General features: G+C 37.9%; 5 protein-coding genes across 11 annotated transcripts; 3 read left to right on the top strand and 2 right to left on the bottom strand.

Moving 5' to 3' along the window:
- The first annotated feature begins 31,918 nt into the window (after nt 1-31,918).
- On the top strand, nt 31,919-57,344 carry LOC143850722 (agamous-like MADS-box protein AP1). Of its 2 annotated transcripts, none has more exons than XM_077359953.1 (8): nt 31,919-32,204; nt 52,959-53,037; nt 53,160-53,239; nt 53,335-53,434; nt 53,952-53,993; nt 56,211-56,252; nt 56,352-56,467; nt 57,043-57,344. In XM_077359953.1, the coding sequence occupies exons 1-8, from the start codon at nt 32,020-32,022 to the stop codon at nt 57,149-57,151; spliced, it is 753 nt and encodes a 250-aa protein (XP_077216068.1). In that variant the 5' UTR covers nt 31,919-32,019; the 3' UTR covers nt 57,152-57,344. The 2 variants fall into 2 exon arrangements, with proteins under 2 accessions (XP_077216068.1, XP_077216070.1); XM_077359955.1 differs by having other exon boundaries at nt 31,920-32,204; nt 53,175-53,239.
- A 1,758-nt stretch (nt 57,345-59,102) lies between these two features.
- LOC143851297 (Regulator of chromosome condensation (RCC1) family protein) lies at nt 59,103-67,920 on the bottom strand. Its single transcript, XM_077360674.1, has 9 exons — nt 67,772-67,920; nt 66,807-67,075; nt 64,200-64,393; nt 64,066-64,113; nt 63,115-63,187; nt 62,629-62,800; nt 61,137-61,568; nt 60,644-60,835; nt 59,103-59,367 (listed from the first exon to the last, which is right to left on the bottom strand). The coding sequence occupies exons 2-9, from the start codon at nt 67,057-67,059 to the stop codon at nt 59,307-59,309; spliced, it is 1,425 nt and encodes a 474-aa protein (XP_077216789.1). The 5' UTR covers nt 67,060-67,075; nt 67,772-67,920; the 3' UTR covers nt 59,103-59,306.
- A 5,511-nt stretch (nt 67,921-73,431) lies between these two features.
- On the top strand, nt 73,432-77,842 carry LOC143849967 (uncharacterized). 3 transcript variants are annotated; one of them, XM_077359291.1, is made up of 8 exons: nt 73,432-73,589; nt 76,161-76,317; nt 76,427-76,549; nt 76,639-76,682; nt 76,771-76,896; nt 77,252-77,336; nt 77,426-77,482; nt 77,589-77,842. In XM_077359291.1, exons 2-8 carry the CDS (start codon nt 76,174-76,176, stop codon nt 77,673-77,675), a joined length of 666 nt encoding a protein of 221 aa, XP_077215406.1. In that variant the 5' UTR covers nt 73,432-73,589; nt 76,161-76,173; the 3' UTR covers nt 77,676-77,842. The 3 variants fall into 3 exon arrangements, with proteins under 3 accessions (XP_077215406.1, XP_077215405.1, XP_077215404.1); XM_077359290.1 differs by lacking the exon at nt 73,432-73,589 and adding an exon at nt 73,619-73,758; XM_077359289.1 differs by lacking the exon at nt 73,432-73,589 and adding an exon at nt 75,835-75,965.
- Nucleotides 77,843-80,174: 2,332 nt separating this feature from the next.
- On the top strand, nt 80,175-88,266 carry LOC143849966 (E3 ubiquitin-protein ligase At3g02290-like). Of its 3 annotated transcripts, none has more exons than XM_077359287.1 (5): nt 80,175-80,377; nt 81,205-81,635; nt 83,056-83,479; nt 84,730-84,839; nt 87,905-88,266. In XM_077359287.1, the coding sequence occupies exons 2-5, from the start codon at nt 81,516-81,518 to the stop codon at nt 87,929-87,931; spliced, it is 681 nt and encodes a 226-aa protein (XP_077215402.1). In that variant the 5' UTR covers nt 80,175-80,377; nt 81,205-81,515; the 3' UTR covers nt 87,932-88,266. The 3 variants fall into 3 exon arrangements, with proteins under 3 accessions (XP_077215402.1, XP_077215400.1, XP_077215401.1); XM_077359285.1 differs by lacking the exon at nt 87,905-88,266 and adding an exon at nt 85,109-85,382; XM_077359286.1 differs by lacking the exons at nt 80,175-80,377; nt 87,905-88,266 and adding exons at nt 80,442-80,554; nt 85,109-85,382.
- A 15,458-nt stretch (nt 88,267-103,724) lies between these two features.
- On the bottom strand, nt 103,725-105,635 carry LOC143851380 (uncharacterized). 2 transcript variants are annotated; one of them, XM_077360786.1, is made up of 2 exons: nt 105,203-105,635; nt 103,725-104,410 (listed from the first exon to the last, which is right to left on the bottom strand). In XM_077360786.1, exons 1-2 carry the CDS (start codon nt 105,447-105,449, stop codon nt 103,887-103,889), a joined length of 771 nt encoding a protein of 256 aa, XP_077216901.1. In that variant the 5' UTR covers nt 105,450-105,635; the 3' UTR covers nt 103,725-103,886. The 2 variants fall into 2 exon arrangements, with proteins under 2 accessions (XP_077216901.1, XP_077216900.1); XM_077360785.1 differs by having other exon boundaries at nt 103,725-104,413; nt 105,203-105,631.
- Between the last annotated feature and the right edge of the window lie 38,544 nt (nt 105,636-144,179).

Below are 144,179 nucleotides of genomic sequence, written 5' to 3' on the forward strand. Positions count from 1 at the left end.
ATAAGAGGAAGTCTAAACTGAAGGGAGCCCTTACAAAAAAGAGGTGAAAGGGCTCCCCCATTGGCTGCACATCACCATCATTTTTGACTTTTAAGCCGATATTAATGCATGATGGTGATGTGTAGCCAACAGGAGAGCCCTTTCACCTCTTTTTTTTGCAAGGGCTCCCATCAGTCTAGAATTCCTCTAATAAAAAACATAAGCATCCAAAGTATTTAAACTCTCATAAGAATTGGGGTCTGCTTTCTAACCCTAATTGACAATGATAATGACTCTCTTTTTCTTTGTTTCTATAAAACGTTACATATGAATGACTTTGAAAAGGAAGGTGATGACAAGAACAGCTATATGAATAGGAAGTCCTTGTCAATTGCATATGGAAATTTTTGAGCTACACTAATGTCGTGATAAAGGAAAAACAATAGCTTCCATATTTAGATAGCCTTCCTTTTCTTTGTCATGCCAAGATTAGGCAATAAAGGCCACAATGGAAAAAGGTTTTGGAATTCATTACAACTTTTTGATAAAGGAAAAACACCAGTAATCTTGGAACCATGGACTTTAAAAAAGTAGAAGTCCAGATAATGATATATTAGCTCCTTTTTCTTCCTTGGGAAATAAAAAGATTGTCATAAATACACTAGAGGGGACTGACCCAAAAAAGAAAAGAGGGAGAATTTATTATTTTTCTTTTTTTTTGTGGGGTAAAACTAAAAGTAGAGTGAGAACATAAAAATATAATGTATTTATTTGCTGCAAGAAATTTATATCTATTAAGTATTTAATAGCAATAGAGAAATATACATATATAAGATATGGGAATTGCTGGCGTCCCGTCCATCGCCAAAGGCATTTTGCGGCTGGCCTGTCGCACGTCAGACCATCCACCTCGTGAATGGAGACAAAAGATGTTGTTTCCATTCATGAGGTGGCTGGTCTGACATGCGATAGACCAGCCGCGAAATGCCTTTTGCGATGGACCCTATCAAATCCCATAAGATATTTACTAGCTATACAAGAATATAAATATATACTGTATTTTTTACATTTATAAGGTTTTAACTAATAGATATAAATTTCTTTTAGCAATGGCGGGAGCCTCATGCACTCGGCCACCCTTTTTTTTTATAAGGTTTTAACTAACCTTGGGGGTACCCGATTTTTCCCATTATATGTTTGGTAAGTAATACACCCATGGCCATTTCTTCCCGGCCCACCCCCTCAAGTGTATTTATGACTAATCTTTTTACTCGAAAGTGGGTAGCACAAGGGAAGATAGGTGTGAGTATATCGTTTCCGTATATGTTTATATATGAGGAAATGATATTTCCACCCATGATTATATAATTGCACTCCTTACTTGATTAAACATTTTTAATTGATTATAGCTTTTTGGGAAGTTGATATGATTTCATTAAGAAGCGATGCAGCAGGCATGTGACACTTGTCCATGAGGAAGTGACAAATAAGGTCACCGAAAGTCGTTCGTATAAAATTATTAAAATGCACCTAATTCAACCATAGATTTTCAAGGGAATGACAAATATCTTTTTTATATATGGAATTTATTAGGCAATTTCGCGGAAAGCCATTTCACGGCTCCCCTTTGCAAGAGCAAAAAGCCACCTCAGATGAATTAAATGAATAAGACAAAATCTGCCTCTAGGTGGCCTCCCCTCAGTAGAAATGGAAGTGAAAAAATGCACATTGTGGTTTCAACAATAATTAAAACAAAATTCCATATAAACGAAATCCGATGAAATTTTTATAAAAAAAAATTAGATAAAAATGAAAAAAGAGGTGGAATTGTGAAAAAAAGAAGAAGAAGATGCAAAATCTCTCTTTTTCCAAATTTCTTTCCATCTAGGCCTATTTCGATTGCAAGAATCTCCTGAAAAAGTTTGGAAAAGAAAAGCTTTTTCAAAATTTCTTGCTTTTCCATTGTTTGATTACATATGAAAAATAAGTAACTTGAACCATTGCAGTTCAAGTTCGATCTAGAGCAATTTATAATGATATTTTTTCTAAATAAGTCATAATCATATCACTTTCCTCTAAATTATGAAAATAAAAAGTTTTTCAAAGAAAAATTTCTGCGAGAAAAAGTTTCAATGATTCGCTTGAAGTACGTAGGAGGAGTGAGTTGTATTTATTAAGTACATGCAGATATAGCCATTTAGCTATTTGTATATCCCATTATCCCAATTCCACTTGGGGCAACACGGGTCGTGCTATAGCATAATTTCTATGAACCATTGCAGTTCAAGTTCGATCTATAATGATATCTCTCTAAATAAGTTATAATCATATCACTTCATTCTAAATTATGGAAATAAAAAAAATTTCAAAGAAAAAATTCTGCGAGAAAATTTTCAATGAAATTTGTTTTTGTTTCCACCATTCAGAGGGAACTGATAAATTAATGGGTTATCATTATAATAAGTATCTGAGAATAAAACTTGAACTGTGGTGGTTCAACTCTACTTTTTCATGTGTAATCAAACAATGGCACAGCATTGAAATTTCAGAAAAGTTTTTCTTTTCCAAAAAACTCCTGCAATCCAAACAAGGCCAAACTAAAACTAAAAGAGAAATGATGGAATTGCCCCAAAGCTATCAACAGCCGATCAAAAAATTACCATTAAACTTAGGAGTGGCATTATCAAAACAAGAAATTTTTATATAATTTTTTAGAGGAAGGCCCAGCCTAATACAAATCTACTTCAATTTAATATTTAAAAAGAAATATATAAAAGATGTTGTTATCTAAAACCCTCCCTCCTCAGTTATGTATAACTATTATCCCTAAAAATAATCCAAACTTGCAAAACAACTCATTTCTAAAAGACACACTTTCCTAAACCTCGGTAATAAACTAACTCTTCAATCTTATAAAACAAAATTTAAGAAAAAATAATATTTCTTTAAGCCTAGAGTAGTATAACATCTAAACAAGATAACTTTTCATAATCACCCTAAAGTTTCAAGATACTTACATTTCCTAAAACAAATACTAAAAACAAATTATTATTTAAAAAAAAAAAAACCTTAACATCAGGCATTTTTCGGGTGTCATGTCCATTGTGGTTTCAAATTTCGGTTTTGGAATGCGTTTGACCGAAACCTAAATTTCGGCCGAAATTTCCAAATTTCTATCGAAATCTCACCAAACCAATAAAATATTATTTTACTCCATACGAAATTTCAGAAAATTCCATACCGTAATTTCGGTCCAAATTTTAGTTAAATATTAAATAATTAATAAAAAATCAAGATATTTGGTGAATTTCCTAAAATTTCGGAAAAGCAAATTTCGGTTGAAATGTCGAAATTTCGGTCGAAATAATGTAACGTTTCTGGTATCACTAATTTCGGTTTCAGGGTTGACCGAAACCCAAAATTTTAGTCCGAAATATGAAACTATTGTCCATCAAGTTCTCGTGGACCCGCCACCATCATCACATAAGAACGTTAACGGATTCGACATTGCCGAAGCTAGAATTTTTTATAACCATCTATATTGTAGAGATTTTATATGGTGTGTGCGTGCGAAGCCCAATATTTTTCAAAAAGTAATGTGGGGCCCATTTTATAAGATGATCCAAACCGTTCATTTGTTGGGCCAAAATGTAACTAGGATGTGCACCGAAAATCATTTTCATAGGATGATTTTAACCCTTCAATCTATAGAGGGACTGCACACTATAGAAACCTCTATAGATCCGAGGGATCGGATCATCCTATGGAAATGATTTATGGGGTACTGCCTATTTACTTTTGTGGGAATGGTTTGGATCATCCTATGAAGTGGGTCCATTAAATTATTTTGAAAAATATAGGACTCCATGCACATACATTATAAAATATCATATAAAGCGAAGCCCCTTCATCCTTTTTTAAGGGGATTATCAAAATATATTTCATTATCTGAGGGTGGACCGACCCAACTTTTCACCCTAATAGCATTTTACATTTATCGTCATGCACCTTTGTTGCTTGTTTCCTTTAAGTACTTAAGTTTAAGCCCTGTTTGGATTGCTGGAAAAATATTTCTCCAGGAAAAAATTTCCTATCATTTTTTTTAGGGAAAATTCTCAAAAAAATATGATTTCTATATGAAATTCTCAAAAAGGGGTGAAACGCATTCCAAGGAGTGTTTTTGGACAAAAATGCCCTTGTGTTGGTTTTCCCTCTAAGAAAGTAAGCAACAAATCCCAATGCATTTCACTTAACATTTTGACATTTTTACCTTCTTCTTCCCCATGCCAAAATCAAACTCCACTGTCTTTGTAAAAAACCCAAACGAAATTCCATTGCAAAGGGGTGAAACTCCCATCTCCTAAAATGTATATTTTATTGGATCTTTTATTTTACTTTAGCTATCAACCCTAAGCTTCTCAAGTAGGTCCATTGTGATACATTGCATAGGTTTAACATGTTCCTTACATTGCTATGGTGTATTTTCATCATCTTGTTTATTTGTTATGGATTTGTTATGGTTTTGTTAGGCATTTGTTATTGTCATCATCCTTTTTACAATGCTATGGTGTATTGTTTAGATGGCCTAATACTTGGATGTATTGTGTATTGTTACTCAGATGTTATGGTGGTTCATAGCTTATATGGTATAATACTTGTGAGAATGACTGTATTCATAGGGTTTTAAACACTCAGAAGCACTCATTATACCAAGGAACCACTAATTATACATAGGAACCACTAATTATACCTAGGAACCACTATTTACCATTATGTAGTGATTCCAAGCTATAAATAGTGGTTCCATAGTAGAAATATTGCTTCACACAATCTAATAGTACTTGATTGGGTTTCAATGTTGCAATGAATTTATGAACAATGGGTCAAACAGTTTTCTAAACACTCGGATGTTATTGTGGTTCATAGTTTAGATGGCCTAATACTTGTGAGAATGACTGTATTTATAGGGTTTTAAACACTCAAAATCACTCATTATACCTAGGAACCACTAATTATACTTAGGAACCACTAATTATACCTAGGAACCACTATTTACCATTATGTAGTAGTTCGAAGCTATAAATAGTGGTTCCAAGGTATAAATAGTGGTTCCAGAGTAGAAATATTGCTCCATACAATTTAATAGTACTTCATTTGGGTGTCAATGTTGCAATGAATTTATGAACACCTGTATGACGGAATGGTGGAAAGGTCGACCTTTTCACATGTTTTACACCTGTCTGATGGAATGGTAGAAAAGGTCAACCTGTAATTGGTCTTCTTACCTGTTTGGTCAAATGGTGAAAAGGTCGACCTGTAGGTCGACCTATCAAGGCAAATTCCCACATGTTTGTACATATGCTATAAAGGTTGACCTGCAGGTCGACCTATTATGGTAAATTCGCACCTGTTTGCAAAGAATGTAAAAAGGTCGGCCTTCAGGTGTGACCCGTACAATACTATTTGCATTGTATTTCATTAGATCACCCCGTGGAAATGATTTTTTAGGCACAACCTATTTGCATTGTGGCTCATCTAATGGAATGTTTGGATCATGCTATGGTGTGACCCGTATAATACTTTTTTGAAAAATGCTGGAGTATATGGGTTTACACCATATAAAAACTCTTTCTCATGAAGAAACAATATAGGTCTTCCCTACCACTAAGTCAAAAGCCAAAAGTACTTATGTAATTGAACACAATTTGTAGAAGGGCAGTGAAAAATTCACCTCGTATTTTTCAAAATGGACTATACAGCCCACACCATAGGATGATCCAAACCGCCCAATTGATGGGCCACAACATAAATAGGTTCTGCCCCAAAATTATTTCCATAGATGATCCTAACCGTCCAATCTATAGAAGTTTCCATAATCTAAGTCCCTCTTTAGATCGGATGGTTAGAATCATCCTATGGAAATGAATTTTTCGGCACAACCTATTTACGTTGTGGCCCATCAATTGGGCGGTTTGGGTCATCCTATGATATGGGCTGTATAGTCTATTTTGAAAAATATGGGCTGAATTCATCCTAGAAGGGAGTTGTACAATGGAGTTTTACTAAAGGCAAGACTTTCAACACTTGGCATGGGGAAGAAGAATCTAAAAAAGGTGAATAGGGTTTGTGAAATGCATTGGGATCCGTTTTTAAAAAAGGTGGAGGGAAAAGCAACTCAAGGGCATTCTTGTCTTTAAACATGCATGGGATGCGTTTCACCCATTTTTGAAATTTTAACCAACTCAACCCTTTTTTGAGATTTTCAGTTAAAAATCACATTTTTTTTAGAATTTTCCCTTTTTTTATTTACACAATTTCGAGTTAAATGATAAAATTTAGAGATTTTATTACATTATTATTATTAGGGAAAAATACACTTAGACCCCCTGTTGTTTTTGACACAGTCAACTTAACCCCTAGTGTTTAAAAAGTTACAAGTAGACCCCCTATGGTTTCAATTTGTATAAGGTATGCCCCCTCTTTTGAAACCCTATCAACGCTAACGAAGACCCCATACACCCTCGAAACCTCATACCCGACTCCAAACACTACCAAAAACACAGTAGGCCCGCATTGTTTGGATGATCCAATGCGTTCATTTGATGGACCTTGACATAGATAGGGTGTGCCCAAAAAATCAACTGCATAGGATCATCTAACCCTTCAATCTGTGGACGAACCATCAACTGAGAGGGTCTACCTTACACAAATTGAAACCACAAGAGGTCTACTTGTAAATTTTAAAACATTAGGGCTTAAGTTGAATGTGTCAAAAACCACAAGGCGGTCTAAGTGTATTTTTCCTTTATTATTATTATTATTATTATTATTACAAAGTAAAGGGCGTCTGATTGAAGCTTGAATTGGGGTGATTGATGTTACGTTTTTTCATGTGTAATAATTGGGAACAAGGAATTTTGGGGCAAACAAAGCCTGGGGGTGTGATCCGTGGAGATACTAATCATGGGGGTTCTTTTGCAAAATTAAAGAAACTTGTTGTCCTCTTTCACAAATTCTTGCAAATACCCCAAACTAGAAGACTTATTTTATAAAAAGCTAAATAGGGATTATCTAGGCAAGTTTGCAAAAGCAAATTTGCAGCACCTCTTTTGAAAGGTAAAAGTGACACCTCGTACGGATCAAATGAATAAGACAAATTCAGGTACGAGGCGGCTCTTTGCTCTTAAAAAAAGGCAGAGAAATGGTTTCATGGAAAATTAACTAGACCTAAAGCTATAACATCCAATAAAAAAATGTGAGGAGGTGTGCCATTATCAAAATAAAGGAGTAGGGAAATCATCTTACAGCTTCTAAATTACAACGTTCCTTTTCACCTTAAAAAAAATTTGAAAAAAAAGTATGAAATGCATACAAATGAAGTAGGAAAAAATAGGAAAATTTCCTCGAAAATTATGTTATCTCAGAGACTTCGGAGTTGCACCATTTTGACATTTCACGTCATTTTAAAATTTCGTGGCGTAGTAAAATAAAAAGGACTAAAATGCCCTTTCTTCTTTAGTTTTTGTTGTCCACCGCGACAATTACTTCGCTGCAACTCAAAAGAGGAGGAAGGAAAAAAAGAGGAAGAGGAAGAAAAAAAGTAAGAAAAAGGGGAAAAAAGAATAGACCCAAGAAAAAATAGAAAAGAAGAGTAAGCAGGAAAAAATAGATGTTGGAAAAAAGAGATTTGGGTTTGATTGGGTGCGATTTGGGTTTGACTCGATAAGATTTAGATTCCACTAGGTCAATTTTAAAATTAACCTAGTCGAATCCAAATTCATCCAATAGTCGAACCCAAATTCACCCAATGGAACTTCAAGTTCGTAGAACCCAACTTGGCCAAGTTGAACCAATCTAACTCAAATCTCACCGAGTCGAGCCCAAATCTCCCTTCTTCCTTTTTTTCAACGTCTTCATTTTTTTCCGGCATCTATTCTTCTCTTCTTTCTTCTTCCTCTTCTTTTCTATTTTCCGGCGTCTTCCATTTTTTCTGGCCTAGATGTTTTTTATTCCGTTCTTCCTCTTTTTTTCCTTCCTCCTCTTCCTCCATTTCTTCCTCCTCTTTCGAGTTGTAGCAACGAGGTTGTTAGTGGTGGTGGAGATGAAAACACAATAAAAATTAGAGAAAAATACAGATATACCCCTCAACTATGGCTAAATTCTACTTCCAACCCCGTGGTTTCGAAGTTACCAAAGACACCCGCTAAACTATCCGTGGATTTTTTAACGTGACGCAGTGGACGGAGAGGAGGAAATGACTATAATGCCCTCGTCTTCCCCAACTAAAAATTAGGGTTTTCATTCATGAAAACTGAAAATTACGGTTTGATTCAAACCCTTGTTTATTTATCAACACAAACTCTCGATGTAGGGGTTTTATTTGTCTTCATTCACATCATTATCATGCTTTGCAAAGAAACCCTAATATTTTATATCTTTTTTTTTATTCTTATCAATGTTTTTTTCTTGAAATGTGGGGTTTGATACTTAGATGTAGCCATGGAGTGGAGTTTCATTGTCTGTGGTGGAGGTGACGGCGGTGACCGGAGATGGCAACGGCGGCAGTGGGGAAGGGTGTAATCCTAATCCCTCTACAAATAGCTTAAAACCAGTGACGAGGGTATTCCTGTCCTCAAAACATTAACCATGGTTAGCTTTAGTCATTCTGTCAGGTTAAACTAACGGACCGTCAACGGAGGGGTCTACTAAAAATATCAGAAAGTTGAGGGGGTATCGTTGGTACCTTCGATACCACGGGGTTAGAAGTGGAATTTGGCCATAGTTGAAGGGGTGTATCTGTTTTTTCCCCTAAAATTTAAGAAGGAAAGGGTATTTTGGTACTTTTCACCGTATGGCGCCATTTTGACTAGAAATATGAAAATGATGCCATTCCAAAGTCGTAATTCCAAGAAGATTGGTAGAATGAAAACAAAGAAGACAAAGAAAAAGAAAAAATTGGCAGAGATATTGAAAAAATCTAAAAGGAAGGCTTTACACAGCAATTTACCGGGAGACGTTGTTCGAAAGTAAAACAATCTCACGAGTCACGAGGGGATACGCTTTTGACACTAGATATATAAATGTAACATTGGGGTTAATAGGCGTGAAAATATTGAAAAGAAATGATATCAATTGAGTCCCCAATTTTGGAAATAAATGGGACACTGTCGATAGGGAGATCAGGACCTTGGAATCTGTGGGCCCCATTCGTAGGCACACAATTGATTGGAAGGCTAGGATATCCCAATCATGGCAAGTTTCAACAATACCTATCTGATGCGTGCGTTACAACGTAAATAGGTTGTGCCCCCAAAAAATCATGTCCATAAGATGATCCTAGCCCTCCGATCTATAGAGGTTTCCATAATATGCAGTTCCCTTAGAGATTAGAAGGCTAGGATCATCCTATTGACATGATTTTGTTTAGCACAACCTATTTATGTTTGTGGCCCAACAAATGGACGGTTTGGATCATCGTATGGTGTGAGTCAAGTAGCTCTATGAGATTTTATATTCACTGTGCACGTGAATTCCAGTGTTTTACAAATAGTATAGTGGGCCCACTTCTTAGGATGATGGGTGTACGTTGGAACATTTACTTGGACCTATTTACAATGGTGCCCACATTATTTGGTTGATCCAAACCATTCATTTGTTGGGCCTTGACGTAGATAGGGTGTGCCCAGAAAATCTTTTCCACGGGGCCCTGATGATTGGAGAAGATATTCTGGGCACACCCTATCTATGTCAGGCCCCACAAACGAATGGCTTGGATCACCCAAATAATGTGGACCCCACTCCACCATTTACTCTCTCTAAAATCTGGTACCTCTTGTTTCACCCTCTTGTTTCACAAATAGAACAATCTTTCACATGTAATCTTTGGAATCAGGTAAGATATTTCTGTATTGAGAAAATGAAAACACATTGATGTGGAAAGCTCTCGTCTTGTTAAAGAAAAAGGTTTGCAAAAATTTCTGTCTATTAATGGCCGAAAGGGACCTACATTCGTAGCCAACTATGGAACCCAGGCAAGAATTGACTCATCTAAGTTAGGACCCGACAAATGAACGGTTTGGATCATTTAATAATATGGGCCCCACTAGTTTTTCCTGCAATTACACGCACATGCCGACACCGTGTAAAACAAATTCAAGGAAAACACTTTGAAACCGAGACTCTGTTCAGAAATAAAGATGTTGGATAATAACCAGGAGATTTTATTCGGTGTTAACCCTTATAGTCCCGTATTTTTCAAAAAGCACTGTACGGACCACACAATCAGATGATCCAAACCGTCCATATGATGGGCCATAACGAAAATTGGATGTGCCCAAAAATCATTTCCAAAAGATGATCCCAACCCTCAAGTCTATAGATGAACTGCACATTATGGAAACCTCTATAGATCGATGGGCTAGGATCATCCTTATTGGACGGATCAGATTCAGAGTGTTATTCGAATCCCACTACCCATGTTTAGGTCACGATTCATTTCAAATCAGGCCGTCATTGGAGTTGACAAATTCTCACGTGGAGTTGGCACAAAAACCAACTTCACGTCTCGATATTCTCTTTCTCAACAATAGCGTACGCGAACGGAACTATCCCATTGTTTCCATCCATCCCGCATGCAATCAACAATACACCGGGATACTTCCCCCGTAGGTGAGTACCAGCCACGGTGATAACGGGTCTGAATGATTTATTCCAAGCACGAATACAAGAACCGAGTGCCCAAACTAGTCGGCCGAATGAATCATCCCCGCCAGATAACTTGGATAACCTGTAAGCTTCCATGAAACTGCCATGGTTTGCACGACGAAACTCTGTTGCATATGCCGGTAGTAGGCGGTAAAACTCCTCATGACTTCCAAGGAAATGTTAAGCAATCAATTCCTTTGCAACATGTGCATTTCGGTAACTCAGCGTGATACCTCATTCGCTCTTCAAGTAGTCAATAATAATATTGGCTTCTATCGGTCGAACAAATTTACCTATACAAGTCTTAGCTGCCCAATCTGATGTGGCTTTAGGATGATCATGCCCGGGTAGTTGAGGAGTACAAGTATGTTCTAAATATTTTTACCTTCGCATTACCGTTGCACATGATTGCTCTTATTCTCCAAGGGCACTCTTTTGTTTTGCACACAACTGCATACTTCTTCGTGTTGCTATCAACAGCATGGAATGAGAAGCGTGGCGTAGTGCATATAAGGCGACTGCTTTTTTGAATGTCGCGAGACTTTCAAAGATGGTTCCAACCTTCAGTTCATGTTCCTCACTTCCAAATGCATCACCAAGCTCGTAGTTGACCATCTCATTGTCATCATATGCGTTCAGATTGGAACCATCATCATTGGGAAGAGGTGAGTAACATAACTGAGCATTTTTCCCGGCCGCGTTCCCAGTCCCATTGTCGTTTCCATCAGTGGCCTCACCATGGCCACCTCAAAACCCATATCATACAAGTAGTTCACGTCGTCATTACCGAGGTCAATTGCATCCCCCGTTAGATTATAATTAATATCGGAAACCATAGGAGGAACCTCCTCCTCCACATCTTCATTCAAATCAAACCTATAGTAAGAGCATATAAAACATCATGATGAGAGAGATTCCATTTCTAAGATGATACCTGCAAAAATAGAAATTACGATGAATCATAATATTTCTCCTTGCATCATCATCACATGCATACGAAATTAGGAGATCCAGATTGCTTGAATTGGGGAGGGATGCATCAGGCAGCGCATTAGTATCCTCCGGAAGATTAGGGCTTCGTTTCAAATAGCTGTAGCGTACATTACAGACTGGAGGAGAAGTATCCTCTTGGACATTGGGGCAGTTGCAACACACATGATAGACATTGGTACAGTGTACAGTATAAGTATCTTCTTCCACAGGATAATCTGGCCGGTAAGTCTTCTCTTGCACATTATTGCAGCGTACAATATAAGTATCCTCTTCTACAGGATAACCTAGCCAATAAGTCTCCTCTTGCACATTATTGCTGCGTACATGGTACACTGGCTTATAAGTCTTCTCTGTCACATTATTGCTGCGTACATGATACGCTGGCTGATGAGTCTCATCCTTCACATTGTTGCTCCGTATATGGGACATTGCATCGCTTGCAGCCACTCCAGTTTTCGATATATATATATATATATAATGACAACGTTCAACCCTTGCATGTCAAACATTCTCATAACCGCAGAGAGGTATAGATCGTCACGGATATCGTAAAGAATGTACTTAACCGGGTCCACAATGTATCGAGAACGGATATGCATTGAAACATCATTTTTCCTCATTCGAATGATATTACAGATTGCAGATAAAAATCCAGAGTATCGAATTCTGCAGTCTAAGACTACCGCCTTCACAGTACCTCCAATGTAATCAAACGTTCCATCCTCCCTCAAACATCCATCATAGTATATAATAAAAGTAACTGTACCCCCCTCCATCTTCTTAACCCAGATTGTCAAGATTCAGTAGAACAGAAGCAAGAGAAAACACAGCAATAACTCACAACAACAAATATGCCAGTGATGTGTAAAGAACTATGTGACTTAAACCCTTAATGTTAATGTTGAAAAATAAAAGAGAGCCTCAAAGAGAGCTTCAACAAAGCTTCAAAGAGAACTTCAAATACCTTCTAACTCTCTGGGATGGAGATCATCTTTGATAGCTGTGGACCCCGATCCCGAGGACGGTGAGCGAGGGATACGAGATCCCACGTCAATCCTCTAAGATCTCCACAATGTGAAGGAGAGCTCTACCAAGGAACTCTCGAAATGATGCAACTCATAGCATGGGTGGCGATATAAATGAGATACTTCTTGATTCAGGGAGTAGCCCGGAACCAAGACGTACCTATAACGAAGAAGAGTCGCCATCCAAGGAAATGGGCCCTGGATCCCATACAATACTCTGTCGCAACGGATAACCAGAGATACAAAAGTCCGTGCCTGGTGACAAATGAGGAAGATCCGAAGAGCACCCCCAATTCGCCCAAGTGCGAGCACCTGGTCTCTTATGCCATTTATTATTAAGTTTGAAGAGTTTTGGGCGAAAATCAGATGAAATGGGAACGAGTATCCCCGAGAAAATGTCTATCTAAGCATGCACAACCCGAGGATGGGCAAAAGAAAATAAACATCCAAATCCTAACTCACCGCATCTACTCCTAACCCATCACATCTAGGAAAGCAGTAACATCCGCATGCACAGCTACAGCTAAGCAAGTAATATAGCAGATATGATAAGCAGGAAAATAGTAAATATCTACAGCTAAGCATATGATCATGATAAGTAAGCAGATAAATGTTACAGGTAAGAATGCAAATAAGCATGTGAAACTAAACACACATGGAATAAGCAAGCTGAAAGTAAACACACAATGAATCAAAGACAAACGCACGATAAGCTAAAAGATGCGAGGAAAGAAAGGAATCAGAAAATCGACGGTATGCGTCAACCCAAAATGCCAGGGAAAAGAAAGGGAACATACGATAGACTCAAGGAGCGATTCTAAAGGAATCGAGCTCAGTGATCCTGATCCGCTAAAGATCGGACAAGTCTCGCGGTTGTCATAGCTTATCGTTGGGCTCAGCGAGGGCAATCCCTGTGAAGAGGCCACGCTACGCCGTCGCCCGTCCCAAAATCCGAGAAAACGTCGGAAAACCGATAAAACCGAAAAACTGTGATCCAAATCGGAAATAGAATGAAAAGAGACCTGGCAATCACCCCCATTTTTTGTTTTCGTTTTGAAAGGTTTGAAAGATTTTTTTTTATGTTTAAATGATTTTTTTGAAGGGTTTAAATGATTTTATTGAAAAGCTTGACTGAACTTGGGATACCGGTCCCAAGCTGCCTACGTACCCTGTGGAAAGGGATCAAGCCAACGTAGTTCGAAACAGCTTTTCGAAATACGCTTTGAGTGTTTTTTTTAATGTTTTTTGTTGTTTTTGAATTTTTGTTATTTTGGATTTTTATCCCTATAGATTGAAAATGGGGTTTTGGCTCAGGAGGTCGCCGTCCGTCGTCGCCTTAACCCAACGAAATGTTTCCATGATCAATAGAATCCCAAAGTTCAAAGAGGACCCCGAGGAACGTGAAGAGTGAACCCGAAAGAGAAGAAAAGGAATCCTAGCTCTTGTGGAAAATGATCATCTCGGAGAGGATGGAACTCCCAAACCCTATAAGAAAAAAAGAAAACCCCTATGTCCCATGAGAGGTGAATATAGAAAAGAGACATGAAAGGGAAAGGGGTGGCTTAAGAAACATTCAGTCATCGCCAGAACTCGAGAGGGAAGTTCCCTAGAATGAACGAACGAATTGAACACAGGTGCTAATCCTAAATCTCAATGAAGGTTTTCAACTAGGAAGTAAGCCCGAAGATTAGAGAGCGGGGCTTAATCATTAGCCTGGAATCATGAAAGCAACGAAGGAGAAGAAACAATATGGGGCTCCGAGTAGCCTCATCATAGCCCTTCTTCTCCACTTAGGCGCCACAATCGAAGCCACCTTCCCAAGGAATCAAATTTGGAGGCCAAATCTTAGGTCATATTGGTTCAAATACACATATCCAAAGTCAAAGAGTACCGAGAGAAATTTGAAGAGCAATTATCCATCTTCAAGCACATACTCACACTAGCAATTAAAGCTGTTTGAATGAAAGCTGTGAGCAAGGAATAAATTCTGCCCTCAAATCATAAGAATGTGTGTAGGGAATTTCAGAATCTAAATAAAATGAAACCAGAAATGAGGTCTCGAGCTTTGCAATTCTTATGATCATAGTAGTCCAGCATTGAACAAACCCAAGTGTTTGAACCACCATTTTACACACGAATACAGGGAGAAGTAGGCCTACATATAAATTTCAGTCTTAGAAATCGCTAGCTGACATGAGAAATCGAATCTCTGATCAAGTGAAAAGTAATATGGGTACCATGGATCGAGGTTATCACTTCTAAGACATTTTTTTTACAGCAAATATTGAACTATCAAGTGATCAAGAACCAACCTCGAACTATGATTGTCAAAAGGCAGATTATCATTGAGGCAGTAACTCAATCAAAGGGCCAAATTCCTTTTTTGCTAAATTATCAATGTATACTTATAGGAGAAAAGAACCTACTGAAAATATTATTATCAATATTGATTTAACGCACATCAGAGAGCAATCAGGGACATGTGTAAGGGTTGAAATACAAAGCAATGATAGACTCCAAGATTGAGAACTCAAGATATTCAAATTGAAATAAAAGTATCAAGACATGTCCTCTTCTAAACCCCATAAATTGTGATGACAGGTCTACAACTCATGCTATCAGAGCAAGCATAACATCTCAAGAACAAGTAAATACACACAGCAGCACCATAAACACTAGGAATTAAAAGGGAATAAAATGCAGAAGCTTGAGGGAATGGATCATACCTACAAAATGCAGGGAATTACGCTTGCAATGAAACAGAGTGTCGGTGTTTGCGAGATTGCCGAAAATGACGAAAATGCAGGTAGCAAAAATGAAAAAAATGGGTTTTACATTGAAGAAGGTGAGATGAGTTTGAGTAGGTAGCAAAGGTAGGAGGGAAGAAGGAAAAAGATTGAAGGTGGGCGGCAATGGCGGAGGTGGGGATCCGGCACCGGCGAGATTGCCGGAGAAGAGAACCTGCAAAACCCCTCCCTCTCTTAGCTATCTTCCTCTTAGCTCTCTCTCTCTCTCTCTCTCTCTCTCTCTCTGTCTCTCTCTCTCTGTCTCTCTCTTTTCTCTCTATTGCTCTGTTTTTCATAAAAAAAAATCAAGGAGAAGAAGTTGGAGGTGAGGTGGAGGAGATAGTGGCTTGGTCGGGTTTTGGAGGTGGGTTTTGAGGAGATTGGAGTTGGGAAGAAAAATTATGTGGCGAGAATGAGGTTTTGAGGGAGGCCGATGGTGGTGGTGGCAAGCGAAAGAGGCAGGAATCAATGGCCAGATATAAGGTCAAGTCAAAGCGAAAGGGGTTTTAGGGAAGAGATGAGGTGGGTTTGGTGGTAGTGGAGGAGGCATGGCCGGATGGTGGGTCGTCGGATTCGGATGGGGTTGGGTGTGGAAATGGGTTAGAGGTGGTAGTGAAGAAGGCCGGCTGTGATGGTGGGTGGGGGTATGTTTGGTGGTGGAGTTAGGGTTGCTATTGGGAAGTGGTGGCTGAGATGGAGGTGGGCTTGTAGAAGGGGATAACGAAGAGGGTTTTGATGGTGGGAAGCGGTGGAGGAGATGGCAATGGCCGGAGAAGACGAGAAACAAATATGGTGTAGAGGTGGTGGTGGTGGATGATGGTGGCCGGAAGGTGCAATCACCGGAAGAGGAGCTCTACTCTCCCTCTGCAATTTTCTCCTCTCTCAAACCCTCTCTCTGTAAATTCTCTCCTCCCCTCTATTTCTATTGCAGCTGCAAAGATGGGGCTCCCCTCTTTCTTTTATGCCCTAATTTGGTTGCTTGAAGAACGGGCAAAATGATAAAATTAGCCTCCCTCCTTGTTCCCTGGACAACCCCCATATGGCATATTTATGACTACTATATTTTTTCTACAGGGTTGGCTGGAGATGGAAAAGGGCCCTATCAAAAAGACTAAATATAGCTTCCATTTCTTCCCTTGGACAGCCCTTTTCCTAGTGCAATTCATCTCATTTTCCATCGCCAAAGGGATGGTCTTGATTAGCAAAAGACTCCTAAAACTGAGTGTATATATGCTCACTCCCTCTTCCTTTTTAGATTGATACGGGTACACCTTGTCCCGATATTTCACACCCTTTTTTATTGGTTTTGAGATAATAAAGGGGTGGGGTGCAACTCGGGTTAAATTTATTAGGATTCGGGTTTCAGGATTGCATTCGGTCTCGGGACATTTATTCGATTCTGGGGTTTTAGGGTCCGGTCAAAATGGGGTGTCTACAATAGCAGACAAACTTCAAGGAGTGCTTCTTCAAGTACCCCTCTTATATAGTTTTCTCCATCACCACATTGCAAATATCTTGTTGTGGAAGACTTGTAAGTCTAAGGAGATCTGCTTTTGTGTGACATGCTTCACGTCAGTGTAAAATAATTCAAATTGTGCGCTCTGTACCCTTTCTGGACATGTTTTTCGTCATAATACCGTCGGCGTACCTACAAAGACGCCGGCGTATTCAAAGAAACGCCGGCGTCTACGTTGGAAACGCCACTGTTTTAAATAATAACGCCAGCTCTTAGATATAGACGACGGCGTTTACTTAAGTACACCGGCGTCTACCTTAGTACGCCAACGTTTTCCCTACTATTTTCTACAACGTGGATTGTGCACCACGTCTGGGCGTAATGCATTAATGAGGACAAGATGTGCATCAAATGCAGCGCCATTTTTTCCCCAAGAAGTGTATTTTTTTACTGAAAAGGCTACTTTCGAAGTGAATGATTGAGGTGTACCACCGGGCGCTAAATACGAGGACTTCTCTTGGTGTCAGAAGGGTATTGGGGTCTTTTTCCACCCGATTTTGAAGATTAGCCCGTGTTTCATTCTTGTTTTAAAAGGTGCCCATAATCCGTAATTTGTCCAAGCATCAGCCCACATTCCGTACTTTTCTCTTTTACAAGTCGGAGTCAATTATGGGTGTGTGATAGGTGGAGATACTAATCATGGGGCTTCTTCTCCTTTGCAAAATTCAAGAAACTTGTTGTCTCTTTTACAAATTCTTGAACTATTAGGCTTTTTTGCAAATATCCCAAACTAGAAGATTTATTTTATAAAAAGCCAAATAGGTATTGTCTAGGCAAGTTTGTAAAAGCAATTTTGGAGCACTTCTTTACAGGGTAAAAGTGACACCTCGTACGGATCAAATGAATACGTCAAATTCAGGTACGAAGTGGCTATTCGCTCTTAAAAAAGGCAGAGAAATGGTTTCATGGAAAATTAACTAGACCTAAAGCTATAACATCCAATAAAAAATGTGTGAGGAGGTGTGCCATTATCAAAATAAAGGAGTAAGGAAATCATCTTACAGCGTCTAAATTACAACGTTCCTTTTCACCTTAAAAAAATTGGAAAAAAAAGTATGAAATGCATACAAATGTAGGAGGAAAAAATAGGAAACTTTCCTCGAAAATTATGTTATCTTGGCTCTGTTCACTTGCGTTCCTTGGAAAGCAAATCCCTGGAAAACAGCCTCTTTTTTCCTTAACAAGACAGAATTCTGGTGTTCACTTGCTTTCGATTGAAAATCGAATTACACATGTGGAATTTCTGCAATAAGTCAAAAAATGACATGGAAAAGCCCATTCCCCCCCCATAGGGATTCCATTTCCGACCAAAAACACACGGATTTCGTTTCCCTGGGAAACTAGTGCAAAAAGAAGGGCAAGCAGTTTTCCTGGAAACCTTTTCCTGCGCAAGTGAACAGACCAGAAACAGTCCAGGGAAACCTTTTCCTACACAGATTCCCTGGATTTCTTTTCCTAATGCCACGTCAGATTCCCGGTAAACATTTTCTTTTCCTTTCCCTGGAAAACAAGTGAACAGAGCCTGTGGACCCCGATCCGAGATTGGTGCGAGGGAACGGGTCCCTAACACCATCCTCTGGATCATCCACGTGAATGGAGAGCTCTACCAAGGAACTCTCAAAACGGATGCCACCCTCATAGCATAGCACGAGTGGCGATACAAAACGAATGAGATACATCCTGATCAGGAGCCAAGGCTCGAAACCGAGATGTACCTAAAAATAAACTCAGAGTCGCCATCCATGGATATGCCATGGAACCCTAAAATCAAATCCTCTGTGCAATGGATAACCAGAAATATATATGGGTTCGTGCCTGGTTACGAATGGGGAAGGTCTGAGAGCACTCCCGATTCGTCTGAGTGCAAGCACTTGGTCTCTTATGCCATTTATTATTAACTCCAAAGAAGTTTGGGTAAAAATCATGTGAAATGGGAACAATTCTCAGGAGTCGTCTATCTAAGCATGCATTTCCTGAGGATAAAATAATAAGCACACATAAAATAAAATGAAAGATGTATCACCTAAGCATAGCTAGGTTATGAGTGACAAGCCTAATGGGTGTCTAAGTTCTGATGTGCAAACACATGCAAGCTATAGCTAAAGGTATAGGATCAATACAAGAAAGTAAGAAAACACATCAAAACATAAAACACAAATCAATCATATATATGACAGGACAAAACAAGTCCTAACTCTAATGCGACTTGACTCGGACCAAGATGGCTGTCCATCCCAGCTGCTCTACGTATCCCGGCCTCGGGAAGAATCGGAGTCAACGTAGTTCGATGACCTATTCTAACTACGATGCCTAACCATCTAGAACCACTAACCTAGACTCAATCCACTAGACTCGACTGATTTTTAAAGCTTTTTGTATAACTGCTTAAATTCATGTGAATTGTAATTTTTAGGACTCTCTATATGTCCTAACTAATGCAAGTTGATTAGCCTTAAGCTAATGCAGGTGAGTCCTATAACCTATGTGTATCTAGGCTGTGCAACCTAATGAAAACCATGGGCTGACTATATGCTTCCTAGTCTAGCCATCGGTTCGACTAAATGTTTAACCGATCGACTCGAGGCCTCCTAACTCTAGGGACACTCATACGACAGGACACATCATATCAAACAAATCAGGACAGACTCCTAACTCTAAAACAAACCAAACGGCTAGGACAGACTCCTAACTCTAGGGGAAGATCTCTTTGAAAAAAAGGTTTTGAAGAAGTTTTTGCATTTTTGGAAGGTTTGACAAATTTATTTTTAAAGGTTTGGCTGGACTTGGGATAAAGATCCCAAGCTGCACTACGTACCTCGTGAAAGAGGATCAAGCCAACGTAGTTCGAAACGAACTCTCCTAATTGCTAATTCTAAAGCATTCAACATTTTAGGCTTTTGATATTTTTTTAATGCTTTTGATGTTTTAAATTTCTAATGTTTTTGAGTTTTAAAATATTCAATGTTTTTGGATTTTAAAACTTTTTCCAATGTTTTTGGAAGTTTAAAGAGTTTTCACCCTTTTGGTCAAAGACCTAAGGGAAAAAACAAAGCAAAACCCTAGGGCCGAACCCTAGGGCTAACAGGGGAAATCCCTAAACCAAGCAAACTAACGCCAAAGACGAGGGAATGATCTAAGATCACAAACGAGCAAAGCTCTAATAAGACTGAGTTAGTCTCTAATAAAAGAGAAAAGACACCAAAACTAAAGAGAAACTCCTACTTAAAATACTAAAGATGAGTCAAAGACTCTCTAATACTGCTAGCAAAGGACGAATGAGTCGAAGACTCTCTAATAAAGACCAAATGAGTCAAAGACTCTCTAACAAGAACAAATGAATCCAAGACTCTCTAATAAAACTACTAAAAAAAATAAATGAGGCAAAGACTCTATAACACTCTATAAAGGGTGACAAATGAGACATAACATGTCTTAGCTCAAAAGAGAGACAAACCGGGGAGGTTCTATAAATGAGGCACTGTATGCTTCTAATGGGAAAAGGCAGGCTCTAAGCAACGAGGCTTGATCTCAGAGGAGAGCTGCCTAACGAGACAAAGCGTGTCTCCTAGAAAGGAACTCACTAATGAGACCACAATGGTCTTCTAAATGAGGGAAAAGATCTATCTAAAGGTGTCTAAAGGACTTGGAAAGTCCACTAAGTAAAAAGGGGGAAACTCTACTAGGACTGAGCAAGTCCCCTAAGAAGATAGCATTACCATACCAATGATAAAAACCTAAAACTCCACTTCTGCTAAATACAACAATGAAATGACATTACCCCCCAGACATAACCATATCATCATCTGGATATCAAGGCATACATGCGATCATACCCTATCCATAAGATAAACCTAAAAATAAACTTTTGTCTATCCGCCCTCAACATGACCCTAAATTTGAGAATTTACAGGAACCTATACAACTAACGCCCATACAAACAATCTATGTCTAATATGATCATCATTATCGCATATGAAATAGTAAAAAAAAAAAAAAAAACAACATGAGGTGAATCAATATCAATCACACACCTTTAAGAGAATGTAACAACTGCAAAGTGGACTAATATTTAGGTTCTCACATTCAAATATTAAAAACTAATAGGCCAGGATGAAAACATAACAAATTAGAACAATATGTCTTCATATTTTAAAATCTCATAGTACAATTGGAACAAGAATTTCAAACCGACAACCAATTTCAGTATTATTGTCTAATTAACAATAATTAACTAATTTCCCTTCTACACCTACTAGACAGTACTTGGAAAAAGATGTGGAAATATCATTGATATCACTATGAAAACGATGCAAGCAGATCCTGTTCAAAGATGAATTTCCAACTTAAGAATATGCATGACTGTCCTGCTTTAAAACCAAAGGAGCAGTGCAAATAACTGATAATGACCAGATTAATATAACACACAACTGCTTCCATTTAAAGCATGGGCTGAAATATGCTTAGAAATGTGCATAAAACAAGGGGGCATAACCAATCACAGAAATGTGCTAAAACAGAGGCAGCGATGTACTAAAACTGGGGCTGAAATGTGCTTAATCATGGGCTGAAATGTGCTTAGAAATGTGCATAAAACAGGGGGCATAACCAATCACAGAACTGTGCCAAAACAGGGGCAGCAATGTACTAAAACTGGGGCTGAAATGTGCTTAATCATGGGCTGAGATGTGCTTAGAAATGTGCATAAAACAGGGGGCATAACCAATCACAGAACTGTGCCAAAACAGGGGCAGCAATGTACTAAAACTGGGTAGATTTGAGGATTAAATCTGTACAGTACAGGGCTAAACATATGGACAGAATTTCATGATAAACAGGGGCTGGAAATATGGACCCCCTATAAAATTTTAATAGGGTTATGCAAGCATGGAAGAAACCATTTGACTTAAATCCATCACACAGTGCATTGTGCACGCATAATCTTATCAGACCCAACCAAAGTGCTGCACATGAAACTCCCACTGGACTCCACCAATGTACAGCTCATAAGTCACTTCAACCATATTAAATCCATAGGCTTTATGTGCAAAACTGGGCTGAAACAGGGGCTAAACCAGAGACTTGATTGTGCTAGTAAGGGCTGAACCAGGAACTGAAGAAGAAGAATCAAAGACTTGATCCCATATTTATATTACCAGGCTACTTACATAGCAGACGTTTAGAGACTGCATAATTTAGAAATGCAAGTCAAGAAAGAAATGAAACCTTAATGATAAAGAATGAAACACACACACACACACACACACACACACACACACACACACACACACACACACACAAGTCTATAAATAACCAACAGGGAAGATGAACCTCAATTCAATGCCTATGTAATGCGGGCTTTGCTTACCAATAAATGAGATCAAGTCAAAGTACATATATGATTCCTGCACAGACTTCTCCTTTGTTAACCATCTAGATGGGTCAAGATTTATCATAGTGACCATCTGTCCAACTTAAACAATTAAGCCCAAGACATCACAGACAGTAGACTAATAGCTTGAAGGTGAATTGCCCCCCTAAAATAACAACCTCAACAGGTTCAAATTTGCACAGACTCACCTTACATTAGAACTAGAATTCCAGATTTATCACATGTAATTCCAAATATTAACAGACCCAATGCAAAATAACACAGAGGATATGAATTATTCATAAGATGCATAGATCTATGAACCTACTCATTCTCATCACTTCATTTTATTGACAATTGTTATATAGAATTTTTTTAGGTCATTAACACAGAAACTTTCACCCAGAAAATCAAATCCAGATCCAAATCTAAAAGAAGAAGAAAAAAAAATTAGATAAAAAATAAATGAAAATCTTCTCAACTCAACAGATTATTGAAAAAATAACTTACCTTATTTAAGCTTTTAATGCTATCCCCAGAGGACTTTTCTTTTAATCAAAGCAAGAAATACATACGATCCGAAGCTTTCTTCGATTTTCCAACTTTAATCGCCACAATCGCTTTTACACAAATACAAGATCCGAAGCTTACAAGGTAAGAGAAGGCTCGAACTAAGGCTTTTAAAATCAGATCTGGAGTTTCTAAGATAAAACGAGGAAAATCTAGGTTTTCTAAAGGGTTAGCTGAAAGAAAAAGGGGTCAGATCTAAATGGATAGCAAGGAACACTAATTTGCAAGTGAAAAGATCGACCGAAATTGGCCGGAGGATGATCGGAATCTGGCAGATCCGTTTGGAGAAGAAGATATGAATGGGGAAAAAAGAAAAACGTTATTTCTAGCACAACTTACAGAGGTTCAAGATGATAGGATGATCGAGCATGGCCAGAGGATGATCGGAATCTGTTAAATCTGATCGGAGAAGACGATCGGAGGAAAAATAAAAACAAAATCTCTCGCTCTTTCTCTCTCTGTTTTTCTCTCTTCTCTGATTTCCTTTTTTTTTTATTCTCAGATCCAAAATCTCAGATCTGAGATTTCCTCTCCTTCTAGAATTCCTTGTGAGAATCCACCAGAAAACGATCGGAACTTTGGAGGGAAGATGATAGGATTTGACCGAGGGAGAAGAACAAGGTTTCTACGGTTTGAAGGAGATGAAGGAATTCTGGAATATCGCCGGAGAAGGGAAGAGTCGATCGGAGAAAAGAACAGAAAGAAAATGGGTTATGATTTAGGAAATTTGGGTTTTCTCTCAACTCTCTCTCTCTCTCTCTCTCTCTTTTTTCTCTGCAATCTGCGAGAATGAGAGATTCCCCTTTCTTTTTGATTTTTTTCGATTTTTTATATGAAAATAAGAGCCGCTGATATTAACACTACCATATTGATGAGCGCACCACATTTGATAGGCGCAGGAATCGGCTCCGTCCCAGACGGGCTAATTCACTCCCCTTTTTGTATAAAAATGATATATTTGCCTTCTTTTCTCCCATTGACAACCCCCTTTTCAGATGACTCACCCTCTTTTAGTCTGCATTGCACCCACTATCTTGACCTGTTTACTAAGCAAATAAGCTCGGATTTCAACGAAATTTTATGGGGGTCTACGGGGGACCTTAAGCTATGCTGGGGTTAAATTTGGGGCACCAGCTCACTTATTTAACCAGGCTTCGCCCAAACAACGCGAACTCGGGTCCGGTCAAAATGGGGTGTCTACAGAGCCTTAGAGACTTCGGAGTTGCACCATTTTGACATTTCCCGTCATTTTGATATTTCGTGGCGTAGTACAATGAAAAGTACTAAAATTTCTTCTCTAGTTTTTGTTGTTTTTAGTCTCCTCCACCACAATTACTTTGCCGCAACTCAAAAGAAGAGGAAGAAAAAGAGGAGGAAGAAAAATAAGAGGAAGATGAAGAAAAAAAGTAAGAAAAAGGGGAAAAAGGAATCGACTAAAGAAAAAAGGGAAAATTCTCAAAAAAATGTGTTTTCTATCTGAAATTCTCAAAAAAGGGTGGAGTTGGCTAATTTCTCAAAAAGTGGTCAAACGCATCCCAAGGAGTGTTTGAGGACAAAAATGCCCTTGTAATCACAATTTAAACTCTCCAAACAAGTATTAGGCCATCTAAACTATGAACCACCATAAGATCTGACTGTTTAGACACCTATTTAACCCATTGTTCATAAATTCATTGCAACATTGACACCCAATGAAGTACTATTAGATTGTGTGAAGTAGTATTTCTACTTTGGAAGCACTATTTACCATTATGTAGTGGTTCCTAGGTATAATTAGTGGTTCCTAGGAACCACCACATAATTCATTGCAAGATTGACACCCAATGAAGTATTATTAGATTGTGTGAAGCAATATTTCTCCTCTAGAACCACTATTTATACCTTGGAACCACTACATAATGGTAAATAGTGGTTCCTAGGTATAACTAGTGGTTCCTAGGAACCACTACATAATTCATTGCGAGATTGACACCCAATGAAGTACTATTAGATTGTGTGAAGCAATATTTCTACTCTGGAACCATTATTTATACCTTGGAACCACTATTTATACCTCAGAACCACTACATAGTAGTAAATAGTGGTTCCTATGTATAATGAGTGCTTCCGAGTGTTTAAAACCCTATAAATACAGTCATTCTCACTTTTTATAGTGTTTTGACTGCATAACTTTTCAATCTCACAATTTAAATACTCGGAACAAGTATTAGGCTATCTAAACTATGAACCACAGTAAGATCTGACTGTTTAGACAACTATTTAACCCATTGTTCATTCATTGCAACTTTGACATCCTCTGAAATACTATTATATTGTGTGAAGCAATATTTCTCCTCTGGAACCACTAATTATACCTTGGAACCCCTACTTATACCTCGGAACCACTATACAGTGGTAAATAGTGGTTCCTAGGTATAATTGGTGCTTCTGAGTGTTTAAATATTGGTTCCCAGATATCAATAGTGGTTTCGAGAACAAAATATTGCTTCTACACATTTAAATAGTGGTTGTAATTGTATAGACATGATTTTCATCCAGGTTTACTCTAAATAGAAACATAGAGGGCACTAGAGAGATAGAGAGATTATGACAATACACCATAGCATTGTAAAGAGGATGATGACAATAACAAATGCCTAACAAAACCATAACAAATCCCTAACAAATACACAAGATGATGAGAATACACCATATCATTGTAAGGACCATGTTAAAACTATGCAAATGTATCACAATAGACCTAGAAGAGAAGCTTAGGTTTCATAGCCAAAGAAAAATAAAGAGATCCTATAAAATCTTGATTTTAGGAAAGGGGACTTTCACCTCTCTGCAATGGAATTTAAATGGATTTTTACAACATTTCCTAGACAATGGAGTTTCATTTTGGCGTGGGGAAGAATATGGTAAAAAGGTCAAAATGTTAGAGGTGAAATGCATTGGGATCCGTTGCTTATTTTCTTGGGGGAAAAACCAACACAAGGGCATTTTGGTCCTAAAACAATCTTTGGGACGCGTTTCACCCCTTTTTGAGAAATTAGCCAACTTCACCCTATTTTGAGATTTTCAGATAAAAATCACATTTTTTTTAGAATTTTCCCAAGAAAAAATAGAAAAGAAGAGTAAGAAGGAAAAAAGAGATTTGGGTTTGATTAGGTGCGATTTGGGTTTGACTCGATAAGATTTAGATTCCACTAGGCCAATTTTAAAATTAACCTAGTCGAACCCAAATTCATCCAATGGAACTTCAAATTATTAGAACCCAAATTGGCCAAGTCGAACCAATCTAACTCAAATCTCCCTTCTTCCTTCTTCTTTTTTCATATTTTTCTACTTCTTCATTTTTTTTCAGCATTTATTCTTCTCTTCTTTCTTCTTCTTCTTCTTCCTCTTCTTTTCCAATTTCCTGCGTCTTCAATTTTTTCCGGCCTAGATGTTTTTTATTCCATTCTTCCTCCTTTTTTTCTTCCTCCCCCTTTTCTTCCTCCTCTTCCTCCATTTCTTCCTCCTTTTTCGAGTTGCAGCAGCGAGGTTGTTGGCGGTGGTGGAGATGAAAACACAATAAAAATTAGGGAAAAATACAGATACACACCCTCAACTATGGCCAAATTCCACTTCCAACCCCATGGTTTCGAAGTTACGAAAGACACCCCCTAAACTGTCCGTGGGTTTTTTAACAGACAAAGTGGACGGAGAGGAGGAAATGACTATATTGCCCTCATCTTCCCCAACTAAAAATTAGGGTTTTCATAGCTGAAAAACTGAAAATTAGGGTTTGATTCAAACCCTTGTTTATTTATCAGTACAAACCCTCGATGTAGGGGTTTTATTTGTCTTCATTCACGTTATTATCATGCTTTGCACAGAAACCCTAATATGTTAGATTTATTTTTAATTTTATCAATATTTTTTTCTTGAAATGTGGGGTTTGATATAGGGCTGCTTATTCGGTTATAACCGAACCAAATTGCCCTTATGTTACTAACTGAAATAATTTTGTTTAGTCAAAATCACTAATCGAAACCGAAACCGAATTTTCCCAAGACCAAACTAACTGAACTGAAATAAACTTTCGGTTAATTGGTTAGGTCGGTTATAACCGAATTAGGCACAGTTGCACACAATGTCAAGAGCTTATATGGTCTCACTAATGTACCTAAAATATACACAATATATATACACAAGCCTTCAAACAACAGCTCCTCAAATATATACAATTTGAAGAGTTTTTATATGAGGAAGGGCCGTAGGAACACTTGAACCCCATCCTCAAAAAGTGAGCTGCTGTTGGAGGCCCTCCATATTTTGATCCAACAGTAGTTCCTCAAACCCTAGACTCATTTGATTCTCGATGACTCGATTTTACATTTTTACATTTAAAATTTCACTCTTTTTTTCCTCGGCACAACCCCATACTCGAGTCAGTGAATGAGTATTTTGTGTGGGGGCTGTCCCAGGTAAAAAAAAGGGGTCATCATTTCTCTTTAAAAACTAACAAAGTTAATGACTTGAGTGATAATTAGGTTAGTTAGGTTAAACCGTATTAATTCCCTTACTAACCGTAACCGAAACCGAAAACCGAATTATATTATTTTCCAAAACCGTAACGAAACCGAAATGGGAAGAAACCGAACCAAATCGATCAAAATAATTCGGCTGAGTACAGTTATTCAGTTATAACCGAATAATGCACACCCCTAGTTCGATGCAGCAATGGAGTGGGGTTTCATTGCATGTGGTGGAGGTGACGACGGTGGGCGGAGATGGCAACGGTGGCGGTGGGAAATGGCGTAACCCTAATCCCTTTACAAATGGCTTAAAACCAGTGACGAGGGTATTCCTGGCCTCAAAATATTAACCATGGTTAGTTTTAGTCATTCCGTCAGGTTAAACTAACGGACCGTCAACTGAGGAGGTCTACTTAAAAAGGTCAAAAAGTTGAGGGGATGTCTTTGGTACCTTCGATACTACGGGATTAGAAGTGGAATTTCGTCATAGTTGAGGGGGTTTATCTGTATTTTTCCCTAGAAATTAAGAAGAAGAAAAGGGCATTTTGGTACTTTTCACTGTATGGCGCCATTTTGACTAGAAATATGAAAATGGAGCCGTTCCAAAGTCGTATCTCCAAGAAGATTGGTAGAAGGAAAACAAAAAAGAACAAGAAAAAATGGCAGAGATATTGAAAAAATCTAAAAGGTAGGTTGTACACAGCAATTTATTTTCGCAACCGGGGGACGTTGTTCGAAAGTAAAACAATCTCACGAGGGGATACGCTTTTGACACGATAGTCGATAGATATAAATGTATCATTGGGGTTAAGGGTGTCAATTTTGGCTCGGGCTCGGAAGCTCGCTCGAGCTCGGCTCGAATCCTTAATGAGCCGAGCCGAGCCGGCTCGCCAGGCTTGTTAAGCTTAACGAGCCGAGCCCGATTTAGGCCAGGCTCGGCTCGGCTCGTTAAGGCTCGTTAAGAATTTAATATATTTAAATATATATATTATATATTAATATATACACTAAAAGGGTTGTCCAGGGAGTGAAAGGGGGAGGCAAAATATGTCACTTCATTTTTGGAACCCCATTTGTTACTTGGACCACCCCTCATAGTGTAAAAAAAGTAGTCAAATTACACTAGATAGGGCTGTCCAGGGAAGATGAGGGGTGTGAACTTAATATAACCCGAGCTCGGTAAGGCTCGCGAGCCTGGCAGAGCCTGACCGAGCCGAGCCGAGCTTTTGAGCTTAGCGAGCCGAGCCGAGCCTGGCCAAGCTCGGCTCGGCTCGGCTCGGCTCGTTTACACCCCTAATTGGGGTTAATAGGGCTGAAAATAGTGAATAGAAATTATATCAATTAAGTCCCCAATTTTGGAAATAAATGGGCCATGTGGATAGGGTAATCAGGACCGTGGAATCTGTGGGCCCCATTCGCAGCTAGGCACACAATTGATTGGACGGCTAGGATATCCCAATCATGGCAAGTTTCAACAATATCCATTTGATGCGTTACGACGTAAATAGGTTGTGCCCAAAAAATCATGTACATAAGATGATGCTAGCTCTCCGATCTATAGAGGTTTCTATAATATGCAGTTCCCTATAGATTAGATGCCTAGGATCATCCTATTGACATGATTGTGTTTACCACAACCTATTAATGTTTGCGGCCCAACAAATGGGCGGTTTGGATCATCCTATGGTGTAAGCCGTGTAGCTCTATGAGTTTTTATATGCTCTGTGCACGTGAATTCCAGTATTTTACAAATAGTATAGTGGGCCCACTTCTTAGGGTGATGGTTGTACGTTGGATCATTTACTTGGACCTATTTACAATGGGGCGCACATTATTCGGGTGATCCAAACCATTCATTTGTTGGGCCATGACGTAGATAGGGTGTGCCCAGAAAATCTTCTCCACAGGCAGGGGCAATGGCACTTGAAAGGGAAGGGGGACAATTGCCCCCCTTAATTTTTTGGAAAAAAAATTTACCTTTATTTTTTAATATCTTTTTATACTTACCCCTTTTTTAAAAAAATATGCCCCCCCTTTCCAATCATCCCTAAGATAGAAAATAAGTTTAAAATTTTAATGTTACCATTTTTATATCCCTTTCTTGTGCAAAATTTACTATAATTTTTGCCCCCTTGTGCAAAATTTCATATAAAATTTTTTTCCTATCTTAATTTCAAGATAGAAAAAAAAATTACTATAATTTTTGCCCCGTTGTGCAAAATTTCTGGCATCGCCCCTGTCCACAGGGCCTATCAGCGTCTGAGCCCAACAAATGAATAGGTTGGATCACCCAAATAATGTGGACCCTACTCCAGCATTTAATATCTCTAAAATCTGGTATGTCTCGTTTCACAAATAGTACAATCTTTGGCATGTACAAACAATCTTTGGAATCAGGTAAGATATTTCTATACTGAGAAAATGAAAAAACAATGATGTGGAATGCTGTCATCTTTTTAAAGAACAAAACTTGCGAAAATTTCAGTCTAGTAATGGCCGAAACTCGAAAGGGACCTAAGTTAGGACCCGACAAATGAACGGTTGGGATCATTTAATAATATGGGCCCCATTAGTTTTTCCTGTAATTACATGCACATGACGTCACCGTGTAAAAAAATTCAAGGAAAACACTTTGAAGCCGAGACTCCGTTCACATATAAAGATGATGTTGGATAATAACCAGGAGATTTTATTTGGTGTAAACCCTTAAGAAGATCCCATATTTTTCAAAAAGCAATGTACGGACCACATCATAGGATGATCCAAACCGTCCATATGATGGGCCATAACGTAAATAGGTTGTACCCAAGAAATCATTTCCATAAGATGATCCCAACCCTCCGATCTATAGATGAACTGCACATTATGGAAACCTCTATAGATCGGTGGGCTAGGATCATCCTTAATTATTGGACGGATCGGATTCAGAGTGTTATTCAAATCCCACTACTCATGTTTAGGTCACGATCCATTTCAAATCAGACTGTCCATCGGAGTGTCCTAGTTCTCAAAAGAGGGAGAAGAGGGCGACAAAGGCTTGAGCAGGAATGACAAAATAATAAAAATAGAAATCGCTCCAAAAATGGAAATGGCTTTTTTTTTTACTAAAATACCCTTAAAATAATACTTAATGTTAAAATTTTTGAGAGTATTTTTATAAAATAATATAAAAAATTGGATTTACGACGGTCCGCACACTTATACTAGTTGTCTGGATCTTATTAGTAATTTTTTCAAATCCTATGACCGAGTTCTGAAATATGTCCATGGATCCTGGTAGTTTGTCTTGTCCATTTAACTTTGGATTCAGATAGTTTAATCAACTTCCATCGGACTGTGTGGGTCCATTGTGAGTCCTACGCAAGTTTTTAAATTTCAGTTTAGGTACCTTTCAGACCCCACCGAAATCGAACTTTCGACCGAAATTTCAAATTTTCAGCAGAAATTATCAAAATTTCTGTAATTCCGGTCGAAATTTATGTAAAATATTAATTTAATTAAAAAAAAAACAGGTTTTTGGGTGAAATTTATGAGGAAAACGAAATTTCGGACGAAATAAAATACCATTATGTATTAGTGATTTCGGTGTCGGTCAATTTCGGTCTGAAATTTTGGATTTTGGTCGAAATTTAAAACCATGCTCCTACCTACATTAAAAGTTTAAGCCTATAATAACACTCCCACTATATTACATAAACAAATTCACGGAAAATCTTTTCTTTTCAAAAAGGGAAAGGGAAAATCCAAAACACAAAACCCAGTACAGAACCCTAAATACAAAATTACACCATCCAAACCCGACCGTTGAGTTGCGTATTTTTCATAAAGATGCCATGTCAGTCTCCCGTCAATTCATATTCCTTGCAAAAAACAGAAAAACTCCACCGCCCCATACGAGAAAAAAACATTGAGTGGTAATATCGTTATTAACCCCCAACACAAGTGCAATTTCCCACCCTCTCCTTCACGCTCCCACACTAATACACTATTTATTTCTCCCGCCGTCAACAAATTAGAAGACAGAGAAAAAGCATGGACGATGATTGTTTCGCCCCTTTGTAAGATAATGCACTCCACTTATCACATTCCAATGAGGGCGCATTATCCCACAGTAGGGCGAAAGAAATTTAGAAAATCAGCTAAAAGTCAGCCCACAATTCACGTTACAACGAGGGCGCATTATCCTATAGTGGGGCGAAAAAATATCCTCCAAAAAACATTTTCAAAAAGTAACAAAAGCAGAAGAAAAAAAAAGGGTGAAAAATCTTTTGCTCGTCCGTACACAAATACCTCTCAACATCATCGTACGGAATTTCTCGCCCAAACGAGACAATAACGACTGGACAGTCCTAAACCAATCAAAAATCGACAACGCATTTACCAAAACCGCTTATCTCTCATCTAAACAACTCTCGGTTTTCAGACCGGTTTTCTCACCCCTATAAATTGAAAACTAGATCACACCATTCTTCTCAGTAATATATTTTCCCTCTCTCTCTCTCTCTCTCTCGCCTAAAATCTCACAAAACAAGAAAATTCAAACCTTCTTCTGATTTTGCTGTTTTTGATTTCAATGGGAAGAGGAAGAGTTCAGCTTAAGCGAATCGAGAACAAAATCAATAGGCAAGTAACGTTTTCAAAGAGGAGAATGGGATTATTAAAGAAAGCACATGAGCTCTCTGTTCTTTGTGATGCAGAGGTGGCTTTAATCGTGTTTTCTACTAGAGGAAAGCTCTATGAATACTCTACTGATTCTAGGTATTCTTCCTCTTTAATTTTCTTCAGATTTGGATTCTCTAGCGATTTTTTTTTTTTTTTCTGAATTGCAAACAAACAGATAGATGAATGAATCTATGAAAAAATAATAATAATAATCGATTTCTTCGTTTTGTTTTGAGATTTTTGTCGATCTATGTAGATAATTCCTGAATTGCAAACAAACAAATGGATTCTCTAGCTTTAACTGCTTTATGAATGAATCTATGAAAAAAATAATCGATTTTCTTCGTTTTGTTTTGAGATTTTTGTCGATCTATGTAGATAATTCTAGGTTGTTGTAGTTCTACACATGATTACAGATTAAATTATCTTCGTCTGTGAATGAATTTCTGAAAAATTATCGGTTTTTTCTTCCTTTTTGTTTTGAGATTGTTGCCGATCTATTTTGATTCTAGCTTGTTGTAGTTCGATCTGCACGTGATTCTTTTGCTTTAACTTCTTTATAAATGAATCTGTGAGAAATTATCTATTTTTTCTTCGTGTTGTTTTGAGATTGTTGTCGATCTATGTAGATTCTAGGTTGTTTTAGCTAGTTTTAGACGTGATTGCAGATTAAGTTATATAAATAATAGCTTTCTTCATTTTCCTTTCTAATGGAATTTTCATTTGTTCTTGTGATAGAAATAAATTTTGTTCAAATTTTTTTTTGGTATACATGTCGATCTATGTATTTTGTAACGGATCGTAGCTTGTTATAGTTATAAATGTGATTTCAGATTAGATTAAGGCCATGTTTGGATACCCACAAGATTTAGATTTGGATTTAGTTGATATTTTAAACTGGATCAGATCCTTAGATTTCCAAATTAGCTATAACAGTGCAAAAATTCTGATTTTCAAATCGGTTCTGCGAGACAAGATATCCCTCCCTCCCTCCAACCCTATCTCTCTCTCTCTCTCTCTCTCTCTTAAAACATGATCACTGAGATGATTGATGTATTTTGTATCCTAGACTCAAACCCAAATCAATATACAAATGGGCCCTTAATTTGGCCTTTAGCTCAACTTGTTGAGGTTTTGTACCTCACAGCCTGTCCCACATTCCTACCAAAAATAGGAAAAAAAAACAAAAAAAGATATCTGGAATCTAGGAGTGCTTGCATAAAATAACAATTTTTATCTTATTTCTATTAGTTAAATGATATTTTGACTGTTCTCAATAGTTGAATATTATATGATGAAATAACATAAAGTTTCTAAAGTTAGAAGAAATGAATTTTGTCTGAAAATCGTGCATTTATCAATTACTATAGTTTGTTTTTTATTAGCTGTGTTTTTCATCATTTTCTTGCTTTTCTCTTTTTCCTTCATTTGCGTTCCACTTTTCGACGGTGAGTGCGTAGGATAAGCATGTGGTTCATTGTGTGTAGTCTAGTTTTGAAGTTTCGGGGAGGGATGGTACATGTTGTTCACGTTCCGCGTTTAAGTTCTGGTACAGTGTTGTGAACAGTGATATCGCTTTATTTTATTATTTTCTTTATCTCTCTCCTTCATTTGTTTATTTTTTGAAAGAAAAGAAATATATGTGGTGTGCGTATGGTAACACCGCTGGGCAGCGTGCGTAGGATTAGAAAGTAACGCTCCTATCTATCTATCTATCTCTCTCTCTCTCTCTCTCTCTCTCTCTCTCTCTCTCTCTCTCTCTCTCTCTTATCTAGTGCTAGTATTGCATGGAGTTGTCTATTCAATACCGTATTGAACAGTTAATGAGGATTTCACCAACAGTAATCACCAACAGTTAATGAGGATTTCACCACCCATTACGGGAGAATTTATATGATGAGTGGCCGTGAAACACGTGAAGTCTTAAAAAAGTAGGTACGGCCCACTTTTTTTGATAATCCAAACCGTTCATCTGTTTGGGCACAACGTAAATAGGTTGTTCCCCAAAAATCATTTCCATAGGATAATCCTAACCCTCCGATCTGTAGAAGATTCCATAAATGATTTTTGGAAATCTCCATTTCCAGATCAGTTCAGATCGGAGGGTTAGGATCATCATATGGAAATGATTTTTGGGACACACCCTATTTACGTTGTGCCCAAACAAATGAACGGTTTGGATCATAAAAAAAAGTGGGCAGTACCTACTTTTTTAGACTTCATGTGTTTTCACGGCCACCCATCATATAAATTCTCCTCATAACATATAACAAGAGAGAACTAGAAATGTAATCACATAACATATAACACGAGGAACAGTAATTCATGCCAATATATATATATTTAATGAATGGTATGGATCACCCAAATAATGTGGCCCCCACTGGCCATCATATAAATTCTCCTCATAACATATAACAAGAGAGAAATGTAATCACATAACATATAACACGAGGAACAGTAATTCATGCCAAAATATATATATATATATATATATATAAAATGAATGGTTTAGATCACCCAAATAATGTGGCCCCACTGTATTTTAAGCTAGTGTGTAGATAACTTATTTACACATATGTGTAGGAACTGTATATATATATATATATATACTTTTATACTCACGTCTCACAAAACAGTATATGTGTGGTCTCACTGAGTCTAGGTATGTAGTCTTGGTTCCTAATGCGACTCCGACGCCCCATCCATATCATCATTGAATGCAAAAGTGAGGGGTTTAAATGTTCTTGGTATAGCCCTCAAAGCTGGCTTAGTGATGAAGGTTCTAGAGTCATCCAGTCATGGTGTGAACAACTTCAACGGGTTAGATATAGGGGTTCAACTTGGGCGGGCTCAGCGACCGGAACCCCGGGTTGGATTAGGGCTGGGAAAAGCCAATCGGATTTAATTTTGGGTTGGGTTAGAGGTGAGGCCATGGGCATCATGATCCGTCCAGAACCCGACCTATGTCCTTTAATATTAATGTGATTTTAAAAATCTTAGGGTTGAGTGGTTTTTTTTCTCGTTTTTGCATTTTTGCCCTTTTGCTCTAGGATAACCCAAACTCCACCCGACATGATTTGGAAAAAATGGGTTAGACCGGTCAAATTAGAATTGAGAGATTTAGAGACATGTTGGATTAGGGTTGACCATCCTCGACTCAAGACCCAGGTTGGGTCAGGTTAGGATTGAGGGAATGCTATCTTGGGCTGGGCTAGGGTTGTCCACAACCCAACCTAACCTGGCCAGACTTGCACCCCTAGTTAGACATATGTATAATCAACACCATTAGAAAGGGACATTACTTATGAACAAAGGGCGTAAGAATTTATCGTGTCCCATATGTATATACGATACAGACTCATATGTGTTGGGAGTCGGGTAGAACTTACCCTTAAAAGCTTGCCATTAAGGGGAGGGAGCCCAAGTCCTTATAAGCCCATCCATATCATTTTGTGGGATCTTTTTGGTTTTGCGTGGTACCCCGAACAATCTCCCCCTCCACGTTGAAGCAGTGTGGATCATCTCGCCGATACATGTGGCGGCAACGTGGGAACTGCAAGATCTTCTCCGAGGGAATTTAACAGTCCTCGGAGGTACAATGAGGCTACCGAGATCTTCTCGAAGGGAATTTCACCGTCCTCGAGGGTACACCGGATTTACCACGTCCCTACTCTGATACCACTTGTGAACCTCTTTGGTAATCTTTAGAAGAAGAATAGTATTGGATTTTATGAGTGAGAAAGAAGGATTGCATACAAGAAACTGTGAAAATTTTGCTAAACCTTGGGCACAAAAATTGTGGAAGCTCACAAAATTGAAAATCGTGAATGCACTCTTTCGGAAACCATTGAAACTCTGATCGAGGAAAAGGTTGACGATCTACTTTTGCAAACTGATATCTAGCACAAGCCGTATCTCCCTGTTCTCAAGAAGTGGTAAACCTCTAAAAATATTTTGCCTCGACATGATTTTCAGCTTGTCATACACGAGCAAGGCGCGCATATCACAATTCTAGAGTTTCGTTATGGCGAGCTTTATCAGCATAAGTCGTTCTTACTAATAGTAAGTGCATCGTCTCCATCTGCATCTCGCGCATGATTGGATTGCCGAAGACAGCCACTTTCTCTAACACTTTCACATTATCTGGTCCAAATTGCACATATTGGCCTGTAGATGTGATTTATGCTACCAAAACGTGATAGACATCTGTGAGGATGCTATTCTTCTCACCACATCATGAGGTAACCATCACATCACTCACACCTTTTACAACATGGACGGAATTATCAGCCATGACAAATGCATGATTTCCATCATATTTTCGCAACCTCATGAACTTGTTTCAATCTCCAGTCATGTGGTACGAACATCCAGAGTTAATCAACCAATCATTTTCGCAGTCAATAATCTTCTTTCCGAAAGTACTTGTTGCACACACTTGATTCTTCACAATAGGGGATTCTACAATATTAAATGCAAAAGAAACCTCCCCCTCAGAGTCATATTCTGTAGCAGTCTTTTGTCCTACCACCTTCACAAGTAAAAGAAACTTGCATGTCCCATTCACCACCATCATCATCCTCATTGTCTTTGGATTCGATCATTGGTCTTGATCTTAACCCGATAATTTCTTTTAATATGACCTGGTTTATCACAACGATAACAATAAAAATTATGTTTTTCATGTGATTTATAGTTATCCTGTGCCTGATTATCACCTTTCCTATAAGAATCATTTGTCTTCTTATTATTCTTCCACTTCCGCTTGCTAGTGACCGCAAGTGCTTCCTCACTCTTTTTCACTGACAATCTGGCCATCTGTTGTGCCAACATCTCTTGATTAATAAAGAGATTCTCCAATTCTAGGAGAGATGGCTGCATTGACCATCCATGTATAGCGGTGATAAATTTGCTAAACTCGGACCTCAAGCTGCGGATAATCAACCTCTGCATCTAGCATTCAATAATCTTAGGCTCCTCATCTAGTTGAGAGAACTCATTATAGAAGTTCTTTATTTTTATAAAATAAGCTAAGATAGATAAAGTACCTTGTGTTAATGAACCGATCTCGTTCTCTAACATCTACAACCGTGCATCATTTGCCTTTGCAAAGAGAGATGAGAGTGCCTCCCACGCTTCTTTCAGAGTTTTCGCATCTCTAATATGGTCAATCAACTCCTTATGCTTTGACGCTTTCAATACATACAACGCTTTTCCGGCACGGATCTTCCACTTCCGCAGTACATTCACTACCACTCCTGATGCCTCGACATTGCTATCGTTCACTATCTTCCATAGATCCTGACCATAAAGGTACAACTTCAAGCACGATTTCCAATAGATGTAGTTGATATTGTTGAGCTTTTCGATCACTGCCATCATACCAACGTTTTCCGCCATCTCCTTCTTGTTCCAACCTCGATATCACCTCGAAGCAAACCAAAGAACAACCTCGATATCAACTCGTAACAAACCGGTATTTCGATCGACCACCTTATTCTATACCACTTGTTGGAAACTCGGGTAGAACTCACCCTTAAAAGCTAGCTGTTGAAGGCAGGATGCCCACATCCTTATAAACCCATCCACATCCTTTCACCTTTCTGATGTGGAATCTTTTTGCTTCTGCATGGAACCCCAACAATATGTACAGTGCTACTATGAAGCATGGTCATACAATGCATCTACCCGTTCGTTAAAATAGTAATCATACCTGTTTTGGAAAAACGTACTTACCCATTTCCCAAATGAATAAAAACACTACTTTATTTATCATTCTACACTTTTGGGTACAACATGATGTATTCAGCTTTACTGAATATGTTTAATTTAGAAAGAGTGGGGGAGGGTGGGGTGGGGTTGCCGTTTAGGTAGATACACTATTTACACCTCCAACTCAAGTTTTGGTAGATACACCCTCTTCTTTACTTCCGAACTGCTTTGGCATCATCTTGGGAACATAAAATTTGACAATAAAAAATGTGAAGAGGGTGAGTGTACCAAAACAATAGATTCTATGAATTACTTCACATTTTAGTTAGGGAGATGATAAATTCAAACCCCGTGGAGGATAATTCGCTCCCGTTTAAAGGAAGGTATGGGGCAGCCATTAACGTCAATTCACGTTAAAGGAGGTGCGAATGATCCTACAGGGGTGCGAATTTATCATTGCCCTTTATTTAGGGCACTGATATCCGCATGCAACCATGTATTGATAATGGGGCGGACTCACTTTCTTTTTACATATATATATATATATATATATATATATATATATATATATATATATATATATTGTTAGAGTAATTAGGTCAAGCAAGAGGTTGCTTGAAGCATTACACCCAAGGTATCTAATTTGGAATCCAAGTTTGTTGCCTCCAGCCCCTATATATATTAGATACTCTAGGGTTTTAATAGGTTAGTGGGCTCTAGCCCAAATACGCCCACTACACCGGTCCATTATCTTATTGGGCTTATATTAGAACATACATGGGTTATATTATATACCCAACAATCTCCTCCTATATTCTACATATAGCACAATCCAATAGATAGATAGTGTAATGTTCAAAACAAAATATTGAATCACCCACATCACCATGTGGTCTATATCATAAAAGATCTGTAATCCAATTGAAAACATGAATCCTTTTATGACAAACCAAGAGTTTTAGATATACAACAAGCTAAACTCAACCAAAAGGTAGTTTCACATACAAGTGAACCCCACTGATCTAATATGAATTCATTCATGGGGTATGATTCTCATCGAGATCCAAAATAAAGTTCCACAAAAAAGTGAACTCTATGCATACTGAAAGGCAAGCATAGTCTTTATGACTTTAGAAGATTTACTCATCAAGTAAGTCATCTTCATCAAAGTCCAAATCAAGACAAGCTCCTCCTTTTTCGCCAATCCCTGTGAATTATCAAATATGGATTTCATGAAAATGAATCCAATCATTTGTGTAAAACACTAAAGTATCTAGTTCTACCTGAAGAAGAACTTAGTACAATTCCATAATTCATGAAAGTATCTAGTTCTACCTAAAGAAGAACTTAGTACAATTCAAAATGGCTGAAAAAGTATCAGTATCACTCTCACCATAAGCATCATTGTCAAGTTTCAATAAAGAACAATAACTAAACAGCTGCTTTTGCAAATAATCATTCCTAATTGTCAAGTTTCATTAAAGAACAAGACCAAATAGTTTCTTTTTGCAAAGAATCATTTCATGTTTCTTTTTGAAATGTTACAGTCATCTTATCCATATTTGAGTTAAGCTGTATCATCAAGTTTGGAATGTACAACCTTTCCCAAAAAGGACATGTCATCAAATGTGGAATGACACACAACAACTGTAAACATCATCGAAACATATCAAGTGCCTATCTTGACCAAAAGAGAGATTCGAATATTCAAAATAACATGGATGTAGGTTAAGTCCTGTCTATACAGACTTTAACCCCATCTCCCCCACAATTTTGAATATTCGATCGTTGGTCAATCCCTTTTGTGAGAGCTTCGGCCTATTATCCTTCGATTTTGTATCAATCAAAGTGATAATCTCGTGTTCTGGAGATAATTCAGCATGGCATTTTTCAGCCTAAGATATCTCCTCTTACCATTAAAGAGTGAGTTCTTCACAACCATAGTTGTTGCTTGATTATCCATAGAACACACTGAAGGAACTAATCGTCAACCGGGTCAGTGGAATATCCATAACCATAATTAGATTCTTTATCTTTTTTACTTCATTTGCAACTGAAGTTAGAGCATAAAGTTCAAATTCGACTTCCACACAACAGCAGTAGATTTGCTGTCCCATAATTCTGATCCCCATGATTCATCAGAATATCCTTCCACAATAAGTGGATGGCCACCATAGTTTTGAGCATACTCTTGAGTATACGAAAGGTATCTCATCAACCTCATAAGGGCATCTCTATGCTCATGGCCAGGATTGCTAGTAAAACAACTCAGCATGCCAACTATAAAGGCTATGTCTGGCCTAGTGCAACACAAATCATACATGAGACTACCAATCAGTTAGAATAATCTAACTAACACACACTGTCTCTTCCTTAGAGATCAGTTGCTTGGTATAATCAAAATGGTGTCTCAATCGGTTTGCACTCATTGCATCCTCAAAAAGAAAGTAGGTTTTCATATAATGAGCTAGGCCAAGGGTGATTCCTTGCCTTTCAAAAACTTCCTTTCATACCAAGAATGATGTTAACAACACCAAGGTCTTTTCGTGTCGAATTCTTTACCCAAGGTTAGTTTCACATTACTCATCACACAGAGAGATTGGAAACAAGAATCAACATCTACATACAACCAAATAATTATGACTTTATTCGACACAAAACGATAGTAAAGGCATTTATCCGAGTAATTTGTCAGAAACCCAAAGCTCTTTACTACTTTGTCAAATTTCTGATGTCGCAATTTAAGTGCTTGATTAAGACCAAAACAAACTTTGTATAATCACATACAAATATCTACTTACAGCCCATAGTCTTAGCCCCTTTTGGCAAATCGACTAGCTGTCAAGTTAGATTTTCTAACAGATAACTCATTTCATCATGAATGGCTTCTGCCCACAACATAGAGTACCTAGATCTCATCACGTCCTGATCGGATGATGGATCATTCTCCAATTGGTAGGTCACAAAGTCCTCACCAAATTCTTGGGTACTCTATCACATGGAGGAGCATATATAGATTTAGGATGTGATTTGCTGTCAAAGCTGCCTCTCCCCAAATGCAACTAGGCATGCCAGCTAACATTAACATAGAGTTTAACATTGAAGTTAACGTCATGTTCTTACACTCAGCTATGCCAATTGATTGAGGCGAGAGAGGAGCAGTAGTTTCAAGGATTACGCCCTGAGAGGCACAGAATTCCTTGAACCCTGTCAATGTGTATCTTCTCCTTCTCTATCACCCCTAACTCTCACACTTGTCAAATGTAATTGACATATATAATGGTATCTTATGAGTATTAGCAAGTTAGACCATTTTCTGATAGTGCACATGTCCCAATCGGTTGTGTAACAACTTAGGAGCAATTAGCGGTGAACAAGCCTAACTAACAGTCTCATTATCTAAACTCAAATCAAACATACCATCTATCAAATATGCACAATCAAAATAGTATGAGTTAACAATCAAAAGTTACTCTACCACACAGAAAGGAAATACATATGCCAGCATAGTCTAAAAGACTAATAGAAATTAAATTCTTTTGAAGAACAAGAACTACTTTAACATTTTTTAAAGTTAGTATTTGTCTTGAAGAAAGGACCAAGTTCTCAGTACTAGCGTGAGTCACCTCTACGTTTGCTCCACTGGCCACTGTAACGGTCTCTTTCGCGGCAACAACATCAACTAGTAGTTTCTTGGAGTTGCAAACATGACAAGTGGCTTATGTATCTAACCACCAATCTGAAGAAGTACTGGCCTTACCGTTGCCTAACATAGCAACAAAACTCTTAGGCTCAGTCTTACCCACCATCATATGAGCTTCTTTCTGTAGTATGTCAGATTTAGACTTGTTAGGTAGCCTACAATCTGCCGCAAAGTGATCACATTTCCCACAGTTGTGGCACTTGCCCTTCTTTTCTGGAAGACATGCTTTTTGGCCTCCAACTTGGGATTGTCACTTTTAGGTGACTTGGATTTTTTAAGGAAATTTCTTGGGATTTGTTACCACGTTAGTAGCAAACTGTTGCTGTCTAACCATCTCCAAGTTATACCTGGCTCGATTCTCATCTTCGATTCGAATGAATCGTTTGAGATCATCCAGTCCCGCATGCACCTTTTTCCTATACATTTTATTTTTAAAAGAATGCCATTGAGATTCATCAACTTCTTCATCCATGTCAGCAAAGGTACTCAAAACGGTGTAAAAATAATTCATATATTTTAGACCGAATTGAGGCTTTCACTTCCAAGAATTAAACTCAGATCCACTAAAGGATTGAAGTTTGACTATCTCAAAGGGAATAGTAGTCTTTTCCATTTTAGACTAACTACAAAAGTAAATATGGAAAGGGTGCACCTGATTTGTGTATCGCGAAAGCCGAAGCCAAATGGGTGAACCAAATTGCGTACCAAATCCAAATCCAACAACCAAGGTGAAACCCTTCAGCAACAGATAACCACCAAGGTAATAACCCAAACCCAACTGACAACTATTGGGATTTACAGGGGGTGAACCAAGAACAAAGGCGAAACCCGAGGCGAGGGTTGTTCAGACTATCCAACTGTCGGCAAAAGTAGTTGGCGAGAACTGGTCTAAAACCAATTGCACGGCCCAAAACATATTGGCCTTCTGTATAATCAACGATTTACAAATCTGTTTTCTCGCAAATCCTATCCAGATTTCTAGCCAGAAATAGCCCTGTAGCTAAAAACACCAACTGGCGGGCGGCGCCAAATTGAAGACACAGAACCGAATCCAAGAGCCAAGTACAATAGGAGCAACAATCCGAGCTCCAATAACCGAATTTAAAGTTGTCCTCCAAGAGAGTTTCAACTTTGGGATTTCTACAAACAGAACTTGCATATGGGTTTTGTACCCAACAAATTGAATTCGGCAATGAGTTTCATCCACCACGAGAGAGCCACAAGCTCTCGGACAACATAGTTTTGGGTTTAAAGGAGAGAGAATGGACGAGGGTTTAATTCAAGGTAGTAGTGTTTGGCCCTTCTTGAATCTTGTCTTGAGTGAGAGAAATTCAAATAATTCAGGGACAATTATATGGCAGAGCTTTGAAGCATCCAACTAATACCCTTTACCAGGTATGAAAAACGGCATGGACTTCTTCAAATTGCACCGACCAAGACATGTCCAAGACAGAAAAACTTCCACCAATGAAGAATTCGTTTCCACCAAACCCATGCCCAAACAATATGTTGTATTTGGGAGAAAAACCCACGGCCAAAAACAAAGTTCTGTGGGAGAAACAATCCACGCCCAAAACAAAATTCATGGGAGTAGAAACCCACTCCAACCGGGAGAGTTTCAAATACAGAGGTCGGGGGAATAAACGACCACCAAGAATTGTTCAGCCACTTGGCACCAAAACCATCAACAAAAATATGCAGCCGATAGAACTAAAGTGATATGTGCCAAAATCCAAGGCACAATCCTCAACTGGATAGATGAGAGGAAGGAAAAACAAGAAAGAGAGCATGTCGTTGATCAATATGCCCCAATCGATGATGTATTCAACAGAGTGTCTTCTTCTTTATTAGAGCGACACAGAGTGGGTTACAAGAAAACAAAAATTCCTTCACTGGTCCGCTTGCTTGAACCCACGCCCAAACGAATTCAATCCAACGGCCCTGTATTGCTTGTTGGGTTTCAGACGCGACCACTGCCGTTAGAAAGAGGAGAGGGATTCAATCGAATGGAAAAAAAAACGAGTAAAACTCGTTCCGAAGTAGAGAATTCCGATTGAGAAGAAGTGGAACGAATCTGAAAAACCCCAAACGTGAGATCCAATGCAGAGAAAGGATACAGACCAAGGGTTTTTTTTTTTTTTTTTTCAATAATACTAATGCTTCAAGATTGTTAGAGTAATTAGGTCAAGCAAGAGGTTGCTTGAAGCATTACACCCAAGGTATCTAATTTGGAATCCAAGTTTGTTGCCTCCAGCCCCTATATATATTAGATACTCTAGGGTTTTAATAGGTTAGTGAGCTCTAACCCAAATAGGCCCACTACACCGGTCCATTATCTTATTGGGCTTATATTAGAACATACATGGGTTATATTATATACCCAACACACACACACACACACACACATATATATATATATATATATATATATATATATATATATATATATATATAGGGCAAAGGTTTTCTGTGGTATCGCGCAGGGTGAGCAACCCTCTATAAAACACCACCTACATGTTGTTTGACTCATCCTACCCATTCATTCTATAGGATCTCACATAGATAGGGTGTCTCTAAGAAACCACCTCCATACCGTAATCCTAACCATTTGATTTATAGGAGTTTAATTTGCAGCCATTCATTTGAAAACCTCCACTAATCATAACCATAACCCATAACCCATAACCCTAATCCTACCTATAGCCTATAGAACCAATGGGTTGGATGACTCAACCAACTATGGGAAATGGGATATCTAGAGGGCTGCTCAAGGTGAGCGATACCTCATAAACCTTTTCCTGATTTTTTTTTTTTAAGTTTCTTTTTCCATATTTGACCAGCCGTCAAAGGCTATTATAATTGTCAAAAGGCTCTCACCAGCCAAATTAAACGGATAAAATAAGTTGAGTTCTCCCCATTATCGAAACATAGTGCGGAGGGTATCAATAGTCTTTATTTACGGAAGTGATTGTAGAAACTAAAGAACAAAAAACAATATAGAAGAAGGGATTTTTTTTTAAAGAACCCTCACTAGTCTTTTATTATTTCACTCACTAAACAAATAACACGAACAAAACTTCGCTCCAGCATGGTTAGGAGGAAGTTCCTTCAGTACCTTCAGATATACTCGTGTGCCTGTATTTACTAAAATACCCTTAACTCCTATTTCTTAGGATAGCAACACATTCCACAATTTTACTTGGCCATGTATTTGTGCTGAAGGAACTTCCTCCTAACTGTACTGGAGCGAAGTTTTGTTCAAATAACATAACACCCTTTAAATAGAATTGTGGTTGTATGTGCAACACCACACACCCAAAAGCTCACGTTTCACTCTTGAATCCTTATACCACATGACTCAATTAGATAAAGCAAACTTCCTACTAAATAGCTATTAAACTTTATCTCTCAACCAATCAAGACTAAACAAAACAAGGACTCTCTCAACCGACTTCTACGCAAACTCTAACTCTCACGTTTTATATGGGTGGCCTTCGGTGGGCCCACAAGGTAATTCCACTATTTGAATTTGAATTAATTCCAACACGCCCCCTTAATTCAAACTTTGTGGGGTGTAGCTCGTTGTCAACTGTCTTTTGATTCCACTTTTATTGCAGAAATTCTGAATTCTTTAAAAATAAATTCACCACCACGGTCAGTACGAAGAGTAATAATAGAATAACTACTTTGATTTTCAACAAGTGCCTTGAACTGTTTGAAGATGGAGAAAGCCTCATCTTTTTGTTTCAGAAAATAAACACGTCATCCTTGTGTAATCATTAACAAATAGAATGAAATATTTATTCCCACTCAAAGATAAAGTTTGCACGGGGCCAAAATATCGGCATGTACAAAAGCATCAAAGGCTTATATGCCCTCCAAAACTTACCTCTTGGAAATTGCTCACGGTGGTGTTTTCGCAAAACGCAAGCTTCACACACTTTTCCATCATATTTCAAAAAATGAATACCAACAATCATATTCAATTTTTTCAATAAAGACAGTCTACCAAAATTCAAATGTTCATATCTTCTATGCCATAACATAGAGTCATCATTAGCTGCACTAAAAGCATTGAATACTAGTTTTAAAAATACTAGTGGAAACATCTTGTTTTCTGTCATCTTAATAGACAAAACTAGTTTCATACTTTTCTTATCATAAAGTTTACATTCTCCTTCATCAAAGATAGAACGATACCACTTTTTTATCAATTGACCCAAACTTAGCAAATTTTGAGCCAACCCAGGAATATACATAACATCTTGAATTTTTTTCTTGCCAACCAGTGTAGAAACTACAATGGGACCAATTCCATGGGCATTAACATGATTGTTATCACCCATCCTTACTCGTGGTTTGATAGTTTCATCTATTTCAAGAAATAATCATTGTTCCCGGTCATGTGGTTACTACAACCACTATCGAAATACCATATTTCATCATTCGTTTTCAACTTTTGCATCACTTTTCTCTTCATGATAATTTGCTTGTTTCGTAGCCTTTTGGTGACAATTTTTTTTAATATGACCATACGTTTTGCAATAAAAATATTGTAGTAAATTTCTATTTTGATTTCCGGTATCCGTATACCAGCAATCATTATTAGCATGGTTTGATTTCTTGCAAAAAGAATAAAATAATGAAGTAGATTTATGTTTACCTCCACTTTGATTTCTTTGATAACTACTAAATTGACCTCTACCTCTACCTCTACCGCGGAATCCACCACGTCCACGGCCTCTTCCTCATTGGAAACCTTCATTTGAATCAGATCTTTTCTTCGAATCCACTTTTGATTGAAACGCTTGTTCTAGTGGATTTTCTGTAGTCCTATTCAATCTCTGCTCATGTGCTTGCAAAGAACCCATTAATTCATTCGTAGAATATTTAGTTAAATCTTTAGACTCTTCTATGGCAGCAACTACATGATCAAATTTATTTGGAAGACTCCTCAATACTTTTTCAACAATTTTTTAATTATCTAATTTTTCCGCATAAGTTCTTATTTGATTTACAATAAAACTAACTCTAGAGAAAAACACTTGAATTGATTCAGAATTTTTCATAATCAAATTCTCAAAATAATGATGAAGGGTTTGTAACTAGGGGTGGCAAAATTGGTTGAACTGAACCGGAACCGAGCCGAAACCGAACCAAAAATTCGAACCAAACCGATTCAAATTTCGGTTTAATTCGGTTTGGGGATCAAACCAAACCGAAACTGAATATTTCCAATGATTATGAGTCACGGGTGCCAAAATTGGCGGAACCGAACCGAAAATTCGGTTTCGGTTTGGTAAAACCAAACCAATTCAAATTTTGGTTTGGTTCGGTTTGGGGGTCAAACCGAACCCAAACCGAACCATTGCCACCCCTATTTGTAACTTAACAGAGATTACTTTCGTAGAACTTTGATATTCTTCTTGAAGCAAATACCTTGCTTCTTTTAATGTAGTTGCAGCCATGATACTTGAAAATATTGGTTCATCCATGACTTGTTGGATGAGGAAAAGAGCCCATGCATCTTTCTTTTTACTCTCCTTCAATTCGTTCTTTTGTGCCGTGGTCAATCTTTCCAGTTCTGCAAAAAATTTCCACCAATTCCCATAATTCGTAAGCAATAAATAACGTCTTCATCTTAATAGACTAAAATTAAAAATTATCACCTTTAAATAAAGCAACACTTTGCTGAAAATTTGAAGAATTAGTGTTACCTGCCATGTTGCGAACTTACCGAATCCTTGCCGGTGTTTTCTTGAATTCGCGCTGGCTTTTCTGGTTTCTAGTTGATTGAGAAATCCCAAGACCTTCTGGTCTGAAACCACTTTGTAGAAACTAAAGAACAAAAAACAATATAGAAGAAGGAATTTTTTTGATAGAAACCTCACTAATCTTTTATTATTTCCAACTCACTAAACAAATAACACAACACCCTTTAAATAGAATTGTGGCTGTAAGTGCAACACCACACCCAAAAATTCACGTTTCATTCTTGAATCCTAATACCACATGACTTAATTAGATATAGCAAACTTCCTACTAAATAGCTAATAAACTTTATCTCTCAACCAATCAAGACTAAACAAATTAAGGACTCTCTCAACAGACTTCTACCCAAACTCTAACTCTCAAGTTCTATATAGGTGGCCTTGGGTGGGCCCCACAAGATAATTCCACCTTTTGAATTTGAATTAATTCCAACAGTGATACATTCGCCTCCTTTTCTACTCAAGCCACCCCTCTAGTGTATTTATGGCTACTCTTTTTACGCTACAAGACGGTGGCCGGGGAAGGAGACAAATATATCATTTCAATTTATTTATCTTCGATTCAATATGCATTTTTATGTTATACTAATAAATTAGTATTATAAATTTATAACACAACAATAACAATGTACCCTTTGACCATATATGATCCTAATTCGATAAAATGATGAACTTATAGTCTTACCGATTCTATCACTTAAAATTGCTGTGTTATTTTTTCCGCTCTCTCATGATATATTATTGGCTACGTATCATTTTGTCGTGAAACCTCACTATAGGCGTTTCCACATTGAATGTATCATTCCTTTTATTGGGTAAGCAATGATCATTCCTTTTTTTTTTGGTGGGTAAGCTGGGATCGAACACCTGACCTCGGGGGTGAAAGAACAAAGTCTTTTCCAGCTGAGCTAGATGCCCAGCAAGGATCATTCTTATTACTATACAGAAATACTTTAATGTAAAAATTATCAACTAAACCAGGAGTGTGAATAATATCTATTGTCCATTGTCTCCCCTTGAAGCCGGGATGATCAAACGGCAACATAAGTAGAGATCTCGGATGGAGTTTTTAAACAACTCGTGGGGGTTTGAAAGGCCTACATGGATGAGTAGAGAGAACCCACATAGGACGTGAGCAAGCTCAATCACTTTCATGAAGAATCAAAGCGTTTTATACCAAAGAAGTGATCTATCACTTCACCCATTACATTATCTTTTATAAAAAATGCCACTACAAGATATAATGTGAAATATTCTAAATAAGAAATGCAAGAAGAAAAAAAAACATGCATCAAAAGACCAAACATCTAATCTAAAAAGAAATTTTGGCAATGTCATGTTGTTATTTAAACAATCACATAGGAAGCTTCCATACATTTTATCAAAAGTGTCATGAAGTTGAATAATCGTGTATTGATATTTCATCATTATTGTAGAATCTTTAGGAAAACTAAACAAGAAAGAAAAAAGAAAACTTTTTATTGATTGCAGAGAACACGCGATAGTGGACACTTTTTTTTTGTTTTTAAACCTTTCTTTCTTATTCACAAATAACCAACACAGCCCTTTTAATAGTTGGTGCCCAGCCGTTCCAAACTGTAAAATTCCATACTTTTCACACTATAACTATCCTAGTCAAGCTCTACTAGCACTTGTTTTGATAAGCTCAACCATCTATAAAATAAGTAATTGATAAGAATAAATTAACCAAGATAAGACTAACTAGGAGACCTTCACAATCTAGAATTAGACTTGTATTCGTCCAATACTAGAAAACCACCGACTTTCAAACTCCAAAACGAAGTTAGCTTGGGTGGGTCCCACAATCTACATGTAGTTTGGATTATGTTTCCAACACGCTCTTGTAATACAAACTATGTGGGGTGTTTGTACTCCCATCACATATGACGAAATTTCTTAAACTTCTTTTCCAGCAATGCTTTGGTGAAAATATTTGTCACTTGATCTTCAGTGTTGCAATGCTTTAGTTCCACTTCTTCTTTGGCTGTGACTTCTCTAATGAAATGGTGACGAATCTCATATGACGAAATTTCTTGAACTTCTTTTCCAGCAATGCTTTGGTGAAAATATTTGTCACTTGATATTCAGTGTTGCAATGCTTTAGTTCCACTTCTTCTTTGGCTGTGACTTCTCTAATGAAATGGTGACGAATCTCATATGACGAAATTTCTTGGACTTCTTTTCCAGCAATGCTTTGGTGAAAATATTTGTCACTTGATCTTCAGTGTTGCAATGCTTTAGTTCCACTTCTTCTTTGGCTGTGACTTCTCTAATGAAATTGTGACGAATCTCAATGTATTTCATCCTTCCTTGATGAACTGGATTCTTTGTCAAGGCAATTGTGGATTTGTTGTCACAAAAGGCCCGCCTTGTTCCTCCTTCAAGTCACGCAAAATCCTCCGTAGCCAAGTTGCTTGACAAGCTGTTGTTGTAGTAGCGATATACTCGGCTTCCATGCTTGAGAGCGTTGAAGTAAGTTGTTTCTTAGATGCCCATGCTACGACACCCGATCCAAGGCTAAAACAATAGCTAGTTGTACTTTTCCAATCATCAATGAAATCTGCCCAATCATTATCAGAAAAACAAATCAATTTGTAGTTAATGGATTTTGAGTACACAATACCAAAATTGATTGTGCCTTGGATGTATCGCATAATCCTCTTTGCTGTCCCAAAATGATGTTTGCTTGGACTGTGCATAAACCTGCAAATAAAGTTAACTGCAAACATAATAATTGGCCTTGTATGAGTCAGATAAATCAAACTACCAACCATACTTCTAAAATTCTTCTCATCTGCTTTTTCATCTTCATCTTGCAAAGTAAGTTTCTCATTAGTATTCATAGGTGTTATTGCAGGTGCATAATTTTTCATACCAAACTTTTTCAATAAATCCAAAGCATACTTTTTCTGACATAAGAAAATCATATTAGATCCTTGAATGTCTTCAATTCGAAGGAAATAATGCAATAGACCTAAATCTGACATTTAAAAATTTTTCAACATGCTCTCTTTAAATTTCTTAATCATATCAAGAGAACTTCCAGTATATATCATATCATCTACATATAAACAAATAACTAGGATATCGTCACCATGAATTTTAACATAAAAAGTTGGTTCACTAGTAATCTTTTGAAATGAGATTTCAAGAAAATACGTGTCAACTTTACTATACCATGCTCTTCGCACTTGTGTAAGCATCTATTCAATCAAATAGGAAGCTTCCTTACCTATCATGTAATAGACCCTTGTTAGATGAGTTATGTAGTTTGTATATCAGACTGAGGGTATATTGGTCATTTCACTGTATATTGTATAACCCTAGCAAATTGTACACCTATATATAAATCGTATTGGTGAGAGGGCCTGATTAACTCTCGAACTTTTCTCCTTCTCTATTTTCTGTATTCTCTTCTCCTCTTTTTCTTCTTCCGATCTTACATCCAACATGGTATCAAAACCCTCGGGTTCTTTCGTTCTAATCATTTTTTCTTCTTTTCTCTCACTTTTCTTTCCTTTCTTTCAAATTTAAAAGAGGTTATGGTTCATGTGAACACCACGTGAACAATGTCATGTGAATAGTACCACATAAACAGTGACGCATGAACAGTGTCGAAGTACTGTTCACACAAACAGTAATCCTATTTTCTCGTGCTCTCCGTCTTCTCCACGACCCAGTAAGTCTTTAGAGTACTGATTGGTTGGGTTGTTGGTGTTCCAATGCTGCTGAACAGTAACCCTATTTTCTCGTGCGCTCCGTCTTCTCCACGCCTAGTAAGTCTTCAGAGTGCTGATTGGTTGTGATGTTGGCGTTCCTATGCTTCTGATAAGTAGTACGTTGTTTGAATATTGATGGTTGTCCTGAGTTACCTTCGTCGGTTGGAGTGAGGTGCTCATGTCTTCATGTTCTCTCCGGTTGTCTGAATATTTATTAGTAATTTTGTTAGATCTGCCCCTCTGTGTCTTACCCCTCTATTTCGCCTACTATGGAAATTCAAAACGTTCAGATAACATCCATTAAATTGAATGGCTCCAATTATCCACCATGGAGAATGGCGGTTGAAACCTTTCTTCTTGCTCGGGGAAAAGTTGAATATATTGAAAGGGATCCCCTGATAATGAAGATAAGTCCTATAGTAAGTGGAGACAGGAAGACGTCGTGATCAAGATCCTGCTTTGGAATAGAATGAACCCAAGGTCTTAGAACGTATGATGTACCTTAAATCATCAAAAAACATCTGGAAGCGAGTCGAAACTTTGTATTCAAGAATGAATAACTTGATGCGAATATGTGATGTATATTCAGAGATGTTGCATCTGAATTGTGGAGATCGATCCGTCTCAGAGTAGCTTGACATGTATTTACCCTTTACCACGAATAAGTCTATCCTCGCCAAGAGTCAACAAGTTTTAAGGGTAGTCCAACTCCTTGATGCCTTGGGCCAGGTTCGAGTTTCTTCCTATAATAGTCAGTCATTGTTTTCAATTTATTATTATTTTTTGTTTGTTTATTTTCATTTTGGCATACTCAACATGTCACACTCTAGATCATTATGTTGTGATAGATGTCTTGTATTCTATTGGTGAGTGATAACCAGGATAGTCCTGTACATTTTACCCTAACTAGGAAGATTTAGTTAAAGGATCTCAAGAAAAGGTTGATGGAGGATGAGTATGGAAAGATCATTATATCTGTAACCCTAATAACAAGCTGATGCAAGATGGCCACAAAAGTAGGGTTTAGCGAGTATATGATGGGGAGAAGGTGATTGGGGATGGGAGATAGGGGGGGTCATGGAGAAATTGTGTGGTTCGGGGCGCTTGAAGGGAAAAGTGAGACGAAAAGGTGTTGGTGGAGAGATGGAAGGGGTTTTGGTGAGGGAAGAATTAGTAGAGGGCAGGGCTTGTGCAGTTAGGAGAGGAAAGGAAAGGTGTAGGTAGAGAGAAGGGTGTGGTGGTTGTGGGTTGAGGAAAAGGGGTTGGAGGTGGTATGGTTGTAGGGTTAGGAGGGAAGGAGAAAAGGAGAGGTGTTAGTAAAAAAGTGGATGAGAGGTTACGTTCAGGGGTTTTGGGTTGTAGAGAGTTGCAGTCAGGATAAGGAAGTGGGGGGTTTGCGGCAATCTTGTCGTGGACGTGGTTTGTGGTAAAAAGGGGAAAACACAAAAGAGAGAGAGGGAGGGCGGTCATCCAAGCTTGGGAGAAAATTGCAATTTTTTCTCAAAGTATGCTTACATAAGAATGTTTGATAGGTAATGAGAAATTTACACGTCCAAGACAGGCCCGCTTTTGATGCTCAAAAATTATTTACATATAAGTCTATGCAAATGATTTAAGTTCAGAATTATTTGCAAAATAATGACAATAATTGTCTTAGAAATGATATAGTTAATGACGTATAATTAACTTAATCAGTTTAATTTGTAAATAAGGGCCGATACTTTTATTTGTCAAGACCCATAAGTTTATTCATAAGAAACAGATTACCTGGTCCTTCATTTGTAAACAATAATATGATGTTGCAAGGAAAGTGCTTGTTATTTTCGTATTCCTTTGTAAACAATAATCTGATGTTGCAAGGAAAGTGCTTGTGTTTTCTACATAATTGTGCAGTAAAAACTTCTAATTTCTTGTCCAACAGTATGGGGAAGATTCTTGAACAATACGAGAGGTACTCCCATGCTGAGAGAGAGCTTGTTTTGAATAGTCCAGAATTGGAGGTATGTTTGATTTTATATTAGGCTTTTACAAAAGACTCCCTAACATTTTTCATATTCTTAAAGATCGATACTTATTTTTAAATCCAAAAGAGCACATATAGTTTGCTGATTTATGTCAAAAGACCATTTTGATGCAGGGAAATTGGTGCCGTGAATATGGCAAACTTAAGGCCAGGGTAGACGCTTTACAAAGAAACCACAGGTATAGATAGCTTACTTAGTGATTCTATTTACCTATCAAATAACAATGGTAACTGCATACCGATTGTAGCTTTGTTTTTTTTGTAATATGTGCAGGCATTTTATGGGAGAAGACCTTGAGTTCTTGAGCCTCAAAGAGCTCCAACATGTAGAGCAACAACTTGACTCTGCTTTGAAGCATATAAGAACACAAAAGGTAAGGATGTGTTTGATTCTAATTCTATCAGAATAATCTGGATGAAATGGGATAATCAGAATCACTCGAAGCTTTGAAAAAAATGGGCAGAAATCTGATTCTCCCGCGCTATTTTGACAGGATTTGGAGAATCAGGTTTTGTGGGTCGTATTTGCTAAATAGAATTTTTTTCGTTCTTCTAGTTCTCCACACAGAAAACAGAAAGAATTACAGCAGAAAACACAACCTATGCTGGTATTTGTCATTCCTTCTCGTTGTCAGAACTAATTAAAAATTAAGGGATAATCCCCATTTACACCTATTTTTTGGTGTATGTGAATTGTACAACCATCAAATCTTGGATGTATAGGTGGGACCATGTTCAGTTAGGTTGGCGAACCCTAAACCCAATTTGTTTCAGGCGTTAGGCCCCACTTGTAACTACTGTCCAAACAACAATTGGAAGCTTTAAATAGTTGTTTCCATACAAAAACCTGTGTTTACTTTGCTAATGCTTTTAAAATGTTTTATCATACAGAATCAAATCATGTTCAACTCAATTGCAGAGCTTCAGAGAAAGGTATGACCTTGATACTTATAATTATTAAATGAAAGTATCACAATTTTCCTAACTATTCTTCTAGTAAAGCAAGTGATATATCTATCTGTGCCAGTTTATGAAAAACATGCAAAATATGAGAAAATAAGATAGATGGACGCTATTGGAAGGAAAGGGACAATGCTTTGGTTAGGCACATATGTTCATGAAAAGCGAAGTATGGAAAGATGGTTAAGTGTGTAGAGGGCTGCTAGCAAGACGGGATTCCATTTGGAAAAAAAATTTGTCCTTTGATATGAGTCATATGACACATGTGCGAAAAGCTAAGAAAGTGAGCTCGCATCCCCACAAAATGCATAAAGTGAAAATGATCAGATCAAAGGTCATTTTCACTGTGGTCTTTATTTTCTAAACGAGATCCCGTTTTAGAAGTGTTTTCCTTAATAAATTTGCTAGATTAGGATTTGAATTCAGTTTCCACTACGATGTCTTCTTCGGTAAATTTGAATTTTTAATGTATAGACGATAAATTAGAAATTGACAAATTATTTACCAAATTCATGTTTAGTTTGGAAATATAGGTTTAATTTGAAAAAAGAAGCAAGAATATAGGTTTAATTTGAAAAAAAAAGGCAAAAATCTCTTAATTATTTGGGGTTTCTTAAATTTTAGAAGAAGGAATCAAGTATTTGACAATTTTACCCAAGTCCTCGGTTGGATTCATAAACTATGTTTAAATTCTCAAATCCATTTCCTTGCCTTATTCTTTCCCTTTCTTTCCCTACATTAATTTCTACCCTTTTAAAGCCTTCCCCTCCTCCTCCCTTTTACGTGCTTTTCTTTCTCTCCTTTGCTCTTGTCTCTTTCTTTGTAGTCTCATTTTTCTTTTCCCTTCCTTTTGAACTCCCTTTCGGTTGGGTTCATAGAATCATCCTTCCTCAGTTGAGTTCATAAATTGTCTTCCCACGGTTGATTACAAAAATTGTTCCCCCTTCAGTTGATCTCCTCCTTGTTCTTGATTACTTATTCTTCTACCTTTATCTTGGTTGAGTTAGCCCCTTACCTTTATACTCTAGCTATCCCTCTTCAGCTTCTTGCAGACCACTTGTAGCAGGACAATAACTGAGGCCTTTGTATACCATCTCAGGTACAAATTCATTATTTCTTTTCTTGTTAATATACCCATATTATCCCTGCCCTCAACCTTAACCCCAATCACTCGCCCATCTTACTTACCCCGCTTCGCACCCTGAGCCTGCTAACCGTCTCCTTTTAGTCTTATATCATGTTAGACACCTTTTGAGTCATAGTTACTCATTAGTTATTAGATCTGATTTGATTTGTTTGATAAACCTATACTATTAGTATTTGACTTCTCTTTAATTAGAACATATTATTGGAACTTTACTTGGATTATTTAATTTTTTATTGATAAATTTATTTATTTTTGAAATGGCAAATTGTATAAAAGAAACAGAAGGGACACCCGAAAGCGAATACCCAAAGATACAGAACAAAAAATAAAAATTAAAAACTAATTACAAAATGACTAGGCCATCAAATAGGAAATTGATCGGACCAATTCATCGAGATGCAAACCACCCCTCTTCAAGCCAAAGCGTCCGCCTTCTCGTTAGCAGACCTTCTAACATGAATCAACTCAATATCTGATTCCGCCAATATATCTTCCATTTCGTCAAAATGATCCAAAAACCTCCAAGGTGGAGCCACCCCACCCCTCAGCCACCGGATAGCAATAAACGAATCCCCTTCAACAATTACACTCTTCAGACGGTCCCTACTCACCTTTTTTATGCCATTGAAAGCCGCTTGGACTTCCGCCTCCGTAGCGTCAATCACACCTAAAGGGCCCCAAAAAGACCAAAGAACCTTGCCGGCATCCTCACGACATAAACCTCCCACCCCGCCTGGACCAGGATTCCCAAAGCAAGCACCATCAAAGTTTATTTTTAACACTCCTATAGCTTTGGATCCTTGTGAAAAATCTAGCTGTTTTGGGTCATTATATGTTATTTTTTATATATTTGGGAATGTAAAGTTTTCAGAATGATCTGCAAACCCTAAGTTTCCATCAATACATGAACATGTACGTATATGTATCTGTGTATAGTGGTGTCTAAATCTCCCTCATGCTTGCAAGGTAACACTAACAAATAAACAATGAACAACCCATGATTTCAATGGCTCACGTATCCCATGATACTGTTGTTTTTACAGGAGAAGACACTGCTGGAGCAAAATAGCATATTGGAGAAGAAGGTAACCTCTATAAATTTGCATTAAAATTCATTTCTCTTAAATCATTGGCCTTTCTCATTTTCTCATTGTATTAAGAGAAAGTAACATGTTTCAAAACAGATCCAGGAAGAGAAAGAGAAGGCTACAGTACATCAGCCACAGTGGGAGCAACAAAGGCAACCCCAAACCACACAACCCTTTCTTCTAACAAGCCTCCTCCCTACTCTAAATATTGGGTATGCCTCATCTCTCTTGTCTCAAAATTTTCTGAGCAGCAGTCTCATGTTGAATGTGTACTTATACCTCATTTGTGTTGGGAAAGTTGCCTTGTTTCCCATGCTTCCTTTCTTGTGGGAACCAAAACGAGCATGGTTTTTTAAGTTTTCTAAAAAACTAGTGTAAAGCTTCTTTTACTCGCACGACCAAAAGTGAGGTGGCTAGGGCTTGGGGCTAGAGAGGAGAGGGGGGGGGGGGGGGGGGGGGGGGGGGGTGTTTCTCTTGTGTGGTTTTTTCTTGGGTTTTTCCTTGGGAGATCGTGTTCTCGCCAGTGGACATAGGTATCTCGTCCGAACCACATAAAATCTCAATGTTCATCTTGTGGTTTGCTTCTTTTTTGTGTTTTATGTTTTTTTTTTTTTACTTTTCCGTTAATTTGTACACGATCGGACTGGATTTACCCTGCGGATTTTCTCAACACTATGTAACAACAATATTTGTGGAAACTAGATAGACTAGAACCAAAGAAATATGTACACCTTTATTATGATATTGGCACTATGTAGGCATATTAATTTGTAATTCTGTGCTACAGAACCTACAATCAGGGGAGAGGCGCTGAAGCAGAAGAGGAAGGAGCGCGACCCCAAGCTCGAACCAACAGCCACATGCCAGCGTGGATGCTTCGCGCCTTCGCCACATGAACGGGTAGATGGATGGTATTGGATTATATCAATGTCTAATCTGTATGGGCAAATGTACATGTAGATAGATGGATGGTATTGGATTGTATCAGTGTCTGATCTGTAGGGGCAAATGGCCATATCTACCCACGTAAATTATAGTTTTTTCTGATTACATGTAACAAGTTTGATCAAACAAATGACTAAGTCCTTACGTCTGTAGTCTATTCTAGGAGTTGGGTCTCTCTCCACAAATTTGCCATTTACGAGTTAGGGACTTAAAACCAATTCAGCCACGGAAACTTAACAGGGATCATACTGCAAGACCAAATTCCAATTTAAATGAAATCCAATGATTATACAGATCTTCATAGATTGTTATGAACCTAAATCAGTTCGTAACGGATTTGATCTTCTTAGAGGGAAGATCAGCCTCTTGACCCACTTCGAAACACAATTTCTGGGATAAATTCTACGTGCATATTTTATTGGTGAACCACTTTAAGTACAAGAGAAGAGCCACAAAACAGCCATGATTCACATCCCTATAAAATCTCAACCATCTCTTATCTGTACTTTATTAGGATTTACCACTGACTCAAACTTTTTCTAGACTAACTTACCAATCATATCATATAATCATATAATATTATATATGTAAAACGGAATCCTGGACGACGTGGGAGCGCCACGTGTCCTCTTGAAAGTGACGATTTTACGCTCCCAATCTTTTAAGCTGTTCCCAATTGTAGATTTCCCTTCCCATCACCAACACTCCCATTATTTTTAGCTATAAGCCGTTTTCCCATTGTAGATTTCCTTCCAATCACCAATATTTTTGGCAAAAAGTTAGTAAAAAAACTAAAGTAATAACTCTCCCGTTATGTTTGCCAAAAATTCTTAAACCAAATCTTTAAAAACTATTACAAAGATTTTGGTCTGTTGCCCATTTTAAAAATTTCTAAAATGTTATTTTTGGTCATTGGCCCCGTGCATCTAGGGGTGGCAAAATTGGCCAAACCGAACCGAAAATTCGGTTTCGGTTTGGTTATACCAAACCGATTCAAATTTTGGTTTGGTTCGGTTTGAGGATCAAACCGAACCGAAACCGAATATTTCCAATGATTATGAGTAACGGGTGGCAAAATTGGTGGAACCGAACCGAATCCGAAATTCGGTTTCGGTTCGGTTTCAGTTTGGTAAAACCAAACCGATTCAAATTTTAGTTCGGTTCGGTTTGGGGGTCAAACCTAACCGAAACCGAACCATTGCCACCCCTACGTGCATCACACGGGTTGTCCCACTAGTACCAAATAAAAATAAAGACTCCAAACACTCCTAAACTTATGCATGCTTGAGCCACGTCACTATGCATAATTGCATATGCACGTATCATAGATAGTTTTTATCTAGTACACTCATAGATTTCTGTGTATCATTTTCCAAAAAGTCAACAAACTAGGTGGAAATGTAAACGATCTCTCTCTCAAACTGGTGCAAAACTGCAAATTGGGTCGAGCTCAAACCAAGCCTGACGGGTTCAACCAGATTTCGGCTTGGGTTGCATTGGCATTCTCTCTTGGGTTGGGAAAAGCCAACCCAGTTTAATTTCGTGTAAGTTTAGGCCCTGTTTTGATTGCAAGAAAAACATTTCTAAAGAAAAATTATATCTTTGGAAAATTTATTCTTCCAACAATTTAGAGGGAAATAATATGATTACGGATAATTTAGAGGGATGTAATCATAAATGTGAAGTTCCTCTAAACAAAAGTTCAATAGCGCCCGTTCAAGCTATCTTTTCTTTTTTTTTTCCATTATTCGAAGTAGGGTTAGGGTTGAGAGATATAGAGGCAGGTTGGGGTAGGGTTGGCCTCAACCTGACCCAACCCAGTCTGAGTTGCACCCCTAATGTGTGTGAGCGCACGCACATGTGATGGTGTGGTCTGATCCAAGATCACATTGCAACATAACAAAACCTTAAACCTAAAAAATTAATGGTTCAATAAACGGTGGCTATGATGATAAGGGTTTTGAGGAGTATTAAAAGTTATTATAGCATGGGAGGGTAAGTAGAGAGTGGACAGAGAGAGACTGAAAAAGAACAAATTACAAGTGTATATGATCTGCAATGTGCAGATGATGAGCAGTGATAATGATAGAGCTGCTCTTGCATTCTTTAGTCCTCTCCATCATCTTCCCCTTCCAAGTCGCAATTGCGCCCGTCCAGCAAATATTCCCTGACAAAAACACAAAGAACACATATAGTTTCTTATCGAGACTACAGAAGGTAGTGAACATGTCAAATTAAATGAAACAGTTGAATCATATGGCAAGCATCCCTCTAAGGCTTTTTTGCCATTTCTAGTTACATCTTATATTTCATTTTTGGCCTAGTTAAGCTGGAATTGAACCAGAGACTCAAAGGTTTGAACTTGAAGCTCAAAATCATTTAGCTAGAGGGGCATCAGATAAGACATTACTACCAGCTAGAGTATCAGATTCGGCAAACCTCATAAAGAAAGACTCGTGGATTCTTTCACCAAAATATTTTAATCAATTCTCAGAATTTAATTATAACAATATATTGAAATTTTTTAATAGGTTAAGTAAATATAATGTTATATTTTCATATAAAAAGTATGTTTTTTTGAAATGATATAAAAAAAAACTTACTATTAGGATGGATAAAACTCAATACATGTGATAATTGTAAAAAGTTACTGTAGGAGTATTTGGAAAAAAAATAACAAAAGAGACTTAGAAGTATTGTCGTGAATCCTGAAATATTGGAATCAGAGATGTGTCTGGCAAGGGTACTTCACCCATTCTGAAGAATCTGAGTAACATAGGTGGTCGTGATATAACTTGCACTGTTTGGGTACGAATTCTGCTCAAGGAAGGGGATTTATGTTTCTTATTATAAATGGGTTAACAGACTTCTAGTGCGGCCATAGCAATAAACAGTTTTAAATGGCACAAAGGGAAACTCCATATAGATGTCAAACAAGGATTACATGATTCAATTAAAGATATGGAACTGCAAATGATATAAAACCCAAAAGCTAAAACATTTTAATTTTACTAAATTTGTAGAGTAAACTACCAAAAGAATAATTTTATGGTTTTGGAGGTAGGGGCAGACCGAAAACAACTTGGGTAGAAACAGTGAGGAAAGACTTGATAGCTAGGAACATGACAGAGAACATGACCTTGGATAGGATAGAATTGAAGAAAATGATTCACGTAGAAGAACTCAACTAGAACTAGGATTAGAGCTGGGAAGAAGGATTCGTTTTAGCTGACCCCAACTAGTTTGGGACAAAAGGCTTTGTTGAGTTGAGTAGAGTTGGAGGTAAACATCCCAAAAATAAATGAATAGTCACCCCACCACCAATCAATGATTAAATGATTAATAACCTAATAATCTTCAACTTCGGTACATAATGAAATGAAATATGACCAAACAATAACAAATCATGTTTATAATGACAAAGGTATTGAGAAGAACTCTACCTCAATCTTTCGCACAGGCGTGCTAATGCATCGGATCCTGTTCTGGACGCAACATCCTCAATCTCTGAAGCATTAGACAAAGTCACACTGTCTGCAAGCCGGAATTCACATAATTCTTTCAAGGAGTATGCATCAGTTAATACAGCTGAGTGACCGCCACCGGCAGTCAGTTTCCGTACTTCTCCAATGCACCTGAATAAATAATCTTTCACCGAATGAGGGATATGATCAATAATCAAGATACTATCCGGGAGAAAAAATATTAAACGAAAAGCATGGTTTTAATTTTGGCCGAAATCCAAAATTTTGGATTTCGGAATAGATTTCGGCCAAAATTGGGTCATTTCAGCCGAAATGACAGAAATTTTTAAAATTTCGGCCAAAATGACCAAAATTTTTTAAAAAAAACAGTTTCGGTAGGGACTGAAACCGAAATTTCAATCCTTGACAAAAAGTTCATGACCAAGAGTAAGTGTTATAATGGCAAGCCTACCAATCAACAGGGGAAGGATACCAAGCATATGTAGTTTTTTCATTAGCAGCTTGACCATAACTATTATAACCCCATCCGCGAATCCTTCCATCTATCATATAAGCAAGCGTGTGAGAATGCCCACACGAAACAAGTTGCACGCCTGCTGGTACAACCAAAACAGGAATATTTCGGAGCAACATTTCAGACTCGTTCGGAACACATGAGAATAACCCACTTTGTGGGCCCAGCCCTAGTTGCCCAGATTGTCCACCACCCCAAGCATATAGGGCTCCCTTTATAGTTATGGCACAAGTATGTACACCACCGCAAGCAACATCTTTTACAACGACCCCATCGAGGGAAACTACTCGCCTAGGCAATAACTCTTTATCTCCATACTGAAGAGAGCAATGTCCTAGTTGACCCATATTTCCCAAACCCCATGTATACCTGCACAATTCAAAGCAAATTTTGAGATTAAAAGAATGCTACCAATAGCAGGGAGTGACCTTCAACTTTAATCAGAACTGCTTCTGATCATTAAGTTGTTAAGAAGTTGATAAAGAAAACGAGATGAAGCAACTAAAAAGATTGTATCATGTAAAGAACGCTATCTAAAAGCATTAAGAAAGAGATTATAGTTACTGGAAATACTCCCGCTCATTCAACCCTCCATAAGCTGCCCTTAATCTGACACTTGTGTTAATAAAAGAACAAACCTAATGCAGAAAAATACCCATATAGAAGAATACTGTAGAACTATTCGTGTAAAAATATCACACATAAGTGCAGAAAATGACATTAATTTTCTTGCCAAAGTAACCTATATTCATGTAAGAGCAGACACGTGCAATGGATCAACTTCACAGACGTTTATTGGATTTGTCAAACGTTGATCTTAATTCTGGCATACCATGTTTTTTAAAATGTTGTGCATCTAGTATTTTAAGAGGTGGGGGCATAAGGCGAGGCATTATGCAAATATCTAAAATACTACAAAATGTATAAAAAGATATATGTTCTATTTGTCTCAATTTCTATCCCATGTAAACTCCTAAAGCTCCAAAACATCAAAACTTTCTAGAATCATCAGAGAACGCACTCAGCTTTGAAATACCCCCGGTCAGTAGAGAGCAATCTTGATTGCTGACATTGATAGCATCATAGCAATATGGTCATATAAGGAAACAATTATGGGTGATTTTCCATCCAGGTGAAACTTGTGGGCCATCATGTGGCGGCAGGAACTGTGGGATCTCATGCAGTTTAAAGCACAGGTACTGCTAGGTTATCTGGGTTAACAGTACATAGCCAACTGAGCAAAAGCACCAAGTTAACAATCACTATTTTCTTTCGTGTCCTATCATCTTCCAACAAAATCCGAGGTTTTGACTAGAAGAGCTTTCTAACCCTCCAAGGATTGTTACTTATGTCATGTGGAAAACCCACATGTTCTCATATGTAACAGTAGAATTCACTCCAGCAATCAACATCCTTACAGGTCACTTACACCTCGCCATTCTCTGATATAGCTGCCGTGTGGTACTCCCCGCATGACACTTGGATAATCTTCACAAGCTCGGGGGCTTCATCAAGGAACCTCGCATAAGCATTTAAAACACGAGCCCCTTGTAATCCTTCACAAGTAAAACCTCTGCCAAGCTGACCATATTCATTGTAGCCTGGTTTATCATAAGAATAAAAGAAATCTAATTAATAGTTTATACAAATCAACAGTATGAATATTTTCTGGGTTTTCTCTCTTAGACACTCATTTAATGGAATAAAAGACAGCTGATACATGCATACAATGTATAATCAAACCAAATAAAAAAGTTCATACATATGTTCATGTCTTTTTGCAACAATACAATCTTCCCATATAAATATTGACAGAATACAAATAAACTATTTATTCTGAAATAATGAAATAAAAGACAGATTCTGAATACCAAAATAAATTAAAGAAATAGCTATGAGTTTAACCAAACATTACCCCATGCTTGTACTAGGCCATCCTCTGACAGAGCCACCACATGAACTGACCCACAAGAAACTTGGCGAACAATCTATAATAACAAAGAATGGTCAATAGTTTTGGTCTATAAAATAATATAGGCAATAGCAAAGACATACGTGAGAGATTACAATGTGATTCACAAACCAGATCACAAAGTAAGAAGCCCATGAAGTAGGCATGTGAACCAGATTATATTGCAAAGATCAGAACAGTGAGATAACTAAACAGTAAACCGTAAATAACAGTGAAAGCCGTTCACCAAGGTATAAAGTGCATACAAAAAGCAACCTTGAACTCAACGATTGTGGAAGGAGATTCCATTGATGTTATACGGTGGCTTAGAGGATTGGCAGTCCCCTTGGAGGTTTGCATCTTTGTTTGGCGAAATCGAAGATCGGATAGGCGATTCTTCAATCATATTTCAACCATATAAGGAGATCAGCCAACTATGTGGCGAAAAGTCTAGCTCGTGGTGGTGTGGGGAGGCCGGAATTGGAAATGTTTGATTTCCTTCCCCCGTGATTGTATTGTTTTGTTTCTTTTTTTCTTGTTTTCATTCTTGTACTTTGGGGTTGACTGTCTCGGTCTCCCCCCTTTTTCTTTGAATGAAATTGCTACCATTCAAGAAAAAAAAACGTAAAAGGCAGGAAGCCAATTCCACCAACCAAGACCATGACCCGCCTAATCTCCACCATACATGCAGGCCCGTGAAAGGTGATTGGAATCGTTCAAACAATACATGTATATGAAGAGTCTCTTCACATGCATACAAAGGAAAGAATCACCATTACAACACACACTTGTCACTCATGGATGTGAAGAGTCCCCTCAGATATTGTATGCAGTCCATTTAAAATGTAGCCACCGTTCCATAACAAAATTTATTCAAATTATTAACAGAAATTAACCACAAAGAGTAATGTATACCGTGTTTGGCGTAAAGTCTCCCCAATATAGGCGTGGATAATTGGATCCCTGTGAGGACAAAAAAGAATTTTTAAGATTACAAAAGGATCACACATATAATAATGACATAGACCAAAAAGGGTAAATGGGGATACCTGATTTTGCCCCCAAACCCAAAGCCTACTAGTGGATACTGTCCCATCGTTCTCGCGAGGTTCTGCAATAGCAGCTGTACAGTGTGCTCCACAAGCAACAGACTTCACAAATTCCGTCTGTAATAGCTTTACCTTTTTTGGGTGTTTCTTACCATCTTCCGTTCCATCTCCTAACTGACCAAAGTCATTTGATCCTATGTTCAACAAAAAAAAATAAGATTAGCCGATCGCTAAAAGCTGATTCAGCATCCAGTAACATTATGATAAAAATAAAGTGTGTGTGTGTGTGTATATATATATATATATAAAGCCCACTGCCCACAGAATATGAAACATGGCTCATAAGTTCATGATATCATGTATGTGTGAGTTCAATGCGAATATCAAGAGTACACCACTGTCATAAGGGTGCGAAGTTTCCATGTTGCCATACATTTAATCCCACACTCAGACCACTATACAGCTCCCAGGCATAGATCAGTGAGATGGTTTTTTATTCGATGTCATAAATACTGCATTCGCAAGGTAAAGGAAATGAGTACCATGAAGATCTCCATGCATTATAGAAATGACAAAAATTGAAATTTTAAGGACCGTTAATTTAATTCCACGCCCAGACCACTATACAGCTCCCAGGCTTAGATCAGTGAGATGATTTTTTATTCAATGTCAGAAAGACTGCATTCGCACGGTAAAGGAAATGAGTACCATGAAGATGTCTGTGCAGTATAGAAATGACAAAATTTGAAAATTTAAGGAACATCAATTTTTGAGGTCCAAGTGGAAACTAAAATATTGATATAGATTGTGTAAGCTACTATTATACATCTGCTTAGGATGTGACGTTAATCAAGACAAGAAATATCGATGGCATCTTTCTAAAGTAGAAGGCATTGTCAAGAAACATATATTACATCATCCTATGATCTGTGGACACGGATTCATGCGTCAAGTGTTGTTACAAATACGAGGTGTCCGACAACCCCTAAAATATTTTAGGGGTTGCCGTGTCTGTAAATATATCAAGACTTGATGGAAGGGGAGATCTGTGGACACGGATTCATGTGTCATGTGTTGTTAAAGATACGAGCTGAATCAAAGAACGTAACTCCTAGAACTTGATAGAAGGGGAGACTTGTTCGGTATACTAAGAGGACGTAAAAGGGGAGATCATAGAAATACAAAAACGTATCACCCACTTCCTACAATCCAGCCTGAACCTTTGGGTAGGCTCTGCAGGATCAACAACCATAGCCTGAACCTTTGGGTAGGCTCTGCAGCACTCCCAATAAAAGACAAGGCAGAAGCCAATTGACGCATGTCAAGGACACCACCCTTTCCACCTCCACATTGTGGTAGTTAGATTGAAGGATACACATATCTAAGCCACGTCCATAACTAGTTTGGTGGTTGGCACCTTTTAAAACAAAGCAAAACATTTCAAAACCTCCAACATAGATCCCTAATTCCCATTTACAGCTTTAAATTTAACTCAAAGAAAATTGTGGCAAATCTTTACCCCCCAAATACCCCATAGGGACTGGAACTTCCTAAACAGTCAAAATCATATTTTACAAAGGAAGAAAACCAAGCAAATGAACACCAACATAAGCATTGAAAGAAAAATCAAAGAATACTATCATCAGGAAATAAAGCAACAAAGAAAATTGGCTTTGGCTTCATTACCAGAAAATGAACAAACACACAAAAGAGAGTTGAAATATTTCTTTCCCTAAGTTGATCACCTTTAGGATCTTATCTCTAATCGCCAACCATGTGAAAGTGACGGCAGTGAAGCCTCTGCGTAATAGATGTTACCAAAGGCCATCAGGGGGTGGAATCACTCACCTATGAGATATTATCTATAAACTATAATTAGTGGACACGGACACGAGTGTCGTGTGTCGACACAGACACGGAATGTCGAATGCGACAAACTCCCAAAATTTAGAAACGGGGACACGGCTAAAATAGAAAGTACATATAATCATGATTTACGAACATGGATTCATGTGCCGAGTTTCAACACAAATACGAGGTATTTGACATGACAATCCCTAAAAATCTAGAAATAGTGGCACACTCTTACACGTACATAAAATAAAGTTACACACTTCCAGCAATACATTTAAAAGTGTAAAAAGGAGTGTTGATACGCGTGGACACGGGTGTCGTGTCGGACACGGGTGTCGTGTCGGACACGACACGGGTGTCGTGTCGGACACGGGTGTCGTGTCGGACACGACACGTGTGTCAGCAGAAAATTCAAAGTGTCGGCCAAATCATTGGATATCATAAAAATATATATATCAGGCCCAACATGATTTAAAGGGCCAAACCATCAGCAATGGAAACTATGAAAACAAAAGGGAAATAAAATAAAATATGATTAAAAAGCAAAAGCAAAAATAATTGACAATCTTTCTCAAAGAGAATGATCTCATGAAAACGAGAATCATACGTACTCTTTCTTTGGGATAAAAATGTGCATATTAATGTGATAAACATCATTTTTCGTATTGATTTCACCTCTAGTATCAATGAAAAGGAAAATCATTATCCGAATCAGAATTTCCTACAACTTGTTGCGTGTGGAAGTGGACTAACCCCAGGTGAATAAAGAACCATCCGAGGCCACGGCGGCAGTATGTTCACGCCCGCATGCAATATCCAACCACCATGAATTTTCCCTTCCTGAGCGGTCGAAAAGCTTGGGAGGGAGTGGTTTTGGGATCCTCAGGTGGCCTTCTTTGCCTTTCCTACCAGTTTGCCCACACTGGTTATAGCCCCATACATAAATTGCGCTCTTGGTTGGGATACTTATGGCTTGGAAGTCAAAGGAAACATCATCAATATCCATCTTCACCAATTAGGACCTGAAAATTCAGAATTGGAGATTAATGGGGTGTGGAAGAAAACACCCCTTAGGCCCTCTTTTGATTGCAAGAAAAACATTTATGATGGAAAAATAATTCTTGGGAAAATTTGTTCTTCTCATGATTTAGAGGGAAATGATATGATTATGGTTAATTTTGAGTGATATCATCATAAATTAAAGCCGTCTCTAATTAAAAAATTGAACAGGGATGGTTCTAGCTATCTTTTTTGTGTATAAAAATTGTAAGAAAATTCAGAAATATTTTTCATTTCCAAACATTTTCCAAAAAATCCAGCAATCCAACAGAGCCTAAAATCAAATATGGTAATGGCCCACTTGAGGAAATACAATATTCATCATGACCCAAATTGCAGATGGAATTAAACCAAACATATATGGATTAACCCTAAAAGGGGAAAAATTTTACACCTAACATTTGATACCAAACCAAAAAAGAAGAAAAAAAAACCCAAAAGCAAAACCCAGAATGGGGTTGAAAAACCATACATTCCCAACAAAAGGAAAGATTTATCAACCATGAAAGATTATTAAAAGAAGTAAAACTCATATACATAGATTGTATATATGTAAGTAAAAAAAAACAAAGAGTCAATCTCCACATATAATTACAGAATTGAAAGATGGGTTTAAGATTTTACAACATGAAAATAAATGGAAAAATTAAAGAACATACTTTGAGAGGAGATTATTGGTGTTTGAATCTTCTTCCGAAATGTTAGGGTTTGGGAGGTTTGAAATGTGTGAAATTGGAAAAAGATTAAAAATAATCCTTGTTGCGCTCAGAGCTTTCTATAAGTCTAGAAAGCCTCCAGATTCGGAAACTTGCAAGATGCACACTTGACATCCATCCGTACACTGGCACGTGCTTTTTTTAAAAAGAATTTGGGAGATAATTTTTTCGCCCCCCCTTTATGATTATGCGCTCCACTGTTAACGTGAATTGTGGAGAGACGAACGCTTTTTGACGTCAGATCCCATTAACAGGAGGACGCATAATCCTACAGGGGGCGAAAAAATCCTTGCCCACTTTTTTTTTGGGTTAACTGCGTGGGCCATTTTGTCGATGTGATGATAGTAGAAATAGGGTCCGAATTCCCCGAAAAACTCGGACCTAAAAATTAGGGCTGCAACTCGGGTCGGGCGGGTCGGGTTTTGGAGAACCCAACCCTACCCGAGAAATATGTCGGGTCAGTTTTTTTTTCGGAAAACGCACGATTCCCAAACCCGGCCCTACCCATGATAAATCTCGGGTCGGGTCGGATTTTTTCACGTTGACGCAATTTTATAAGGAAAATTCTTGTTTGGCAAGGCAACTCAACTCATAGAAGTAGAAATTACACTCACATTACACTTGAATCAAACAATGTTGTAATCAAACAATGTTGTAATTACAATCAAACAATGCTGAGTCAAACACTTGAATCAACTCAACTCATAGAAGCAGAAATTACACTCACATACAATAACAGTGGTGCGTGGGTTTTCACTTTTAACTTTTAAGTAACAATAGAAAAAAATGTACATACTATAACTTATGTAACTCGGGTCGGGTCCCTTCAAACCCAGCTTGACCTAAGATTCATGCGGGCTTTTGAATGCTCAACCCGGCTCGAGTTGCAGCCCTACTAAAAATATGGTTTTTGATGGCTCGGATCAGTGGGGCCCACTTGCTAATGGGCCATGGAGGAAATTCTGCTCTTATTGGACCATTTTAAAAGCTTGCTTGATGAATTAAAACCCTTTTTTTTTTTTAAATCTCACCATCTATTCAGGGTAGGGGTGCAAGTTTGGCCCTCTCAGCCTTGACCCGCCCTGAGCCTGAACAGGGTCAGGGCTGGATTTTCCAACCCTGAGGGCGGGTCAGGGTTCATTTTTTTAGACCCTGACTCAGGTCGGGTTGGGTTCTAGGTTAATGCCTCTGGTACCTTGACCCGGCCCGAATCTAAGTTTTCTATTATAGAATTGAACCATCTATGCATGTTTCTTTTGCTAATGTTTTCTATTATCTTGGATTGGTGTTTCTTTAGATTATTATTTTTGTCTCTGTTGCCCGTTATGTTGTTGAATTCATATTGTCTTATTTTGTTCCCTTTCTCTGGTTATTGATCATTTTGTTCTATATGATAAGTGGTTGCTTTATTTTTGGCACTCTTAACAGGTATTTGCACTAGGGTCGATTAGGGCCGGCCCAGGCCTGCCCAATCAGGGCGGGCCAGGGCCAGCACTGAGCCCTATAGGGCGGGCCATGGGTTGAGGTTTTTCGGCCCTGACTCAGGGTTAGGGCCGAGATAATGGGATCCAAGGTTGGCCTAGGGTTTTGAAATACCCGACCCGACCCAACCCTGTTGCAGCCCTAATTCAGGGTGTGTTCATAGTTAGCAAAATGTGATTTGGCAGAAAAAATGGGATGACAAAAATTCTGAGTTTAATACGGTACTGGTTCAGAAAAATATAGTAAAAAAAAATGGGAACACAAGAAAATGAGTTTAAAATTTTGTCATTTTACAAAATATGGTGGGGTAAAATTGGAAAGTTGGCCAAAAATTGGGTTTAAAACGTATTTCAAACGTGTTTAAAACGTTTGCCTTAACAAAACGTTTGCCAATAAAATACGTTTTTTTTTTCCCGAAAATAATCATTTAAAACGAAGTTTTGCTAACTATGGGTGGGTTCTTTGCCTCGTTCTTTGAGAAGCTCTTGAGCGCTTTTTCTCTGCAAAGTATGAAAAAAATTGTTGAGAATGGCATTTCACAACACGAACTCATAGTGTCATTCTCTCTGAAAATTGCTTGTAGCACTATTTTTTCTGAATGAAGCGGAGACACTCTGCGTGCGTGATTCTGTTCTGAATATTTTGCCTTCTATGGAGAAAGAAAAATGAGAAGCGTTGAAGAAGGTAGCAGTAGTGCCTACAAATTGGAAGTTCAGAATCATCAAATGGGCGTGGATTTTTCTCCATGGTCATCCACAGCAAGGCATGATTTTCATGCTTAAATGGATGGTCTCAAGATCTAAAATCGGATGCGGGTATATGTTCCAAGGATTGATTTTCATGCTTAAATCACGGGATCTCAGATGAAGGGTATGGGTATATATTATACTAACATAATGTGGATGTGGCTTGGTGCTACAAAGATAGCCAACCCATGCATTTGGGAGTTGCCACCCCTAGATATTGATAAAGATAGCCCTTTGAATCCATTTTCATGTTTTTCTAATGCCCTCACATTTTATATTAATCTGCACTCTTGACAAACAATAATGTCGAAACATTACACCTTTTTCAATGTCACTAATAATTGCCTTCAAAATCTTAAGCTACTCCTTTGTCTACTCAACTTTCTCTATCAATCTTAATTTCAATCTATGATTTATTACAGTTGAGGTGCCTCATTTAAGGTGCGTGCCTGAAATATTGACTCTTTTCAGTTGGGGCACTTCAAGTCTTTTAAAATGCGTGCCTGAAAAATAATTTCAAATTATATGAGGATTGGTATTCAAATCTGACCCTTTATGTCTTGCCCATTGAGGCTTGGTCCATAATGGCCCATTTTCTATAGTATTGATGTCCAAAACCAACCTATGAAGACTCAGTCTTCGAGACTAGAGTATCATCTAACCCATTTAAGCTCTTTGTTGCTCGTCTTTCATGCGACCTATTTCTGCATTAATAGGTGGCAATCACCGTCGGCAATATTGACAACTACATCATCCAATATCTTCAGCAGACATTGAACATAAATATTCTGTGGTGTGTATGAAATTGGAAATTTTTTTGGGGAATTTTATTAGGGATTTGCTAGGGACCATCACAGAAGGCATTTCGCAAATGGTCCGTCGCATGTCAGACCAGCCACAGAGGCTCACTTTTCAGCATATGTTGTCATCATTCACGAGGTGGCTGGTCTAATATGCAACAGACCATATGCAAAATGCCTTCTGGGATGGTCCCTAGCAAATCCCATTTTATTATAATCAAACGTATGTGGATCTTTTAATGTACATCATTGGAGGGGGCATGTTAGAATATGTGAGATCTCACCGTTGGATTAGGTTGAGATTCACCATTGGATTATCTTGGTGGTAGATTAGGAAAGTTTGTTAAATAAGGTAACCTAGATAAATTAGGTAATAAGATTAGATTAGCAATCAGGTTAGATTTGGATATTCTATTCTTTTCTCTTTCTATAGTTACGAGAAATTATACGATGAAAGGGCGTACAAGCACACACACTCATCATCCCTGTACCATGTACGACCTTTACATGTTTGTAAACCCTTTCATTGTGTGATTTCTCCTATAGTTATTACTATGTACAAGCACACACACTCATCATCCCTGTACCATGTACGACCTTTACATGTTTGTAAACCCTTTCATTATGTAATTTCTCCTATAGTCATTACTATGATAGATACAAGGGAGCCCTTGCATAAAGAGCCGCAAAAGCGCTCTTCATTGGATCCAGATCATTTTCAGTTACATTTTAAAATTAGTTGAAAAAGTAAAATCAGTTACATTTGATGATGTGGATCCAATCAATAGCCCTTTTTTGGCTCTTTATGCAAGGGCTCCCCTGTATCTATCATTCCTCTTGTCGCTTTTAAGTATTTTATTTAAGAGGAATGCTAAACTCAGCGGAGCTCTTAAAAAAATGGGCTGAAAGGGCGCCCTTCAACATCGTGTATTTATAATGGCTGAAAGTATTCAATGCACAGAATTGAAATGCAGGTAATGTGGTCGCCCTTTCAGCTTATCATGGGCGCCCTTGAGTTTTGCATAACTCTTTTTATAAACAGGCAACCAAACACAATCAAAATGATGTGGTCCAATGGTGGCTCCCTTGTTTCTGGCGCCCATTGCTCATCTATCATTTTCCAAAAAAACATTGGGAAATGATTTCAACACAAACATGTTTTGATACATGATGCTCATTTTTTCTTGTCTCTCATATTTAAAGAGTTGTAAAAGGGTTTTTAGGGTCCCAAAAAGCACTTAGGTGACAATTAAATGCTAACATGCAAGATGATGGAACACCGTTCTATTAGAAAAGAAATTAGAGAAGAAGATGATAGAGAAAGAGGAAAGAGTGAGTTAATTCGAGGAAACTCAGCCTCCAATATGCTAATTTCACTAATTGTGATTATTCCCTTGCTGAATACCATACGAAATCTACATTATATAGAAATTAAAGGTAACAAAATAAGAAAACATAAATCAGCAGAAAAGGAAAAAGAAAATAAAGAAACCTAAAGTCAGATACCAATAACTTAAATGAGGAAAACGTGCTGATGGTGGAAGATGAAGAGAAATGGGGATAGAGATGGGAATTGGGTTAGAGATGGAGGTGACTAGTGGTGATGGAGGTGGCCGTGAGAAGGTGGAGAGGGGCGGCGGTGGATTTTGGTGGGGTTGGAGGTACCAAGGAATGCTGAAGAGGTGTCTCAGCCTCCTCTTTTCTCCTCTCTCTTGCTTGCTTCTCTTTGCAAACCTTAGAAGTCCCCTATTTTAATTGCATTTTGGGTTTTTTATAACCCTAAGTTGGAAAATTGATCTGAGCCGTCCATTTACCATTAATGCCCTAGATGTGTTTTTTACTTTAGAATTCTCTAGAAGCTATGCTATCTTCTTTCAATCACCATCATCCATTTGTCTCTTTCATCCTACAACCCACATTTGTTGCTTCATAAAGAAGCCATGTCAAACTCCAAGAATTCCCTCTGATTGGTTGCTAGGTTTTTTTTGGTTCCTGGGATTTATGTGGGAGAAACAAAATCCCAGGAGATTGGTGGGGAAAAAAAGTCCTAGAAGTATCCCGGTAAAATAAAAAACCCATGTTTGGTTGACCGGACTATGGTGGGGGAAAAAAAAAACTTTGTTTGGTTGCTTGAACTGTTGGGAAGAAAATTTGTTTTCTCAAGCTTATTTTTGGTTCCTGAGATTATTTTGGGATGGGATGAAAAGGCAATCATTACAAAAGTGGGATTAAAAAATTCACCACACAAGCACTCATTACAAGAGTGGGATTAAAAAAAACCTAGTGCTAAAAGGCAACCAAACATGGGTTGGGACCAAAATTTTACTAAAACTGTCTGGGACAAAAATTTAACTGGCAAAATGAGAGATTACTTCATTTCCTACCCAAAACACTTTTTGTTTTTTTTTAAAAAGAATATCCACTCATTACTAAAAATAAATATTAATGATATTATTAATAATAAATAAAAAAGATTTACTTCTCGGATTCTTATGTTAAACGGATTAGATATACCATTTACCGGATTCGCATCCGCTGCGAGCCGGATATCTTATAAACGGACTCGGATGATAATAATATACACTTTAAACGGACGCGCAGCACAAACCTACGCGTAGCACAAACGTTGATTAATGGTCTCCATCCTACCTACCCCATTCCAATATCAACGCGTTTATGTGAAGAAAAAGGACAATCCTCAGTTTCCCTTTGGCGAGAATTCGGTGATTCAAGGTATGATTTCTCCCTTCCTATCAAAGCACTTACCCATCTTTTTTTTTCCCTTCATTTGTATGAAAGATATGATCGATTCACGTTGAAAGCAATCAACTTGTTTCCATTGCTGAATTCTATGTTCTACAGCTGAATTTCTTAGGTTACTAGTGCTTTAATCAGTTGAAAGGTAGGGTTTTGTTTGGAATAAATACTATTGAAAGTGCCCTATTTTCTTAAAGTGGGGTTTTTTTTTTAATATTTCGCTGGCATTCTTTGTGAATTGGGATTGTAATTAGTTGAAATTTGGAAGTGTAAAGAAAACCCATTTGATGATTGATGTTTTTTTGTGGAATCCTGTGGAAATTCAAGAAAAAATTATGGTATTAAAATGGAAAATAACTGCTACCTTTTGATTTTCTGAGTTTGAACTGGGATTGCAACAAGTACTATTGAAAGGGCCCTACTTTCTTAAGTGGGATTTTTTTTTCCCATTTTGACGAGGTTCTTTTTGAATTGGAATTGGAATTGCTTGAAATTTGGAAGTGTAATGAAAACCCATTTGATTGATAGATGTTGTTTTTTGTGGAATCCTGTGGAAATTCAAGCAAAAATTATGGTATTAAAATGGGAAAAAAGTACTACCTTTTGATTTTCTGAATATGAACTTTGATTGCTGCATACTCAATAGGGAAAGATCCCAACCTAAACAAAACAAAAGGGTTATAAGCCAATTTGATGAAGAATGTTTTTAGTTTTTTACTGTAAAATTAAGTAGTTAAATTGGGACATTGTAACTAATATAGTAGCTCTTGATTGTCTGCATATCGATTATAATTGATCTAACTCCAGTAATCAAATGGGTTTTTTCCTAGTAATTCATTGCAACTAAGGGGTGACAATTCTAATCCCAATATGAACAATCAAGAGCTGCTAAACTTGCAATTCCTAAATTAACTTCCTAACCTTCCACGCAATCGAGGGAGATTTTTTTTTTGTAATTCATTGCAAGTGCAATCCAGATTTAGTTAATGAATAGATAATTCATTACTTTTATAATTTCTAAAAGGGAGCTGTTATCTACCACCCCTACCCCCTGTTTTGTTATTTGGACCCCTCTCTTTAGTTTAAGTTTCTCCCCTTGGCTTTTTACAGCTTGTTTGCAATGATAAAAACAAGTGGGAAAAGTTTAACATAAATGTACGAGTACAAAAATCTTTGGACCCTTCTCTCTAGTTTAAGGTTCTCCCCTTGGATGTTGACAGATTTTGGGAAATGATAACAACAAATGGAACAAGTTTAACATAAACATATGTCTATAATAGAAACGCAGACAGAGACAGAAAAATACACACACGCACAAACACACACATAGAGAGAGGCATATTTTGTTACTTGGATCCCTCTCTTTAGGTTAAAGTCCTCACCACCCACCTATGCACCTACAAAAGCTTTTGATACAAATCTGTTTGGAAATGTGTTATTAAATTGGTGACTGTTTTTTTGGGTACAGAATGGTGTTACTGCGATCATATGTTTACATTGGGAATTAGACTAGCTCATCTCTGAATCCATTATAGGGTTTAATTGCTACAAGTTTAATAGGAAAACAAGAAACCTATTTCATATGGATGTTAGTTTCAGAAGTATGTCATTAAATTGGTAAATCAAAACAGATTAGCTGTGAATTGTCTGAAACAAGAAGATAGAAGCTCTGGAACAGGTCTTTAACTTTAGGAAAAGGCAGCTGGCGAGTGAGACCTCCCCAAATTGTGGGTGTATTGATCAGGATTCTTCTAAAGATGTGGCCCTTCATGGATGGGGGCTGCATGACCACATTGGTCAATCTCTCCTAACCATTTGATTGATGTAATTTTTTCCTGTTAAATGTGAAAAATGACCAGTCTTGTTTCAACCATCCATTTTCAGCACTGATCAGGCCGTTAGTATTCTCCACTTCCTGAAAATGTTGACCCATGGTCCACTCATGGTGGAGGCCACCTTTTGGATTAGTTCTGATCTCCGTGCGCATGCATTGTGTGGTGGAGATTCTGATGAGCAATGATCTTGGAGGTGTCATAAGCTTCCCACACCAGTTCTTTTTATTTTTCATTTTATATTCAGCTAAAGAATGGAGCTGGCCTCTTGACTACAAAATTAAAAAACAAAAAGTGAAAGAAAGAAAAACATTTTTTAGTGTAAAAGATATCAATTGTTGTGCAGCTGTCTTGTCTTCTGGCATTATTCGGTTTTGTGCTGAAGGGTATTTCAGTAAATTTTCTTGATGTAATGGTATTCATATATGAGCCACAGATTAGGGTTATGAGTTGTGAGGTTTTCTTTGAGTTTCTTGTCCGAGAAGGATAGTTTGTAACCCTAAAGTCCTAAACCGAAATAGTAAAACTCTTCTTCCATGGACATAGGCACACTGCTGAACCACATAAATCATGTGTTCTTGTTTTGTGCGATTGTGTTTCTTGCATTTATTCTTTACGTTTTTCCTGCACATCATGTTTGATCCTTATTCGAGAAGGAATTTCTCTATTTTCTACATCAAACATAATATGTTGATGATCTTTCACTTATTTGTAGATACATAGGATTCATGGCTCAATCAGTAGGAAGGAGCACGGAGAAGGCCCTTATCCGAGTTGATGTGACTTCAGACACTGTGTGCCCCTGGTGTTTTGTGGGAAAAAGAAACCTGGAAAAAGCGATGAATTCATCGAAGGATCTTTGCAACTTTGAGGTTTCCTTCTTTTTCTTTGTCTCTTTAATCAGTCTTATAAGCAGCACTTTGGCACTTAACTTTATTTACTTGTTCTCTATGTGGTTTATTATGCATATTCTAATGACAGGTTTGGTGGCATCCATTTCTTCTTAACCCTACTTCGCCCAAAGAAGGTATAAAAAAGTCTGAATTTTACAAGCAAAAGTTTGGATTCGAAAGATCAAATGATATCATCAATCGGATGACAGAGGTTTTTCTCATTCCTGGATTGTGTCTGATACATTGATCCTGTTTCCCTGATTTGGGTAGTATATTGATTTTGAAAATTAAGCCTTTCAGGTTTTTCGGGGTGTTGGGCTTGAGTATGACACTAATGGTCTCACGTAAGTTGAAAAATCATTTACATGTACTTAATGCACGAGAGAGACACATTTATGAGAAGATAGTACTAAAGGTGATCTGTTTATACAGGGGAAGCACACTTGAGAGTCACAGGCTGATAACATTTGCTGGGAAACAAGGCTTCGAGAAGCAAAATGCTCTTGTAGAAGAGTTGTTCCTCAACTATTTCTCCCAGGGAAAATATATAGGTGATCGGTAAGCATATGGTTCAATTGTATTAATAGTAATTAATTACAAGAATTGTAAGTAAGTGTAATTTTACTTTCCTATTATTTTTCATCATTATATCTCCAGTTTCAACCATGCATGATCCAAGGAGCTTTGGCTTTTTGTAAGGCCCTTGAAACTGTGACTTGTCTGGTTCCTTGTTGAGCCCAAATTTTGTTAGTTGTGCATCTGAAAGGTCATCTGGAGAATATGAGATTGACTGAGAACACTCAACATTTCAAGATAGATCAAGATACTAGTTTTTGCGGCGATAGGTTTTTGGAAAGAGACTTAATATCATTCCAGCATGCAATTTACTACAGTATTTGAAATTTTGTTTCAGGGAAGTTCTATTGGAAGCTGCAAGAAAAGTTGGGGTGGATGGAGCATCAGAATTTCTGGAAGACCCAAATAATGGGCTCAAAGAGGTATTTTCCCTTAATTTCGTATAAATCTTGTTGTGGATTATTCTTTTTCCTTTACTTGAATATAACTATTTTTTTAATGGTTTCCAAAGGTTACTGATGAAATTGAGAAGCATTCAGCAGTCATTAGAGGAGTCCCATATTTTGTGGTGTGTGAGAATTGTTATATTTCCCAATCAAATTCACTTCTTTGTGATATTTCCTCAGTGTGGAACTGATAATTCTGTCATTTTGCTTATGGGTTTCTTTTGACAGATTAATGGAAAGCACAAGCTAAATGGTGCGCAACCACCTGAGGTCTTTCTTAGTGCTTTTAAGGTGGCTGCAAATGACAGCACCTAATGATAAAATTACAGGACCTTGATGGTTTTAATATCATTCCCTTGAAATTAAAAATATGCTTTTGATACCTTCCTACTCATATGTCTGTAAGGGATTCAGATTTCAGAGTCTTCAGACATTATTGTATGTATTGGAATATTAACTCTTATTACAGTTTCTTTCAAGCACCCAATTTCTTGATGCAACATTATGGGCTTTCTTGTTTTGGATTACAATCAGTTTTGAACTCACAATCCGTTCTCAAAATCCAAAACAAACAGGGCCTTGGCATGTAGGACACTAAGAGGTTTCCTTCTGTTCACTGCGTGTTTGTATTGCAGGAAAAAAAATCCTTAGGATATCTTTTGTTTTCGAGGCAAATGATAAATTTTAGGGGTATCATTACAGATAAAGGTAATTGTAAATCTTGAATTGTGGTGATTTTAATGTGTTTTTTTGTGTGTGTAATCAAACTATGGAAATGCATGAAATTCTAGAAAAAAATTATTTTCCAAAAAAATTCCTGGAATCCAAACATGCCCTGAGTAGTAATGGTGGAAAAATGATAATGCATGTTCCTTAATAGACGCTGTTTCTTTCGATGTAAAATGGGCCGTAGACAAATTTTACTTCCATTTTCAACTGGAAAAATGGCCAGCTAGACTCTCCTCCTGCCTCATTTTGGCTATGCAGGGAACTTTAGTGAACATAACGTGTTTTAAAATTCAACCCTTTAATAAAAGAAGGCATTTACACGGTGGTAGAAAAAGTGTAGAAGTTTTGCATGATCTCGGCCGTTTTGATTGTTATGTGCCAAGGGAAAATGGTGAGATGTGTGGGTTGTGTGGGCCGTAAATCTGCCCAATCACATTGAAGAAAGTACTTTTATTTATGGGCTAGATTTTCAAATGATTTTGGTAAATAAGATAGGAGCTTAGGTCTTGTAATTTTCTTACTTTGGTAGGAAAATTCTGTTAACTTTTGGTAATAAAAATGGAGAAAATACGAAAATTGTCTGTTTTTTAAGGCTTCAATTTTCAAATAATTATACATTTGGGGTGATTTTGTTATTTTAGTTGCCACTTTAAGTTCTGTTTGGTTGCACATAAAGTTGGGAAAATCAAAAGTAAAAGGACATATTTCCCTTTTTCTTGCATTATTTGGTATCCCTTTACTATTCAAATTACAGTCCTAAGAGCTGTGAATTTTCCTAATGCAAGCTTTTTTTTTTTTTTTTTACCCTTTGCTTCTCTTCTCAAATAGAGTAGGAAAGGAATGTAGGTTCTCATTTTTTTACTTTCCTTTTTTTTCTTTATTTGAGAGGAAAGTCAAACAATGCTAGGAAGTAGCAAATGTGTCCTTTTACTTTGTTTTTCCCACTTGTTGGTGCATCATTTCCATTTTTCTAGCATCACTTTGTAGTGATCTCTTGGCTCAACTTTATCCCAGTTTTGCCGAGGGTGCAACTGCATTTTTTTCACCTTGAATGGGTCTACATACGCAGAATTTCTTACATTTCGTGGAGGATTAGATGTAGTAGCAAATCCACAATCTCATGGTTGGCAAACAAAGCACCTTCCAACTAAGATTTAGTGCCACTGCACTCTAACCCCCAGTCTCATGGTTGAGAAACAAAGCACCTTCAACTAAGAGATGGGCCTAAGATATGGACCTAAGCATATGTTTTTTTGTATGTTTGTTACTTTGGTAGGAAAATGATATTAAATTTTGGTAATAAAATGGAGGAGAAAAACATAAAATATAGAAATACTCTTACTATAGACCCTGCTCCCACTATTGCAGGGTCTTGGTAGGGCTAGATGTACACTGCTTTGCATAGAGGCTGTTTCCGTGACTCGAACCCGTAACCACCAGGTCATGGTGGAGCAACCTTACCGTTATGCAGCCTTACCCCTACCTTACCGTTGTTTACGTGACAAAAAGGGCTTGCATTTAAAAGAAACACACTTAGGGCCTGTTTGGATGCCGAGAAGACTTTGATTTGGATTTCTAACATTTGCAGCTCTTTTTGCATTGTGATTTGGATCCGGATCAAATCCTTGAATTTCCAAATCAGCGACTGACAGTGAAAAAAATCAGATTTCCAATTATGGCGTGGAAATAAGTAATTGGAAATCCACACATTTCCTTCACCCTCTTTGCTCCTAAACCTCTCCACTTCACAGGAAGTACCCCCTTCTCTCTCTCTCTCTCTATCTCTCTCTCTCTGTCACCCTCAGCATGAGCTGGCGGACCTATTCAATTAGTATTCAAAACTCAATTCCAAATCCAAATCCAAATACAAAATGTGAGATATCCAAACGGGCCCAAAAAGCCATTTCGCTCCTCACTTTTCCAAAGCCTCAGATGAAATAGTTCAATAAGACAAAAACAGCTACGAGGTGGAGGTTCTCTCCTGCAAAAGTGAGCCGCGAAATGGCTTTTTGGGAAATTGCCTATTTAAATTGGATTCCAACTCTAGCTTAAATAGGAATCCAATTCTTAGTTTAAATACTAGTTTAAATAGAAGTTCTCTAAGTACGTAGAATTCTATATTTATACCCACCAAATCTCTTAAATTCCGCTCATTCTCTCTACTTTTTAAGGCGAAAAATCCAATGCTCGTCAGACCAAATCTTACCTTACGATTTCTATAATTTTCAATCTCTATTCGAAAATCGACCATATTCTCTTTCTCTTTATATAATAAGTCTCTCTTTAAGGTATTGTTCTTTTCTCTTTGCCCCTTTCATTGATTCTCATAGCTTTATTTTTGTCCTTTGAAGGATCTTATGATCATTAAACCCCAAATCCTTAGTGGGTTTTTTTATTACTGGGTCTTTTGATATCTGGGTAGTTTTCTGATTTTGATTTGCAGCTTTGTTTTGAGCTGGTGAAAGGTTTGTTTGCTAAATTTCTAAGTTTTTTTCATCTGTAGGTTGAATTTTATTTGATATTTTAGATTTTCTTTAGGATCCCATACAAAGAATCCTTTGTAAAATTTGAAGGATATTTTATATTACTTATTTGGGGTAAGAAAGAAGAGATTTTGCCATGTGTGTTTTTCTTTCCCCTTTCTCTTTTCTAGTATTTTCATGAGATTTTCTGGGTTTTTGATAAATTTTAGCTCAAAAAGTGGTTTACTTTTATTTTCTTATGTTGCAGATAACAGTTTTCTTTATATTTTGTTATTGACATTGGTATTTTCAGTATCTATTTTATGATTTAATTGTTGAATATGTGAGATCTCATCATTGGATCAGTTGCCAGATGAAGTAAGTGGAATTAAATTAGGATACTAGTCTAGATTAGGTTAATCTTTATTTAGTTATTTCCATTCTTCTCACAAGATCTTTCTATGCTTATCTGTTGATTGTTTTGTATAAACACTCATTAGTCTTCTTTGTAATTCATCCAAAAAATTAGTGGAAATCTCAATATTTTTTCATTAATTGACTGTTCTTACCTTTGTTTCTGGTTTTTTACAAACTGCCTTTAGGCCATTATTTAAATTTAATTCGTTTGGGAATTTCTTGTTTGTTTTTGACAGGCAAAGGTAGATGAAATGATTTCTAACATATAGAGAATTTGAAGTTAGATTAACTAATTTTATCCTCCCCTTTAGTTTATTGAGAAGGAATTCGCAGAGAGAGAGAGAGAGAGAGAGAGAGAGAGAGAGAGAGAGAGAGAGAGAGAGAGAGAGAGAGAGAGAGAGAGAGAGAGAGAGAGAGAGAGTTTAGCATCCTCTCTCCTAAGAAGTTTCTTAGGCCTTTTTCATTTCACTTCATACATTGACTTTATTAGAGTGGGAATTAGAATTATTTTTGAGGGCACAATCCGCCGAACAAGAAGAGTTGCATTATGGGTGCTGTCTGCTGCTGTTTGCATGTGGATGATTTGGAAGAAAATGTACATCCTAATAATCCCATTCACACTCACTGTCTCTGCCTCAATTGTTTCGTTCAGCCATTTTTACATGCGGTATGTTTCGAATTCTTGGTTTCTGAATTTGATTTGTTTTTGAAGAATCATTTGACTTGCTTGAATAAGAAAGGATCTTTCGTAATATCTTTGCTGTATTGAGTTGCTTGAAACAAAACAGGATCTTTCTTGATATTTTGGCTGTATTGATGTGAGGGAGTTGTAACTACTAGTTTTCTGAACAAGTTTTATGTGGACTACTGTTATAATAAGATCTCGTAATTCCAAGCTAGCATCTAAATTAAGAATTCTCTGGAACTTTCATCCAATACCTTTCTCAAATCGATTTTTTCCCAATTCACTGGAACTTTCATCCAATACCTTTATTAAGGTCCAATTGGCTAGATGCATGTAACAACAGAATGGTGAGCAATTCATACATGGTTTAGGGTTCTCCCATGTTACTTTGATAAGGTGCTTATGGTGGAGTTAGATTTCCTCATTTGTCATCATGCGGTGAGATGACACTAGCTAGTATACTATACAAAAGGTGAATACTTATAATTGGCTCATGCTATGGTTATAAATACAAGGAGAGACAAGTTGTGAGTTTGGACTTGGCTTCTCATATTTGTCATTTTTCGTGTGAATGCCCTAGAGCTCTTCTTTCTCATTTCTCAGCTTTATTCTTTAAGAGATTTGGATAGAGTTATCATCACCAAGGGCTTTAAAGAGACCGACACCAATGGATAATGGACAAGCCTCAATGCTCGACCCATGTCAGCTTAAGGGAGAATATTTGAAAAATGATATTCAATTGATAGATAATTCTCTATTTCCAGTTATGTAGGGTGATTTATATCATATTCTGCTTGCTTAATGACTTTCGTGAATCAAAACAAGATAGAATGGATGGAGATTGTCAGCCCCATTGTGAACTCTTGACTGGCAACCACTAATGCATAGGCTAGTAGCTTTGTTGCCGGTTAAAGAGAATAGTAGTGGAACATAAAGTGGTCTTGCCTCTGAGACCGGGTATGTAATAGAATCATTTTTAGCTAATGCCAATGTCGGGGCGAGGGCCGGCCATCATATATTATAACATCTTTAAGGGGCTATTATATCTTCAATATTTGTTTTCCTAGATATCATGACATGTATCTATGTATGACGGCATGAATAGAACCAACAGATAATTTTGGAAGGCTCAATTACTTCCATATGCGATGCAAGATGAAAGAAGCATTTAGAACTTGGTTGTTATCGTCATTTTTATTCTGGTCTTTGTTTGCTTTGGTTGGTTGCCTGGATTTATCTCAGCGGTGTTGGGAACATTAAAAGCACACAAAATTTCTTAACCCAGTTTCTAAATTGCAAGTTAATTTTGGTAGACTACGTATACAAGTTAAAGTTTTAAATGATGGACTTGAATTCCTTTTACAATAATGCCTTCTTCACATCGTTCTTTCTTTCTCTGCAGTATAATTCATTATTCCATAGAGGGGGAGTGCACGCTCTTCCATCATCCAATTCAGCGACATCCCCATTGGCTTCTTCAGCAGTCACAGCGTCACGTGACAGTTCTCCATCTGCCACGTACCGTGCTCCACCAAGGCCTTTGCCTTTTGATGTAGATCCGAGGTGTTCTCGGGGATTGGTCTCAAGGCATGAGAAGGCCTCGGGTCATTTTCATGAGGAATCTGAACCACTAAGAAGGAACAGTCATGCTAGTGTAGAATCTGTTAATGCAGTAGACAAACAGATCGGCTATGACTACGAAGGAGGATCAAAAGTATACCGTTCTGAGTCTTCAATGAAAAATCAATCGATGAAATTCATGAGCGAAGAATCGTATATACTTACTTCATCAGAAGATGAAGATGTTTGCCCCACGTGCCTTGAAGGTACAAATCATGGATCATGTTTTGCATATTTTTACTGGGTGAATGATATTGGCACTACCATGTTTTTATAAAAAAAGAAAAAGTTTGTGCAGTTATTAAAACATGGTAGTGCCGATATCCGTTGCATTTTTACTGTAACTATGGGGGAATATTTACATATCTGATTGCTGATCCACTTGCTTTGTGTTTGGATAGTGTGATAGTAAGCTTCTTGGTCTGCGCGACAAACTGGGAACAAGGGAATGTTAGACTAGTGCACTGTTTTGCGGTTCTCGTGGTTTTCTTTAAGAAAAGAATAACTTTATTTGCGATTTTGAGAACTTGAAAATTTTGGTCATTAATGTTTTGTTAAAGTCTTAAAATATTGTAGTTTTGTCGAATTAAATGGGATTAAGATGATGAATGTTTGACAATTTTGATTCATGAACTTAGCAGTTTGTTGCTATACATATACTGTCAACCTTTTTTTTCTATATTCATTAACTAAAGTTAAATTTATCTGTTTATAGTACCATATCATATGTTCTATTTATCATACTTCAAGAAATTTGGCTTCAAAACTCTTTCTACCCCCATCGTACTGGGTTTTGTGGATTGGTAGCGCACTGCACACTTTATTACCAGGCTCTGGGGCATTCTGGCAATATGGATTCAACCCCATCTCCTCAAATTTTAATGTGCTACAATATCTGCAATGAAACTCATCTAGCGTCCCTCTAAATTGAATAATGCTCACTTCGTGGCCCTACTTCTTGGTGGCTGCTCATTTCTGCTGCATCTGGTCTTGTGCGAACTTTATTTTTCTACAAGTGATGTAGAAATTCATTAAGAATAAAGTCTGAGAAATGAACACATACTGAAACAAGGGACTGTATCCTGACATTCTCTCAACACCTACAAGTTAGAGATACAATACAATAACGTCATCAATGAATTTTGTTTTTCTAATACTTTGAAAAACTTTGGATTCTCTCATTGTTATCAATTAATGGGCAAACAATTTGGGAAAGCTCTGCATCGTATCTCTTTCACATGTATGCTTGTCATTTGTTTGGAATATGAATGTTAAAAAAAAAAACTTGCTTTTCGCTATGAATTTTTCATAGATTGTGCTTTAGTTTGCATAGATGGTGTTTGGGTTCTTAAATAATCATGCATATGTTTTTTGGTTTTTTTTTTTTTTTTTTTGCAGAATATACTCCTGAAAATCCCAAGATAATGACTAATGCTCTCTCTTGTTTTTTTTTCAGAATATACTTCGGAAAATCCCAAGATAATGACTCAATGCTCTCACCATTACCACCTTGGTTGTATATATGAGTGGATGGAGAGAAGTGAAACCTGTCCAGTCTGTGGCAAGGTATTTTTCTTTCGGTCTTGTGACACTTCTTAATTGTGTGTAATTGTTCACAATTTTTTTTTTCTTGATATGACTTCTGTCAAGGTTTACCTTTCGATCATTTTCTTTTTCCTTTCTTATTTTTCTTCTTTGCAAAACATTTGAATAACTTAGCCATAATTTGTTCAGTTTTTCCCCTTCTTCAAGCAACTTTTCTACTAGTTATATTCTGCAGTTTCTCTACAATAGTTAGTGATGTTTGATTATTGCTTAAGAATTACACTTGTTAGGGTACTCATAATCTCTTGCTGAGTTGGTGGTTAATCCTACCAGTGCCAATTGAAGAGTTCATCAGTCCATCTTGTTGGAAATTTGCTTTTATGGAAAAAATTAGATGTATGAGGAAGTTCTAAACTTGATGCATGCTTCTTTTTCCTATTCACACCATGATAATCAGTACATATGAGAGACCTACTTCAGTAAAATCATGTGACTGTGTCTCACAGAGAGCTAATTGAAAACTCGACTGTTAGCAGTGCTACAAATCCTATGGATGAATGTTCAAGGAAAACCAATAAAATAGAATAATTTGTTATCCTTGTTCCTGTGAAGATTTCTCATTTGATTTCTGGTCTCACCTAGCAAAGAGCATCCACCCTTAGGAAACCTTGATTGATTTAAGTGAGTTTCCCAAGTGGAAAAATACATTTGTGACATAATTTTGTCATTTTTTCAAGAAAGCAATAAGGAAACTGAGAATTAACTCTTTCAAGCTTATAAATTCCCAAAAATCCTTGGGTTGTATATGTCAACTACTAAAGAATTAACTCAATTCGGCATTTACCTGAAAATTTTCTGCTTTTCCTTTGTGTGCCACTCAACTCTTTCATTTCTAGTACCGTATTTCTTAACAGGCATGACATGGACAGATAGCTGATCGACATGAATACATATTCCTCGAAGGGCCTAAATTAGCTAAAATTGGACCAAAACTTATCAATGCCTGGACGAACACCTTGATTAGTCTAATAATCTATGAGGAAAACGGTCTTCCTTGGTGCATGAGATTGCATGTCACTGAAATTTCATGTTGATAACAACTTCAAAAACCCAACAGAATATTATACATGTAGAAGAGTTCCCAAACTGTGTCTAAATTCTTTTGTACTTATCAGTGCACAAGTATGGGGGTGCTTTCTTAGATAAGTCGGAGCATTTCATTATATCATATGGCACATATGGAATTCAATGCTCTCATATTTTGAAATCATTGCTGATGTATCTCAAATTTGGGCCTGCAATGAAATTGTCTCAATGGCCCATTTGATGATATGAATTTTAAAGTTGTCTTTTTAAAAAAAATGTAATTTTAAAGGTATCTTGTTGGTTTGAATGCCTGGACAATATCGAAAACACAGTTGGAAAGCTCAATCTCCAGTATCCTCCTTGAGAAGGTTAGCTTAATTTGAACTCTGATAGAATATAGATGTAGTAACACAAAACTAGGAAGAGCTGGAGCTGGTGGGTTAATCGGTAACACTGAAAGGATCCCCAAATTATGTCTATAATGCCCTTCAATTGGAAAGGTGCTATAAACGGTGTGATGTGCGCTCTCACCCTTGGTCTAATTGCTTGGTTGTCTTTATTTATTTTTATTACATAATAGAAAATAAAACAGAAACAAGAAAGCCATCATTGGGACAAGGCATCTCTGGCAATTATGGCAGAAACCTCTCAAACAGAAACCTTACAGCAGAAACCTTCGAAACAGTAACCTCCCAACAAAATTGTCCACGCTCTTAGCCCCTAATTCATTTCCCTCACATTATCAAGTTCTGAGTTAACGATCTCCAGTCCTGCCTATTTCGCTCATTATGCCAAATTATCGGCATGTTCATTAGCTGATCTCTTCATATGATGGAAGTCGGGTTTAATTTTCAGAACTAGATCCCAGGATTCTTAGATGATCTCCGCTAATTTCCATGAACCAGATGGCTTTGTTGCTGCCCCATGCAATAACATTCGCTAAATTTCCTTCTATTATTTAGGTATGGTCCTAAACTTTGGGAACCATCTCAAACCCCATAGAAGAGCTCTTACTTCCGCCTCATTAGAGTCACACTCTCTGGCTGCACCTAAAAGGATAGGATCCCTCGTCCACTAGAATCACAAAAAATGCTGTCAATGCCCGCGCGTCATAGATTGCCTTTTGAACTTCCATCAATGTTGAATTTCACCCAACTAGTTTTGGGAGGGCAGCACCTTAGCAAAAGTTTAAACTTCCTTCGTTTTTCAATCACTATCGTCCTCCAATTTCCAAGAATTTCTCTCACACTATAATGGGAAATAAACTTGTCGGTTCTACCCCACTAGATGATATCGATTTTGATGTCTAATAATATTCTTCTCCCTCTTCTCTTTTGATTCTCGAATAAACAATTATCTCTCTGTTTCCAAATGTGGCAAATAAAATGGCAAAAGGTTTAACCTCCATAATGCCCGACCCGTTTCACCAAATGGCCCACCGCTCCAATCAAGTAAGATGTTCTTAATAGATCTTTGGAACGTCCAAGAAAGACCGAAATATTTAATACTAGCCTGCCACAATTGATGGGAGAATGGGTAGTATACCATTAAGGGGTCCATGGATTCTTTCATCTTGCATCGGACACACCAACGGACAAGCTCGATGCGCAGTTGTCTTTATCTCCATGCAAATGTTAGTAATTGGTGTGTTTGATGAGTCATCTGTTATAGAAATTGGCCATGGCAGATGGGGAAACAACTCCATCAGCATTGTAAAAATCTACCAAAGAATCACTGAAAAATGTTTCAATTTGCAATGGTAAAAATATAGTAATGCTTATAGCAGACAAGTTATAGCTCAATAAACTGTATGCCATGGTGTAAGTTCTACCAAAATAATCAATCAAGGTAAAAGAATATTCGAACAAAAGCAGCCTTTTGATCTACTACTTCCCCAGCTCAGTTTCCCATGTGTTTGGTATCGGCACAACTAATTGTTTTTTCTCCCTGTCAGAAGGTCATCCATTCTAATGGCGATTTCCATTGGGTGTCTTTTCTAGGTGATGGTGTTCGAAGAAACGACATGATCTTTTACATTCAAGTTGGCTTAAAGTTGGAAAATAACACAAATTTCCAAAGCTGTAAAGTCTGTGAATACTACCCAGGTGGAGTCAAAGTAGCTCAAAGGAGTCTGTGCATATCATTGTCACAAGGTACATTTTTTTGTTTTTTGTTTTGCTTTGAATGCGTTTTCCGGTACAGTTTAAGTAATTTTATTTACAAAAGGAAAGGGATGCTGATGAATAGAAACGCATGATTCCACATGTGGGGATTTGTTTGTTTCCTCTCTTTAGTGTTTATCCAAAGTCAATTCTGCTATTGCTACGCTTACACAATGGATGCAACAAGGATTTGGTTTTCATGGATAAGTTCCTTAACAGTTTGCTAAATTGAAGCTTATTGATTTGAGAATTATGTTACTCAGTATTGAAAAATATATTTATGATGGTAAAGTAAAATTGTATCAGACCATGCAGAGGATCGTTGTTAGAATCAATCCCAACGATCACCAATGGGTCCCACATGGAATTTTTTTGTCGTCAGAGCCCTAATCGCTAAACCTTAAACCCTAAACCTGAACCAACAAGTTTATTTTGGATTCCTTGACTTAGATTGGTCTCCTCATGGGTCACTTCAAGGAGATCCCAAATAGGCTTTGTGGCTTCACACATTCAAATCCTATTCAATTCCTACGGGAAGAGGGCACAAAATATTCTGAATGGACATCCCATCCATAAAAATTCAATATTTCAGCTTCTTTTGCAGAATCTTAGATGAGACCGGATAAATTTGAGTGGCTAAGATCATCAGATGAATATGGGCCCACCCCAATAAGCTGGGCTTGTGTCTAGAGTCTAGACATATCAACGACCAATCACATTGATGTTGGACCCAAAAATGTGTTTGCTTTGATTGATTGATTGTGATCTCCTTGTTTGGATTGCTCGAATTTTCTGGAAAATTTTTGGAAAGGAAAAAAAATTCTAAATATTTCTACTCTTTTTTACACATGAAGAAAGGTAGCTCGGACCAACCCTATTCAATTTTTATGTGGAGGGGCCTTCAAGTTATGATGATATACTTAATTAACCATTAAAAAAAAAAAAAGGGCGGCTCAGTGTACGAGTCTCCCGCCATTGCGGAGTCTGGGGAGGGCTAGATGTAAATTGTGGAAGGTAAAAATTCTTGAGAAAATTATTTCCGGCAAAAATGTTTTCTTGCAATCCAAACAGGGCCTTTAAGAAACTGGCTCGAAAATCCTTAAACTAGAGTTGCCAAAACTAGAAGTTTAGAAGGCCTCATATGTTGAGAAATTATATGGTACATATAGTGGGACCACATTTTTGGATGATCCAAACCATTCATTTGTTGGGCCCTTTCGTAGATAGGGTGTGCTCAGAAAAATCTTCGTCATAGATGATCCTATTCCTCCAATTCGTGTAGGTTTAAAATGGACGGCACAGTATAGAAACCTCCATGGATTGGAGGGTTAAGATCATCCTATGGAGAAGATTTTTATGGCACCCCCAAACTATTTCAGGGCCCAACAAGTGAATGGTTTAGATCAAAGATCTCGCAACTTATGAGTCATGCTGTATTGAGTGGGATAACCATATGAGGGTGCGAATAGGGCCTACATATAAAGGTGTAATTTGAAGCCAATTTCGCAGGCTTTTGCATGTGAGAACTGGAATTAAAAGAATAAGACAAAATCTGCCAAAAAGTCAACCGTGTGGCTGTCCTCGCATGCAAAAGCCATCCACGATATTGCCTAGCAAATCCTCATATAATTGCATAAAAGAAAATTAATATATTCGCCCTGTATAATGTATTCTTTCCCACCACCACCACGCTGTGGTGTAAAAAGAGTAATCATAAATACACTAGAAGGGGTGGCCTAGGAAAGATAAAGGAGAGAATATATCACTTCCCAACAATACATAAAAGTGGGGTTCATGTGTGAGCCATCTACTACTTTTTGTGGGCCCTCTACTCTATCTGTTATTTTCTTCCAATTCCAAAAGGTACCATATATAAGGGTGTCAATTTTGGCTCGGGCCAGGAAGCTCGCTCGAGCTCGGCTCGAATCCTTAACGTGCCGAGCCGAGCCCGATTTAGGCTCGGCTCGGCTCGGCTCGTTAAAAATTTAATATATTTAAATATATATATATTATATATTAATATATACACTAAAAGGGTTGTCCATGGAGTGAAAGGGGGGGGGGGCAAAATATGTCACTTCATTTTTGGAACCCCATTTGTTACTTGGACCACCCCCCATAGTGTAAAAAAACCGGTCAAATTACACTAGATAGGGCTGTCCAGGGAAGATGAGGGGTGTGAACTTAATATAACCCGAGCTCGGTAAGGCTCTCGAGCCTGGCCGAGCCTGACCGAGCCGAACCGAGCCCGAGCCTGGTTCGAGCCCGAGCCGAGCTTAACGAGCTGAGCCGAGCTGGCTCGGCTCGTTTACACCCCTAACCATATATGAAGGGAAATGATTTCAGCACAACTATGTTTTGATACATGACGCTCATGTATGTTGTCCATCTTTTAGCATTTAACTATCACGTAAGTGCTTTTTGGGGACTGTAAAAACCCTTTTACAGCTCTTTAAAAGTAAAAGACAAGAAACATGAGCTCCATGTATCAAAACATGTTTGTGGTGAAATCATTTCCCTATAGAAATTGCCTTTTCTCCCATAAGAGGGCCTTCGTGAGGACAAAGTGAGAGAAATGACATTTTAAGAGGGAGGCACATCAAAACTCATATTACCTTATCTAGGGAATCATCCTTACCGGACTAAAATTCTACTCAACTCAACTTAACTCAACTAAGCCTTTGTCCCAAACTAGTTGGGGTCGGCTAATGAACCCTAACTGGACTGAAATTGATATCAGAAAATTTTACAACTTCAATTCAAAATGTTATTGAAAATAACAGTTGCATTCAATTTTTGGTCAAATGAAGAAGTAAATTAAACTCAAATATGTACTACATATTTGAGAACTTGAGATTAAAATAGGTTTTTAGTGGTCTATTTCATGTTTTAGCTGATGCCTCATATATATATATATATATATATATATATATATATATGAGAGAACATTTCCTACACACTTGTGTAGGTAAGTTAGGTAAAATGGACGTGTATAAACCTTCACAAATTAGTCCATTTTTTGCCTCCATAGTTTGAATGGTTAGGATGATCCTATGGATCTGATTTTGTGTGGATACCCTATCTATGTGAGGACCATTCAAATGAATGGTTTGGATCACCCAAACAATGTGGGCCCCCACTGTATTTTAAGCTAGTGTGTAGGTAACTTACCTACACAAGTGTGTAGGAAATGTTCTCTCTATACATTGTTTGGGTGATCCAAACCATTCATTTGAATGACCCTCACATAGATAGGGTGTCCACAAAAAATCAGATCCATAGGATCATCCTAACCCATCCATTTGTGGAGGTCAACATGGACAGACATTATTTGTCCACAAATCTGCCCATTTTTGTCCTCCACAATTGGAGGGGTTAGGATGATCCTATGGAGCTGATTTTTGGTACACACCCTATCTATGATAGGACCTTGCAAATGAATGGTTTGGATCACCACAGAAAATGTGGGACCCATGTGATTGGGGCGCTTAAGCTCACCAAACTTATGGTGAGCTTAAGCTCACCAACACTTTCCTCTATATATATATATATATATATATATATATATATATATATATATATAGGAGAAAGTGATTGTGAGCGGCTCCTCATATAAGCTTATAGGAGGTGACTGCTAAAAACATGGTGGGTCCATATTTTTGGGGTGATCCGAGCCGGTCATTTGATAGGCCCTAACGTAGATAGGGGGTGCCCAAAAATTCAGCTCCATAGGATCATCCCAACCCTACTAATTGTGGAGGTGAAAGAGGGGGGAATGGGTGGGTATAAATTTGCCCACTTACCCGTCCATTTCCCCTCTTTCACCTTCACAGTACGAAGGGTTGGGATGATCCTATGGAGCTGATTTTTTGGACACCCCTTAACTACGTCAGGGCCTATCAAATGATCGATTCGGATCACCTCAAAAATGTGTGCTCACCATGTTTTTAGCCGTCACCTCATATAAGCTTATATGAGGGGCCGCTCACAATCACTTTCCCCATATATATATATATATATATTCCCATGAGCGAGTCGCATGGAAGTTGAAGGAGTTCTGACCGATGATATCACTACTTTTTTGGGTTGGGAGGGAGCCCATCGACATTCATAGGGTTATTGTAATTTTTGTAATAGGGAACAGCCACACAGTTAGACTTTTAACAGATTTTGTCTTATTCATTTAATTCATCTCATGTGGCAATTTAGTCATGCAAAAGCCAGCTGCGAAATGGCTTTCCTAAGTGCCCTAGCAAGTCCTATTTAACTTACACAAATACAATTAGGCTATTGATATCCTCACTTGGATATGTTACATAAATTCTAATGTACTATTTTAATGATCACTTTTCAATACCCGATTTGTCAATTTAACCGCTAGAAATGCAGTGGATCGGATGATTACTCTTTTTTGCACTTTCTAGATACATAATTTATCAATACAAACCGTATGAAACAAAGACTTCTTGTGGTTTGTAAATTAATTAAAATCATCTATCTAAATCATCCCCTCTTTTTTCTTCCCTACCGATAGTCTAACAAAAGACAAATCAATGACTTTGGAAAAGAGAAAACCAGAGTTGCAAGAATGGGAATAGAGAAGGTGGGATGATCACAAATGTGAAGCGAAAAAGAGAGGAGAACCAATTATTGCCCCAAATATGGCTCTGTTTGGTTGCAGGTGTTTACCTTGTAAGAGTCACGGTATAAGTATCAAATAGGAGGAACACGCATTGGTTTTACCAGGAACTTACATAGCTCTTAGAATAGTTGTAAGTACTGTTTGGTTGTCAACCTCGCAGAGTAGTGGTAGGGAGTGTCATTACCAAAATAGAGAGAGCATCATTCCCAAGAAATTCAAGTAAAATTCTACAGTTTTTGTGGTTTTTGGCTTGGATTTTATGAGGAGGAGACAAGGGGGACATATTAGCAGACATTCATTCAATGAATAACCAGGAGACATCCCTTGCTGTCTCCGGAATCTGTATCCTATGTTGGAACCCAAACAAGGGGTTTTGCTGATGTGGCACCCAAATGCCAAGCAGAACCCCTGAACCATCCCGGCTTTTTGGAACCAAACACACCACTTGGGTCAGTCGCAGCAGAAAATAAAAGGGACGGATTTACCACATCCCAAAATTACACCCAAAAAGCTCACATATATCATAAAAATAGTGCTAATACATACCACATATACTTGTTAATTTCAAATAACCATCACATGGTGATAATCCTTCCACATTCAAAAATAATACTAGGCAAATAAATAAGAAAATTACATCCCCAATAAACAGTTCCGATGAGACTCCATCTATACCATGTCTAAGGTGGAGATGTTAGGAATGACACTATCTGGATTTTTATTTTTATTTGAGCGAGCCATGCTAGGGGCATCTTATTACAAAAGTGTAAGAAAGCACAATTTAACAACTACAAAACTCAACTCGAAAGTGAGTTGGGTCAAGTTACCTCAGATGGGTGACTCGTGGCACAATACAAACTTCAGAATATTATCCTATTATTACATAGATGTCTTCAATACTTGAATAGTTTACATCAAAACATATACAGATGTTTCTAGGAGTAGCAGTGTAGATTGGTTTATACCAAAAATATGCGAGCAATTTGTGTCGGGTCAGGTAAGAGTGTAACTCGGGTTGAGCTTTTGCCAAAACATGAATTGGAATCAACCCGAATATAATCCGACCCAATTTTACAGTAAAAGCTCAACCCAAATTCCCAAAAATCAACCCGAGTTGCACGGCTATACCAAAATTAAGGTTCTAGGAGGTTGGCGAGTTTTGATGAGTCAACTCCAAATGACTCACTAGAGTTTTAGTTCCATGACAAAAAAGCAAAAAAAATAAAAAATAAAAGTAAAATCATCAACACTACTAAAAAGATAAGGGATTTGCTAGGCAATTTCGAGAAAAGTCATTTCGCGGCTGGCTTTTGCATAATAGAACAGCCACACCTCAATTGAATTAATTGAATAAGACAAAATCTGCCAAAAAGTCTACTTGTGTGGCTGTTCTAACATGCAAAAGCCAGGCTTCCCACAAAAATGCCTAGCCAAAAAAAAAAATACACTCCAAAAGAAATAGAAGGAGATTACCCAAGAGCAAGTCTGATGAAATCCATATATAGACCCAAAAAGCATAAAGTCCATTACAAAATCCATTTATTAGAGAAACTTATCCTAAATACATTGCCTTACTACCATATCCTTAATCACGCAATCCATGAAAATAAGAACTTGGGTCATGTTCAAAATCCTCCCTAACAATATCGTAATCTCTTCCAGGTGCCTTAATCATCTTTTTCTTCTTATTTTCAGCTCCCGAACCTGAAAAGAGACGACAAAGACCCCAACCCAAAAGACCAGTCCCTAGTACCACACCCACAGTCACCAAAACTGCACCCACATTAGCCGCAGGCTCTTTCACATCTGTAGGTTCGGACTCTGACTCCTTCTTACCTTCACATAAACTCAAATGGCTCTCCTTGCTTTCAGACCGACCCATTTTTCTTTCTACCTAAACTCTGGCTACTGATGGATAGAAAAGGTTTGGCAGTAGGGGGGTTTTTTAAATAGAAGGTTGGGTGGGTGTGTGGAGAACCGGGTTTTCTCTCCTCGTGAACGTAAAACAATATTGAATTTCCTTTGTCCTCGTGAACGTGAAACGAGAAACCGATTGAAATTCCTTTCCTCGTAAAAGCAAAAGGGTCAATTACCAATGGCGGACAAACATTAGGCGAAATTATCAACACTCATGCTTTTCAAAAATTATCAATGAGGGACAAAAGAGGTTTGTCAGTAAAAATTAGACGAAAATGCCCTTTGGCATTGACAAGACATTTTGACCTTGTTTTTTCCTTCTTCCCACTTCTTTTACTTTTCCATTATCACCTTTTTTTATTTTTTACCCTACTAGTTATCTTCCTCATTGTTCAGCCACCATTATTGCCGGCAATCTTGAAAACTTGAATGTTGAGTTCTTATCATCTATCTCTCTATATCTAGGTTTTATTTTTCTTTTTTTAAGGATTTTGCACTATTTTATATTCCTCTGTTACTGATTTATCTTGTTTAGGGTTTAAGTGGTTTGTATTTTAATGTATGTTCTGGAGATAATGCATGGATGACTTCACTCACTTTTTTGGAAGACAAGTGGTTGTATAAGAAAAAGTTGATGTAATACATGAATGGATGGCTACACATTTTTTTATTTACTTAATTATTATTTTTTGTAATACACAAATTGAGATGTAATACATGAAGCACATTTAATGAAAACAACATCCATTTGTTTTGTTATTTCTATCATGAGCAGAATTGTAATGCCATTAGAAGAGTTGCTACAAGCAGGAGGTTTTGTAGCAGAAGGGGTTTATCAACTCTCTGGAAGGGGTTAGTAACTCTCAAAAGTAAGGTTACCAATTTTCGAATGGACTTATCAAGTGTTTGAAAATTAGCCGAGAGAACTGGAGTTTTGTAAGGGGGTTTTCAAGTCTCGAGGATTGAGGTTATCTAGTATAAAAAATGGGGTTACCAATTTTTGAATGGGGTGATCAAGTCCCTGAAAAATGGCCAAGGGTAGTGGTGTTTTGGAAGGGGTTTTCAAGTATCTGGGATTAGGGTTATATAGTATAAAAAATGGGGTTACCAATTTTCGAATAGGCTTATCAAGTCCTTGAAAATTGGCCGAGGGTACTGGAGTTTTGGAAATGGGTTTTCAAGTCTCTGGGATTGGGGTTATCAAGTATCAAAATGGGATTACCAATTTCCGAATGGACTTATCAAGTCCCTGAAAATTGGCCGAGGGTACTAGAGTTTTGGAAGGGGGTTTTCAAGTATTTGGGATCGGGGTTATCTAATATCAAAATGGGGTTACCAATTTAAGAATGAGTTCATCAAGTCCTTTAAAATTAGCTGAGGGTACTGGAGTTTTGGAAGAGGGTTTTTCAAGTCTCTAGGGTTGGGGTTATCCAGTATCAAAATGGGGTTACCAAATTCTGAATGAGCTTATTATCTAGTCCCTTATGAACACGTTTTTACTTCCTGTTTTTTTTCACTCGTTCATTTTTACAGTTTTTTTCTTTCTACCCTACGATTCATCTTCCTCATCCTCCGTTGAAAGGGAGAAGGATAAATGTAAAACTCTAAAATAAATGAAAAACAAAACCTAGATATAGAGAGATAGATGGGAATGAACTCACGTTTCAAGTTTTTGAACTTTCTCGTCTCTAATGGTTGCTAAATGATGAAGAAGATGACTGGTAAGGTAAAAAAACAAAGTTGAAAATAAAAAAGTATAAAAAAGAGGGAAAGAAGAGAGAAGAGGGAAAAGTGGAAAAAGCAAAATGTGTTGCTTAAGAAAAGGGCATTTTCGTCCAGCTTTTAATGACAAGACTTCTTTTGTCCCTCGTTGATAATTTCTGAAAAGCACGGTTCCTGTTTATAATTCCGCCTAATTTTTGTCCCCCATTGATAATTGTTCCAAAGCAAAATGAGAAACCGATTCAAATTGGGATGTGATATATCAGCCCCTTTTATCACTACAAACGCCCCCTGTCAGTGTCTGTGGTTATCAGGGGATTGAATTCTTCTGACATAAGTACAACAGCCTCCCTTTAGTCATTGATACGGGGGTGTTCGTGGTGATAAAAAGGGGCGGATATATAATTTCCATGCTCCTTTTTTATTAACCTAGGATAACGCGCCCTCCTTTAACGGGAACTGTGGGAAGACTTTAATGCTTTTTGTCGTTCGTATTTATTTGGGTAATGTTCTAACTGCTGAATGGTTTAAATCTTTGAACAAGCCCACTTCAGTTTTACAAAAATACGTGCACGTGTATTTATTAAAAAATTCATTGCAGCCCACAATATTCCAATATCTATAACGTTGATTTGATGGCTCCCATTGTAAATAGTCCTTTTCCGAAAAATCATCCCCATATGATGATCCTAACTCTCCGATTCGTAAAGGTTGTTCGGAGGCAAGGTTTTAAATTTCGACCGAAATTCGAGTTTCGGCTGAGAACGAAACTGAAATCGGGTTTACCCGAAATGGTATAAAATTTTGACCGAAATTTCGGCCAAAATTTGAAGGATTTGACACGAAAATAAGATTTTTTATTGTTAAATAATACTTTCCCGAAATTTCAGCCGAAATTACAGAAATTTCAGGGATTTAGTCCGAAAATTTTTCTTAAGAATAAAATATTGATTTATTTGATTTCGTGGATTTCGCCAAGGATTTCGGCCGAAAATTTCGGTTTCAGTGAGGACCGAAATCACTCCCGAAACTGAAATTTAAAAACATCGATCGGAGGGTTTGGATCATCCTAGGAAATAATAATATGGACGAGCTCTCTTTACGTTGTGGTCCAAATGAATGGTTTGGATCTTTGAATAGGGTAGCCCAAGTGATTTTTTTTCTTCAAATAATATACTTTGGGATTTGCTACTGTCCATCGTTGAAGGCATTTCGCGGATGGACTGTTGCATGTGAGTGCAGCCACCTCATGAATGGAGACAAAATCAGTTGAAAAGTGAGCCTGTGTGGCTACTCTTACATGCAACAGACAATCCATGAAATGCGTTCTACGATGGACGCTAGCAAATACCATATAATTTTGATGGACCACCTTCTCAATGATCTAAACCATTTATTGTTGGGCCCACCGAGATTTTTGCCCCCAAAGAGAGTACTTACAAGTGGGGCCAGACCCCACCAAAGTTCACGTTAAGAAAGAGACAGGGTGTGTGATGGTTGTATCATGTGTGTATGTCAGAGAGAGAGAGAGAGAGAGAGAGAGAGAGAGAGAGAGATGGTGTTACAGTGTTGTACACTTGTACCCATGGTTTCAAATTTCGGTCTCTGAATGCGTTTCGGTCCTCACAGAAACCGAAATTTTAGACGAAATTTAACGAAATCAAACAAAGTGATATTTTATCTACTGCAAAATTTCAGGAAAATATTAAATAATAGATAAAATCCAGATTATTTAGGATTTTCCTTTCGGACCGAAATTTTATACAGGATTTTACCATTTCGATTTCGTTTTCAACTGAAACCCGAAATTTCGGATTTCCGGGTTTCGGTTGAAATTTCAAACCACGGTTACCTGTACAAAGGAGTGAATTCATCTTTTTAGGGAGTGAATTTATCGCTACCATCATTGGGATTTTTCCTTTTTTTTTAGAACTACTCCATCGATGGGTCCACCATTGCTTTGATTTTATAAGGGAAATGATATACCACCCCCCCTCTTTCTTCCTCGGGCCACTCTCATCTGTTGTATTTATGGCTACTCTTTTACACTACAAGGGGTGGCATGTTGAAGAGAAGGGTGAAAATATAAAATTTCCCTTTATAAGTATCAAATATCAAGGGTGGGCCTTGCATTTTTATATTTGACAAATATGTCCCCCGAGAATTGGGCTAACCGTAGAATTTTAAGGGCAGTGATAAATTCACCCATATTTTTCAAAATGGACTGTACAACCCACACCATAGGATGATCCAAACCGCCCATTTGATGGGCCACATCGTAAATAGGTAGTGCCCCAAAAATCATTTCCCTGGGATGATTCTAACCCTCCGATCTAGAGAGAGACTCAGATTATGTAGACTTCTATAGATCGGACAGTTGAGATCATCCTATCTCATGTATGCTCAAGTTTATACCCGTCTAGATTTGGCCTACGTGGTGGGCATGCTTGGGAGATACCAAAGTGATCTAGGAATGTATCATTGGAAAGCTGTTAAGAATGTTATACATTATCTGCAAGTAACAAATGATTATATGCTCACATTTAGAAAGACAAAGAGCCTTGAGGTGATTGGCTATTCTGACTCCGACTTTGCTGGTTGTCGGGACACCATGAGATCCACATCAGGTTACATCTTTATGCTTTCAGGATGACCTATATCCTGGAGAACCGTAAAGCAAGGAATGAGAGCTTCATCTACGATGAAAGTTGAGTTTATAGCATGTTGGGAAGCTTCCACACAGGCCTTATGACTGCAGAACTTTATCTCCGGGCTTCAAGTTGTTGATAGCATTAGGAAGCCATTGAAGATGTACTGTGATAGTTCTGCTGCGGTTTTCTTTTCCAAACACAACTAATTATCAAAAGATTCGAAGCATATTAGGTTGAAGTATCTTGTTGTTAGGGAAAGGACTTAGGATCAGTTAATGTCTATTAAGTATATAAGTACTTATGTTGGTAGATCCAGTGACGAAAGGCTTACCACCTAAGGTCTTTAATAACCGTGTTGTGTGCATTGAATTGGTGAGTAAGTCCGGTTGTGTTGGTTAGTGGGAGTCTGCATAAAGTTTATAGACATTGTATTGCGACCACTTTTGAGATTTTGATCCTGATAAATAAACTTTTCTGCGTCTCCGTTATTTGTATTGTGCACATTGAATGAATATTTTGATAGCAGAATGTCGGTAATGACATAAAGTGGATCATATTCATGTTGGTAAGTTTGCTAGCATTCATGACCATAGGAAGGTCATTTGGATAGCTTAATAATCCAATGATTACATGATCCGTTGTTAGTATAACTTATCGAACGGAATGTACAATTGTTGATATGAAAGGTATAAAACCCATCAGGCCAAGTGAGAGATTGTTTGAAATTACTAAAGTTTAAACTTCCTAAGCTTGATAGAATCCTTTAGAAAACATGGATTGCTATGTTTAGACTTGCTAATTTGAGTGTGGCATTACATATTCAGTAACCTTTCATATCTATAGTGTAATCTCTTAACTTTACAAACATTTGGGAAGGGAAAGATGACTCAAATATCACATTCTATTTTGATTAAAATAGGCAAACGAATTTGGGCTGAAAATAGAGGGAGCTTCTTTAAATATAAGCTTGGGGGTGTGGACTGTGGATAACTAGGTTATCTCTCCTCGTAAACGTAAACGTAAACTATGACTGAAACGTAAAATGGGAAACCGATTGAAATTCCACTCCTCATAAAGGTAAAGCGAGAAAATAGTTTCAAATTCGCATGCTCCTTTTTCAATAATTTTCTCATGGGAAATATGATATTCCAACTTGGAAAACACTTTCAAAACCGGACTCATTCAGGAGATAAAGAAAATAGGGGGTAATGATCAAAATGCCCTTCTGAGATGGTTAAGTTTTTAAATAAATGCCATCATGATTTTCATACATCTAGCCCCCTCCAGAGCCCACAATGGCGGGAGCCTCGTGCAGGGCCATAAATAGAGGAATGATAGACTGAAGGGAGCCCTTGCAAAAACCAGTTCCAGGGACGCTCGCATTGGTAATCTATCTCATGAAAGTGCATTCATTACCGTGTATAAAAAGAGAAATTATATGGTGTAAGGCCTTACAACAATAAGGCCTTCTTAAGTTGGGCTCTAGCCCAAATAGGCCCACTACACCGGTCCATTATTTTATTGGACTTATATTAGAACATACATGGGTTATATTATATACCCAACAGACATTTGATCCAACAACAACTCCTCAAAAAAGCTAAAAAAGTGAGCTGTTGGCTCAAATATCAAGGTCAATACAAAGGCCTTATGGTTGTTAGGCCTTACACCATATAAAATTTAGAAGAAAAATACGGAAATAATGTCGACTCATATGACATTAAAGTAACTTTTTTGAGATAGACCTATAGGGGTGCCATTGTAACCTTTGTTTGTTTTGGGCAGGGCGCCCTTCAGTCATCATTTCCCTCATAAATAATGCTATAACCGTTGACGCCTGAAATAAACGCCGGGCATCTCCGGTAGGCCATTATGGTATTAGAGGAAAATCCGGTGGGCAACAGGTGCTCCCCCATTTGAAAGCCTATCTGTCGATGCTGAAATTCAAACTCGAGCCACGGGGAGAAGTTGCGGATGAACTCGGTCACTTGGAGATGATCTGCGAGCACAGAGACCCCCAAGGTTCTCCATTTGGTCATGTTTGAGAACGTTCACCTCCGTTGGATCTAGTTGTACTAAGACGTTTTCTTGGCTGATCTGATTACCATACCATGCTAAGTTACTCAAAATTGATTCAGGGACTTCTCCTTTACTTGGCTAGGCTGTTCGAGTCTGGTTCTAGCTCGATTTTTCTGACCCGTTCTAGCACCTATATAGGTTCTTTGACGCTCATGGTAGGAAGCAGTGGTGGGATTTTCAAGATTTGAAGGGTCGCATCAGTCGTAATAATTACCTGACACTTTGTATTTCGGCGCCCTAGGATCAGGACACATGTGATGGGCCGTTGATCTGCATGCTCAGACGAGATGCACCTGCATCAACATGTTACCCAGCTACTCGGGGTCACAAAGAGTCGCAACCCGATTCGTCGCATGTCTATGAGACCTCCAATTCCTTGTGTAGTTGTGTATGAGACCTCCAATTCCTTATGCATCTTGCTCGATCAAAGGTCAAATATTCATCTGATGAGGGTAGGGCAAAGGACAATAGCTACGCTGGATTTGTGATGGCGCTCTTCAGTTTAACATTACATGTCGCTTTATAAGGTTCTTTTTTTAAAATGTAACCAAAGTGGCCCTTAGTTTTCACGACAAATGCATCCGAGGATTGCTAGATTATCATGGTTTCCTGAATTATAAACCATTTTTATTCGAGCCAAACTTTATCAATGGTACTGATCACATCCACCTATAACATATGTACGGTGCAGATGATAGCATAAATATATTTCCGAGGTTGTTTCACCGCTATCCTGATCAGCAAGCGCGTCGACAGATCAGTTGTTCACCCTTATGTGAAGGGCTGAGATTAATATTACTAAAAAGCATGTTTTTATTATCAGCCAGTCACAAACGATCAGTTAAAGAGTGAAAGGCTGATTTCTGGTCTGAAACTCTCCTTATATTTTCGATGTATATACAAAATTTTTACATTTTTTTTATGACAGAGGTATCCCCACGCCATTTTACATCAGAACATATAGTTTTTATATGAGAGATTTTATATGGTGCCCGACCGTCAAACAACAAGGGTGGAGAGAGAGAGAGAGAAGTAAGAGAACCCCTCCACCCTTGATTTCTGATCCATCAAAAGCCCCCTTTTTTTACTTTTTGTTGGATCGGAAATCAAGGGCGGGAGTTTTCTCTCGATCTCTCCGCCCTTGTTGTTTGACGGTCGGGTATCATATAATTTCTCTTTATATGAACTCGGCTAGGGGCGGCAAAATTGGCCGAACCGAACCGGAACTAAGTCAAAACCGAACTGAAAATTCGGTTTCGGTTTGGTTAAACCAAACTGATTCAAATTTCGGTTTGGTTCGATTTGGGGATCAAACCGAACTGAAACCAAAATTGGCGGAACCGAACCGAAAATTCAAATTTTGGTTCTGTTCAGTTTGGGGGTAAAACCGAACCGAAACTGAACCATTGCCACCGAACTCTGCACCTACTTGCACGTATTTTTTTCAAAAGTATAGTGGACCCATATGGTTCGATGATCCCAAACCATTCATTTGTTGGACCCTGTTTTACTAACGAGTTTGGTCAACTCGGACGAATTCAAGTTGACTCGACCCACTTTAGTTCCAAGATAGAAAGACACAAAATTAAAATCATAAGCTCGAACACTACTAGAAACATAAAGCAAAAAGGATTAATAATAGAGCCAAGGGCGCCCTTGCATACAGAGCCTGAGCAGGGGGCCGCATCGGAACCACCTCATTATCAGGAACCTGTTTTACTTTCTCAACCGGTTTCTTATGACGATTTTTATTGGATTTTTTTAACTTCAATTGAAAAGCTATCCCAATGTAAGTAGGATAACATTTCAATTGGAGTTAAAAAAATCCAATAAAAAATCCTTAAGAGCAACCCGTTTAAAACCGGTTCCCGATAATGAGTTGGTTCCAATGAGGCCTCCTTCTCTCGCTCTTCAAGCAAGGCACCCTTGTCTCCAAGAAAGGAAAAATACAAAAGCAGCAACACAAATCTCCTTTTACTAACGTGCCGAGTCAAATTGGACAAGAATTTGAGTTGTCTCGACGAATCATAGTTACAAGGGTGGGAAACCAATTCGGAAAATGAAACATGAACCGGAAACGGAAAATGTATGAAAAAAAAATCAAGGAAACGAGAAACAAGCAACGATAGAAATTCATATGAGAAACGTCTTAGGAAATGCATTAGAAGCATTTCAGAGGAAATGCATTAGAAGCATTTCAGAAGCAATAGAAAAACCACACATGAAACACAAGGAAAACACGAAATTTGTGGTTTTGTAGATTTAAATTTTATTAATTTCAAATTTCTATTTGAATTTTTCTTATTTTTATTTTTATTACAATATATGCTATTATTTTCTTTTTAATATCTATTCTACAGTTTTTTATGTGTTTTTCCAAAATGATTTTCCTAAGTTCCACACATGTTTCTTACACATTTCCCATCCGTTTTCTAAGAGTGTTGCATGTGTTTATCATACATTTCACACATGATTTACATAAGTTTCTCACATGTTTTCTATGTGTTTCGGAAACATTTCTCCAATTTTTTTTATCATGTTTCGGAAATGTTTCCGAAACGCATTTCCCGTGTTTTTATGGGAAACGAGTTTCCCACCTGTGAGAAACACGTTTTATGGGAAACGGGTTTCCCACTTGCCCCTGAAGTTTCCAACAACTATGCGACGAACTTTATTTCCAAGCTAGGAAGATTAACAATTAAAATTAAAATCACTAACACTACTAGAAAGAAAAAGAAAGATACAAAAGCAGCATAAATCTAACAACCAAAACAGAAAAAATTGCATAACCAGTCTTGTATCTCACCATTCATTTAAGATCTTCTTCAATGAGTTTTGCGAGTTCACGAAGAATGGAGGTGGGAGGAATATCCCTGCCTTGGTATGGGCAATTGAATTTGGTGAGGTGATTAGCTGCTCTATTTGCCTCTCTTTTACAAGAGGTGACCTTCTTCCATGGAAACTTTTCAAGGAGAAGACGAATCTCTTCAACAGGCTCTCTATTTTTCTTAGAGCACTTACAGCTGCCATTTATAACATCAACAACAGATTTACAATCTGATTCCACCCAAAGACGTTGAACATTCTCTCTAGCGGCTTGGAGAATTCCCTCTTTTATGGCCTGTAATTCTAACACGTCTACGTTACTCAGCTCAGTCTTGATAGAATAGAAGGAGATGACGGACCCCGAGGAGTTTCGAAGGAGGCCCCCGATTCGTCCACAGTTACGTTCTTCATCATAGCGGGCTGCGTCTGTGTTGAGCTTTATAGTATCAGACTCTGGTTTTTCCAAATTGTTGTTCTTCGTGATCTTCCCATTAGTGAAATTGGCTTCTTCTGTTCGATGTTCGAAATTAGAATGCTAAAAGTATTGAAGTATATATGAGTAAATAACGCAACTCTAACAGCTTAAGCTTTCGGAGCAATTGGTTGTTTCACATGGTATGACACCTGTTCAATGTTAAACTATATAAGATTAAATAACACCATCTCCAGCAGCTTAAGCTTTTGGAGTAATTGATTGTTTCACATGGTATAGAGCTAGCTGCGGGTTCAAAACTCCTTGATGTTAAAATTCAACATGTAATGGCCAACCCAAAAGAGGGGCCACATGTGCCAGGGCCAACCCTAATAAAGAAGGGTCACATGTGAGGGGGAGTGTTGAAGTATATAAGATTTTCCTTGTAATCTCTTGTCTCTAATAATATAGTTATCTTTTGCTCAAAAAATAAAAAAATAAAAAATTAAATAACATCATCTACAACAGTTCAAGCTTTTGGAGCAATTGGTTGTTTCACATTCAAAACTCAACAAGTCCTTGATATTAAAAATTCATGTATATGGCCAACCCAAAAGAGGGGCCACATGTGCCACGTGTTCGGCTAACCCAAAAAAGAGGGGCCACACATTGAGGGGAAGTGTTAGCATTCAATCCTATCTCAATATATGATTCTAAAGGCCTGAGGGTGGATTGAATCCAATCCATTCCAGCATAGGCGGCTGGTAGAGTTCACTCATCCGGTAGCTAAAAGTGAAAATGATCAAACAACACCAACTCTAATAGCTTAAGCTTTTGGAGTAATTGGTAGTTTGACAAGAGATGGGCCGGAAAATTAAATTACCAACCTGAAATTGGATTTGAAGGCTCACAGTCATTTCGTTCAGAGGGCTTCATCTTATCTTCAGTCCCGGGATCTGATAATAGACGATACGCGCCCCAAGTTACGAGAGCAGCAGTGGCCACCGCAGCTCCCACTATTGCCATCTTAGCAACAGTATGATCCTTAACCTTGCCTGATCCAGAACTGTTGCCTTCGTCCTCACCATCAGTGCCATCACCAGGTCTCAAATCCTTGCTTTCGCTCCCACCCATCTAAAGATTCTCACTAGTGTTGGCTTCCAAAGGTTTCAAAAGGAAAGCTTCTTTAAATAGGAGAAGCCTATGGGAATTTCTTTATGGGTTTTTTTTTTTTTTTCTTTCTTTTTTTTTCCGTCGGTAAGTTAGGAAACCAACGACCTCACGGTTGAGAAATAAAGCCTCGACTATTGAGCTACAGGCCCAATCGCTTCTGGGATGTCTTATTTATGCTCATTAAAAAAAGGTTTCCTTGTTGACCCATCTACTCACTTTTTTGTTTAAAAACGCAGAGAAACGCGGCTGAAGAAAATCCTTGTCAACTAGGCGCGGACGCGGCCGAAGAAAATCCTTGTCGACTAGGCACGGACGCGGCCAAGAACGCGGATGACGTGGCCGAAGAAAATCCTTGTCGACTAAGCGCGGACGCGGCCAAGTCAAATGAGTCGTAATTTTTATAAAAGATAAATACAAAAATGCAAAATTTTTTAGAAATAATGAAAAACAAGTATTAAAGAAACAACATTTATAATTATCATTTTAAATTAAATCTTTAGTGATATGAATCATATATTTCTGCAAAAAAGTGATACATTTAGGGAAATGATGCATTCACCCATATTTCTTCCCCGGGCCACCCCTTGTAGTGTAAAAGAGTAATCATAAAAGCACTAGAGGGGCTAGCCCAAGGAAGAAATGGGGGCGGATATATCACTTCTCTATTTTTATCACGAACGGTGAAATAATAAATAGGCAATGTTAAACATTGATCCAGAAAATATTACACATTATTGAGTACTATGATTGTGAGTTTTTATACGATGCCCGACCGTGAAAATCACTTTTTTTTATCTTAGTCAAACCACTTTTTTTGACTTCCCACTTAGATAAAAAATTAAAGGGCATGCCCTTGTGATTTTCACGGTCGGGCATCATATAAATTCTCTTATGATTGTAGGTTTGGGTTATTTTCCAGTGTTACAAGACTCAAAGATGTGTCTATCAAATTAATGGACCGTTTTGATAACTGGACTGACCCTGCTTGCCTTTTCTTTTTTAATTGGCTTGTGAGAGTTTTTTGGAACTGTAAGTCTGTAATAACTTTTTGACATATGTTAATTAATAAAAGATCAGATGAGTTATTATCAGTGGCCCTTAAAGATTTAGGTAAATGATATATTTGGCCCCTTTCAATTACTTCTTTGGTCCACTCTCTTGTAGTGTAAAAGGATAGCCATAAATACTCTAAAGGGGGACTGGTTCAGGAAAGAAAATGGGGTTAATATATCACTTCCCAAAAATATTTAACGGAGGTTAAAAGAAGGGAGAGAGAGAGAGAGAGAGAGAGAGAGAGAGAGAGAGAGAGAGGATGGGACCAAGCACCATTCATAAATGCTCTCTTAGAGAGGGCTGGCCCAGTAAAGAAACAGGGGTGAATATATCACTTCCCAATATTTAACGGAGGCTAATGATGCAGGTGAGAGAGTTTGGGACAAAGCATGCAGGTTGTGGCCCACCTATTCGTCCTACACATCTTAGGCCTATAAAGCAAGTCAGAGCACATTTAGCTTACAGGAGAAGGCATCAAGAAGTGATATATTTGCACCTTATTTTTACTTGGGACAACCCCTTCTTGCAAATTTATGATTACTCTTTTACACTACAGGGTGTTGTCCCATGTAAAAACATGCTGAATATATTATTTGTCCTTTACACTAGGGGTGGACATGGTTCGGTTCGGTTCGGTTTTGGGGTATACCCAGAACCGAACCATATATAATCGGTTCCCTGAAATTGGAACCAGAACCGAACCATATATGTTTGGAACCGAACCGAACCAGAACCATATATTATCGGTTCGGTTCGGTTCGGTTCTGGGTTTACCCAACCTTCACCAAATGTAGATATTTTGCCTAATCGTATTTATAATCAGTTCGGTCCTATTTATATATGAACTACAAAGACTAACATGCACGAATTTGGAATAATCAGGCACAAATTTGCACAAATTTGGACAATGCAAAAATTATATATGACCTACAAACATGCACAAATTTGGAATAATCAAGCACAAATTTGGGGGGTGAATTAAAAATTTAAAGGCAAAGCAACATGTTAAAGAGGGGTGAATTAAAATGGGGTGGGGTGATTTTATCAAGCGATGAGGCATTGGGTTTTAAGGTGAGGGTCGGTTCTCGATTCGGTTTTCGGTTCCGGGATCCCAAACCCAAAACCGAACCGACTTTCCATCGGTTCCAGGATATCAAAACCGGAACCGAACCATATAAATATGGAACCGAACCGAACCATATGTGCCGGTTCGGTTCGGTTCCTCGGTTCGAACCGGAACCATGTCCACCCCTACTTTACAGCACTAAAAAAATTTCAAATCCCACCAAAGGTTTTTAGGGTTTTGCTATTTGGTATCTACACACAACACGTGGTGTGAATGTAAGATGATCTCATGATCAAACGGTTGAGATCGATATAAGGTGTGTAAAGAATTAGAAAGAAACATCATGTTCCTCCTCTTTCTTCTGAAGAAAAACAGGCAACCAAGTTTTGGAAATGAACCAGTAGGCAGCCCTTCTTTTTCACGGCAACGGATTTTCCAAACTCAGCCAGACTCGGCTTGGACTCGCCGAGTCTGTGACACCAGAACGCGGCCATCACTATTCCTTCATCTTTTTTATTACTTCATCTTTATCCTCCTTATAATCTCCCATCGATCTCCGCCTCTACTTTATGTTATCTTGTCAATTTTTCTCGTACATTTTACCATCAATAAAGTAGGCATAGCGTCTATTTCATGGCCCTCTTTGATGGTGCTCTCCTCCTCTTTATCTTTTTCTTATTTTTTTGCTAACCTTGACTTCTTACCTTGCTTTCCTCCTTTTTCCTTTACTTTTTTTTTGCCAACCTTTACATTTTATTGTACCGTGTTTTAACTACTAATATTAGCCCTACCATGTTTTGATAATTGTACTAATTTATCTTGTCCTTTACAATTCAAATAGCAGGGCAAGCGGGGTAAAGAAGAAACGACGAGCTGAGTTTGTGCAATTATTAAAAATATGGTGTTGCCAATATCGGAAGACTTTGTTTTCAGGGATTTGCTAGGCAATTTCGCATAAAGCCATTGGCGGCTAACTTTTGCAGGAGAGCAGCCACAAATGCTTACTTTGTAGCAGATTTTGTCTTATTCATTTTATTCATATGTTGTGGTTGTTCTCTCGTGCAAAAATGAGCCAAAAAATGACTCGGGTGAAATTGCCTAGCAATTCCCCTGTTTTTTACATGCACCTTTTTTTTTTTTACATACATTCCACCATCAATAATATGTGCTTTCTTCCCTTATCTCACTTTGTGTTTTGGTCCCACCCTCACTTTATATTGTCCTGTCTATTTTTATCGTACCTTTATCTTAGTATTATTAATAGGGGAATGATATTCCCCACCCCCCTTTTGACGAATAAAATCCCCCCCTTTAACGTTTGACGTGAGAATGGTTCACTACTTGAGGATAAATTCACCCCTGCGACGTTTTGTCTGTTTTACTTCTTCCTAGGCCCTGTTCTTTCGAGATTATGCCAACCCATTGTGAGCCCAAAACCAAGTATTGGACTCAAATTTAAACGTATTAATTTTTTTTTGAATGGTAACCGAGTTGGAAACTGAGAATTGAACCAAACTAATATATACCTTCTTGCCACATTAACAAGTTCCTTTTCAAAAATGGCAAAACTACCCCTCACTGTGCCATGTGGTATGCTGGGATTTGGTTCGGTTCCACTTTTTTTTATTAATCTTACAACTATGATCTGATGATTCTTGGTCTTGTCTCTCATTTAAACCTATACATAAAGTTATTCTGAAATATGGTTTGTTTGTGAGGATAAAATAAAGTTGGACCAAAATATTCATAATGCGCTACATAAGGTGTTCATTAGAGGGAGTCGGCCTCACCATAAAACATGGAAGGTCATCTTAGAATACTTATCGCCATGATTCAGGTACTCGAGACTCTATGAGCTAAGACATACTCTTAAAGGATTGGACTGAGGGATCGTCTTCAAAATATAAGGCCATAAGTCATGATTGTTATTTTTATTACAAAAACCCAAGAATCTTTTCAATGAACGCCCCAAGGACACCCAGGGTCAGTGTATCAATGGCAAAAAGGGGGCTAATGTACTCTATCTCAGAAAAATCCGGTGGCTTTGATTGCAAAGTACACTAGCAAATGGGTCTCCCTGGTGATAAAAGGGGCGTAAATATCATTTCCCTTTTCTAAACATAGGTTGAGGCTAATAAAGTGAGATCTCTCTTAAGAGTTCCAGAATAAAAAGAGTGGTGTATGGGGAAAATAAACCCTAATCCATTATCATATTAATAAAGTGCTTTCTTTATGAGGGCAATAGACATTAAGGCACTAAAGATCAATTTAGGGTTTTGTTCCCTGATCTACTAAGTGCAAGCCCTAGAATCCATTGATCTGAAAATCTATACTTGGTTAGAGAAAATTTATACTTGGTTAGATTAGAAGATTTCTGCAATGATCGACAAACAATATTCGTTAGGAGCATCTTCAAAGGTCGGATTACATGCTTCGCGCGATTATCATCACCATGAATTAGTCTAGCAGGTTGAGGTCCGACTTCGAACGGAGATCTTAAGGAAAACAAGGGCCTAAAGGACATCTTTTTCATCTTACTCGATCAAATGTCTAAAATCATCTGATGAGAGTGAGGCTGAGGAGAAAACAGATAGGTGTTTCACATTAACATTATTTTACATCAAAACAAATAGATATTTGGAGGCATAGCCTTGTACATCGTTTTATGCAAAAATGCTTGGCTCTAGGTGGGTCTATCTTTTTTTCGTAGCTAGTGAGTTTTTACTGGGTTGTCAACCCATTTTATTAACGAGTGGAGTTAACTCTGATAAATTCGAGTTGGCTCCACCAACTTTAGTTCCAACATCCAAGCAAGAGAGACCCAAAAATTAAAATCAAAAGCATGCACGAACACTACTAGAAACATCAATAGAAATACAAAAGCAGCAGAAATACACACAGATCACACACAAAAAAAGAAAAAAAGAAAACGTAACCAGTCTCTTCAAATCCACATACCCCAAAAGGCCGAAGCCAATTTCCGCAGGCTATGGTAATATCCACCTGGGTTCTGTACAAAATCCTTACTCGGCATAGAGTAATCTCTTTATTTTGGTACACAAGCTAGCTTTAGCTGAATCTCCACACTAGAGATTACCATATGTTATCCACCTCACGATCTTCTTTGATGATTATTTCGAGGTCACGGCGAATGGAGGTGGGAGGAAAATCCACGCCGTAGTAGGGGCAATTGAATTTGGTGAGGTGATTAGCTGCTCTATTTGCCTCTCTTTTACAGTGGGTGACATTCTTCAGTGGAAACTTCTCAAGGAGATCATCGATCTCTTTAACAAGCAATTTTCTTTTCAATGAGTACTTTCCAGAGGACTTGGAGCTTCCATTTATGACATTAACAACAGATTCAGAATCTGATTCAACCCAGAGACCTTGAATATTCTCTCTACTTTGCTCTTTATTTTTCTCTCTAACCGCTTGGAGAATTCCCTCCTTTATGGCCTCTAATTCTAACAGATCAATGTCATTCAGCTCAATCTCTTTAGAAAAGAAGGAGATGACCGACCCCGAGGAGTTTCGTAGTAGGCCCCCAATTCGTCCACAGTTATGTTCGACATAACGGGCTGCGTCTGTGTTGAGCTTTATAGTGCCAAACTCTGGCTTTTCCCATTTGAGAGTTGGTGCAGAAATACTATTACTTTCTACGAAATTACCAGAATAATAAGGATGAGAAAATTGGCTAGCTTGTGAGCCAACTAAATACATATGATTTGAAGGCTCACACTCATCTCTTTCAGAGGCCTTCATCTTATTTTCAGTCCCTGAATCTGATAATAGACGCTGAGTGCCCCAAGTTACAAGAGCAGCGGTGGCCACCGCAGCTCCCACTTTGGCCATTTTAGATAGGGTCTCGTCGTTACCCTCTCTTCTATTGCCTTGGCCCTCACCATTGTTGCCATCACTAGCTCCCAAATCCCTGCTTTCGTTGGCACCCATCTCTCCTGAGACTAAAGTTTCTCACTATTGTTGCCTTCCAAAGGTTTCATTGGAAAAGCTTCTTAAATAGGAGAAACTCATGCCTTAAAAAGTTTTGGGGGGGTTTGCAAAAAAGTCCTCAACTATGCTTTATTTGTAAAAACAGTCATCTAGTTTGACAATTTGCAAATAGAATGATCTAGTTTGAGTGAATTTTGCAAATTGGTTGGAGACGCCAAAATGTCCTTATAAGATGAAAGACAAAATTGCCTAGTAAAAAGGCCTAAATACCCATTATGGCGAGTGGGAATATATATATATATATATATATATATATATATATATATATATATATATATATATATATATATATATATATATAGGAAAAGGATTGTGAGCTTGAGCTTTGGATCCTTATGGTGCGCTTGAGCTCTCAAACCAATGAGGCCCACATTGGTAGGATGATCCAAAGCATTCACTAGAAAGGGCCTTACATAGATAGGGTGTATACAAAAAATCAGCTCCATATGATCATCCTAAGCCATCCATTTGTGGAGGTCAAAATGGACAGACCACAAATCTGCCCATTTTTGCCCTCCACTTTTGGAGGGGTTAGGATGATTCAATGGAGCTGATTTTTGATACACACCCTATCTATGATAGGGCCTTGCAAATGAATGGTTTGGATCCTCACAGAAATTGTGGGACCCATGTGATTGGTGCACTCAAGCGCACCATTTGATGTTAGAGCTCAAGCGCACGAACATATTCCTCATATATATATATATATATATATATATATATATGAGGAATATGATTGTACGCTCGAGTGTACCAAGCTTATGATACGCTCGAGTGCCCAATCACATGTGGGCCCACTTTGTTAGGATGATCCAAAGCATTCATTTGAAAGGCCCTTACATAGATGGGGTGTGTACCAAAAATTAGCTCTATAGGATCATCCTAACCCATCCATTTGTGGAGGTCAAAATGGACAGACACTGTTTGTTCACAAATCTGCCCATTTTTGCCCTCCACTTTTGGAGGGGTTAGGATGATTCAATGGAGCTGATTTTTGGTATACACCCTATCTATGATAGGGCCTTGCAAATGAATGCTTTGGATCACCACAAAAAATGTAGGACCCATGTGATTGGGCACTCGAGCGTACCATAAGCTTGGTACGCTCGAGCGTACAATCCTTTTCCTCTCTCTGTCTCTCTGTCTCTCTCTCTCTCTCTCTCTCTCTCTCTCTCTATATATATATATATATATATATATATATATATATATATATATATATATAGAGAGAGAGAGAGAGAGAGAATAGAGTTCCTAAGGTGTCACCTCATATAGCTTATATGAGGTGGCGCTCACAAAACATAAGGGGCCCACATTTTTGGGGTGATCGAAACCACTCATTTGAAAGGCCCTTAGATGGATATTGTGCCTACAAAAAATCAGGTCCATAGGATCATCCTAACCCTTCCATTTATGGAGGTTAAAAATGGGGAGATTTATGGAGGTTTATACCCATCCATTTCAACCTCCACAAATGGAAGGGTTAGGACGATCCTATGAAGTTGATTTTTTGGACACACCCTATCTATGTGAGGGCCTATCAAATGAATGTTTTGGATCATCCAAACAAAGTGGGCCCCTTATGTTTTTAAGCGCCACCTCATATAAGCTATATGAGGTGACACCTTAGGAACTCTATTCTCATATATATATATATATATATATATATATATATATATATATCTATATATATATATATATATATATATATATAGCTATAGCATTCTTAAACCATGCTATGCAGGGGTGTAAAAAATGGGCCCACAAGGGCCCCACAAGGGCCCCACCCTATACATGGGCTCAGGTGGAGATTGTTCGACTTACCCATCAAAACATAAGGAAAAATGATGTGACTCACCCGATGCAGTGGTTCAAGTTGAGTTGGTAGGACCCACCCTATCAAAACGCATTACTGAGAATCATAGGTATTTTGGTCTTTTTCCAAGGTGATTTCCTTCTTTTCACATAGAAGTTTGTCTTTTTATGACTTAAAAACATAAAAATCTAACATGGGTATTTTGGTCATAAAATGAAGGCATGACCTATTTTCAAAATTCACTCAAATGTGATGCCTCTATTTGCAATTGTTCAAACTGGGGGCTCGTTTTGCAAATAAAGCAAAGTAGAAAACTCCTTTTGCAAAAGCCCCTCCGCACGATAGACTAGGCTTATGGTAATGACTTCTTTATGCTCATTATAAAGTTTATCCGCACAATAGTTGCTTTACCTTGCTGGCCCATCTACTTTCACTTTTACTCATTTTCCCCTCCAAAGGAATAAGATGAAGAGGAAAAAGAGGAAGGTGAAAGGACCATTATCTCATATCATTTTCCTTTTGCAAATTAATCTATATTAGTATTCTAATCAAGAGAATTTACATGGTGGACGGCCATGCATGCCCGTGCAGCACCAAAAAGCAGTGGAGCCTACTTTTTTTTGGTAATCCAAGCCATTCATTTGTTGAGACCAGCCCTCTATAGGGTGTGCCCAGAAAATCTTCTCCATTTGTCGACACTAACCCTTTGATCGATAGAGGTTTCTATACTGAGCTGTCCATTATAAATCTCCACAAATTGGAATGCTAGGATCATCCTATGAAGAAGATTTTCTGGGCACAACCTATCTAGGCCAGGGCCCAATAAATGAACGGTTTAGATCGCCCAAATAATGTGGACCCACTATTTTGTCGGCTGCACGCCCTTGCACCATGTAATTTTTTTTTCTAATCAATCCTAGTTGCTTAAGCTAGCATTGAATGATCCAACGATCAAATCTCCGACGATCTAATAATTCTAACAATTACCATCCCATAGAACTTTTCCTCCATCACTTTCCTCTTTTGTAAGTTATAATATTATTATATTTTATTGTTCATTTTTCCTCGTACCTTCTATCATCAATAAGGTAGGCAATATCAGGTCTTGCCTGACCCAGCTTACCCATAATAAAAAAAAATCAATAAGGTAGGCATCACGTCTATTCTTATCTTTTTTTTTTATTTCTTGCCAATCTTTCTGTCCCATCAAACTCTAACTTTACTTTAATTTACCTTTTATTCGGGAGGAAGTCTAAACTGAAGGGAGCCCTTGCAAAAAAGAGGTGAAAGTGCTCCTCCATTCGCTGCACATCACCTCTCTATTCGGACGGCTAATATGTTGGTACTATACCATGTTTTCATAATTCCACTAATTTATCATGTCTTTTATTATTCAAATTGCTGAGCAAGCCAATTAAAAAAAAAAGAACAAGCAGAGTTTGTGCAATTATTAAAACATGGTATTGTCAATAGCCTTTATCCTTTAGGATTTGCCATGTAATTTCGCGGAAAGCCACTTGGTGGCTAACTTTGTAGGAGAGCGGCCACACATGCTTACTTTTTAGCAAATTTTGTCTTAATCATTTAATCCATCTGAGGTGTTGTTCTATCTTGCAAAAGTGAGCCACTCCAAATTGCCTAGCAATTTCCTCAGTAAAAGAGAAAATAAGAGAATTTTTGTAGAATTGCACATCACTTTTTTTGACTTTTTTTAACAAAGGCACCCATTCAACACACATATTTTCAATCATACCCCCTCCTTTATGCTTTTTAACAAAGGCACTCATTAAAGCCACAGAATTTCAATCCTACCCCCCTCCTTTATGCTTTTTTAATAAAAAAAATCTATGGGGTGATCTTAACCATCCGATTTAAGAGGAACAACATATTATGGAAACCTCTATAAGATTGGAAGGCTAGGATCAGCCTATGGAAATGATTTTTGGGGCACAACCTATTTATGTTGTGTTCCATCACATGGACGGTTTGGATCAACTTGTGATGTGGTCCGTACAGTTCTTTGTCGGCCCGTACATCGCACGGGGTTTTTTACTAGTATATATATATATATACAGGTGCTTTCTTCCATTATAGATGTCTTTGTGTTTTGGTCCCACCTTTACTTTATATCGTTCTGTCTATTCTCCTGGTTCGTTTCGCGATTGCGTCTAACTCACAACACTCTTATTGCTTTCCTTCTTTGTTTTACTTCGTCCAAGTGTTTTTTGTCACATCAAAACCTTTACTTTCTACTGCAGTATTTATTTACTATTCACATCTAAGCCTTTGTATCCAACCAAATAGATATTTCAAGCTATAGTCGTCTAGGTTCGTTTTATGCCACAATGGTCCTAGGTGGTTTTTTCTTTTTTCTTACCTAGTGAGTATTGGCTGAGTCAACCCATTTTATTAACCCAATAGTATATTTGTGTGCCTTAAATAGCTTTTAATTTTTATTTTACCCTTTCTACATTCATTATATTCACTTGCGGAAAATGGAAGAAAGCACTTTGCTAGCCTCCATCGCAAAAGGCATTCCGTAGATGGGCTGTTGCACGTGAGAGCAGCCAAACAGTATCATTTTTTTAGCAGATTTTGTCTTCATTCACGAGGTGGCTGCTCTCACATGCAACAGCCCATCTGCGAAACGCCTTCTTAGATGGACGCTAGCAAAGTGCTTTCTTCCATTATCTTTCTTTTGTGTTTTGGTCACACCTTTAATTTATTAGGCATTTTTTTTTTTTTTTGATGGGTGATTTGGGGTTAGGCAGACCCCCACCAGCTATATTAAAAAAAAGAAAATTTACAATCTAGGATAAATCATTCCGGATACTTTATTAGGCATTGGGTCCAGCTCATAGCACTCTCCAGTGCTCTCCTCCTTTATTTTACTTCGTCCTAGTGGTTTTTTGTCACATCGAAACCTTTACTTTTCACATCTAAGCCTTTGAATCCAAGCAAATAGATATTTCAACCCGAGTTGCATCCCTATTAACACCAAAAATAAGTGTCTAGGAGGTTGGTGAGTTTTTGATGAGTCAACTCGAAATGACTCAGATGAATTTTTATTCCATGCTTAAAAGACAAAAATAAAAGTAAAATCATCAACACTATTAAAAAGATAATAATGGAAAATATAAAAGCAATAACACATCTCGGTTACACTGAAAGAAGGAAAAAAACATAGCAATTAAGTCCACTGAAATCCATATAGACCGGAAAAAAGCCACTACAAAACCAACTTAGTAGATTTAAAAAAAGGCCAAATCCATAGAGACCGGAAAAAAGCCACTACCATTCCCCACTGGTAGTCACTTACGATCACGATTTCCACGAAAATATGAACGTGGGCTCCTTTCAAAATCCTCCCTTGGAATATAGTCATCCCTTCCCGGGGCCTTCATCATTTTCTTTTTCTTCTTATTTTCAGCTTCCGAACCTGAAAAGAGACGACCGAGACCCCAAGCCACAAGACCAGTCACCACCACACCCGCAGTCACCAAGACTGCGCCCACGTTAGACACAGGCTCTTTCACCTCTTTAGCTTCAGCCTCAGACTCCTCTTTCTTACCTTCACATAAACTCATATCGCTCTCCTTACTTTCAGACCGACTCATTTCCTTTCTACACATAACTTTGGCCACTGTTGGTTAGAAAAGGTTTGTGGCAAGAGGGAGCTTCTTTAAATAGAGGAAAAATTGCCAATAGGGGACATCAAAATCCGAGAATTGCCAACGGAGGACACACTAATGAAAAATTGTTAAAGAGGGACCAAATGGAGGGTTATCAACCCTCTAAATGGGGTTATCAACTCTCTTTAACAAATTTTCAAAAGTGTGTCCCCAATTGGCAATTCTAGTATTTTGATGTCCCCCATTGGCGATTCTTCCTTAAATAATAGAAGACTAGGGTGTGGACAACCGGGTTTTCTCTCCTAGTAAATGTAGAACAAGACTAAAAATTTGTCTCATCTTCTCGTGAAAGTAATACTCATAATTGAAATTCCTCTACTCGTATACGTAAAACACGAGAAATCACTTTCCGAGATTTTATATGGTGTAAGCCCTTGTAGTCGTGTATTTTTTTTCAAAAAGTACTGTACGGACTACACCGTGGGATGATCCAAACCGTCCATGTGATGGAACACAACATAAATAGGTTGTTCCCAAAAAATCATTTCCATAAGACACTTTCAAATTCCGGTATATTTGTTTTTGGAAATGATAAATGCACCCACTTTAACATGAATTGAGGTTAAAAAGCGTTTAAGTGTGCCGCATACCCTCCTTTACAGTGGTGCGAATTATCCTCCACAGGTGCAAATTTATCATATCCCGATATAAAATCTCTGCCTTTTACATGGAACAGCTCCCCAGTGTACAAGGCAATCAGGCCCGTTGAATCATTTCACGTGAAATACATCAGCCCCTATGTAGTCTAGAGAAATTACGGTCAGATCATGGATGATCCAACGGTCAGATCTTAGAGGATCTAATAATTCAAACAATTCCAATCCCATGGAAATCATATTTTGCCAGGTAATTTCGCAGAAAGCCATTTGGTGGCTAACTTTGTAGGAGAGCAGCCACACATGCTTACTTTTTAGCAAATTTTGTCTTATTCATCTTATCTTGCAAAAGTGAGCCACGAAATCACGTTCGGCCAAATGAGAATCATAGGTATTTTGGTCTTTTTACAAGGTGATTTCCTTCTTTTCACATAGAAGTTTTTGTCTTTTTATGACTTAAAAAAAAAAAAAAAAATCTAACATGGGTACTTTGGTCATAAAATGAAGGCATGACCTATTTTCAAAATTCACTCAAATGTGATGACTCTATTTGCAATTGTTCAAACTGGGGGCTCGTTTTGCAAATAAAGCAAAGTAGAAAACTCCTTCTGCAAAAGCTCAAAAGTTCTAAGGGTTTCATAGGGAAGCTTTTTTAAATAGACTAGGCTTATGGGAATGACTTCTTTATACTCATTAAAAAGTTTATCCTCACAATAGTTGCTTTACCTTGCTGGCCCATCTACTTTCACTTTTACCCATTTTCCCCTCCAAAGGAATAAGATGAAGAGGAAAATAGAGGAAGATGAAAGGACCATTATCTCATATCATTTTCCTTTTGCGAATTAATCTAGATTAGTATTCTAATCAAGAGAATTTACATGGTGGACGGCCATGCATGCCCGTGCAGCACCAACACTCTCCAATGCTTTCTTCCATTATAGATGTCTTTGTGTTTTGGTCCCACCTTTACTTTATATCGTTCTCTCTATTCCCCTGGTTCCTTTCGCCATTGCGTCTAGCTCACAACACTCTCCAATGCTTTCCTTCTTTGTTTTACTTCGTCCAAGTGTTTTTTATCACATCAAAACCTTTACTTTCTACTGTAGTATTTATTTACTTTTCACATCTACGCCTTTGTATCCAACCACATAGATATTTCAAGCTATAGTCGTCTAGGTTCGTTTTATGCCACAATGGTCCTAGATGGTTTTATCTTTTTTTCTTACCTAGTGAGTATTGGCAGAGTCAACCCATTTTATTAACCCAATAGTATGTTTGTGTGCCTTAAATAGCTTTTAATTTTTATTTTACCCTTTCTACATTCATTATATTCACTTGCGGAAAATGGAAGAAAGCACTTTGCTAGCGTCCATCGCAGAAGGCATTCCGTAGATGGGCTGTTGCACGTGAGAGCAGCCAATCAGTCTAATTTTTTTAGCAGATTTTGTCTTCATTCACGAGGTGGCTGCTCTCACATGCAACAGCCCATCTGCGAAATGCCTTCTTAGAGCAAAGTGCTTTCTTCCATTATCTTTCTTTTGTGTTTTGGTCACACCTTTACTTTATTAGGCATTTTTATTTTTTTTTGATCGGTGATTTGTGGTTATGAAGACCCCCACAAGCTATATTAAAAAAAAGAAAATTTACAATCTAGGATAAATCATTCCGGATACTTTATTAGGCATTGGGTCCAGCTCATAGCACTCTCCAGTGCTCTCCTCCTTTATTTTACTTCGTCCTAGTGGTTTTTTGTCACATCGAAACCTTTACTTTTCGTTATTTGCTCTCTTGTCTCCTCCTTCATTTACTTTTGGGTAGAAGCGCTCGAAATGTCGGTTTTTTGGGCCAAATTACCTAAATCCCGGTAATTAATTTCTGCTGAAATTCTTAAAAGAAATGAGAAATTAATATTTTAATAATTTTATCAGTAATCGACACATAAGATCCAGCCAACCTATTATGCTGTTGTACATTGGATCCTCATTCATCGTTTTGGAAACACCCAAACATACACTCAGGTGAGTTCGCAAACATTTAATAATGAAATCCCGATCGTTGATTTAGTGGGCTACCACAAGGACAGACCATTTCCTCACATCCCAGTGATATCCTAGCCAACCTATTATTATAAATTTATGTCCATTGGATGATCTAAACTTCCCATCTCTGTAGATTTCAATTATAAGCCTTACATATCTGAGGTTAAACAATCGACATATCTAGCTAGGGAAGTGATATATTCACCCCCTTTTCTTACTTAGGACAGCCGTCTCTGGTGTACTTATGAGTACCCTTTTACACTAGAGGGGACTGTCCCAAGTACGAAAAGGGGCAATATATTATTTACTTCCAACTATTAGTCTATTTGGAGGGCCCCCTCATTACTTTTCTTCTAGATCATTACTTTTCTTCTACATGGTTGACGCCATAACATGTCCGTTAAGTCACTGCGGTGGTCTACAAGGAAGATGAATTGAGGACTCATATCTTACATACGAATGGCCCTTGTTTCATTTACTTCCATACCGCATGTTGTTTTCTACGTGTAATAATGAGATTTGAAAGAAGAAAGTAGTGTGATGATTCACAGATTTGATGTCAAAATGTTTGTAATCAGCAGCATCCATCGGAAGGGCCTCAGAGTGACTGTTGGGCCCACAGGGGAGAGACCCCACCCCAACCCACGCGGCCCCACCATTTCCGAACCACTCATTTCCTTCCAACTCCTAGAATTCAACATCATCTCCACCCAAGAGCTCTCTCGGTGGGGCCTTGATAGATGAGCAGAGACCCAAGGAGTGAAGAGTAGGAGCCCTGTTCTTCTTTCTCAGAAATATCTCATAATCCAGCCTCTTTGTATTTACTTGGCTGAGGATTGGAATCATACTATTAGTCTAATTTGTAGGGCCACCTCACTCATACTTTTCCTCTGCATTATTACTTTTCTTCTGCCGTGGTCTACAAGGAAGAGGGATTGGGGCTCATTTATTTCCAAACCACATTACTTTTCTAAGGCCGCCCAATGGAGAAAATGGACAAAAAATTAGCTATTGGTTCAAGTGTTTTTTCTTTGCACAAAAGTGACATGCAATTGAAAGAGGAAAGAAGTGTGATTACTTAGAGATTTGAGGTCAAAATGTTGTTTTTTTCTAATATATCGGTGTTATATGGTGTCCATATGTAGATGCACACATTTTGTTTTAAAATAGTGGAGCCTATCTTGTTCAAATAACTAAACCATGCAGTTTTTTACCTCCAACAGCCCAACCTAAGTAGCACGTACGTACCCCAAAATTTTTCTATATAGGAGGATCCTAACCTTCCTATCACTCGGTAGAGTTTTCTATACGGTGTAGTTTGTTTATTTTTACTGGCAAAGATTTACATTACTTTTCTAATGGGTGTAGTTTATCTACATATTAGAGGGTTAGAATAGTAAGATGGATATGATTTTGGAGCAATGCATATTTACATTTCTAATGGGTACAGCTTCCGAACCCGAAAAGAGACGACCGAGAACCCAAGCCACCAGACCAGTCACCACCACACCCGCAGTCACCAAGACTGCGCCCACGTTAGACACAGGCTCGTTCACCTCTGTAGCTTCAGCCTCAGACTCCTCTTTCTTACCTTCACATAAACTCATATCGCTCTCCTTACTTTCAGACCGACTCATTTCCTTTCTAAACTTAACTTTGGCCACTGTTGGTTAGAAAAGGTTTGGCAAGAGGGAGCTTCTTTAAATAGAGGAAAAATTGCCAATAGGGGACATCAAAATCCGAGAATTGCCTACGGAGGACACACTAATGAAAAATTGTTAAAAAGGGACCAAATGGAGGGTTATCAACCCTCTAAATGGGGTTATCAACTCTCTTTAACAATTTTTCAAAAGTGTGTCCCCAATTGGCAATTCTAGTATTTTGGTGTCCCCCATTGGCAATTCTTTCTTAAATAATAGAAAACTAGGGTGTGGATAACCGGGTTTTCTCTCCTAGTCAATGCGATGGATGCTTGCTAAGTGTTTTCTTCCATTATCTTTCTTTGTGTTTTGGTCCGACCTTTACTTTATAGTGACCTGTCTATTTTCCTCGTAGGTTTTGCCATTGATAATCACAGCACTCTCCATTGCTTTCTTCCACTAGTCAATAGTCTTTTTTGTCACATCGAAACCTTTACTTTTTATTTACTTTTCACATCTAAGCCTTTGAATCCAAGCAAATATATATTTCAAGCTATATTCGTGTAGCTCGTTTATGCCACAATGGTCTACGAGGTTTTATCTTTTTTCTTGCCTCGTGAGTTTTGGTTGAGTCAACCCATTTTATTAACAGTCGAGGCAACTCATAGGAATTAGATATGACTTGACCAACTTTATTTCCCTAGAAAAGAAAAAATTAGGGAAAACCACTAGAAACCCCCTAGATAAAAATATATCTACAAGAATAGGCCCAAAATATTTTTAATTACGAATAGTATGTTTTCAATGAAATAACACCAACTCTAACAGCTTAAGCTTATGGAGTAATTGGTTGTTTTACACGTTATCAGAGCTATCAGCTAAGTGTTGGAATTTAACCAGGTAGAACTCACCCCTAAAAGCTAGCCGTTAGAGGGAGGGTGCCCATTCCCTTATAACCCATCCACATCCGCTTATTTTTTCCGATCTGGGATGATTTGCTTTCTTTTAAGGGTGAGTTCTACCCGGTTAAATTCCAACAAATGGTATCACAACTCAGGGCGTGGTATTGCCTCCGAGGGTAGAAATGTCACTCGGGAAAGATCTCAGAAGCCCTGGTACGTGTAGTATCTCGTAGTTTCCATGTTGCCGCAGCGTGGAGGGGCAAGATTGTCCACATTGCTTCTACGTGGAGGGGGAGATTGATGGGGTTCCACGCGAAAGCAAATCATCCCATATTGGAAAAAAACAAGTGGATTTGGATGTGTTATAAGGAAATGGGAACCCTCCCTCTAACACCTAGCTTTAAGGGTGAGTTCTACCAAGTTAAATTCCAATATTAAGCTTGTGGAGTAATTGGTTGCTTCACATGGTTTCAGAGCTATTGCCTCACGAGCAGGTCCTGGGTTCAGAACCCAACAACTCCTTAATATATTACATTCAGCATTCAGATTAAAGTCTCTTCACCACCTTCACTCTAACAACTCGTTATGGAGCTCCCTTATCAGATCGATATACTGCAGAAAACATCACTTGAATTTAATCCAACCAACTCGTGGTTGTTCAAAAATGTGGAAAGAAATCTTATCTGTTCGAGCTACTTGGATTCAAAATTTGAGATGGATTGTTGGAAATGGATCCATCTCTTTTTGGGCTGATCTCTGGATGGTAAGCACCCCATTATTCTTCTTGGCTGAAAATAGAGAAGACATAAACATCACTGCTACCATAAAAAACATGCTTCTTCCATCAGGGGGCTGGAACATGGAGATCATTGAACCACACCTCTCGACGGTTTGGATTGAGGCATTGTTCAACACCAGGCTCCAATTGAATGAATCTCCAGATATTCTGATTTGATATCCCTCCCCATCCGGCACATTTAGCACCAATTCAGCATGGATCGTTAACAGGACTAGAAATAGTAATGTGAACTGGGCCGCACCAACCTGGGGATCTGTTCCTCCAAAAATCAGTTGTTTCCTCTGGAAAGTTTTCCAGGAAGCCATGGCCACAGATGAAAGAATAAAAAGCAAGCACATTCAGGCGCCATCCAAATGTGTTTGTTACTCAATCCAGAAAGAGGAAACCATGAACCATCTATTCATAGAAGGAGAGTTAGCTCGATCTATTTGGTCAGAGTTTGCCAACCTTTGGAATTTCAATCTAATCCAATTTCAGTCTATCAAGACTAGAATTATAAGTTGGTAGAAAGCAGGAACTAAAAGAAAAACTCAAGCTGCCCATCTATTCAGCCTCACAGCGCTCATCATAGCTTGGGAAATTTGGAAAGAGCAGTGTAGTAGACGAATGGAAGGAAAATCTAATTCCAGCAATATAATCATCAGCACCATTTCAGAGGGTATCAGAAGCCTGGATTGTAGCCATTCTCCTCTCAAGGAACCAAACTTGTTAGAGGTTCTTTCTCTGTCACAGCTTGGCATTTCTCTTTGCCGTCCAAGGATTCAAAAGGATTGCTGGATTCAATGGAAGAGACCCCCTAAAGGAACTCTTAAACTCAACATAGATGGAGCTTCGAAGGGAAGCCCTGGAGAAGCAGGTGGAGGAGGAGTTATTCGAAATGAAAAATCAACAGTTATCTTAGCTTTCTCTCTTTACTACGAAAAAGGCACTAACATGGTTGCGGAATCTCGTGCGCTCTTGGATGGGCTCCGCTGTTGCAAGGCCTTTAATATGAGCAAGATGATCGTGGAATCAGATAGCAAAGTTCTAATCGATCTCATCGACGGGAAATGACAAATCTCTTGGGCAATCCAATATCTCTGGAAAGAGATTCAACCACTCCTTTGCATTTTGTCTCCCACTTGCAATCACCATTTCAGAGAGGAAAACTTAGTTGCAGATGCCCTTGCAAACTTTGGCTGCTCATCAAGATCCAATTTGTTCTATCCCTCCTGAGCCTCCATGCCTCGCTTGGCAAGAGGGGCAGCAAGATGTGATGCACTTGGCCTTCCCAATATCAGAAGCAGGATCAACTAAGGGCACTCTCCCTTATAAGCATTGAATGTTGTCTTTTTCCTACGGCTTTTGCTTGCTATTTTGTCGAGTTAGAGGCTTCCCCTCCTCCTCACTCTCTTTCTAGGGCTATGGCTTCCTGTATTGATGGGTAAGAGGTTTCCCCTCCTCTTGTATGGTCCCAACTTTTTATATATAAATTTGCTGATCCGCCCCGGAGTCGTTATCTTTCCAGGTTTTAAAAAAAAAAACTCCTTAATATTAAAAATCACTATTAAATAACACCAACTCCAATAGCTTAAGCTTTTGGTGTAATTGGTTGTTTCACAGGTCCTGGTTTCAGAACCCAACAACTCCAACGTGTATGGCTAATCCTGAAGAAAGGAGCCACACCCGAGAAGAAGTATTGAAGTATAAATGATTAAATAACACCAACTCTATCAGCTTAAGCTTTTGGAGTAATTAGTTCTTTCACATAAAGATCAAAATGAAGATATACAGATGGGCTGGAAAACTGCCCACCTGAGAAAAAGAGATGGCGCACGCCCCAAATTAATAGAGAAAAGAGACGATACTGGCTCCAAATTGATAGAACAACAGTCACATAAACATGAACCAAATATGCCATCGTGCTTTCGCTCCTAACGCTCCATATTAATAGAGCAAAAGTGACCACAGCACCCAAATTCTCCATAGTGCTTTCGCTCTCGCCCATCTTGGCCAATACGTTTCTATGAAAGTTTCTCACTACCGTGTTCCTAAGCTTTCTTAACAGAGAAAAGAGACTACGCACACCCCAAATTAATAAACAAAAGGGAAAACACTCTGCCCAAATTAATAGAGCAACAACAGCTACAACAGCACCCAAATTCGCCACCTTGTTTTCGCTCCCCAGCTCCAAAATTATTAGTGCAAGAGTGACCACAACAGCACCCAAATTCTCCGTAGTGCTTTGGTTGCCTAGCAATTCCCTTGTTTTTTACATACACCTTATTTTTTTACATACATTCCACCATCAATAATATGTGCTTTCCTACCTTATCTCTCTTTAAGTTAATATATGTGCTTTCTTCCCTTATCTCTCTTTGTGTTTTGGTCCCACCCTTACTTTATATTGTCCTGTCTATTTTTCTCGTACCTTGATCTTACTATTATTAATAAGGGAATGATATTTCCCCCCGTTTGACGGATAAAATCCGCCCTTTAACGTTTGACATGAGAATGGTTCACTACTTGAAGATAAATTCACCCCCTTTAACGTTTTGTCTGTTTTACTTATTCCTAGGCCCTGTTCTTTCGAGATTATGCCAACCCATTGTGAGTCCAAAAACAAGTATTGGACTCAAATTTACGTTTAAATTTGAGTCCAATACTTGTTTTTGGACTCACAATGGGTTGGCATAATCTTAAACAAACAGGGCCCTAGTGTTTTTGTCTCATCGAAGCCCTTACTTTTTACCGTAGTAATTTTTGTCTTGTTTTTGAATAATGTTATGGTAACCGAGTTGGGAACTGAGAATTGAACCAAACTAATATATAGCTTCTTCCCACATTAACAAGTTCCTTTTCAAAAATGGCAAAACTACCCCTCACTGTGCCATGTGGTACGCCGGGATTTGTTCGGTTCCACTTTTTTATTAATCTTACAACTATGATTTGATGATTCTTGGTCTTGTCTCTCATTTAAACCTATAAATAAAGTTATTCTAAAAGATGGTTTGTTTGTGAGGATAAAATAAATTTGGACCAAAATAGGAATTCACTAGCTCATTCGTAATGCGCTACGTAAGGTATTCATTAGAGGGAGTCGGCCTCACCATAAAACATGGGAGGTCATTTTTGAACAATTGTTGCCATGATTCAGGTACTTGAGACTCTATGACCTAAGACATACTCTTAAAGGATTGGACTCGGGGATCGTTTTCAAAATATAATGCCATAAGTCAGGATTGTCATTTTGATTACCAAAACCCGAGATTCTTTTCAAAGAACGTATTGGCAATGTGGACTAAGTGGGAGAATGACTGATACAAGTAGGAGAATGATGGAAAACATTTTCCATGGGGTAGCCCACATTGCCAACCTAGACAATTAGTTTAGGGTTTTCTAAACATAGGTTAAGGCTAATAAAGTGAGATCTCTCTTAAGAGTTCTAGATTATATGAGGAATGTTGGGGTTCCACGCAAAAGCAAATAGTCCCACATCGGTAAAGTGGACTAAGATGGGGATGGGTTATAAGGGAATGGGCACCCTCCCTCTAACGGCTAGCATTTAAGGGTGAGTTCTACCCAGCTAATTTCCCTGCAGGAAAAATAAACCCTAATCCATTATCATCTAGCAGGTTGAGGTCCGACTTCGAACGGAGATCTTAAAGAAAACAAGGGCTTAAAGGACATCTTTGTCATCTTACTCCATCAAATGTCTAAAATCAAAACAAATAGTACATCGTTTTATGCAAAAATGCTTGGTCCTAGGTGGTTCTATCGTTTTTTCGTACCTTGTGAGTTTTTATTGGGTTGCCAACCCATTTTATTAACGAGTGGAGTTAACTCTGACAAATTCGAGTTGGCTCCACAAACTTTAGTTCCAACTTCCAAGCAAGAAGGACCCACAAATTAAAATCAAAAGCATGAACACTACTAGAAACATCAAGAAAAATACAAAAGCAGTAGAAATATAACCCACCCCCCAACAAACACCCACACACACATACAAAAAAAACAAACAAACAAACGTAACATAAACAGTCTGTTGAAATCCATATACTCCAAAAGGCCAAAGCCAATTTACGCAGGCTGCAGAAATTAGCACCAGATTTTTGTGAACCTCCCTTGGCATAGAGCAATCTCTTTATTTTGGCACGCAAGCTAGCTTTAGTCGAATCTCCACCAGATTTTTGTGAAAGAAATACTAGAGATTACCCTATGTTATCCACCATTCATTCAAGATCTTCTTTAATGAGTTTTGCAAAGTCACCGCCAATGGAGCTGGGATGAAAATCTATACCGTTGTAGGGGCAATGGAATTTGGTGAGGTGATTAGCGACTCTATTTGCCCCTCTTTTACGGTGAGTGACCTTCGTCCATTCAAATTCTTCAAGGAGACGACGGATCTCTTTAACAAGATCTTTTCTTTTCCCTGAGTTCTGCCCAGAGGACTTGGACTCGTTTTCTATGAGCTTAACAACATCTTCACGATCTGATTCCACCCAAAGACGTTGAATTTGAATTTTCTCTCTAGTGGCTTGGAGAAGTCCCTCCTTTATTGCCTGCATTTCTAATAGATCGATGTCATTCAGCTCAGTCTCTTTGGAAAAGAAGGAGACGACTGACCCCGAGGAGTCTCGTAGTAGGCCCCCAATTCGTCCACATTTACGTTCGCCATAACAGGCTGCGTCTGTGTTGAGCTTTATAGTGCCAGACTCTGGCTTTTCCCAAGCTCCCACTTTGGCCATTGTAGATAAGGTCTCGTCGTTACCCTCTCTTCTATTGCCTCCACCCTCACCATTGTTGCTATCACTAGCTCCCAAATCCCTGCTTTTGTTCCCACCCATCTCTCCTGAGACTAAAGTTTCTCACTATTGTTGCCTTCCAAAGGTTTCATTGGAAAAGCTTCTTAAATAGGAGAAACTTATGCTTTAAAAAGTTTTGGGGGGTTTTGCAAAAGAAGTCCTCAACTATGCTTTATTTGTAAAAACAGTCATCCAGTTTGATCATTTGCAAATAGAGTGATCGAGATTGAGTGAATTTTGCAAATTGCGTGGAGAGGCCAGAATGTCCTTACAAGATGAAAGACAAAATTGCCTAGTAAAAAGGCCTAAATACCCATTATAGCATTCTTAAACCATGCTATGCAGGGGTGTAATTACCATAAAGAAGTCATTACCATACCCATTAGGCTTATGGTAATGACTTCTTTATGCTCATTAAAAAGTTTATCCGCACAATAGTTGCTTTACCTTGCTGGCCCATCTACTTTCACTTTTACTCATTTTCCCCTCCAAAGGAATAAGATGAAGAGGAAAAAGAGGAAGATGAAAGGACCATTATCTCATATCATTTTCCTTTTGCAAATTAATCTATATTAGTATTCTAATCAAGAGAATTTACATGGTGGACGGCCATGCATGCCCGTGCAGCACCAAAAAGCAGTGGAGCCTACTTTTTTTTGGTAATCCAAGCCATTCATCTGTTGAGACCAGCCTTATATAGGGTGTGCCCGGAAAATCTTCCCAATATGTCGACACTAACCCTTTGATCAATAGAGGTTTCTATACTGAGCTGTCCATTATAAATCTCCACAAATTGGAATGCTAGGATCATCCTATGAAGAAGATTTTCCGGGCACAACCTATCTAGGCCAGGGCCCAATAAATGAATGGTTTAGATCGCCCAAATAATGTGGACCCACTGTTTTGTCGGCTGCACGCCCTTGCACCATGTAATTTTTTTTTCTAATCAATCCTAGTTGCTTAATCTAGCATTGAATGATCCAACGGTCAAATCTCCAACGATCTAATAATTCTAACAATTACCATCCCATAGAACTTTTCCTCCATCACTTTCCTCTTTTGTACTTTATAATATTATTATATTTTATTGTCCATTTTTCCTCGTACCTTCTATCATCAATAAGGTAGGCAATATCAGGTCTTGCCTGACCTAGCTTACCCATCAAAAAAAAAATCAATAAGGTAGGCATCACGTCTATTTCATGGCCCTCTTGGCCGGTCTTTCCTCTTATCTTTTTTTTTATTTCCTGCCAATCTTTTTGTCCCATCAAACTCTAACTTTACTTTAATTTACCTTTTATTCGGGAGGAAGTCTAAACTGAAGGGAGCCCTCGCAAAAAAGAGACTCTAACTTTACTTTAATTTACCTTTTAATCGGGAGGAAGTCTAAACTGAAGGGAGCCCTTGCAAAAAAGAGACTCTAACTTTACTTTAATTTACCTTTTATTCGGGAGGAAGTCTAAACTGAAGGGAGCCCTTGCAAAAAAGAGGTGAAAGGGCTCCTCCATTCGCTGCACATCACCTCTCTATTCGGACGGCTAATATGTTGGTACTATACCATGTTTTCATAATTACACTAATTTATCTTGTCTTTTATTATTCAAATTGCTGAGCAAGCCAATTAAAAAAGAAAGAACAAGCAGAGTTTGTGCAATTATTAAAACATGGTATTGTCATTAGCCTTTATCCTTTAGGATTTGCCATGTAATTTCGCGGAAAGCCACTTGGTGGCTAACTTTGTAGGAGAGCGGCCACACACGCTTACTTTTTAGCAAATTTTGTCTTAATCATTTAATCCATCTGAGGTGTTGTTCTATCTTGCAAAAGTGAGCCACGAAGTCACTTACGGCCAAATTGCCTAGCAATTCCCTCAGTAATATATATATATATATATATATTGTTGGACAAATTAGATGTTGTCCAGTAGGGTCTGATATATGGCTTGATTGAATCCAGAAATTAGAAATGTAAATAAATCAGTACTTAGCTTTTGTAGAAAACGTTTCTGTAAAACAGATCGAGAAAAAGAAGGCTGAGTCGTGCCACTGGTCACTCTCCTTAAGAATCGTATCCGCCCCCTACCGGTGCAAACCGGGATCCGCGAACCGATGCTCTAAGATAAAACAGCCAAAGTTGGCTCCAGTCCACGTGCACTCGCTGACTGGTCCACCCAGAATCACCGTAGAACTGTGCTCAGATCAGAACGGAGGAAAGGAAGACAAGCAGAAACTTTGATGTTTTTTTTTCTGTAAAAAACTATATCCTCCAATGGTGCTGTTCTCTTCTTTTTATAGATGAGAATATGACTGTTGGATGATAATTAATCACCATTAAAAGACCAAAACGTTTCTCTTTTAATCACCATTAAAAGACAAAAAATATTTCTCTCTTAATCACCATTAAAAGACAAAAAACGTTTCTCTTTTAATCACCATTAAAAGACAAAAAACGTTTCTCTCTTAATCACCATTAAAAGACAAAAAACGTTTCTCTTTTAATCACCATTAAAAGACAAAAACGTTTCTCTCTTAATTACCATTAAAAGACAAAAACGTTTCTCTTTTAATCACCATTAAAAGACAAAAATGTTTCTCTCTTAATTACCATTAAAAGACATAAACGTTTCTCTCTTAATTACCATTAAAAGACAAAAACGGTTTTGGTTTTGAAAACACACCACAAGCACACTCACCAAGGTCTTGGGTTCAAGTCCCCACATATGCAAAAGTATTTTGCTTTAAAACAAGAGAGGGAAACATAATTTGAATCTTCCCTCCAAATTTTTTTTAAACAAAAAGAAAAAGCATCTTTGACTTTTCAAATCTTTTTATTATTTTGTTTAAAAATTCTAACAATCCCCCACAAGATTCAAAATACAGTTGAAAATTGAAAACGGAAGTATCTGAGCACATTAGAAAATAGAGTGGATTCATACCGGTGTCTTTTGGACTTCAACCGATATTTAGGATAAACAGATTACGTTACCGAGTACGGGTAGAGTTAGACTCCTTCAACCTTTCCTCGTGGGTGTAACTGACTAACCTGTTATCCACACTCTACATTCGATTCCTTGGTGATTCATTCACAGTTTTGGAACATTTGGCCTTGTTCCCCTCTTGGTTCTCATGAATGTTCTAGAGAATTACTCGTTGAATTCTCATAGGAAGCGGCCTTACCTCCACATTCACTTAGGTCAGTCATCAAGTATGCACTGCAAGTAACATACCACCCAATACAGGTTATGATCTGATTAAGAGTCTATAACTCATCCTCTCTCATTTGCAGTGAACACTATCTTTCATCATTTTGCATCTAGGAGTAGGAGGTGATAGTGTTAACAAACCATCCGGTGACTTGTTAGTACCCATTGAACCAAATTCCAGGGATCTCCTTTTACATTGGTTAAGTGTCCATCACTAATGATTCATGCCACGAGCTTTAACCCCATTCCTTGCGATGTCTCATAAACCACCTTGTTTATTTGTGGCTTTGTCAGAGGATCTGCCAGATTCCTCTCCGACCTTACAAAGTCGAGTGCTATTGTTCCCTCACTCAAGTATTGCTTTACCAAATTATGCCTCAGGCGTATACGCCTTCTTTTGCCATTATAGGTCTTACTTTTGGCCTTGGCTAAAGCAGCTTGACTATCACAGTGTAAAGACACTGAGGGAACCGGCCTTGGCCATAAAGGCACATCTGCCATAAAATTCCTGAGCCATTAGGCTTCAGCTCCTGCTAGGGCTAAGGCTATAAATTCTGCTTCCATAGTGGAACTTGTACTACAAGTTTGTTTAACCGATTTCCAAGAAATCGCACCATCACCAAGGGTGAATACATATCCACTGGTAGACACTGAATCTCTTGAATCAGAGATCCAATTCGCATCACTATAGCCTTCTAAGACAGCAGGAAACCCCCTAAAATGCAGTCCAAAATTTATTGTACCTTTTAAGTACCTCAACAACCTAGTCAAAGCCCGCCAGTGTTCATGTCCTGGTCTATGTGTGTGTTGACTGAGTTTTCCAACTGCTAGTGCAATGTCAGGTCTAGTACAGTTCATTAAATATGACACTAAACCTATAATACTTGAGTATTCCTTTTGGGATACCAACTCACCTTTGTTTTTCTTTAGGTGTACCTGACAATCTAAAGGTGTCTTTGCAGGTGAACTATCATATTGTCCAAATTTCCTTAGAATGCTCTCTACATAATGAGACTGAGACAATATTATTTCATTTTCTTTTCTAATGATCTTCATCCCTAAGATTACATCAGCTTCACCCATATCTTTGGTTTCAAAATTTGACATTAAAAATCTCTTAGTAGATTTTACTATGTCCAAATTAGTACCAATAATTAGTATATCATCTACATATACACAAAGTATTACACATTTATCCCCATTAAACTTACTATAAACACATTTGCCGGATTCATTTATCTTATACCCATTTGTAATTAAGACACTATCAAATTTGTCATTCCACTGTTTAGGTGCTTGTTTCAAACCATACAATGACTAAATTAGTTTACAAACTTTATTTTCATGACCAGACACAATGAATCCTTCAGGTTGTTTAATGTAAATTTCTTCTTCTAAATCTCCATTTAAGAAAGCTGTTTTTACATCCATTTGATGTATTACCAATTTATGAATAGAAGCTATAGCTAATAATATCCTAATGGTGGACAACCTAGCAACAGGAGAATAGGTATCAAAATAATCTATCTCATTTTTCTGTCTAAAGCCTTTAGCTACTAGTCTTGCTTTAAACTTGTCAATTGTCCCATCAGGTCTTAGCTTCTTTTTAAATATCCACTTGCTATCTAGTGCTTTTGTTCCAGGTGGAAGGTCCACTAGTTCCTAAGTGTGATTTTCTATTATGGAATCTAATTCACTTTTAATAGCTTCTTTCCAAAATACAGCATCTGGAGATGTTACAGCTTCAGAGTAAGTTACAGGATCTTTATCTATTAGATAGGTGAACATCCCATCTCCTAGATTTGTTTTTTTTCTTTGTCTTTTACTTCTTCTGAGTTCTTGAAACTCAGAATCCAATTCCTTTTTCAGTTTCAGGTTGATTTCTTGAATCATTACTAGGTTCTTTAGGAATTTCTTTCTTCATAGGGAAGTGATGTTCAAAGAACTCAACATCCCTAGATTCAATTATAGTGTTATATTCAAGGATATTTTCAACTGATTTCAAAACTAGAAATCTATAGGCTGTACTATTTTGAGCATATCCTATGAATACACAATCACATGTTTTAGGTCCTAGTTTTCTTTTCTTAGGTTCTGGTATTCCAACCTTAGCCATATGGTATTTGACCCTTTTTCTTTGGAGGTATCATGTTATATATATAACAAGCTGAAATAAGTGCTTCCCCCCACAAGTTCAAGGGTAAACCAGAACTTATCAACATAGCATTAAACATATCCTTTAATGTTCTGTTCATTCGTTCTGCTATACCATTTGATTCAGGTTGGTACGGGGCTGTGGTTTCATGGATAATACCATTATCATCACAGAACTTAGTTATAGAGTATTCTATACCTCTATCTGTTCTAAGTCTTTTAATTCTTCTATCTAACTGATTTTCCACTTCATTTTTATATTTGATAAAGGCTTGTTCAGCCTCATCTTTAGTTCTAAGAAGATATACTTTAGTGTATCTAGAGTAATCATCTATAAAGGTCACATAGTACCTTTTACCTCCTCTAGATTCAAGATTTCTAAAATCAGCTAGATCACTATGAATTAACTCTAATAAGTCAGATTTTCTTTCAACACTAAAGTGAGGTTTCTTTGTGAATTTTGCTTCAACACATATTTCACATTTTTCTTTACTAGGTTCAATTTTTTCATTTATTAAACCTAAATTACAAAGTCTTTTAATGTAAGGTGCACTTCTATGTCCTAATCTACCATGCCAAATATCAAAGGACTCAACAATGTAAGCAGAAGAAGAGGATACTTTTTCATTCAGGATTTCAAGTACATTAAGAACAAATAAACCATTTGCATTGTAGCCCTTCCCTACAAACACATTATTTTTGCTAATGATTGCCTTGTCTGCTTCAAAAGTGAGCTTTAGTCCATTCTTGTTCAAGAGCGCACCAGACACCAAGTTACGCCGTATATCAGGCACATGCAGCACCTCCTGAAGTGCAAGTACTTTCCCTGAAGTTAACTTCAGCAAGACCTTGCCCTTACCAACGACTTTTGAGGTCTGTGAGTTTCCCATGAAAACTTGATCCCCTTCCTTAACTAAGGTGTAGTTGTAGAAGGAGTTTCGGTTTCCACAAATGTGCTTGGTAGCACCAGTATCCAGAACCCACTCCTTTGGATTTTCCACCAGATTTACCTCAGTCACAACCACTGCAATCACATCTGCCTCGGTTAAATTAACCTTGGCACTGGACGAACCAATCTTTCGGTGTCGGCAGTCCTTCTTGTAGTGTCCGGGTTTTCCACATTCAAAACAGACTCATTTCTTTTTGGGTCCAAATTTCTTGAAGTTCTTTTCCTTATTCGGTTTCAGATTCTTAGACCCATCATTCTTAGTCTCAACAATGTTTGCCTTAGAGGTATACTCTTTGGCATTTTGTTGCTTATCTTTTAGTCTGTTTTTCTCTTCGATTTTAATCCGAACAACTACTTGGTCTAAGGTTCATTCTTTTGTCTTGTGTTTCATTCCGATTTTAAAATCTTTCCAAGACAAAGGCAGTTTCTCAATAAGAGAACCAACCACGAATGTGTCAGGTAACTTCATACCTTCCTTAGCCAATTCTCCAATTAGGAACTGATACTCATCTATTTGAGCAGATATAGGTTTCCCATCTTCCATAGCAAAGTCTAAAAAATTCCCTATCACCAGCATCCTCTAAATCATATTTAGTTATATTTGCAAGAACCATCTCTTGAATGGTTTGTCAAATGACCTTTATAACGTATACTATTCATTTGAACATGCTGCTGATCTTTGGAAAAATCTGGAATGGTGTTGAGAATTCTGTTCACAACAGAGGTGCGAACAACCGTTGGATTGGAATTCTCAACAGAGATGGTATCAACAGAAGTTGGGTTCGGATTATCAGAAGCCATATGATCAGATTTGAAAAATACGATTCTTAAGATTGTTGGACAAATTAGATGTTGTCCAGTAGGGTCTGATATATGGCTTGATTGAATCCAGAAATTAGAAATGTAAATAAATCAGTACTTAGCTTTTGCAGAAAACGTTTCTGTAAAACAGATCGAGAAAAAGAAGGCTGAGTCGTGCCACTGGTCACTCTCCTTAAGAATCGTATCCGCCCCCTACCGGTGCAAACCGGGATTCGCGAACCGATGCTCCAAGATAAAACAGCCAAAGTTGGCTCCAGTCCACGTGCACTCGTTGACTGGTCCACCCAGAATCACCGTAGAACTGTGCTCAGATCAGAACGGAGGAAAGGAAGAAGACAAGCAGAAACTTTGATGTTTTTTTTTCTGTAAAAAACTATATCCTCCAATGGTGCTGTTCTCTTCTTTTTATAGATGAGAATATGACTGTTGGAGGATAATTAATCACCATTAAAAGACCAAAACGTTTCTCTTTTAATCACCATTAAAAGACAAAAAACGTTTCTCTCTTAATCACCATTAAAAGACAAAAAACGTTTCTCTTTTAATCACCATTAAAAGACAAAAAACGTTTCTCTCTTAATCACCATTAAAAGACAAAAAACGTTTCTCTCTTAATCACCATTAAAAGACAAAAACGTTTCTCTCTTAATCACCATTAAAAGACAAAAACGTTTCTCTCTTAATTACCATTAAAAGACATAAACGTTTCTCTCTTAATTACCATTAAAAGACAAAAACAGTTTTGGTTTTGAAAACACACCACAGGCACACTCACCAAGGTCTTGGGTTCAAGTCCCCACATATGCAAAAGTCTTTTGCTTTAAAACAAGAGAGGGAAACATAATTTGAATCTTCCCTCCAAATTTTTTTTAAACAAAAAGAAAAAGCATCTTTGACTTTTCAAATCTTTTTATTATTTTGTTTAAAAATTCTAACATATATATATATATATATATATATATATATATATATATATATATATATATATATATGTGTGTGTGTGTGTGCGCGCGCGCGCGCGCTTTGCAACCTAGTCCTTGATTTTTGATCTGGTCAAAACACTCAAAAAAGGTATTTTCGTAGATGGGCTGTTGAATGTGAGAGCAGCCAATCAGTCTCATTTTTTCAACAGATTTTGTCTTCATTCACGAGGTGGCTGCTCTCACATGTAACAGCCCTTCTTAGATGGACGCTAGCAAAGTGCTTTCTTCCATTATCTTTCTTTTGGTGTTTTGGTCACACCTTTACTTTGTTAGGCATTGGGTCTAGCTCATAGCACTCTCCAGTGCTTTCCTCATTTATTTTACTTGGTCGTAGTGTTTTTTGTCACATCGAAACCTTTACTTTTTGTTGTAGTATTTATTTACTTCTCACATCTACGCCTTGGAATCCAAGCAAATAGATATTTCAAGCTACAGTCGTGTAGGTCGTTTATGCCATAGTGGTCTAGGAGGTTCTATCTTTTTCCTTGCCTTCTGAGTTTTGGCTGAGCCGACCCATTTTATTAACCAGTCGACTCAACTGGAGGAATTAGATATGACTTGACGATCTTTATTTCCACGCTAGAGAAGAAAAAATCAGTGAAAACCACTAGAAGCGCCCTAGATAAAAACGTATCTACAAGAATCGGCCCAAAATGTTTTTAATTACCAATAGTAAGTTTGTGCGCCTTAAATAGCTTTTAATTTTTATTTTACTCTTTTATCATTCATTATGTTACCTTGTGGATAATAGATAGTGCAGAATTTCAATGCAAAAACTCAACCGGACCCGACCCAAATTGCACCCCTGGGGATGTAGCAAAAACAGAGGAGCAATTTAGGTTGGGTCCGGTCGGGGTGCACATTGGGTCAGTTTTTGGGAATTTGGGTTTAGTTTTTGCCAAACCCAACCCTACCCTACCCTACCCGAGAAATTATCCAATTTTTAGAAGGATGGTTTCAAAATATGAATCTTTTTACATCAAAACATATATAGATGTTTCTAGTAGTACCGGTGTAGATTGGTTTGTGCCAAAAAATAGGGGATCCGAGCAATTTAGGTCGGATCTGGTCGGGGTGCAACTTGGGTCAATTTTTGGGAAATTAGGTTTTGCCATAAAATAAGGTCGGGTTTGGGTGAATTTCAATTAATTTTTAGCAAAAGCTAAACCCAAACCAGACCCAAATTGCACCCCTCGACGGGTTGAGCTTTTGCCAAAAAAATAAAAAATAAAAAAGAATTGTAATCAACCCCAACCAGACCCAATTTTATATACGGTAAAAACTCAATCTGAATTCCCAAAAATCAACCCGAGTTGCACCCATATACACCAAAAATAAGGTTCTAGGAGGTTGGTGAGTTTTTGATGAGTCAACTCGAAATGACTCAGATGAATTTTAGTTCCATGCTAAAAAAGACAAAAATAAAATAGAAATAAAAGTAAAATCATCAACACTACTAAAAAGATAATAATGGAAAATATAAAAACAACACATCTCTGTTACACCTTAAGATAGAAAGAAAAAAACAACATAGCAATTAAGTCCACTGAAATCCATATAGAGCAGAAAAAAGCCATTACAAAACCAACTTAGTAGAATTAAAAAAAGGCCAAATCCAATGCCTTACTACCATTTCCCCACTGGTAGTCAATTACGATCACGCAATCCACGAAAATATGAACGTGGGTTACCTTCGAAATCCTCCCTTGGAATATAGTAACCCCTTCCCGGGGCCTTCATCATTTTCTTTTCCTTCTTATTTTCAGCTTCCGAACCCGAAAAGAGACGACCGAGACCCCAAGCCACAAGACCAGTCACCACCACACCCGCAGTCACCAAGACTGCACCCACATTAGACAAATTGATAGAACAACAGTCACATAAACATGAACCAAATATGCCATCGTGCTTTCGCTCCTAACGCTCCATATTAATAGAGCAAAAGTGACCACAGCACCCAAATTCTCCATAGTGCTTTCGCTCTCGCCCATCTTGGCCGATACGTTTCTATGAAAGTTTCTCACTACCGTGTTCCTAAGCTTTCTTAACAGAGAAAAGAGACTACGCACACCCCAAATTAATAAACAAAAGGGAAAACACTCTGCCCAAATTAATAGAGCAACAACAGCTACAACAGCACCCAAATTCGCCACCTTGTTTTCGCTCCCCAGCTCCAAAATTATTAGTGCAAGAGTGACCACAACAGCACCCAAATTCTCCGTAGTGCTTTGGTTGCCTAGCAATTCCCTTGTTTTTTACATACACCTTATTTTTTTACATACATTCCACCATCAATAATATGTGCTTTCCTACCTTATCTCTCTTTAAGTTAATATATGTGCTTTCTTCCCTTATCTCTCTTTGTGTTTTGGTCCCACCCTTACTTTATATTGTCCTGTCTATTTTTCTCGTACCTTGATCTTACTATTATTAATAAGGGAATGATATTTCCCCCCGTTTGACGGATAAAATCCGCCCTTTAACGTTTGACATGAGAATGGTTCACTACTTGAAGATAAATTCACCCCCTTTAACGTTTTGTCTGTTTTACTTATTCCTAGGCCCTGTTCTTTCGAGATTATGCCAACCCATTGTGAGTCCAAAAACAAGTATTGGACTCAAATTTACGTTTAAATTTGAGTCCAATACTTGTTTTTGGACTCACAATGGGTTGGCATAATCTTAAACAAACAGGGCCCTAGTGTTTTTGTCTCATCGAAGCCCTTACTTTTTACCGTAGTAATTTTTGTCTTGTTTTTGAATAATGTTATGGTAACCGAGTTGGGAACTGAGAATTGAACCAAACTAATATATAGCTTCTTCCCACATTAACAAGTTCCTTTTCAAAAATGGCAAAACTACCCCTCACTGTGCCATGTGGTACGCCGGGATTTGTTCGGTTCCACTTTTTTATTAATCTTACAACTATGATTTGATGATTCTTGGTCTTGTCTCTCATTTAAACCTATAAATAAAGTTATTCTAAAAGATGGTTTGTTTGTGAGGATAAAATAAATTTGGACCAAAATAGGAATTCACTAGCTCATTCGTAATGCGCTACGTAAGGTATTCATTAGAGGGAGTCGGCCTCACCATAAAACATGGGAGGTCATTTTTGAACAATTGTTGCCATGATTCAGGTACTTGAGACTCTATGACCTAAGACATACTCTTAAAGGATTGGACTCGGGGATCGTTTTCAAAATATAATGCCATAAGTCAGGATTGTCATTTTGATTACCAAAACCCGAGATTCTTTTCAAAGAACGTATTGGCAATGTGGACTAAGTGGGAGAATGACTGATACAAGTAGGAGAATGATGGAAAACATTTTCCATGGGGTAGCCCACATTGCCAACCTAGACAATTAGTTTAGGGTTTTCTAAACATAGGTTAAGGCTAATAAAGTGAGATCTCTCTTAAGAGTTCTAGATTATATGAGGAATGTTGGGGTTCCACGCAAAAGCAAATAGTCCCACATCGGTAAAGTGGACTAAGATGGGGATGGGTTATAAGGGAATGGGCACCCTCCCTCTAACGGCTAGCATTTAAGGGTGAGTTCTACCCAGCTAATTTCCCTGCAGGAAAAATAAACCCTAATCCATTATCATCTAGCAGGTTGAGGTCCGACTTCGAACGGAGATCTTAAAGAAAACAAGGGCTTAAAGGACATCTTTGTCATCTTACTCCATCAAATGTCTAAAATCAAAACAAATAGTACATCGTTTTATGCAAAAATGCTTGGTCCTAGGTGGTTCTATCGTTTTTTCGTACCTTGTGAGTTTTTATTGGGTTGCCAACCCATTTTATTAACGAGTGGAGTTAACTCTGACAAATTCGAGTTGGCTCCACAAACTTTAGTTCCAACTTCCAAGCAAGAAGGACCCACAAATTAAAATCAAAAGCATGAACACTACTAGAAACATCAAGAAAAATACAAAAGCAGTAGAAATATAACCCACCCCCCAACAAACACCCACACACACATACAAAAAAAACAAACAAACAAACGTAACATAAACAGTCTGTTGAAATCCATATACTCCAAAAGGCCAAAGCCAATTTACGCAGGCTGCAGAAATTAGCACCAGATTTTTGTGAACCTCCCTTGGCATAGAGCAATCTCTTTATTTTGGCACGCAAGCTAGCTTTAGTCGAATCTCCACCAGATTTTTGTGAAAGAAATACTAGAGATTACCCTATGTTATCCACCATTCATTCAAGATCTTCTTTAATGAGTTTTGCAAAGTCACCGCCAATGGAGCTGGGATGAAAATCTATACCGTTGTAGGGGCAATGGAATTTGGTGAGGTGATTAGCGACTCTATTTGCCCCTCTTTTACGGTGAGTGACCTTCGTCCATTCAAATTCTTCAAGGAGACGACGGATCTCTTTAACAAGATCTTTTCTTTTCCCTGAGTTCTGCCCAGAGGACTTGGACTCGTTTTCTATGAGCTTAACAACATCTTCACGATCTGATTCCACCCAAAGACGTTGAATTTGAATTTTCTCTCTAGTGGCTTGGAGAAGTCCCTCCTTTATTGCCTGCATTTCTAATAGATCGATGTCATTCAGCTCAGTCTCTTTGGAAAAGAAGGAGACGACTGACCCCGAGGAGTCTCGTAGTAGGCCCCCAATTCGTCCACATTTACGTTCGCCATAACAGGCTGCGTCTGTGTTGAGCTTTATAGTGCCAGACTCTGGCTTTTCCCAAGCTCCCACTTTGGCCATTGTAGATAAGGTCTCGTCGTTACCCTCTCTTCTATTGCCTCCACCCTCACCATTGTTGCTATCACTAGCTCCCAAATCCCTGCTTTTGTTCCCACCCATCTCTCCTGAGACTAAAGTTTCTCACTATTGTTGCCTTCCAAAGGTTTCATTGGAAAAGCTTCTTAAATAGGAGAAACTTATGCTTTAAAAAGTTTTGGGGGGTTTTGCAAAAGAAGTCCTCAACTATGCTTTATTTGTAAAAACAGTCATCCAGTTTGATCATTTGCAAATAGAGTGATCGAGATTGAGTGAATTTTGCAAATTGCGTGGAGAGGCCAGAATGTCCTTACAAGATGAAAGACAAAATTGCCTAGTAAAAAGGCCTAAATACCCATTATAGCATTCTTAAACCATGCTATGCAGGGGTGTAATTACCATAAAGAAGTCATTACCATACCCATTAGGCTTATGGTAATGACTTCTTTATGCTCATTAAAAAGTTTATCCGCACAATAGTTGCTTTACCTTGCTGGCCCATCTACTTTCACTTTTACTCATTTTCCCCTCCAAAGGAATAAGATGAAGAGGAAAAAGAGGAAGATGAAAGGACCATTATCTCGTATCATTTTCCTTTTGCAAATTAATCTAGATTAGTATTCTAATCAAGAGAATTTACATGGTGGACGGCCATGCATGCCCGTGCAGCACCAAAAAGCAGTGGAGCCTACTTTTTTTTGGTAATCCAAGCCATTCATTTGTTGAGACCAGCCCTCTATAGGATGTGCCCAGAAAATCTTCTCCATTTGTCGACACTAACCCTTTGATCGATAGAGGTTTCTATACTGAGCTGTCCATTATAAATCTCCACAAATTGGAATGCTAGGATCATCCTATGAAGAAGATTTTCCGGGCACAACCTATCTAGGGCAGGGCCCAATAAATGAATGGTTTAGATCGCCCAAATAATGTGGACCCACTGTTTTGTCGGCTGCACGCCCTTGCACCATGTAATTTTTTTTTCTAATCAATCCTAGTTGCTTAATCTAGCATTGAATGATCCAACGGTCAAATCTCCGACGATCTAATAATTCTAACAATTACCATCCCATAGAACTTTTCCTCCATCACTTTCCTCTTTTGTACCTTATAATATTATTATATTTTATTGTTCATTTTTCCTCGTACCTTCTATCATCAATAAGGTAGGCAATATCGGGTCTTGCCTGACCCAGCTTACCCATCAAAAAAAAAAATCAATAAGGTAGGCATCACGTCTATTTCATGGCCCTCTTGGCCTGTCTTTCCTCTTATCTTTTTTTTTTTTATTTCTTGCCAATCTTTCTGTCCCATCAAACTCTAACTTTACTTTAATTTACCTTTTATTCGGGAGGAAGTCTAAACTGAAGGGAGCCCTTGCAAAAAAGAGGTGAAAGGGCTCCTCCATTGGCTGCACATCACCTCTCTAATCGGACTGCTAATATGTTGGTACTATACCATGTTTTCATAATTACACTAATTTATCTTGTCTTTTATTATTCAAATTGCTGAGCAAGCCAATTAAAAAAGAAAGGACAAGCAGAGCTTTCGTGAAAATCAACCTGTGGATTCGGTGTATAACCTGAAATCATTGTTGTCCAAGTGTTTACATTCCAATGAGGGATTTCATAAAACACTAACTCACATTACATTGAAATGGGTTTGGGAAGGAGATGAAGGGTTGCAGTATGTTTTTTTAGGTTTTGCTTGGTGACAACTGGCAGGGCGTAACGAAGAAATTGATGAAAGACTCTAGAGATCTATTTAAATAAAAGACCCTGTTCGGGGAAACTGAAGGAAAAGAACATCCATAACCAAAATTTGTGATAGGAAAAAGCCAAAAAGAACCGAAAAATTCAAATCCTCTTTTAGAAGACAAAAACGCACAATCAAAATCCTTATACAAAAAAAGAATTAATAATCTTTGTTTAAAGAAATCCCCTAAAATTTGCTCATCCTAAAAACCAAAACAAAACTCAGGATCCCTAATTGAAATCCATCCATTTAAATGAAAAAAATGAAAAACAAAAAGAAGCAAGAAAACTCATATTCGGTTCGTTTGCTGGAGGGAGAGTAGCCCGGTTCGGAATCCATATATAGTTCTTACCAGTCTCCTTCATTAATGAATGAAAAATAAAAATAAAATATATTTATGTTCAAAGAGAAAACGATACCCAGAGTAGGACATAGAAGAGAAGCAAAAACAAAAGCATGTGACGAGACATTGAGAGGAGAGGCGGTGAGAAGGAGGCGGTTGAGAGCAGTGGAGTTTTCAGGAAAGGAATCCAGCGAATGCCAAACGGGCAGATAATAAGGTTTCGTTTGGAGTCTTTGGACGGACATGTAAGGGTCATTGGCATTGGAATTGACAAAAATAGCCATAAGAAATTGGATACACACGGAACTTTTTCTAAAATACAATGGGATGTAGAAAGAATTTAAGCAAAAGTTGGGAACGAAAGCGATAACTTTTGGATGTTCTCCAGGGGCAAAGTAAGTGCCCGGGATGACAAATATAACCCTGCAAAATTGAGCAGGGCGGAGACAAATGTACAGTATGGCCCGTACCATAGGATGATCCAAACCGTTCATTAGATGGGCCACTGCCCATGGTTTTAAATTTCGGACCGAAATTTTGGATTTCGGTGGAGACCGACAGCGAAACCACCAAAACCCGAAACGGTCATTTATTTCAGCCGAAATTTCGGTTTTTCCAAAATTTGACCCAAAAAATCTGTTTTTTTAATTAATTTAATATTTCACCGAAATTTCGACCGAAATTTAATATTGAATAAAATATTAGTTTCCCTTTTTGTACCAGATTTCGACTGAAATTTCAGTCGAAATTTCAGGGTCCGAAACCGGTACCGAAACCGAAATTTTAAACCTTGCCACTGCCTACATAGGTTGTGCCCCAAAAATAATTTTCATAGGTTGATCCGAACCCTCCAATCTATAGAGGGTTATAGGTTGATCCAAACTGTCCATGTGATGGAACCATGGTTTTAAATTTCGGCCTGAAATTCAGATAATTTTGGTCTGAAATTAGATTAAATGCCATTATTTATTAAAAAAAAAAGTGTCACAAAATTTCGGCCTAAATTTTGGAATTCGGAATTTCGGTTTGGTCCGAAATTTGGAAAATTCGGTCCGAAATTTCGAACGAAATTTTGAAATTTTGATTTTCAGTGGGGTTTGAAACGGTTACCGAAACCAAAATTTTAAACCATGGATGGAACACAACATCAATCGGTTGTGCCCATAAAATCATTTTCATAGGTTGATCGTAGCCCTCCAATCGATATAGGCTGATCCTAGTCCTCCAATCGATATAGGCTGATCCTAGCCCTCCAATCGATACAGGTTTTCATAATTGTTGTTCCTCTTCAGGTGCCCGGAATCTGTCAATATTTTGCAAGTGTCCTCCTTGCGTAATA

Source organism: Tasmannia lanceolata, unplaced genomic scaffold (genome assembly GCF_043159265.1).
Source record: "Tasmannia lanceolata isolate RefF3 unplaced genomic scaffold, GAP_Taslan_0.1 ptg000018l, whole genome shotgun sequence".
In the NCBI taxonomy this organism is placed as follows: Eukaryota; Viridiplantae; Streptophyta; class Magnoliopsida; order Canellales; family Winteraceae; genus Tasmannia; species Tasmannia lanceolata.

What these genes read in the sequence shown, in the direction of transcription:
- LOC143850722 (XM_077359953.1), top strand. Translation starts at nt 32,020, where the DNA reads ATGGGAAGAGGAAGAGTTCAGCTTAAGCGAATCGAGAACAAAATCAAT. An exon ending in TTGCAGAGCTTCAGAGAAAG is followed by an intron (nt 53,994 to 56,210) that starts GTATGACCTTGA and finishes TTGTTTTTACAG; the next exon opens with GAGAAGACACTGCTGGAGCA. An exon ending in ATAGCATATTGGAGAAGAAG is followed by an intron (nt 56,253 to 56,351) that starts GTAACCTCTATA and finishes GTTTCAAAACAG; the next exon opens with ATCCAGGAAGAGAAAGAGAA.
- LOC143851297 (XM_077360674.1), bottom strand. Translation starts at nt 67,059, where the DNA reads ATGGATATTGATGATGTTTCCTTTGACTTCCAAGCCATAAGTATCCCA. An exon ending in TGGCCTAGTACAAGCATGGG is followed by an intron (nt 62,801 to 63,114) that starts GTAATGTTTGGT and finishes ATGATAAACCAG; the next exon opens with GCTACAATGAATATGGTCAG. An exon ending in ATATCAGAGAATGGCGAGGT is followed by an intron (nt 61,569 to 62,628) that starts GTAAGTGACCTG and finishes TGAATTGTGCAG; the next exon opens with GTATACATGGGGTTTGGGAA.
- LOC143849967 (XM_077359291.1), top strand. Translation starts at nt 76,174, where the DNA reads ATGGCTCAATCAGTAGGAAGGAGCACGGAGAAGGCCCTTATCCGAGTT. An exon ending in GGAAAATATATAGGTGATCG is followed by an intron (nt 76,897 to 77,251) that starts GTAAGCATATGG and finishes ATTTTGTTTCAG; the next exon opens with GGAAGTTCTATTGGAAGCTG. An exon ending in CAAATAATGGGCTCAAAGAG is followed by an intron (nt 77,337 to 77,425) that starts GTATTTTCCCTT and finishes TGGTTTCCAAAG; the next exon opens with GTTACTGATGAAATTGAGAA.
- LOC143849966 (XM_077359285.1), top strand. Translation starts at nt 81,516, where the DNA reads ATGGGTGCTGTCTGCTGCTGTTTGCATGTGGATGATTTGGAAGAAAAT. An exon ending in TTGCCCCACGTGCCTTGAAG is followed by an intron (nt 83,480 to 84,729) that starts GTACAAATCATG and finishes TTTTTTTTTCAG; the next exon opens with AATATACTTCGGAAAATCCC. An exon ending in CCTGTCCAGTCTGTGGCAAG is followed by an intron (nt 84,840 to 85,108) that starts GTATTTTTCTTT and finishes TACACTTGTTAG; the next exon opens with GGTACTCATAATCTCTTGCT.
- LOC143851380 (XM_077360785.1), bottom strand. Translation starts at nt 105,449, where the DNA reads ATGGGTGGGAGCGAAAGCAAGGATTTGAGACCTGGTGATGGCACTGAT. An exon ending in GCCTTCAAATCCAATTTCAG is followed by an intron (nt 104,414 to 105,202) that starts GTTGGTAATTTA and finishes AACATCGAACAG; the next exon opens with AAGAAGCCAATTTCACTAAT.